We start from the raw sequence: 144,179 nt of genomic DNA on the forward strand, positions 1-144,179 counted from the left end.
ATGTACGTACGAGGGTAGTCCCAGAAGTACCTAACCTAACAAAAAAAACACCAAAAATTTAGGAAAAAATATCTTTATTTCTCTACAGAGTCTCCTTTTAGCTCAATACACTTTTCCCAGCGATGTTCAATAGCTTCGATACCCTGTTTATAGTGGGAGTCGTCGAGTTCCTCAAAATAGCCATCAAGCCATCTTGGTCCATTGTTTTGACTGTTCCTTCGTTTCAGGTGTGAAGTGATGCGCCCATCTTTAATCCATGGTTATAAATCGACGCAAAAACTCGGCTTTATTGCTGCGAAACTTTGCCAAACACTCGATTGGAACATCCTCACGACGCTGTTTTTGTTCCAATCGCGGCACCTATCTTGCGCACAGCTTTCTCATGTCCAAATTTTCAGTCAATATGCGATGTACAGCACTTTTTGAAATGCTTACTATGTCTGCTAACTCGCGCACTTTCAGTCGACGGTCATCCAATACCATTTTGTGAATTTTCTTCACCATTTCTGGCGTGGTCATCTCATTTGATCGACCACTGCGATGTTCGTCTTGGCAGCTCGTACGGCCTCGTTTAAACTCTGCCACTCAATATTTTACTGTTGTAAACGAAGGAGCAGACTCCCCCAGAGTAGAATCTAGCTCCGCTTTGATATTGGTTGGACTGAGGCCTTTCAAATGAAAATATTGTATCACATAACGATGACCAATTTTTTCCATGTTTACAAATTTACTGAGAGCGTTCACTATTGATGGCTGCCAAACAAATACTAAACAACGTAGCGTCGATCCCGGGGCTTATTTCTATTATTTGCACCGGATAAGGAGGGGCAACGGTGGAGGCCGGCATACATGGACAGCAGGTTTTAAAGGATAGCAACCTTTGACTTTGAGAGACACCAGCTTGTATCACTAGGTACAAGTAACAAAGCCTCTCTCTGTAGTCGCCGTGCGCTCGGGATAGCACTAGAGATGTCACTTCCGAACGACATCTCTCAACGTTATCTAGAAAGAGGAGAGTGTCGTGAGCGTGGAGCGTCAGATAGCTCAGTGGTCTAGAGCAGTCGCCCGGCAAGCGAAAGACCTGGGTTCGATTCCCGGTCTAGCGACTACCGCGCTCTCGATATTTTTCTCTCTTCGGAACGAAAATGAGATGCAGGTCCCGAACGCACGGCATCCCGTCGCCACCTAGTACGCCCTTCTTCATTCATGGTAAGCTTTATAAGGTTGATACTTTCTACTATAGTCATTCTTTCCAAACAACAACCGCTATCTATATATGTCAGGTCAGGTACTTTTGGGACTACCCTCATATATATGTTGGTATATATGTATGTACAAATATATGTATGTATGTAAGAGAGTGAAAGAGTAAGACAGTAAGAGGGTGAGAGAGGAAGAAAGTAAGAAAGAGAGAGAGAGAGAGAGAGAGAGAGAGAGAGAGAATGAGAGCAATTGAGAGGGAGAGAGAATGAGAATGAGAGAGTGAGAGAGTGAAAGAATGAGGAAGAATGTGAGAAAGTGAGAGAGTGAGATGATGAGGGAGTGAGAGAATGAGAGGGTGAGAGAGTGTAAGAGAAGGAGTGAGAGAGTGAGATAACGAGACAGTGAAAGAATAACAGAGTGTGGGAATGAGGGTGAGAAAGAGAGAGTGAGAGAGTGAAGGAGTGAGAGAGTGAGAAAGTGCGAGAGTGAGAGACTGAGTAAGAGAGTAAGTGAGAAAGTGAAAGTGTGCATGAGAGAGTGAGAGAATAAGAGAGTGAAAGAGTGAGGGAGTGAGAGAGGGAGAGAGAGAAAGAGAGAGAGAGAGGACCTTAATTTAATATAAATTAAATGTTATTCTTTTCTTACATGCAATGAAAATATTCTTTTCTTATATGCAGTGAAAATAATTTTTTAGGTATTGTCCGCATTCACATCCACGTCAACAATATTTCCGAATCGCTTGGTTCTTCCCAGCACTGATGAGCTTTGGTATATATATTTACATATTCATATGTAATAGGATACATATATACGTATATGTATATATATATATATATTATTTTGCATTATTATTAACCTATACTTCAAGCTATATAACCATATTAACCTGTGTATGTATGTATATATGTATGTATGTATATACGTGTATGTACGTATGTATGTACAAATATACAGGGTCATCGAAAAGTATAGGACCCCCTTATCTTCAGTTAGAATGCATTTTGGAGAAAATGTCCAATAGCAAAGTTGTATGGTTTCAAGCGGGGAGTAAGATGATAACCTTGACTTTGACCATGACCATGTTCTTCAAGGTCATTCAAGGTCAACCTTATTTTTTTTAATGAAACCTCCAACATTTTATTGCACATTCTTATAGCTTATCTTGAGAGCTTTCCAAAACACTATAATGAAACATTTTTTCATTAAGTACTTTTTAAGTTATAAAGGTTTGAAGTTAACGATTTGTTAAGTGGTATGATTCCGACCAGTTAAGGCAAGAGTGGTGTGTGATTCCGGCCAGTTAAGGCAAGAGTGGTGTGTGATTCCGACCAGTTAAGGCAAGAGTGGTGTGTGATTCCGACCAGTTAAGGCAAGAGTGGTGTGTGATTCCGACCAGTTAAGGCAAGAGTGATATGTGATTTCGATCAGTTAAGGCAAGAGTGGTGTATGATTCCGGCCAGTTAAGGCAAGAATGGTGTGTAATTCCGACCAGTTAAGGCGAATTTCATTCCAATTAGTCAGCTTGGGCAAAATATTCAATTGTACCAAACAATTCACAACAAATGTTCAAATTGTTGCCCTTCAACAGCCTGGCAATATGTCAATCTGTTATAAACAGCTGAAACCGCATTCCGGAACGTTTCCGGCGGTATTAGGTCTATCTCTCGAATTATTCTCCCTCTTAAATCATCTAAATTTTGAGGCTTGGTGGCATAAACTTTACTTTTCAAGTAACCCCACAAAAAAGTCAAGTGGGGTCAAGTCCGGAGACCGAGGTAGCCACTCAATATGATCCCTTCGCCCTATGCACCTGTCCTGAAAGACCTCATTCAAATATTGACGGACAATGACACCATAATGAGGTGGAGCTCCATCCAGTTGGAAAAAAATTTCATCCATATTTCCACTAGCTATGTCTCGAATAGCTGGGACAATTTGTTCGGGAAGCATGACTGTATATACTTGTGCTGTCAAATTGCCTTCAATGAAGAAAGGGCCAACTGGTCTACCATTAAGAATATTAGCCCATACGTTAACTTTTTGTGGATATTGGGTATGATTGTCTCTTTTCCAATGAGGATTAACATCACTCCAGTATCTACAATTGTGTCTATTTACATTTCCAGTCAGTTCAAATGTTGCCTCATCAGAGAAAACAATATTATTAAGTAATAGAGGATCGTCGACAATCATCTACATCATAAGATCACAAAATTCGATGTGTCTATCAAAATCGTCTTCGGACAACTCTTGGACCAAATGGAGTTTGTATGGATGCCATTTATTCAATTTCAGAATTTTACTGACACATGCATGACCGATTTCGTGTTCTTCTGCAACGCGATTGATGGAAATGTGGGGACTTTCAACGAAAGACTGTAAAACATCTAATACCTTATCATTATTTGTTGCTATTTTACGTCTACCAGATCTTGGGCGGCTTTTAATGCTACCAATGTCCTCGAAATGTTGAATAGTACGGATTACAGTACTTTTGGAGATCCTATTATTTTCATACCGAAAATTTTCATTAAATAATCACGTTACTGTTTTATACCCTCTTTGTTGATCTCCCTATCCTCGCATCATTAACAGATTCGATCTCTTTCAGAAAGCTCCGCCATTTTTAATTAGAGCAAAGAAGAATTAATCAGGTAAGTGATAGGAAATTGATCTAAATAATTAAGTAGAGAAAAATACTAATTATTAAGTGTTGGTCCAACTATCGATTTATTTATTTCAACCAGCACTAGCAAAAGGCTCGTTGAGCAGCTGAAAATCTAATAAATCAATTAATAATATTTACGAAAAAATTCTGGCCTATTGGAAACAAAATGAAGATGTTTGGGACAATCAATTGAAGCGCAATGGTTTCTTTTGTTACAGAAACAATTTTTGGAGCTGTTCGTTTTCGTCCACGAGGTGACTGCTGCTCGCTAAGAAGAAAACAGCACTGCATCAAAGATTCAAATCAGTGACCTGCATTATTTGCTCAAGAGCTTGTATTACTATTGGTGCTTGCGAGAGTGAGACATTAAAGATCGGCCCCGCCAACGCTTTCGAGCAGATTCCCACTAACGCCTTCGGACATCACGCATTCGAGCAGCTTCTCGCGATCATCTTCGGGCAGTTTTCCACCACAGCCTACTAGCATAACCGTTTGAAGCCGTACAACTTTGCTATTGGACATTTTTCCAAAATGCATTCTTACTGAAAATATTAGGGGAAGCCGATACTTTTCGATTAATGTATTTTCTTTAAACTAATTAATTGGTCTCATTATTTCGCGCACAAAAGTATTAAGGTTATGATTACTGAAAACTAAATAATATTCTACAAGATATTTTACATTTTGTGTCAAAAAATTGTTAACTTTGTAACGATCCATACAGGCGAATGTATCGTTACGCTGACTGCCGCGGAATATCACTTTGCGATATAAGGATCGAACGGCGAGTTTGCCGTTGCTCCGGTGTGTTTTCCGGAACGACTCTCATTTGTGCCGTCTTCGGGACTTAGAGATCGAATGGCGCGTTTGCCGTTGCTCCGGTGTGTTTTCCGGAACGACTCTCATTTGTGCCGTCTTCGCGACTTAGAGATCGAACGGCGAGTTTGCCGTTACTCCGGTGTGTTCTCCGGAACGCTCTCATAAATATATTTCTTTTGTTTCTTCCTCTCTACTTCCAATAGGACTCAGAGTACGTAAGGATACGAGGGCAGAAAGAGTCGTCGCCCACACCTACCGACTGGCCGGCGCGGCCGCCAGCCCGGAGTAACTCCGTCGGCAAAGCGCATTGCGACCTCCAGAACTAAAAGAAATCGCCTAACGACCGCGACTAGTAGGACCAGGGGATCAAGTCGTGAGGCCTTGCGAACCTCTCCATCAACGGAAACCACGCGACGCGAAGCGAGTAATTACGACGATTGACGGAAAACAAGCACAAGCCTCACGCTCGACGCACGGCCTACCTATTGTGTACACACCACAAGCGATAACGCGGCACGACACGACGCGTTTTTGCGCGAGTTCTTATGTACAGCGAGAGTCAGACGAAACGAAGACTCGGCATTTAAATCCGAGTAAAGTCTGCAATACCGCTCGCGCGAAATCGCTATTTCAGACACTGCCGCGAGTTTTCTTCTCCCCATCCGCTGTACCTTCTGTGTATTAAAATAATTACTATTGACAAATCGACAGTCACGCATTTAACCGAACCATCGTCACGGAATACGGCCGTTCGTAGCAACGACGAGCCGAAGCGAAACAACGCCGCACGCTGAAGCGGTACCCAAACAGTGGGGAACATCGCGAAAATAACACGCGGTCATTGCGTGCTGACACGATAAAAATAAAGCGTCACTGTCTACAAACACCGACCGACTTTAATTATTCACTCACCGCTCACCTTCTCCTAATAACAACGTCTGCTCACGATTCGCTAACGACGATCGCGACGCAGGGGCCGGATCGATGAAAGTAAAAGCGAACCCGGGAGGCACCGGCGTTACAACTTCAAACCTCTATAACTCAAAAAGTACTTAATGAAAAAATGTTTTGTTATAGTGTTTTGGAAAGCACTCGAGATAAGCTATAAGAATATGCAATAAAATGTTGGGAGTTCCATTAAAAAAAATAAGATTGACCTTGAAATGACCTTGAAGGACATGGTCAAGGTCAAAGTCAAGGTCATCATCTTACTTCCCGCTTGAAACCATATAACTTTGCTATTGGACATTTTCTCCAAAATGCATTCTAACTGAAGATATTAGAGGGGTCTGATACTTTTCGATGACCTTGTATGTATGTATGTAGGTATGTATGTAACACATCGATCAATAAGTCGCGAGACTAACCAACAGATGGTGCCTCTAATAACAAATCCATACCATTCTCGATTAGTACCAACCTTTAGAAGTTACGTGTCAACATTTCATGACATTCCGACATTGTGTCATTGAGTTACAATGGTTTTAGTGACACTACACCGTGTCACAAGTCTATGGTAACGATGGCCAAATTGCATGAGTTGAACTTCAAATTGCTTCCGCTCCCACCGTATGGAGAATAATCTGGAGAAGATTTGGCCCCCACCGATTATGGGCTGTTCGCAGACCTCAAAAAGATGCTCCAGGGAAAGAAATTTGGCTCCAATGAAGAAGTGATTGCCGAAATTAACGCCTATTTTGAAACCAAACATCGTTCCATACGGCTGGCATAGAAAAGTTAGGAAAGCGTTGGAATGAATATATCGCTCTTGAAGGAGACTATGTTGATGAATAAAGAAGAATTTTGGCAAACAAATGTTGTTTTAGTAGTTAGTCCCGGGACTTATTGATCGATGTGTTATATAAGAGAGCGAGAGGGTAAGACAGTGAGAGGATGAGAGAGGAAGAAAGTAAGAAAGTACGAGAGAGAAAGGGGGGGGGGAGGGAGAGAGAGAGAGAGAGAGAGAGAGAGAGAGAGAGAGAGAGAGAGAGAGAGAGAGAGAGAGATTGAGAGAGGGAGAGAATGAGAATGAGAGAATGAGAGAGTGACAGAATGAGAGAGTGAGAGAATGAGGAAGAGTGTGAAGGAGTGAGAGAGTGAGAGAGTGAGGGAGTAGGAGAATGAGAGAGTGTAAGAGAGGGAGTGAGAGAGTGACAGAGTAAGATATATATATATATATATATATGCATATTTACATATATACGTACACATATATGCACACATACGTATACATATATACAATACATTCGTACATACATATGTACGTACATACGTACATAGATACATACGTACGTACATAGGTATACGTACGTACGTATGTATAGGTACATACATACGTACACATGTACATACATATATACGTACATGCAAACGTTCATACATACGTGAATACTTACGTGCATACGTACATATTACATCACTCAATAAGTTCGTAGGATGACATATATATCGCGCTACTATTGACAAATCCATATGATTTTTAGGAAGTACTAACCTTCAAATGATACGTGTCAAAATGACAATCGAACGTTTAGTTTATAAGTTATAGTGGTTTTAGTGACGCTACTGTTTTAATTTTGAAAACAATGGAAAAATCTGAGTTTCGTGTGTTAATAAAGCATTGCTTTTTAATGCTAAAAAATACCGTTCAAGCAAAGCAATGGCTTGACAAGTGTTATTCGGACTCTGCTCCATCGAGACAAATGGTAGAGAAATGGTTTGCTGATTTTAAAAACAGCCGTACAAATACCGATGGCGTTGAACGCTCTGGTCGCCCAAATTCGGCAGTTATTCCAGAAAACATAAAAAAAGTCCACAAAATAGTTTTGGCCAATCGTAAATTGAAGTTACGTGAGATAGCTGACACCTTAAAGATATCAGAAGACAATGTATTCACCATTTTGCATGAACATTTGTCCATGAAGAAGCTCTGTTCGAAGTGGGTACCGCGTTTGCTCACAGTCAATAAAAAACAGCAGCGCGTTGACGGTCCAGCGGGCTGTTTGAAGCTGTTTCCGCGCAATAAAAAGGATTTTTTTATGCGATATGTGATAATGAATGAAACATGGATCCATCACTACACTCCAGAGTCAAATCGGCAGTCAGCTGAGTGGACAGCAACCGGCGAAACCTGCCCAAAGCGACTAAAAACGCAAATGTCAGCTGGTAAGGTTTTGGCCTCCGTATTTTGGGATGCGCAAGGTATTTTATTCATTGATTACCTTGAGAAAGGAAGAACCATCAATAGTGAATATTATATGACGTTATTGGTGCGTTTGAAAGAAGAAATTGCAAAGAAACGACCCCAAATGAAGAAGAAAAAAGTGCTCTTTCACCAGGATAATGCACCGTGTCACAAGTCGCTCGCAACAATGGCAAAATTGCACGAATTGCACTTTCAATTGCTTCCCCATCCACCGTATTCTCCGGATCTGGCTCCCAGCGACTACTACCTTTTGCAGGCCTAAAAAAATAAAATGCTCCAGGGAAAGAGATTTGGCTCCAATGAAGAAGTGATTGCCGAAACTGAAGCCTATTTTGGGGCCAAAGATAAATCGTTCTACAAAAAAAGCACCGAAATGTTAGAGAAGCGTTGGAATCAATGTATGACTCTTGAAGGAGACTATGTAGATGAATAAAGTCAAATTTTGCCTAAAAGTTATTGTTTTATTAGTCATCCTACAAACTTATGTGTTACGTACGTTCATATGTACGTAAATACTTACGTACATATATTGGGTCCGGGAAAAAGTTTGTGGCGTTTTTTTAGTAAAATTCAACTGGTTTTCTTATAATGTGAAAGTGAATTTATTTAAACCAAATATGCTCCATTATTATCGACAATGTTTCGCCATTTTTCGGGTAGAGCCATGATGCCATCGGTGAAGAACTTCTGTGATTTCTAGTTGAAAAACTGAATCAAGTGGTTTTCACAGGCTTCTTTTGAAACCTTAATTCCATTGAGAGAGTTCTGCAGAGATCGGAAGTGATAGTCAGACAAGTGATAGTCAGAGGGTGCTATGTCTGGATTATACGGTGGATGCATCAAAACTTCCTAACCAAGCTCTCGCAATTTTTGACGGGTCATCAAAAAAGTGTGTGGTCGGGCGTTGTCATGATGGAAAACAACACCTTTCCTATTATTCAATTCGGGCCGTTTTCTTTCAATTGCCTGATGTAATCTCTCTAGTTATCCACAGTAGAGTTGAGAATCAATCGTCTGACCAACTAGAAGTAGCTCATGGTGGACGATTCCCTTCCAGTCCCACCACACACACAGCATCACCTTTTTCGGCGTTAATCCTGGCTTCGCGAACGCTTGTGACGGCTCACCATCTCTTGTCCACGATCTTTGACGCTTCCGATTGTCGTACGTGATCCATTTTTCATCACCGGTTATGACACGTTTCAGAAATGGCTCGATTTCATTGCGTTTCAGCACCGCATCGCAGATGTTAATTCGGTCTATCATGTTTTTTGTGCTCAACTCATGAAGAACCCATACATCGAGCTTGTTTTTGTAGCCAGCTTTGTGTAAATGGTTCAAAACAGTTTTGTGGTCAATGCCTAGCTCCATACCAATATCGACACTGCTGATATGCTTGCTGATAATCTTGCTGGACTTTTTCAAGAATTTCATCAGTTTTTTCAGTGTTTGGACGACTAGAGCGTGACTCATCTTTCACATCAAAATTACCAGAACTAAAGTGAGCGAACCATTTCCGCGTAGCAGATTTTGATAAAGTATCAGGTGTAGTAAAAAGAAATCCATTATTTTTCCAATAGATGGCTTCAGTTATCTGTATCTCGCGTTGTATAAGTCCGATCGGGTCCCACTAGATGGCGTTAGAAAGATGAGATTTCGTACTAAAAAAACTTTTGTGACAGTTTTGTGATTAGTTGACTCAGTTTTGTTTGAGCGCGCGTCAAAGATGGACACTAGCAAAGAGAAAATACTCTATATTTTACAGTTTTTCTTCGATCAAGGCGAAAACGCAAGCCAGGCGGCTGAAAATGTGAATAATGTTTATGGTCCTGATACTGTAACAGCCAATCACGCGCAATTTTGGTTTCGTCGATTCCGTTCCGGTAATTTCGATGTCAAAGATGCACCACGCATTGGAAGGCCAATTGTCGAAAATATCGATAAAATCATGGACATTGTCGAGTCCGACCGTCATGTAAGCACTGTTTCGATTGCCCAAGAGCTAAAGATTGCACAAAAAACCGTTTGGAACCATTTGAATAAGGCTGGATACAAAAAGAAGCTCGATGTATGGGTGCCACACGAGTTAACGAAAAAAAACCTCATGGACCGAATTTCCATCTGCGAATCGCTGCTGAATCGCAATAAAATCGACCCATTTCTGAAGCAGTTGGTCACTGGTGATGAAAAGTGGATCACTTACGACAACGTCAAGCGAAAACGGTCGTGGTCGAATCGCGGTGAGCCGGCGGAAACGGTGGCCAAGCCAGGATTGACAGCCAGGAAGGTTTTGCTGTGTGTTTGGTGAGATTGGCAGGGAATTATCTACTATGAGCTGCTCCCCTACGGCAAAACTCTTAACTCGGAACTGTACTGTCAACAATTGGACCGTCTGAAGGAAGCAATCGCCCAAAAGCGGCCAGCTTTGGCGAATAGGAGAGGAATTGTGTTCCATTAGGACAACGCCAGGCCACACATACATCGATAGTGACTCGCCAGAAGCTCCGGGAGCTTGGTTGGGAGGTTCTTATGCATCCACCTTATAGTCCGGACCTGGCACCAACGTGATTACCATCTGTTCCTGTCCATGGCGAACAATTTTGCTGGTGAAAAATTCGCTTCAAGAGAGGCTTGTGAAAATCGACTGTCTCAATTTTTTGCCAATAGGGACGAGGGCTTCTATGAGAGAGGCATAATGAAATTACCTTCAAAATGGCAAGTTTCGAACAAAAGTTATCGAACAAAACGGCGCATATTTGATCTAAATCGGATCATTCTAACTATGGTAATAAAGCCTTCAATTTCGTGCAAAAATAATGGATTTCTTTTTACTACACCTGATACCTTCACCGTATACAGCACAAACTTTTTCATAAGCCTGCGCAACGTTCATCCCTTTGTCGTAATAATATTGCAAGATATAGCGCAATTTTTCATTACTTTTTTCCATTTTCAAACGCAAACAACTTTCCAACCACTGCACCAATTTCGATGTTTATACACTCAAAGCAACGCTCGAAGTGTCACCTTTCGAACGAGAGTTTAGTGGTGTCGCTGCGATCTGTGTTTCCTGAGTTATTTGCAATTGACGCCATTTATCGGGAAAAACGCCACGAACTTTTTCCCAGACCCAATATATACGTACATATGTACATAATCATTTTTTAGGTATTGTCTGCATCCACGTCTACGTGTACGACAATATTTGTGAATCGCTTTGCTTTTCCCAGCATTTGTGCCCAGCATTGTGCATTGGTATATATGTTATGTTTATATATTCGTAATAACATACATATACACATATATTATTATGTTTTTGAATAGCGTTATCAAGGTCATGTGTAATCTATTTTTGTTATTTATCGATCTCTCGAAATTTCAAAATCATCAAATTAACAAAAGTCAGGGCGCTATTGTAACAATATATTCTTGAGACTAAGTAGAGTAAAAAAGTCTAGTACTACTTTTTTCCGATAAACCGTTAGCGAAATATTATAAATTATCTTAACCCATTAACGCTCAAGCGAACGTATTTTGAACATAACTTTCAGCAACTTTATTTGCAACGTTAAAAGTATAAAAAAATTCAAAATATCATTTCTTACGTATAATATTTTATTGAGGTTATTATTTTTATTCGATCATTCAATGATTGAATCACAGATTAGGAATCTAGGAAAATACCTAGTTATGTATAGCAACAATGAATTTTTATAGCCAAGAATTTTTATTATTTTGAGTTTACTGCCTTATAACTTTACAAATTTATGTCTATTGATATATACCAATAAATAAATAAATAGTAGAAATTCTTGGCTATAAAAGTTCATTGTTGCTATATATAACTAGGTATTTTCCTAAATTCCTAATCCGTGATTCAATCATTGAATGATCGAATAAAAATAATAACTTCAATAAAATATTATTGGGGACTTGAATAAGTTCTCGCTGTTTTTTCGTGAAAATAAATGCTTTATTTAAAAAAATTAGTAGAGAAAATGTCATTGGAAATATTATCCATCGCTAGCCACTACTTTCTCCCATCTTTCTGGCAGCATAGGAATACCATGTCGTCTACACATAAACAGTGGCTCTCAATGCAACCTACTAATATTAATGTGTTAATATGTATAAATAATTTGTATTTATTTTATTTCAGGTATTCATTTTTTTAATATATGTACAAGGCTGTGTAAAGATAAAAAATAACAATAATATATAACTGGCTGCTTTGCGCCATTAAATATTGGCTGCTTTGCGCCACTAAAGATTGGCTGCTTTGCGCCATTAAAAATTGGCTGCTTTGCGTCACTAAAGATTGGCTGCTTTGCGCCATTAAAGATTGGCAGCTTTGCGTCACTAAAGATTGGCTGCTTTACGCCACTAGAGATTGGCTGCTTTGCGCCACTAGAGATTGGCTGCTTTGCACCACTAAAGATTGGCTGCTTTGCGCCACTAAAGATTAGCTGCTTTGCGCCACTAAAGATCGGCTGCTTTGCGCCATTAAAGATTGGCTGTTCTGCGCCAATATAATATTTTAAAATGTCGATAAATAGAAAAACATATTTTTTAAAGCAAAGCGATAAAGATATAATTAATCAAGGTAATTGGTTAACAGACACACATATGGATCAATTTAATCAACTTTTAAGACACTGTTCAAACTATAAACCTGTTGATACATATAAATTGTACTTTCCTGATACTATAGAACCTGTACCAATAAACACAAAAAATATTTTTAACAAAACAGATTTTGTTTAGTTCTTCAGGCAAGGATGATGGACATTGGATATGGAGTTATTACGACACAAGAAACATATTTATTTACAATTCGTTAAATCAAAGAAAGTTGCATGAAAATTATTATATTAAACAGTTTATATATTAAACAGTTCTGAAAATATTACTTCCAGAATATAATTTTGCATATGTTACATTTTGTACAGTGCAATATCAACCAAATGGAAGTGATTGTGGTGTTTTTGCAATAGCTTTTGCGATTTCCTTGTTACGAGGGTGGTCCGATAAGTACTTAGCCTACAAAAGAAAAACAAAAATTTTGGAAAAGTGGCGATTTATTTCTCAACATAGTCTCCTTTTAGCTCGATACACTTGACCCAGCGATGCTCCAACTTCTTTAACCCGTCTGAAAAATACGTTTTCTCGAGGTCTGCAAAGTAGGCCTCCGTGGCGGCGATGACCTCCTCATTCGACTCAAATTTCTGCCCGGCGAGTGACTTTTTCAAGTTTGGAAACAAAAAGAAGTCGCACGGGGCCAAATCTGGAGAATACGGTGGATGGGGCAGCAGTTCGTAGCCCAATTCGACCAATTTGAACGTGGCGAGGGCGGAGGTGTGAGCCGGTGCGTTGTCATGGTGGAAGAGGACTTTTTTCTTCGTCAAATGGGGCCGTTTTTTCTGCAATTCGGCGTCGAATCGGCAAAATAATTCGGCATAGTACAGCCCTGTAGCCCTTTTGCCCTTCTCCAGGTAGTCGATGTAGATCACACCTTGTAAATCCCAGAAAACGGTGGCCATCACCTTTCCGGCCGATAGGACAGTCTTCGCCTTCTTCGGAGCACGTTCGCCGGGTGAAGTCCACTGTTTCGACTGTTCCTTGGTCTCTGGTGTGTACCAGTGGATCCATGTTTCGTCGACGGTCACGAAACGACGCAGAAACTCCTTCGGATTGCGCTTAAACAGCATCAAACACTGCTCTGAAGTGGTCTCACGGTTGCGCTTGTTGCCCGGAGTGAGTAAACGCGGCACCCATCGCGCCGACAGCTTTCTCATGCCCAAAATTTCATGCAGGATATGACCCACGCGGTCTTTTGAGATGTCTACTGTCTCAGCTATCTCGCGCACCTTCAATCGGCGGTCTGCCAATACGAGATCGTGGATTTTTGTCATGTTATCCTCCGTGGTAGCCGTTTTCGGGGCACCTGGGCATGGCTCATCAAAAACCGACGTGCGACCACGTTGAAACTCGTTAAACCAATTTTTGACGGTCGCCATCGAAGGAGAAGAGTCACCGTACACAGCATCCAAGCGCTCTTTGATTTAGCTGCGCGATTTCCCTTCCAAAAACAAGAATCGAATCACCGACCGATATTGCTCTTTTTCCATTTTTCTAAAATCCGCGGACACGCCCGCTTCCACACGCGGTCAAAACAAAACTACGAGTCCGATTCGGTTGAAATTTCGACAGTAGCCGTCTACGAGAATGTACTACACGATAGTAAATTTCTCTTGCGATAATGGCGCCATCGGGCGGTGAGGCTAAGTGCTTATCGGACCGCCCTCGTATATAATATCAAACCAGAAACAATTAAATGTGATTACAGCGTGACGCGTTCGCATTTACTCAAAATATTTAAAACAAATGTACTTGAGCATTTTCCTCAAGATTCGCACTATAGTGTTCAGAAAATATTTCCATTAGCGGTAGTGAGACAGAGAGAATTTAATGCAGCTCGTATGCGTGAGAAACGTAAACATGAAAGGAAAATAAAGAAGAAAATAAAATGAAAAGATGTCGCTATAGTGACGAATCTATGAAACAATTAAATAATAAACATCATGTGAAAAATTTATAATATATAGAAATGATTACCAATAATACTAATTCTAAAATTATCTCTACTGTTTGCGATAGTAATATTGTTCAAAACGAATGTAAGCAATTTCTGCATCAAGATATTGTTCAGGATGGCATTATCTATAATGAATGTCGCAGATTATTAAAAAACAAACGTAACCGTAAATGGTACAGACAAAATTCGACAATTATATGTACCAAGGTGCAAAGACGATATGAACACAAGTTAAAGTGTGAACAAGATAGACAAAAAAGGTTAAATATCCTTCGGCCTGATCGCCGATCATTATACAATAATCATTATATTGTTGTACAATGTATATGTTATACAATAAGTGATATTTTATAAATACTCTTCAGCCTATTCACAAATCGCTATATAATAAGCGATATATTCCTCAGCCTGCTCGTAAATTACTGTACAATAAACGATATTTTGTAAATACTCTTCAGCATGCTCGCAAGTCGTTCTATAATAGGCGATCTTATTTAAAGAAAATAAAATGTGTAAAAACTTGCAAAGTAGCTAAGAAAATTATTAAGAAATATGACAGAATTCGTGCGTCGATTAATTCTATAAAGATGTATGGTTCCATAGAGATTTTTATTAAAACTATTTCAGAGAAGGTTAATTTTAAAGGAAATGTTGAGAAAAGAATCGAAGCAGAAAAAATCATACGCTGGTGTATGATTGTTAGGTACGCTCATGTTCGTAATATTTATAAAATATTATCTGTGCTTAAAAAGAAATTAGAAATATGTTTGACTGTTGTTGCAGAATGCACTACAATTGACGAAGAATTAAATGCATTATGTGGAGTATAAAGCTTCGTCTGAAAATTATTTTATCGATTCTACATATCATCATAACATTCTTTCATCAGAAGCTTTTATGATGAATATGGAAGGACAAATTGCAAATGTGTTGCTATTGATACCAGCACAAGCGAAAAAGTCATGGTTATGCAGTAAATTATGCAAAGTTGACGATTCTTTTCTTATTAGTACATATCAGAAACTTCTTGAAGCAATAAGTATATGTACTTTGAAGAACGTTCCAAAACTAATACAAGCTATTTTTAATTGTACTGTAAGAATTTCTAATGAAAAATTAGGGCATACTCATAGGTGTTATATTAAGCCAACACTTTGTAAAGCAATGTCTCTTCCAGTTCAATTATTATCATCTCATTTTCTAAAAGTGAGAAACATGAGACATCTGATTTATCAACTTAAACATTTCATTTACCTCTTCCTTGAAAAAATTTTAAATAAAATATGTTCCACCACTGATGCAATTAACATAAATCATGAACTATATATTTTAGTCAGAGGTATACCTACAAAATCAAAAATTATATGGGAAGAAATGGTAAACGTTAAAAAAGTATTGGACGCCTTGACATGGTTGAAAGAAAATAATCCTTTATATTCTGAAATTATTTTGCCAAATAGTCATGAAAAATTATGTTTAAACACATTAAACAATCTTGAATTGCAGTTGCAAGAAGCAAAGATAGATGTAGAAACCTCATGATAAGCATGATTCACCGTTCAATAATGAAATAAAAGAAACAGAAAATCATGCAGACATTAAAATAGCAGAAGAACATAGGGCAATGCTAACACAGATTATAGATGAGAATGATAATTATTATGAGCAATATACTATTTATCCCTTATATAACCTAACATTACATGAAAGAAAAATTAATAAAACTGCAACAGTTTTGTTTCAAATGTTGAAAATTCATAATTTGCCCTTGGATAATCGTGAAAAATTATTAGATTTAATGTGTTTCCCAGATTTATATCCTTTTGGTATTAACGGACAACATGAGACCAGACAAGTCAAGCTTCATGATCATCAATTTATTAAATGCTGTTTGATATCTAAACATTCACAGTTCAGATTAAATCAACAATATATATTTTAATTATTGAACAATGCAAATATTCGCCAGTTAAATCGTGGAATTTATCAAAAGATGAATGTAACAAATTTACGTATTCGTTATACAGCTGCAGAATATTTAGAAGCAACGTCGAAAGAATTATTGGAGTCCAATTTGAATACACTATTTTCCACATTAACAAATACGAAACAATATTGGCGAAGACCGAGAAGAAGATTTAAATTGCATGACTCAACATTATGAACCTGCGACGTGGTTTTTAACATTAAGTCCAAGTGAATGGTTGTGGGATGATTTAGGAGAATATATTCGTCAAGTGAATGCATGGCATGATTCTTCATTAAATACTAATATGCTTGTTGCTAAAGATCCTGTGTCAACATCAAGGTTTCTCGATAATAAGTTCAAAGCGATGCTTGATTCTATATGTTCAAAAAATCACCCGATCGGAGAAGTAGCTCATTATTTCTGGCGACGAGAATATCAAGGTAGAGGTGTACAACATTTCCATTTACTAATTTGGATTAAAATGCACCGATCATAGAAGAATTATCCATTGAAGAAATTTCAAAATTTATTTTACAACATATAAGCTGCAAACTGCTGAATCAAAATATTTTTCCGTTACTATACAGAGTGAAGAGAAAACCCCGGGACCCCTGAAAATTTCGAAAAACATACACTTTATAAAAAAATATTTCAGACAAAAGTTGTAGCGTTGAAAAGGATCTATTTACCAATCTTAATAATTTGACCTTGGGTGGCGTCATCAAGGTGAGGACAAGGTCAGCTCGGATTTTTTAAACGTAACTCCAAATTTTTTATTGCATATTCTTATAGCCCTTCTTCAAACCTTTTCAAAGCACTATAGTTTTATCCAATTTGAATAAGCTGTTCCGAAGTTATCGAGTTTTTTAAAGTAAGATATCTAGCCAACTAAGACAAGATCGGAGGATGATCCGGCCAATTAAGGCAAGATCGGAGGATGATCCGGCCAACTAAGACAAGGTCGGAGTGATCGAGCCAACTAAGACAAGATCGGAGGATGATCCAGCCAACTCGTAAAAATAATTGCGCGACTAACTTTCAGGCGTTAGCTCCTATTGGCTTGTCTTAATTTCGTTGATTGATTTATTTCAGTTATTTATTTATTTAAACTATTCTGCTGTTCGATGTTTATTTCTCCCATTTATTCATTTAATACTCATTACAGTTTAGTGAATCGCAAACTCGACTGAAATTCCTCTATTTTACAACTACTTCTTACAACTAGCTTCAAACTGTTTCTTAATAATTTTCAAAAAAATAGAGGAATTTCAGTCGAGTTTGCGATTCACTAAACTGTAATGAGTATTAAATGAATAAATGGAAGAAATAAACATCGAACAGCAGAATAGTTTAAATAAATAAATAACTGAAATAAATCAATCAACGAAATTAAGACAAGCCAATAGGAGCCAACGCCTGGAAGTTAGTCGCGCAATTATTTTTACGAGTTGGCTGGGTCATCCTCCGATCTTGTCTTAGTTGACTTGATCACTCCGACCTTGCCTTAGTTGGCCGGATCATCCTCCGATCTTGCCTTAGTTGACCGGATCATCCTACGACCTTGCCTTAGTTGGCCGAATCATCCTCCGATCTTGTCTTAGTTGGCTAGATATCTTACTTTAAAAAACTCGATAACTTCGGAACAGCTTATTCAAATTGGATAAAACCATAGTGCTTTGAAAAGGTCTGAAAAGGGCTATAAGAATATGCAATAAAAAATTGGGAGCTCCATTTAAAAAATCCGAGCTGACCTTGTCCTCACCTTGATGACGCCACCCAAGGTCAAATTATTAAGATTGGTAAATAGATCCTTTTCAACGCTACAACTTTTGTCTGAAACATTTTTTTATAAAGTGTATGTTTTTCGAAATTTTCAGGGGTCCCGGGGTTTTCTCTTCACTCTGTATAGATGCATCAATACGCATCAGGCACACAAACATAATAACTGTTGTTTCCGGTCTAAGAAGGTAGGACGTAAAGTTATTCGAGAGATGTCATTTTGGATTTCCTCATTCTGTCACTGAAGCATTGACCATAAGAGATGTTGTAAGTTCGATAGCAGGGAGAAAATAATTAAAACATAGAAGTAGACTGTATGATCTTCCTCAAAGAGAAAATGAAGTTAATATAAACGATTATAATCCTGTTCTTCTTACTGCTTGAGAAGGAAATATGGATATACAATTTATTGGTGAGAAATCAACATTGCTTACATAGTACATTACTAAATATATGAATAAAGTTGAAAAATGTGAATTATCTGAATCTATCGATAGCAAGAATAATCAAAACCAATCATTGACAAGTTATCTTTGGAATATTGGCTTGCGATTTATGCATAACAGGGAATGTAGAGTTCTCGAAACTGCAGTAGTTAAACTATAGGAATTCTAACTCACTTTTTAAATTAATTATGCAAAAGACGTTATTTATTAATTAATATTTTTTAATTAATACCCCGTCCCCTCTTTATTGATACCCCCTCTTTATTGATTCCCCCTCTTTATTGATACCCTTCTCCTCCCAAGAATTTTTGATTCTATGAGCAAGATGGCGGCCGTGATGTCACGAGAGAAAAAGCGTGCCGGGTGTTGCTAGATTCGAACCTGAGCCCCGCAGTTGCTATCCGAACGCTCGAACCTCGTAGACCACCTCCTATTGCTAGTAGACGTCACGTTTACGGGTAAGAGATGGCGGTCGTAACGTCACGTACATGTCCGAAGAAAAACGTGCCGGGTGTTGCTAGACTCGAACCTGGGCCCCGCGGTTGCTATCGAGCGCTCGAACTTCCTAGACCATTGTTGCCTATTGCTAGTAGACGTCTAGTGAAGGTTCTTACAGTATGTGTGATGACGTCACGCATACGTTAAAAGAAAAAACATGGCGGCGGTGTAGGCCAGACTCGAACCTGGGCCCCGCGGTTGTTATCGAGCGCTCGAAACTCCTAGACCATTGTTGCCTATTGCTAGTAGGCGCCTAGTGAAGTTCTTACAGTATGTGTGATGACGTCACGCATACGTCAAAAGAAAAAAACATGGCGGCGGTGTAGGCCAGACTCGAACCTGGGCCCCGCGGTTGTTATCGAACGCTCGAACCTCTTAAGGTGCCTTTACATGGGAGCGTCGAGCGTCGAGCGTCAAAGCGTCCAACCAATCAGTTTTTCATTTCTTATTTCAGGGATAAAAACAAGGAACTTTGATTGGTTGGACGCTTTGACGCTCGACGCTCGATGCTTCCATGTAAAGGTACCTTGAGACCACCGTCGCCTATTGCTAGTAGACGTCACGTTACGGGTAAGATGGCGGCTGTGACGTCACGCTTACGTCAAAAGAAAAAACATGGTGGCGGTGTAGGCCAGACTCGAACCTGGGCCCCGCGGTTGTTATCGAGCGCTCGAAACTCCTAGACCATTGTTGCCTATTGCTAGTAGGCGCCTAGTGAAGTTCTTACAGTGTGTATGATGGCGTCACGCATGCGCCAAAACAAAGTCGAAACTAGGCCAGCCTCAAACCCCGGACCCTTCGTTTACAGTGCGATGGTCCTACCACTTAGACCACCATAGGTTAGGTTGGAAGAGAATACGAAACGTTCGTCGAAAGAGTATTTTACCATGTCGACTCGCGCCGGGCACTATCCTCATCGTTCTGAGGAGGGGGAAGGGAAGAAAATGGAAGATATATATAATTAATTTATACATAATTTAATGTTTTGCAGAATATCATTTATTTGTTCACGGCTTCATACATTATATTTTTTACAGCGCATGCTAACAATTCACAATCAATGAGCGACTCGCGGTCAAAATCGCTGCTTTCTTGTATTGTTTTTGTTGCAGTATGTATATTAGTAATATAATTCTTCTTTTCACGAAGAATATTTACACTTTTGAATTTTACACTAACTATATAGATATTTTCTGATAACCATCCATACATGTGATTGATGCAATTTTCAAATGTAAATAATACATTTAACGTATCTGGCGTTATATATAAGCAATTATTAAAAATTGTGAGTTTCACAATTTACATGACGTACATCTTACATGACGTTATTGTTAATTCTTCTATACGCATCGGGGGAGATGACTTATAAAAATTGGCCTGCAGAAATCTTTGGATGTCAGCACGTTACCCCATTAGCGCATTCCAAGTTTTGATCGGCAATAGCAGTTGTTTGCCACGATTATCATCAATGACTATGTCTATGACGGGTTCAGCTCCTACGCTGATTCCGATATTCAAATATTTATAAGCAGTTGCAGTCAAAGCATATCGGCGTCCTAAGTTATGCATAGCAGGAGGTCGTGGAACGCTGAAAAGATATAGAAAATTTACATGTCTGAATCTTGGAAAAATTACTACGGATAAACTAAAAGAAACAGCATTATGACACTCACCTCTCGCACATTTTCTTGCTCGGTGGAGCCTCGTCCTCATGTTGAGCAGGCATGTAATAATTTGCGTGTTTAGCGTTAACTTCAGCACCGGCAGCATATATTTTTACTATGTAGACACACCCAAACTTTACTATATAAACACACAACCGATGAATCTCGTGTTCACAGAGCGACTGAGAGACAGAAGTTTTTTTCCGAAGCCTAATATTATAGTTACTATAAGGCATCCCTTCTCTTACTCTTCGGAGCTGCAGCGCATGCGTAGATACATTCTTCAAAACAGGAAAGTAAATAAGATACAGCTATCTTTGGTTTAGACTCGGGATAGCATTAGAGATGTCGCTTCCGAACAACATCTTTTAACGATATCAGGGGAGAGGAAAGTGTCTTGACCATGGAGCGTCAGGTAGCTCAATGGGTTTAGAGCAGTCGCCCTGCAAGCGGAGAGACCCGAGTTCAATTCCCGGTTTAGCGCTTACGATATTTTTTCTCTCTTCGGAATGAAATAAGAAGCAGGCTCCAACCGCACGGTGTCCCATTGTCTAATACACCCTCCTTCTTTCACGGTTGTCATTTGACTCGCGCATGTCCGAATGTGTTTTCTAATGGAGAGAATATAAAGTAAAGAATTCCAAAGAGCAGAATATTCTCTGTAGTTAATAAAGAAATGGAAGACTTCACTCAAACCGAACGAGAACTGTTGAAGCAATCCACTCGTCTGAATTCGCGAGATACTAACGACGCATGAGTGCAAAAGTTTGACAAGTGTATCAGATGTTTGGAAGAACAAAGTCGAGCAAGATGACCGCGATTGTTGATTGGCGCCGCGCAATCAGTGGTGACTCGTATTGCACGACTCGAGGGACTGAAAATTTCTGTACAAGAACGCTTCATACACGTGGGTACTGGACACGCATCAAGAGATGCAGAATTGGTATGGAGAGAAATTGATACAGCGTTCGAAAGCCGCATATCAACCGGCGCAGTTATTAACGTGAACCATATCGAACCTCTTCGATTTCTCCAAGATGCGAAGAGTACAGTGCTCGAGCACGTGCGAAGTGCTATGGAGAGCCACGGCAATTTTAAGGTGAACACTGTGTTCAATGGCGAGTTTATCGCAGGCGACAATCATGCATTCAAAAGCATTAACACGAGAAACAGTGAACTATTTTCTGCTTTAGATTTGGAAAAATGGTACGAGCAACACGTCATCGAACCTACTTTGGCATCTTTGGAAGAATTTCAAGAACGTGATAGTGGCTGGGTACTGTTACGCATACTTGATTTCACAGTCAATGTAAACAAATACGATCCACTACATGCAGGATGCAACATTAAGCTGCCTCGCGAAATAAAATTAAAGAAAGCCGTGATAAACGTACAAATTAAAAACAACGCATGTTTTGTATGGTCTGTGGTCGCGGCATTATATCCAGCTGAAAGAAATGGAGACCGGAAATCTTCGTACCCACAATACACCAAAATATTCAATCTTCAGGATATTGAATTTCCAATGACGATTAAACAAATTATCAAATTTGAACAGATAAACAACATATCCATCAATATATACCATTCAAGATAAAAAGAAGCAGGAAGAAGCATGTACGATCGTTCCGACGCGTCTCGCCAGTAAGAAAGAAAAGCATGTACTAGGTGCGCAACTAAGTTTCCGGGATTTTTTGATCAATGAAAAATGGAAAATTTCAAGAGAAATACAAAAAATGGTTTATCCAAAGTATCGTCTCTCGCTAGCTACACATTTTTGCCATCTCTCTGGCAATACATGAATACTGCAACGATAAAACAACGCGTCTTTGGACCGAAACCATTCATCCAACCAATTCTGCACTTCTTCGAAATTGGTTGCCCAGGCAAGCCATGCGCCATCGACCGGAACAAGTAATAATCGGAAGGGGCCAGATCTAGTGAATGTGGTGGGTGCGATAGCAGATCCCATTTCAGCGTTTTGATGGCGTCCTAGACGATGAAAAAGGCGATGGCACGGAGCGTTGTCGTGCAGCAATATCACACGTTCGTGTCTCGTGTCCCATTCTGGCCGTTTTTCGAGCAATGCATGGTTCAAATTGATCAGTTGTTGTCGGTAGCGATGCCCATTGACAGTTTCGCCCGGCTTCTTTTCAGCAGCTCATAGTACACGATTCCTTTATGGTCCCACCAAACGCAGAGCATTGTCTTCTTTCCGAAGCGATTTGGCCGTGCCGTCGATGTTGATGTTTCGCCAGGTGAAAGCCACGAATTTTTGCGTTTAGAATTTTCGAAATATATTCACTTCTCATCGCCAGTAACAATTCGATGCAGGAAACTCTTTCTTTCATGCCGCAAAAGCAAAATTTCGGAAGTGGCTCTTCGATTTTCCATCTGTCTCTTAGTCAACTCATGCGACATCCACTTTCCTTCCTTTTGAATTTTTCCCATGGCATGTAAACGTTTGGAAATACCTTGGCGAGTCATGTTTAATGTCTCCGCAAGTTGATCTTGCGTATCATCTTCATCCAATAACGCTTGCAGATCGGCGTCCTCAATTGTTTTTGGTCTTCCGGAGCGCTCCTTGTCCTCAGTGTCGAAATCGCCACTTCTGAAGCGTTTAAATCAATCTTCACAAATAGTTTTCGATGGTGCATGTTCGATGGTGTAGGTCTTCTCAAGCAAACGACGTGCTTCAGCTGCACATTTTTTCAAGTTAAAGCAGAAAAGTAAAGCTTCCCGCAAATGCTGTTTATCTGGCACAAAACTCGACATCTTCGTTGTTAGAAAGAATATTTTTGCGTTGCGATATGTGTTGGTATTACGACTGGTTATTGTTAACAGATGTCCAAGCTATAAAAAAACACAACTACAAACATGTACACAGTCTGTCCCAGATCCAATGAGACTGGTCTAAGAAAAATACAAAGCGTTTATTATTTTGATTTTTTATTCTTGTTTATTCAAAATAGTCTCCTTCTGAGTCAATACAGCGCTGGAAACGTTCAACAAATTTTCGAAACATTTTTTATACTCATCGGCTGGAATGGCCTTTAATATGGCGGTCGAAGTCTTTTGGATGACCGGGATGGTATCGAAACGATTTCCTTTCATCGTCAATTTCAGTTTGGGAAATAGCCAGAAGTCGCATGGAGCCAAATCAGATAAATACGGTGGATGATCGATAACAATGATGTCTTTGCAATGCTAAACTCTCCAATCTTTTTGGTCGTCTGTCAGAGTGTGTGGCACGAAGCGCGCACAGACCTTCCGTTTGCCCAAATCTTCAGTCAAAATTCGATAGACTGTGCTTTTCGGTATCCCAGTTTCCTTTTCGATGAGTCTCGCAGACACACAGCGGTCGCTTCGAAGAATTTCTTTGACTTTCTCGATGTTTTCTTCATTGTGAGTGGTTTTTGGCGGCGGTGCTCGGTCATCGTCTGCAAGGTCCTCACGACCGTCACGGAATCGGCCAAACCAGCGGAAAACCTGTGCACGGGACATGCATTCATCCCCGTACACATTTTTTAGCGTTTCGTACGTTTCTGCACCACTTTTAACCAATTTAAAAGTTGGTTTTTCGACCGTCGTACACAAAGTGACTTTACATAAAATGTCAAACCACAGTGAAATATCAACCGAATTCGCTCAAATTTTGAGGTTAAGTAGATGAAGGATAGAACATTCACCTACCATCATTCACTCATAGATGTCGCTGCGCTAAGAACTTTGATGGAACCAGTCTCATCGTATCTGGGACAGACTGTGTATGTCGACTACATGTGTCGTTAGCACCATCCATGTGTGAAACCCGGAAACTTAGTTGCGCACCTAGTAAATTTGTTATATGTGTAAGATTCACTAAAATACAACGTGAGACATTTCGTATGGATCAAGAATTTGTCACGTCTTGTGGATATGCAACTAAATAAGGCAAAATGCAAGAAATATATTGTTACGTCCTGGAGGAGGAACGCAACTTGACGCTTGCTTTCAGAAGCTCCGACGTACTTGCAAGTCTGCAGTGCAGATCAAGGATCGGAATAATCCCTTTATCTGGCGCGGACGTACGTCGGTAGTCCCAAGGAACTGAATCCTTTTACCTGGGATAGGACCGTGAGCGACAGTTGAGGGAAGGGAGATTGTTTTGTTAAGAATAATTAGTTGGAAAACGTGATTGGCTTACAATTACAAATAACTTGTTTTATTGATGATTAAGCGGAAGTTCACAATGAAAGAGAATTTGTAAGATTTATAAATGTGTACGTATACATATATGTATAAACAATTGCGGTCTGAGCAAAATTCCCTGTTCGTTATGTCCGACTGTGATCGAAAAGATTGGGCCACTGGCACCTGATTTAACAATTTTAAGGTGAAATGCCAAGGGACTAGAAAAAGGGAAGCAAAGGAAAGGAAAAGAAAAGAGAGAGAAGAAAAGAAGAAAATGAAAAGACAGAAGTCACTCAGGCAAAAAAAAAGTATAAATAACTTACTGCTGGATCTATGCTATTTGTCGAAAATGAAGAGTCTAATTACTGCGTGTCGATGAGGCTGGATGACCCAAGTTTGCGCCAAGAATAGGAAGCTAGTCTCCGCTGGACTGCTCACGATGGTCCAAAAATGCACGAAGTCGTTTCACGGAATAATTAACAATTGGCGAAACTCTGATTTGTTTAAGCCACTAGCTAATAACCTAGCTATAAATAAACTATAAATAAGCTAATAACCAAGCCACTAGTAGGCTTGGTTATTAAGTGACCCTGAAGGAGTGTTGAAGAGAAGACTCTGTCCTGGCTGCGGGTCGGTCGAGAGGAGAAGTAGAAGTAGCATAGCTTTTTCATTTTACTCAAAACGTCACCTCGGTCGAGAGGGTGGGGTTTTGGAAGTTGCGTTAGGGTTCCAAAGTTTATGTCCAAATATGAGTATAGGATTTTGTTGCAAAACTTTTCGAAAGTGGGGTTTTAGGGAGACCTGAGATAAATATGGTAAAGGATCGGGTATCTATGACAGTAAAAGGCTTCAAGGTTTCGCTAGGGTTAGTCAGAAATTGTGCGCAATAAAAATTTATGAATAACATGGGAAAGCATGAGTTTCCGAAGATCAGAGGCTAGTAATATCATATAACAGCATGAAAGATTGTCTGGTCGGTCCGTCTTCAAAGAAAATTATTGCTCCGAACAGGAAGTTATTCAAGGTTATTTGGAGAGGAGATATATGGCTAAAATAACTCAGCGGATCTTTCTGACGGAAATAGGGAAACTTTGGTGATTAAAGCAGAGAGAAAAAAAAGAGAAATATGTGTGTGTGACGTCACTGTTCTTGGAGGGTCGCGGAACATGAATATTTGATCGTATAATATAAAATCCAATCCGCCCTATTTGACAACGAATTCAGAGTACGCGGAATTCGCAGGACGTAACAATATATGCGATCGGTAAGGAGATATTCTCCATGAATACAATATAGCAAATATGATATAAAAGAATAACTCGTAATATCCATTTCTTTTTCATTTCAGTTGCTTGTATTATTTTTATTCCAACGAAAAACGGGAGAATCATATCATAGATTGCAACAAGTTGAATGACTGTGCAGTCATCTTGCCAACAAAGGACAACAAGTGGCTCAGTTTTACCAATTACAGCAGAAGGGAACGGATTCTATTCGTGGTGTACGCTGACCTGGAATACATTCTAGAGAAAACGCCAAACGAAAAAAAAAAATCGTATGTGTATCAGCATCATAAAGTACATAATATAGCTTATTATGTACGATGTTCCTACGATGAATCATTATCCGCATATCAGTGTCGTCGCGATCCGAATTACATTTCGTGGTTCGTCGAGGAACTTAAACAATTGGCGCATCGTATAAAAGTTATTTTGTATAATAATACCCCTATCGAAATTTTATCACAAGAACAGTGTGCAGCATTTATAGCGCAACGCACTGTCATATATGCGAAAAATCATTCGCGGTGGGGGATATATGCGTACGCGATCATTGCCATTTAACCGGACAATACAGGGGTCCGGCACATTCAAATTGTAATTTAAATTATACAGATTCCTATTATATTCCGATTTTTCATAATTTATCAGGTTATGACGCTCATTTTATTATTAAAGAAGTAGCCACCGCGTTCGATGGTCCCATCGATGTACTACCAATAACGAAAGAAAAATATATTTCATTTACCAAACATATTAAAGATACAACAAGTAAAACATCAGACTGGCGAAATCATATTAAATTGCGGTTCATCGATTCGTACAAATTTCTCAGCACCAGTCTCGATAAATTAGCATCGTTTCTCACTAGAGACAAATTAAAAATTGTTCAATCCGAATTTAAACACTTATCCGACAAAAATTTTGATTTAATAACGCGAAAAAGTGTCTTTCGATACGAATATGTGGATTGCAATGACAAGCTGCAGAATCAATGTTTACCACCGCGCGAGTCATTCTATAGTTCGCTGACAGGTGATACAGTATCTGAGAACGATTACACGCACGCCGTGAACGTATGGGAACGGTTTTCTATTCAAACCTTAGGCGAATATAGCGATTTGTACCTGAAGACTGATGTTTTGTTATTGGCTGATATTTTCGAAAATTTCCGCGGTAGTTGTATCAAAAGTTACGGTCTAGATCCCGCACATTATTATACATTGCCAGGTTTCACGTAGGACGCGATGTTAAAACATACAAAAATTAATTTTGAATTACTCACAGATATTGATATGGTAATGTTTATCGAACGCGGTATACGTGGTGGTCTGAGTCAGTGTTCCGGTAGATACGCAAAAGCCAATAACCAATACATGCAATCTTACGACCCATCGAAGCCATCCTCATACCTCATGTACTTTGATATAAATAATTTGTATGGCTGGGTCAACCGTTACCATACGCTGAAATTAAGTGGGTTGATGATACGTCGAATTTTGATGTATAATCAATCCCGTTAGATTCGCTCACAGGTTATATTGATTTGGAGTATCCCCAACACTTGCATGATGCACACACAGATCTACCGTTCTGTCCGATGCGAACGAAGCCCCCGAACAAAAGCCAAGAAAAACTCCTTGCGACTTTATATAATAAGCAGTGTTATGTTATTCATTATCGCAACCTGCAGCAGTACATAAACCATGGTCTTCGTATCGGAAAGATTCATCGTATACTCCAATTCACACAATCTTCATGGCTACGCAACTACATAGAATTAAATACGCAGTTTCGAACGCATGCAACAAACGATTTTTAGAAAAATTTATACAAATTGATGAACAATGCGGTATTCGGCAAAACAATGGAAAATGTTCGCAATCACGTCGATGTTAAACTTTTGACAAAATGGAATGGACGATACGGTGCAGAGGCAATGGTCGCAATGCCCAATTTTCATAGCAGGAGCATCTTTTCAGAAAATTTAATTGCAGTTGAATTGCGAAAACTCAAAGTGAAATTCAACAAACCGATCTATGTGGATATGTGTATTCTCGACATATTAAAGACCTGCTTGTATGAATTTCACCATGAGTACATGTTACCTCTGTATCGCGAGAAATGTACTGTATACGGACACAGATAGTTTAATTTACCATGTAATGTCCGACAATGTGTATAAGCTCATGAAACGTGACATTGCTAGGTTTGGTACGAGCGATTATCAAAATAACATATACGGTATACCGCTCAAGAACAAAAAAGTTCCAGGACTTATGAAAGACGAAAATAACGGAGCTATAATGACAGAATTCGTCGGCCTCAGAGCAAAAATGTATGCGCTGAAAGTAGAAGGTAAAAAGATACGAAAAGGGCGAAGGGTGTTAAGAGGAATATTATAGCGCGAACGATCAATTTTGACGATTACACGCATTGTTTGAGAGAGGAAATTGAAACGAGTGGGCGTCAATCGTACATAAGATCCAAGTTGCATGAGGTATACACGGTATTCGAAACGAAAACTGCTCTCAGTCCATACGATGATAAGCGATATATTAGGTTGGGGAAAAAGAAATCCATTATTTTTTCGTTTATTTCAAGGCTTTATTTAACATAGTTAGGATTGTTCGATTTTGGTCAAATAAGCACCGTTTTGTTCTACAACTTGTCGCCATTTTAAAGGTAATTTCATGATCCCTTTTTCATAGAAGCATTGGTCCTTATTTGCAAAAAACTCGACTAAGCGATTTTCACATTCTTCTTTTGAGGTAAATTTCTTACCATCAAGGAAGTTTTGTAATGACAAAAACAGATGGTATGGTTTGGTGCCAGGTTCGGACTATAAGATGGATGCATCAAAACTTCCCAACCAGGCTCCCGGAATTTCTGACGAGTCACTGTAGACGTATGTGGCCTGGCATTATCCTGATGAAAAATAACCCCTCTCCTATTGACTAATTCTGGTCGCTTCTGGTCGATCGCTAGCTCCAAACAGTCCAATTGACAATAGAGGTCCGAATTTAGTATTTGGCCATATGAAAGCAGCTCATGGTGGATGATTCCTTTATAGTCCCATTAAACACTCAGCAAAACCTTTCTGGCCGTTAATTCTGGTTTGGCCACCGTTTGAGCCGTTTCGCTGCGCTTTGACCACGATCGTTTTCGCACAATATTGTCGCATGTAATCCATTTCTCATCCCCAGTCACCATCCGTTTCAGAAATGGCTCGATTTCGTTCCGTTTGGTCAAGGCTTCGCAGATTGAAATTCGGTCCATCATGTTTTTTTGCGTCAATTCGTGTGGCACCCAAACATCGAGCTTCTTTTTTAATCCAGCTTTATGCAAATGGTTTAAAACTGTTTTGTGGTCGACCTTCAGCTCCTGGGAGATACTATGACTGCTAACATGCTGGTCTACTTCGATCATTTCCATAATTTTATTGACATTTTCGACAACGGGCCTACCTGTGCAAGATGCATCTTTAACATCAAAATTACCGGAACGGAATCGACAAAATCAAAATTGCGCGTGATTGGCTTTGACAGTATCGGGACCATAAACACCATTCACAATTTCAGCCGCCTGGCTTGCATTTTCGCCTTTATCGAAGCAAAATTGTAAAATATACCGAATTTTCTCTTCGTTGACGTACATCTTTTACGTGCTATAACTTACAACTTAATCGACAAATCACAAAACCGTTAAAGAATTTTTTTAGTACAGAATGTCACTTTTCCAACGAGTATAAATATTAACCTATGCGATTAATACATCACGTGATATATACCACTAAAGCCATCTAGCGGAAAAATAATGGATTTCTTTTTCCCCAATCTAATATTATGTCTGATTCGATAAATACATTACCATGAGGACATTATAGTATACTATTATAACGTTTATTTGTTTTATTAGCTATTTTATAATTAAATATGTCATCAAATGTTCTAATAAAACTGTATTCATTTTTTACAGTACATTATCCTTTTGTATCCATGAATTATGCGAATTGTCGAATCCCAACCATTTTATATATACTTTGTCACCTTGCTTGCGCAACACCTTTTCTACTAAATATACATCTGGATTGGCGACACTATGTAGTTCGTGTTCGTAGAAACCCCCGGCGATAGGTTTCCCGTGCGAGTCTGCGAGTAGGTAAGATGCAGGATTACTTGTCTGCACTTTGACGATTTTAAACACTTCGGTTGTCTAATTCGGTGTATAGCCTTTTTCAATGATAGTTTTGAATTTGCTGACACGTACCAAATCACCCACTTTGAATTTCGCAGGCGCTGCAATCTTTATGTTACTGTAGACTGTGTTTAAGAGCTTATTAGCAATCGCAGGAGTCACATCGATAGGACACGTGCTGATAGTTCGATGTTTTCACGTGTTGTAGTCAGCGACGAGGCGCGGTAACGAGTCAATCCATTTGTAAGTTCCGTTGAATGTAAACATTTTCCACATATCGTTCTTTAACGTGCGGTTGAATCGCTCCACAACAGATGCCTTCATTACTGAATAAATCGAATAATGATTGACACCGTGTTTCTTCACAAGACTCTGCAACTCTGTATTGTAAAACTCCTTTCCCTGATCAGTTTGCAAGTTCTTCGGACATCTTCCATCCGCTCGAATTATCTTTGCGAATACCTTAACTACCTCCTTTCCGTTTTTGCTCTTTAACGGCACGGCCCATGCATGCTTGCTCAGTATATCGATAATGGTGAGTATGTAGTGGTGGCCTCCATTGAATCGTGAGTACGCATTTCCACCACATCGACCTGCCAAAGATCATCGTATCCACGCACTATGACACGTCTACGAGGAAATTTTCGTCTCGCTGGAGCGTGTAATTCTTTCACTAGTTGTTGTTTTTCGGAATGTTTCTTCTCATCATTTTTCCTCGTTACTCGCCGAGTCGTTTTCCCATCATGCGTGAGGCTTTATCGCCTTACACCGGCAGAAACAGCTAAAATCGATGAGTTGCTTCCCTGAACTTTTCTTCTTTTTGTTAAATTTTGACGATTGCTTCACCATTGCAGCTCGTGATGATCCGTCTCCTGCTTATGTCGATACTATACGTCAATTTAACTGTAATATTCTACTTTTATATTTTCCGAGATTTCTTTATCTCTGAACTTGTCCAGTCTAAAATTCGTTCTATGTTCTCATGAATGCTATTTATGCTCTGTAGGTTTTTCTTCCGGTAGTCTTCCAGCCAATCCTTCAATTTTTTAACATTCTCATCTACATACTGCTTCGTTTCAACGTTACTCTCATGCAATAGAAGCTTTACAGAATTTATATTCTCATCAATATACTGCTTCTTCTCAACGTTACTCTCATGCAACAGAAGTTTTATAGACTTTATACTCTCATCCACATAATATTTGTGCGCAGCGTCATTGAAGGCTTCCGGCCGCGGTACATTATGTATCGCGTGCATTTTTGCATCGAAACATTTGCTATCAAAACCTTTACTATTGGCGGTTAGATAAAGGACATTTTCATATCGTTTGGATGCAACGTTGTTTAAATGATATCTCACACCTTCAACACATTCTTCCACGTATCGTTTAGTTGCAACATCACTGTCGGCTTCAGGTTGCGCTACATGTTTTATCTTGCGCGACTTTGCGTCAAAAACTTTGGCAGCGTTTAAACAAAGGGCATTTTTATGTATGTAATTTTCAATATGTTCATTCCATTGATGCGCCCGATCAGTTTTCGCACCATTGTTTTCTCGCGACACTCCAAACTTATTCAACGACATGTCGGAGCAAGTTGTACCGACTGACAGACACGTGTCAATACTATGCTGCTTAATTTATAATGAGATCAGCTTCGCGGAGTTCTTCGATAATCGATAAAATTTCGTGCTCGTGCGAGTTGTTGCCAGCTTGGCGTGAAGCGTCAAGTATTCGCAGACGATCCACCAGCTCGTTGGGTTCATCCCAATGCACGTAATCGATATTACTGTCATTTAAAGTCATCATAGTTTGCGATGCATATAAACCTTTTCCTCCCACTTTATTGCTCGACGTATCTGATACTAGGGGCGCGATTATATGTTTATATTTGTGTCCCTTGTTACCGAGTATAGGATTTTGCGGGAGGTACCCGCGTCTGTGAATATTTGTCGCCAATAGTATATTTTTGTATTTTTGCATATCAGCTTCGGTGTACCCAGAATCGTCGAGGATTCTTTTGAATATTAGCTTGTAAAGACCTGGTGTTCCAATATATCCTATTTCGCCTATGATTATATTATCGTCTCTGTCCACATCGATACGTTTATCACCGAGCATCGCTCCATCGTTACTAAGATGTATGCCGTGAACATAATCTATAGTGTTATCTCTTCCACTACTTAGCACAGCTCCTATATATTTTTGACCCAACAGACCAAAATGATCGTGTAAAGTTTGTTGTCGTTTGTACGTTCGCAATTGACGTCTAACGGATGTCACTACCGGTTCATCGGGGGTTTTGGAAACATTCTCATCATCATCATCATCAGTAAGTAGATTGTCGATCGGTGAAAGTTCATGTGACATTCCAGTCCCCCGTGTAGTCCCTCATATTGTAGAGCTTCCGTTGATGTAGGAACTATCAGAGGATCGTTTAATAGTTTCCGTTTCGGTGTAGTCAATGCGACTGGTGAAAGTTTTGCCTTACGCTTTATCTTTTTTTCGGGTTTTAATATTACATCTTTGTTTCTTCGCTTGTACTCATTGATAGTGGCTCAATTTTAACAACGTTACTTTCCACATTAGCGCTGCTTCCCGCGATTTGCTTGAGAGGTTCAATAATAGGTTTAAAGTGTCTCTCCAATGCAGAATTTTCTACCATTCTACCGGTTTTCAAAGCGCGATACTTCTTGCGGATCGATTCGCTCGTTTTCGCAATCTCTTCCGCTACCTTTTCACGATCCATGATCTTCACGTTACTATTCATCATTGATATGTTTGTCTTGTGGATGTTGAAGATGTTACCACGTTCAGGTTAAAATGACGATTGTGTATCTCACAGCACAGCAAAGTCGTTAAATCCTTTCCTGTATCGTCCGTCGGTCATTGAGCTGTCCTTATCAATCACTGTGAAACCATATTTATCCTCCAACATTTGTAACACAATGCACTGAAATCCTCATATGACATGTAAGTGTTCACATGATCGTTTTACACATGTTTTAAGTTGGTACCATCCTGTTTAAAGAGAATCAGAAAATTTGCATTGTCCCATATAAGATGCTTAGGTATTTTTACGTACGTCTGACAGAGATAGAAACAATCAACGCTCGAATGACGACCCATTGCAAAGTATTCTCTTATCGTATCATGTTCACATGCAACGTCATCAAAGATAAAAATAGAATTTTTGGGCGCTTCGGCCGTTGGATACATCGCTGTTATTGGAGAATGTAAAGTTTCCAATTTCATCTATCGATTTCAGCAGATTTTCCAAGTAGCGATATTTAGATTGTAACGATTTCGAGTACACGTACAAGTTCTTGAAACGTAAACCGTGCGGACTTTCCAACAAGCTGATGAGAACGTTCGTCTTGCCGCAGTTCGAGGGATCGCATATGATGCCGCGTATGGTGTTCGGAAGCATGTTTCCATGCCTGCGCGCCTCTTACTAAAGCATTGATTCCGTTCTATTGTCGAAATTTGTCACGCATATCGATGTTGGTTGCTTCACGAACCGCATGTTTCCTCCGTGAGTCGCAAAATTGATTTCGTTAACGGATCGTTGCCATTTAATTTAAATGTGACGCTGATTTAACTATATATATAAGCGCGTCAATCTTGGAAACACTCAGTTTAGAAAATGTTGCTCCTGTTGACAAATACTCATGATATTCGAGAGCTAACCTCCGAACAACTGAAATATATACCGAAGATTGTTCTGTTACGCGAATTTGCAAAGTATATTGACGATTTGCAGAATAGACTCCCGGAACATTTAAGAATCGATCCAGAGGTTCAGCAGTATCGTCGGTGTTTGGAACATTACAATTATCCGTGGCAGCAAACGCATATCGACGGTTCAGCACCGCTGATCAGGGACTGCAGTGAATGTCGTCGACAAAAGTCAAAGTCGGCAGTCTATTGAATCGCGCGATAAATGCGCTTCCTATCGAACTACACATTCCCGGATATCAATTTTGTGGTCCTGGAACTCGCTTAGTAAAATGATTGGCTAGAGGTGACCAAGGCATTAATTCATTGGATGCAGCGTGAGCACGATATAGCCTATTCGCATAGTAACAATCTCACCGATCGGCACGCGGCGGATGAGATTCTCACTGTGAAAGCGCGGAACTTCGAAAGAATCAACTCTAGGCGAGAAAGCTGCTGCTGCAGTCGTTTGGGCTGCTATGAAAGCCAAAACGAAAATCGGCATGGGCATGGGCACGAAGAAAAAAAAGTCGTCCAAGAAAGAAATCCGAAAACAAGCACTTCCAGTAGCAAAACGGGGTGGTATTTTACCAGTTCTACCATTACTGGGAGTTCTCGGTTCACCAGTCGGTGGAATGGCGGGTGTCGCAAAAACGGTGAATGATGGCAAAGCCACGCAACGCCAGCTGGAAGAATTAAAACGTCATCATCGCGCAACGGAAGGTCGCGGAATCTATCTTGCTCCGTACAAGCGCGGGAAAGGCGCTGCAGAAAAAAAAAAACGTCAAAGAGACGCTAAAATTACCCACGGGTACAATGACTAATGTACAGTTGGAAAGACTAGCGAGACGTATGCGTATATCTTTCTTTCGAGGTGTTTTCATGCGTGACGCCTTACTGATAGATGGAGTACGTCAAACGAGAGCGGTATTGTAAATTTAGACGACACAGAGGGACCAGATACTTACTGGGTGACGTATGCGAAAAGAGGAAATCGCGCAGTATATTTTGACAGTTTTGGTAATCTTCGACCACCCAAGGAATTGATTCGATACCTTGAGAGAGATGCAGTGAAAATTATGTACAATCGCACGTCTTATCAACATTACAACCAGAGTATTTGCGGACAATTGTGCTTGCAGTTTCTCCAAACAGTAGAGGATCAATTTAAATGATGACATTCCAATAACTACAGTCAGTATTCGTTCGGCAGTTTGCAAACATGTCGCTAACGCTTACGTTGACTGGCAACAGTAACACCCTTACGGTGAGCTACTTTCCCGCTATAGATTTGAGCGATGGTGATTACGAGCTCGGTTTAACGGATTTCGAAGCATACAATACGATATCAAGTGTAAATTCGTCGAATAATAAATTTTACTATGGTGCTAACGATGAAGAAATTACGATTCCTGAAGGATCGTACGAATTGCGCGCCATATACGAGTATTTAAAACGTGCAATTTCATATTCTCAAAAAACAGTGCATTAAAAAAATGATCCATATAGAGATGACGGGAATGAATATGCTATAATAATCCGTGCCAATAATAATACGATGAGGAGTGAAATAAAATGTGCTTATAGAATAAATTTTAGCAAACCAAACAACATTGGCTCGCTTTTGGGATTCTCATCGAGTCGTATATTAGAATCGCACCAATGGTACGAATCGGACGCCCCGATTAAGATTATCAACATGAATATCATTCGTATAGAATGCAGCGTTGTCAGTGGTGCGTACAGTAACAGTATGCATATACATACGATACATAAGTTTTCGCCTAAGGTGCCACCAGAATATTAGATATCGGAAATACCGACATATGTTATTTACTTTCCAATCATTGCACGGAACATTACAGATTTAACGGTGCGTGTAGTTAATCAAGAAGGACAATCGCTCGATTTTCGAGGAGAAGAGATTACCTTCAGATTGCACGTACGATGGTGACGATAATAAACGTAATCTATGAAATAATTGTGGTGAATCAAGTGGAACAGGTGAAACAAGCTGGAAATATACTTTTTACGAGACGCGCGATTAACAGTACAAAATCCCTCGTTCGAAAGAAACTCAGCGTGTTGAACGTTGAATTTTTGAAATCTCTGGGATTCATCGTACGAAACGATTGAGAAAGATGATTGACATTTTGAACTTTGGAAATGAACCGGTCTTTGACGAGCGCATCGTCAAGATTGAGACACATACGTACAATCCATACGCTAACACAACGTTTGGACATAGCGACGAGATACGAATACCCATATAGCAGCAGGATTTATACATATTGCCATGTGAGAGTTATCTCTATGTCGAGGGGAAGGTGACGAAACAAGTTGCAGTCGATGGTGCGACTGTAACGTTGGGATATAATGGCGTTGCATTTATGTTTGATGAGATCCGTTATGAACTGGATGGTGTGGAGATTGATCGTAACAGAAATGTGAGGATAACTTCAACGCTCGAAAACCATGTATCGGTATCTTCAGACCAAAATACTATCATGAAAAATGCCGCCTGGGATACGACTGACACTATTTCGCTGAACGGATACTTCAATTTTAGTGTACCACTCAGCATGTTGCTAGGATTCTGTGAAGACTACATGCGTATAGTGATTAACGCGCGTCACGAATTGATTCTATTATAATCGCGCAACGACAACAACAGTCTATTAGGATCCTCAGCGCTGGATCCTAAGATTGAGCTATTCAAGATACAATGGCGAATGCCTCACGTAATCTTGAACGATATCTTGAACGATAAACTTTCCATGCTGAAAACTTTGGAAAACGGGCAATACCTGAGTATGAGTTTCCGCTCGTGGGATCTGTATGAATTTCCTCTACTGCAAAGCACGACCAAACACTTGTGAACCGTCAAAACTGCTCCTAATTTGGAAAAATCTCGATACGTTATCTTTGCGCTGCAGACTGGCCGGAAGAATGTCATGTCGGAAGATATAACTCATTTCGATGACTGCAAATTGATCAACGTAAAGCTCTATCTGAATTCAGAGTGTTATCCGTACGACGACATGAATTTGGACTTTGCAAAAAATAAATACGCCGTACTTTACGATATGTATAGATGTTTTCGTAAATCGTATTATGGATACGACAGTGCTGAGATATGGTTAGGAATTACCGACTTTCGGCGACTAGGTCCTTTGGTGGTTATCGATTGTTCGCGTCAAAATGAGTCCGTCAAGAGTGCCACTGTGGATGTGCGAATAGAATTTGAGTGTAAGGAGGATATACCGGCGAATACTATCGCATATTGTCTCATCCTGCATGATCGTGTAGTTGAATACAACCCGCTAACCAATGGTGCACAAACTTAACTAACATCAGAAAGTATGTACGAGAAAAGAATAATACATGCAACAAAATGTTATAAACAACATTTCTCTCCCGGACGTGTCGAAGAATATTTCACCATGGATGTGCCGACTTTTGTGGATCTACAAGGGTACATGGTTGGGAAGTGATTTATTGTAAAAGAAGCGGCGATACTGAAGAATGGAACTATTCTTTCACACTACATCTTCACGAGTCCGATGCCATGGAATCTGCTCACAATATCAGACAAATCGAGAGCCTACTGGTTAACGGCTAATCATCATGGATCACGATGGGAAGATGGAGCTTTCAAATACTGCAAAGCTGAACATTTGATTACTACAGCTGTGGTGGGTGATATGTATGGCGAGCTTGAAGATGTCGCATCTCAACTTGTGTTTGTAAAGGGGCATGAGAAGCGGAAATGGTTGTTACACCTTCTGGATGACAATGTGAGAAGCAACGTGATCATTAGGACCGTGGACACCGATTACGATGACTTGCCTTCTCTGCAAAAATTGAATAATACTTTTCGATGTAATAATCATATGAAAAATTGTGCCTTACAGAATGTACTAAACATTTTCAATTGGTGGTCTTGGAGAGAATTGTACGACGCTTAATAAAATGTTATTTCAAATTTACAGATGTTTCTTCCAACACGCTTATCCCCTTTCACCACTTAAGATTTTATATGATAATTGTGTTTGATAAAAAAATATAGTTCTTTATTTGTGGTATGATGATTATTAGACGTTCAATAGACGTTCGATAGACGTCCGATAGACGTTCGAGAGACGTTCGAGAGACGTCCGATAGACGTTTGAAAGACGTTCGATAGTAATCGCGGGGCCCAGGTTCGACCCTATCTATTAGGAGCGCAAAAAAGTTCTGAGCCCTAGGTATCATACTACTGAAACCACAATTTAAATTGCATTAATTTTCCCACCCTCTTGCGGTTTTAAAGCAGTGACATTTGGTCTTTCGAAACATCGATTTGGCGTTTGATGCACATAACCTTAAAATCAGCAGTGTTCACGATGGCAATAACAAAAGAGCATATTCGATTTTCCATCCACTTCGTGTTTCATCTGAAGAAAAATGCTGCTGAAGCCACTGAAATGATCTGTGTTGCATATGAAGAGAACGCTGTAAGTTATGCTACGTGTAAAAGGTGGTATCAAAAATTTCGCCAAGGAGATTTCAGTCTTGAAGATGAACCGTGTGCTGGACGCCCTCAAAAGATTGAAACGGACGAACTGCAAGCATTGTTGGATATAAACTCTGCACAAACTGAAAAGGAGCTTGCAGAGCAACTTGGCGTTACGCGACAAGCCATTTCCACACGTTTACATGCAATGGGAAAAGTTCAAAAGGAAGGCAGATGGGTTCCACATGTACTGTCCGAAGACAACAAAAATCGACGGCGTGACACGGCACTTACTTTGCTTTCAAGTTCCGGAAAAAGTATTTTCTGCACCAAATCATTACAGGTGATGAAAAGTGGATACTTTATGATAATCCGAGGCGTAAAAAATCATGGGTTGACCAGGATCATGGGTTGATCCTGGTCAACCTTCGACATCGACGCCAAAGACCAATATTCACGCCAAGAAGGTTTTGCTTTGCATATGGTGGGATTGGAAAGGTATATTGTACTACGAGTTGTTACAGCCGGATGAAACAGTAACGGCAGATCGCTATCAGTAACAATTGAGCAATTTGAGCGATGCGTTTGAAGAAAAGAGACCATTTACTGGCAAAGGACGTCGTAAAGTGATACTGCTTCATGACAATGCCCAACCACACATGTTGCGAAAGTGACTCAGGACCATATCTTTGCGTTAGGCTGGGAACTTCTCCCGCACGCGGCGTATAGCCCAGACATGGCGCCTTCCGATTACTACCTATTCCGGTCTCTGCAGCATTTCTTGGCTGATACACATTTTGTGACACTTGAAGAGATACGAAAATGCATTGATGACTTTATCGCCTCGAAGCCGGTGAGCTTCTACCATCAGGGAATTCGCAAGCTGCCCGAAAGATGACAAAAGGTCATCGATGCAAACGGGGAATATTTCGTTGATTAATATAGTTTTGTTTGTTTTTAAATAAATTTTGAATTTTGCAAAAAAAGGCTCAGAACTTTTTTGCGCTCCTAATACATCCCGGCACGTTTCTCTCTCTACCTCCATATAGTTAGCAGACAAATTTGATATTCCCTATTATCAATTATACCAATCGCTTGGGAATCGTTTGGGTGCATTTAGGAATATATTTTCGTAGTTTAGGAAATAATAATTTATTTATTATTACTTAAAATAAATTGAGCGTATAGTTAGCAGACATAAATTCGAAAATAAATTTTTTTAATAGTAATTAACGTTAAATTATTTGGGAAACACGTCTGTAATATTTTTAATTTGGGAAATAATTATTTTATTTGGAAATCAAGTTTAAAGTACGCTTAGGTCGGATTCACACCTTGGCACAAGGTGCACAAGGTGTACAAGCCAATCAAAACTCGTACTGGTATATAGTAAGCTTACTGAATAATAAACTTGGTGGTAGTAAACTTACTACCAACGCAAGTTCTGATTGGCGTCTACTTTTCTGCTTTTCTGCGGAGATGTGAATTCGCCCTTAGTGGACATCAGTTGGACAAATCTTATATTTTATATTTTTTATTAAATGTAAGTATTGACGAAAAAGAGCAAGTACAACAAAATCAACTTTAAAAGGGTTTTAAAAGAACACACATATATATATATATATACAGGGTATTTGATAGCTGATCATGCAGACAAAAGTTGGAGATAGATTGGGTGTAGCCGAGAAGAAAAGTCATGTACCATAATGTCAAATTGGCAATAGTTATCGAGTTATTAATTAAAACATGTGGGCCAATGAGCGCGTAGAGAGCGGAGGACGACCGCAGTAAGCACATAGACATTTGATATAGGCGGAGTCAGCGAGTGACGGTAGGCGAGCGCGCGCGGCAAGGGGCAACGTAAACAACAAGAGGCGAACACGCGCGACGAGGAGCGAGCGAGCTTTTTCTTTATAGCTTTTTCCTTATAGCTCGCTCGCTCCTCGTCGTTCGCGCTCGCTCGCTCTTCGTCGCGCTCGCTCACCTCTTGTCGCTTGCGTAAAAAAAGGGGAGGGAAAAAGGGTGGAGGAATACAGAGGGATGACGTTGATGCAAACAGCATACAAAGTGTACACGGCGGTGCTAGCTGAGAGAATGAAAGAGGAGGTGGGAAGGAAAAGGATTTTACCAGAGAGTCAGGCGGGATTCAAAAAGGGAAGGGGGACGATAGATAATGTGTATACCTTAAACTATCTAATAAATAGGCAGGTGGAAAGGAGAGAGAGAAAAGGATGATAATACTGTTTGTGGATCTTAGGGCGGCATTTGATGCAGTGGATAGGGGGATATTAGAAAGAGCAATGAGGGAAAGGGGAGTGAAGGAAAGGCTGATAAGAAGATGTGAGGAGGTGTTAGGGGAAACAAGGAGTAGAGTGAGAGTAGGGGGGAGGGAGGGAGAGAGACTTTGGACAGGGAGGGTGGTGAGGCAAAGATACCCGTTAAGCCCGATATTATTCACATTATTAATTGCGGATATAGACGAGGAATTGAGGAAGGGAGGTTGGGGGGGTAAGGCTGGGGGAAGAGAAAGTATACACGTTGGTATATGCGGATGATCTGGCAGTATTGGCAGAGGATGAGGAGGGGATGAAGGGAATGATAGGGAAACTGGAGGGATACTTGGAGAAGAAGGAATTGGAAATAAATATAGAGAAAACGAAAATAATGAGGTGCAGGAAAAGTGGTGAAAAATGGAAAAAAGTGAATTGGAGATGGAAGGGGAAGAGGATAGAGGAAGTAAAGAAATATAAATATTTAGGATACATGATGAGGAGGAACAGGAGGCAAGAGGAGCAAATCAAGGATAGGGTAAAGAAAGGAGCGAAGGTGATGATACAAGTATGGGGGATAGGAAAAAGGAAGTTTGGAAAGTTCTGGGGTAGGAGGGTATGGCTGTTCGACAAATTGGTGTGGTCGGTGATAAGTTACGGGGTAGAGATATGGGGGTGAAAAGAGAGGAGAAGGATAGAAGAGCTATAGGAAAGATATTTAAGATGGATATTGGGGGTAGAGAGGTGGACCCCAGAGTATATAGTAAGAGAGGAGATGCAGAGGGAATTAATGAGAAGCAGAGCGGGAATGAGAGCATGGGGATATGAGAAGAGATTGGAGGAAGGGAAGGGAGGAGAGATAGCAAGAAGGTGCTGGATGGAGATGAGGAATAGAGCAAGGAGAGGAAAGGAATTGGGGAAATGGGAAGAAGAAAGGAGAAGTTTTTTTGAGGAAAGGGGATGGAAAATAGAAGAGGTGGAGGAGTTAAGGGAGGAAAAAGGGGAGATAAAGGGAGGGGAAATAAGGATGAGAGAGGGGACAAAACAGGAGGAGGAAAGATGTAAAAAGATAAGACAATCAAGGTACAATGAGGGATATGTAAGGGTGAAGGGGAGGGGGGTATCAGAATATTTGAAAAGGGGATGGGGAGAGAAAAGATGGAGGAGGATAGCGAGGTTCAGGATGAGATGCGAGTTAAGAGGAGGAAGGTATTTGGAGGAGGAGGAAAATAGGAGATGCAGGATGTGTGAGAGAAGGGAAGAAACATGGAAGCATATATGGGAGGAGTGTACAGGATGGGGGGAAGAAAGGGGATGGCAGGAAATGGAGAGGAAGGTACTGGAAGAGGAAGGAAAAGGAGAGAGGTGGATGAAGGAAGTGGAAAAATGGTGGGGAGGAGAGGAAGAAGGAGGAGGGGGAAGGAAGGGGAAGGGAGGCGGAGAGGGAGGGAGATAGAAGGAGCACTGGAAACGGAGGTCATGGAATGAGAGGAAAGGAGTGGAGAGTGAGAGAGGGGGAGAGAATGGAGCAGAGTGATATATGTGTGAGGAGCTCTCTCTCTCTCTCTCTCTCTCTCTCTCTCTCTCTCTCTCTCTCTCGAGCGATTAGTATATAAGAGATAAGAAAGCGAGAGGAAATTTAAAAGTTAGGATAAGAATTGTAACCCCAATGGGAGCCAATAAAGATTACATACATACATATAACATTTGTATTTATATTTTAATTTTGTTTCAATATCTCAGCAACAATAGCAACTTCAACAACAGCAGCAGCAATTTTAACAGTGAGCTATAGCTAATCAACAGCAGCCTATGCAGCAGACTGGGAGTGCAACATATAATGGCGCAAATCAGAGGAAAACCAATTGCTGTGCAAATACAGCAATTGCCTCATCACCAACAACAACAGCAGCAGCAAAAGATAATGGCAAAAGTTTTAACAATCAGCAGCGGAGAGCTCTGTGGAGCTGGCACCCCAAATTCGAATTTTCACAAACCACAAGTAGCATTCGTTTGTCCACGATTTGTCCACATTTGTCCAACACAAATTTTCATTTGTCCACCTCTCAAGAAAAAGTTATGAGCAAATAAAAATTTTGACACCAGCGCCATGAAAATATTTCTTCAATTTCAAAGCACCACTGGATTGTCCACGATTTGTCCACGTTTGTCCAACAAAAATTTTCATTCGTCCATCTTGAAAAAAAAGTTATGAGCAAAAGAAATTTCGATATCAGCACCCCCATGAAAAGATTTCTTCAATTTCAAAACACTGCTGGGTTATCCACGATTTGCCCACATTTGTCCAACCAAAATTTTTGTTTGTTCCCCTTTAAAAAGAAAGTTATAAGCAAATTAAAAAATTGAAAGTATGCGGAAGAGGAGGCGCCCCAGATACGAATATATATAAAAATTAGCAGGGATTCGTTCGTCTACGATTTGCCCATATTAATCCAACTAAAATCTCCATTTGCCAACCTTGTAAAATATAGTTAAATAGAGAAAATAAGAAAAAGCAATTTGCTTACAAGAACACTTTTCTGAAAATTAAGCACTGCAATCGTTTGTCCACCCGTTGCTTTCGTTTGTCCATGCATTATTTTCGTTTGTCCAACCAAGGGAATCGAGTAATTAACAAAAGAAAGTTGAAATGCATGACGACAACCGCTCTATGTATTGTGATAAAGTTTCCTGTACATTGGGGTTTGGAATCGTTTGTCCACCCGCTGCTTTCTTTTGTCGATGCATTATTGTCGTTTGTCCACCTAAGGGAATCGAGTAATTAAAAAGAAAAAGGTGGACAAACGAAAGCAGCGAGTGGACAACCGATTCCAACCCTCAATCTACAGAAAACTTGACACATGTACATAGAACGGTTATAGTCAAGTTTTTTAATTTCTTTTTGTTAATTACTCGATTCCCTTGGGTGGATAAACGAAAATAATGCATGGACGAACGAAAACAACGGGTGGACAAACGATTGCAGTGCTTAATTTTCAGAAAAGTATTCTTGTAAGCAAATTGCTTTTTCTTATTTTCTTTATTTAACTATATTTTATAAGGTGGGCAAATGGAGATTTTAGTTGGATTAATATGGGCAAATCGTGGACGAACGAATCCCTGCTAATTTTTATATATATTCATATCTGGGGCGCCTCCTCTTCCGCATATTTTCGATTTTTTAATTTGCTTATAACTTTCTTTTTAAAGAGAAACAAACAAAAGTTTCGGTTGGACAAACGTAGGCAAATTGTGGACAATCCAGCGGTGTTTTGAAATTGAAGAAATATTTTCATGGGGGTGTTGGTGTCAAAATTTTTATTTGCTCATAACTTTTTTTTGAGAGGTAGACAAATGAAAATTTGTGTTGGACAAATGTGGACAAATCGTGGACAAACGAATGCTACTTGTAGTTTGTGAAAATTCGAATTTGGGGATGCCAACTTTACAGAGCTGAATCGGCTGCCCGGGTGATATAACGGAGCGCGATCGCGAGCAGCGTGCCTTCGCATGACCCAACGCCGATTGTGGCAATATCTGGTGTCTAGTCTGTGCGACTGTAGCGCCCGTCTTTACCGACGTTCTCTCTAGGCTTTCTTAGAGCATTTTTAGTGCATAGTCGAGATTCAAACCAACGCACTCTACACTCTGCTGAGTTGACTGCCGTGCTAATATACCCTGGGTTGTGGCTTTATGGTTGGAATCTACTGTGTTCAGCTGTGAGTTCTCTGCGTTGCCACGCACCAGGAGCGGGCTTTGATTGCCACCGTGTAGGACAGGCGAACTCTCTGTTTCCAAGCGTCCGTCGAGGAACTTGGCTTTCAGGAGCGACGGGACCGTCTCCTTCGGAGTTTGCGAACTCTCTCTCTTCCAAGTATCCGTCAAGGATCTTGGCGATTTGACAAGCGACTTGATCGCGTCTTTGAGCACGCTGAGCTCTCGTTTCAAGCGTCCACAGGACGTCGGCGTTTCGCCGCAGGAACGACTCAGTCGCCTCTAGCGTGACAGAGCTCAGCACTTTCGTGTGCTAGACCACAGTTCTCCCTTTTTACCGTGACATCTTGCTGGCCGTTGAGTCCGAAAGGGCAGGCCTTCCGAAACGACGGAGATCGTTTCACATTAGCGCTCGTCGATCTATTTCTTACAAGCGTTGCTCTGGTTTCTCGGTTCGAATTTACGACCCGAAAAGGCCGCACGAGATCCGAGTCTACTAGCATCTCTAACTCCAATCCTTTTGATAAGGGTATTCTGGCATCTCTGCGTCACGGCCATCTGACGCGGCAACATTTTGTAAATAATAATAATAATAAGTGTAAAATCCTACCGTAGCCTCCACGTGGCACACTCTGGGGTCATAATATTTCACCAGCTAATACGGAGGTAAAAGTATATACGGGATGTTATAAAAGTCCCGGAAGAGCAGAATAACTCGAAAAATATGAGTCCTAGAAAAAATGCGAAGTACTGAGTTTTTATGATTTTTTCCTGGCTATCTGACAGTGATCTTGGATTTGATCTTGACAATGACCTTGAAGGTCATTTCAAGGTCAGGTCAATTTTTTAAATAGGACCCCATACTTTTGACCCCATAAATGAAAAGAGCGGAAAATTTTACGTTCGAATATGACCTTGAACACTGCCAAATTTGACCTCTGAAGGTCACATAAAGGTCTAAGCTTGTTTTAGGCTGAAAACGCGAATACCTTCGAAGATGCACCTGCTAGGGAGCAATGTTACGCATAAGAATAAGAATGCAGAAGCCAACGAGGGAACCGAATCCGACGTCAGATTTTGCATATTCAAGATGGCCAATTCAAGATAGCGGCCGATATTTAAGAACAACAAAAATTGGATCTCGTTTAAAGAGTTTTTAAAGTCGTTTCTGAAATCGAATCCGACGTTGGATTTTACAAATTCAAGATAACTGATCCAAAATAGCGCCCGATTGAGGAATTACCAACAATCGGATTGTGACCTCGTACATAACGTAAAATATCACTCTTCACATATTGGGAGGGGGGGTAAATGTATGTTTCCAGCCTAAAAAAATTAATTGACCTTGATATGACTGACACATAACCTTAAGAACAAGGTCAAGGTTGAAAACGTCATATCCGAACGTTAAAATTTTCAATATTGACACTTTTAGGTCAAAAGTATGGATTTTCAGTCCTAAAAAATCCGGTTTGATCTTAATAATAATCTTAACTCATGACCTTCAGAATAAGGGCAAGATCACGGCTGAATGTCCCTCGTTGACCTCTACATTCTTATTCTTATGCGTAACATTGCTCCCTAGCAGGTGCATTTTCGAAGATATTCGCGTTTTCAGCCTAAAACAAGCTTAGACCTTTATGTGACCTTCAGAGGTCAAATTTGGCAGTGTTCAAAGTCCGAACGTAAAATTTTCCGCTCTTTTCATTTCTGGGGTCAAAAGTATGGGGTCCTATTTTAAAAAATTGAACTGAGCTTCAAATGACTTTCAAGGTCATTGTCCAGGTCAAATCCAAGGTCACCGTCAGATAACAAGGGAAAAATCATAAAAACCCAGTACTTCGCATTTTTTCTAGCACTCATATTTTTTTAGTTATTCTGTTCTTCCGGGAATTTTATAACACCCTGTATAATGAAATACCGTTAGCCGGAAATCGTGGAGGAGAGGCTGCGGTCCTCCTTGGCGACTTCAGAGTAGGAGAGACGTCAGCTACAGGGCCAGCTGGCCCGTAGCAGGGAGGAGATGAAGGGGCGGTCGTGCGGTGGGGATCTAGGATCTCCACCTCGACTTCGGCGCTTCCAGAGACTCCTCACATCCCTGAGAGGAACGCGGGTGCGGCCATGATTCCTATAAATGGAACCAAGTGGACGGCCGTCACCCGAAAAGGAAAAGGAAGAATGAGAAGGAAGGAATTGGAGGAGATAGGGGCACACAGGCGGCTGCAGCCGTGGTGCGCCCTCAGAAGGAAGGAGGAGGAGAGAGCTAAATGGCTCTGCGGGGAGCACCGCCGGGGCCTGAGCCATCCCCCAAGATGGGGGTGGTAACTAAATGGCTGCAGCTGCCATCGACAGCGGCGATCACAGTGAGGTTAGGTGCCTGGACCTCCTACGCGGAGGTCCTAAGAAAGGCTAGGGCAGAAATCCCCCTTGGGGAACTGGGGATTCCTGGCGTAGAGATGGGGAGGAGCGCGGATGGCGTCCTCCTCGTCCGCGTCAGGGACCCTGGCCCCAAGGGGGGAAAAACGGACCATCTGGCTGAACGGCTAAAGGTCGCTTTTCCCGGAGCGACGGTAAGTCGCCCCGAAATGAAAGGGGAGGTTCGGCTTGTCGGATTCGACGAGTCGGCCTCGCTCGACGAGGTGAGGACGGCATGCGACATGCGCGGGGTGCGCGGTGCGGGCCTTCCAGTTAGGTCCTTTGAGGTGGGTGAACAGGGGGAGGGGTGCAGCCTGGGCGCACTTCCCATTGACTGCCGCTGTTGCGGCAGCCAAAAAAGGAGAAACAACACTGGAGTGGTCGGTTGTCCGCATCGAAATGCTGGCGGCCAAGCCGCTTCAGTGTTACAAGTGTGGGGTCTCAGTCACACCCGGGCAAGCTGCTCCGCGTCAGTTGACCGGAACGGCTTGTGTTTTCGATGTGGCCGGGGCGAACACACCGCGGTTATGCATAATCTAGCTGCGCGGTGTGCAAAGAGGCTGGGCACGCCATCAGCCACAGAATGGCTGGATCGGCCTGTTGGCTGGCGGCGCGCAGTGCTGGGGGCGGTAGAAGTCGACGTGAACGTCGACGTAGAGGCCGACCCCCAGCACTAATATGGAGGTGGATGTCGCTGGGGAGGCGGTGGAGGCGGGCGCGGAAACGCGCCCCCAGGTAGGGTTGGCGGCGGCTGCCGGGGGGAGGGCTTCAGTCCCCCCCCGCACTGAGCGGCCGTCCGATCAACTCGGCACGAAACCCCCGTGATTAAACACGGGGAATCTGAGGGAGCGGAGTAGCCTGGTCAGGGCCGGCGTTGTTGACCGGCCGGCACAAAAGCCAGATTAATAACAGCCCGGTTTGGCACCGCGTACCGCGGTCTTGCGGTGCGCGGCGCCAGGCGGAGGGCCCAATGGGTCATGAGGTGGGGCGGTCGGAAAATCGGCTATTGATGGCTATATTGACGTAGTTCCAATCCAGCCGTCCCGATCAACCCCTAGGAAAGACATCCCGGTGGGGTTTTAACCGGTAAGAGTTCGGCATAACCCCTCCCTCCCGAGGGGGTGAGGATACCCATGAAGGTTTCCCCACCGAGATAAAAAAAATACCGTTAGCCACTAGAAGCAAGAATATCGGTCTGCCATATTAGATCTGCATTTTTAATTTTTTAATTTCGACTCTGTATTTGTTATCTGTGATCGATAAAACATATACATATTGAGTTTGATACATATCCATAATATTATATCAAAGGTAGCCATTTGAAATTGCCATATTGGATCCGCTATTTTGAATTTTTTAATTTTGACTCTGTATTTGTTATCTTTGATCAATAAAACATATATATACCGAGTTTGATACATATCCATAATTATATCAAAGTTAGTGATTTGAAGTCGCCATGTTGGATCCGTCATTTTGAATTTCTCGAATTTGACTCCAGATTTTTAGTTAGCGACCTAAAAATCTTGAGAGTACCAAGTTGTGTGCAAATCCGTTGAAAATTGGCAGAATTATTCAAGATGGACATATATGGGCCATTACTAGAAGTGTCACTGTTTTTTTTTGGACATATATGGGCCATTGTCAATGAATTGGTTAAAGAAAATGAGTTAGATTTGAATGCGATAAAAGCTATATAAGGTAAAAACATTCAATATGGAATTTTTCCCTCTGAGTTGAAATCTCGTTTGAAAGAGCAGATATTTTCCGACGCTGATAGAAAACTCACTCGATAGGGAGCGAAGAAAAGTCGGTTCTATTTCCTTAACTTTTATTCAGCTGAAAGACGCCCCTAGTTTGATAAGGATGATTGAGATAAAAGCGAGATTGTTTCCCTGTGCAAGTTGAGAAACGACTTTTCATCTCGCTTAGAGAAAATTTATATAGATTCCATATTGTGGATTCACCAAATTGTATGATGTTCCGGAGATCCCAGACCATGTTATTTGGTAGTGTCAGAGATTTTACAGACAAAGAGCAATACTTACTAAAAAAAAGCATAAAAATATTTAAAATATTTCCCTGGCCGGTGCACTCAATTCTTACTTCTCAAAATAAGCCAAGTCTTGATATTCTTGTAAATTTCATATGTAGTATCAATATCTCGATGTATTAGGAGCGCAGAAAAGTTCTGAGCCCTTTTTCGCAAAATTCAAAATTTATTTAAAAACAAACAAAACTATATTAATCAACGAAATATTCCCCGTTTGCATCGATGACCTTTTGTCATCTTTCGGGCAGCTTGCGAATTCCCTGATGGAAGAAGCTCACCGGCTTCGAAGCGATAAAGTCATCAATGCATTTTCATATCTCTTCAAGTGTCACAAAATGTGTATCAGCCAAGAAATGCTGCAGAGACCGGAATAGGTAGTAATCGGAAGGCGCCATGTCTGGGCTATACGCCGCGTGCGGGAGAAGTTCCCAGCCTAACGCAAAGATATGGTCCTGAGTCACTTTCGCAACATGTGGTCGGGCATTGTCATGAAGCAGTATCACTTTACGACGTCCTTTGCCAGTAAATGGCCTCTTTTCTTCAAACGCATCGCTCAAATTGCTCAATTGTTGCTGATAGCGATCTGCCGTTACTGTTTCACCCGGCTGTAACAACTCCTAATACAATACACCTTTCCATTCCCACCATATGCAAAGCAAAACCTTCTTGGCATGGATATTGGTCTTTGGCGTCGATGTCGAAGGTTGACCAGGGTCAACCCATGATTTTTTACGCTTCGAATTATCATAAAGTATCCACTTTTCATCACCTGTAATGATTTGGTGCAGAAAATCTTTTTTCCGGAACCTTGAAAGCAAAGTGAGTGCCGTGTCACGCCGTCGATTTTTGTTGTCTTCGGACAGTGCATGCGGAACCCATCTGCCTTCCTTTTGAACTTTTCCCATTGTGTAAACGTGTGGAAATGGCTTGTCGCGTAACGCCAAGTTGCTCTGCAAGCTCCTTTTCAGTTTGTGCAGAGTTTATATCCAACAATGCTTGCAGTTCGTCCGTTTCAATCTTTTGAGGGCGTCCAGCACGCGGTTCATCTTCAAGACTGAAATCTCCTTGGCGAAATTTTTGATACCACCTTTTACACGTAGCATAACTTACAGCGTTCTCTCCATGTGCAACACAGATCATTTCAGTGGCTTCAGCAGCATTTTTCTTCAGATGAAACGCGAAGTGGATGAAAAATCGAATATGCTCTTTTGTTATTGCCATCGTGAGCACTGCTGATTTTAAGGTTATGTGCATCAAACGCCAAATCGCACGATGTTTCGAAAGACCAAATGTCACTGCTTTAAAACCGCAAGAGGGCGGGAAAATTAATGCAATTTAAATTGTGGTTTCAGTAGCATGAAATCTAGGGCTCAGAACTTTTTTGCGCTCTTAATAGTTGCGCAAGACGACTTTACATTATGTCATTAAGATAGCGTACTATAAGTTGACGATTAGGACTAATCCATGTTATCTTATTATTATTAGCAATTAGAAATCTTATTATCTTATATATTAAGAATAATTTCATTTACGACCATTAATATAATATCCACATTAGTCAAAAGTATTAATTTAATCATTATCGTCTAACGTTCTGTTTAGTTGCGTTTTATTTGATTTTATCCGTTATATTTTTTTCCGTTCAGTTTATAATTTTTTAGTTTATAATTTTATGTCAATTAATAACTAATGTTAGAACCAAAGGGAAAATCCTCGCTCCTTATAGCAATAATGCAATGTACTAGCAGCATTTAATGGGTGTGATCAGATAAATTCTAACTCTCAACTATACAGCGAGAAATATACACTTCTGTGATTTACTGGCATAAGCATATTAGCTATAAGCCTTGAAGGACGATTACGGAATGATGAAATATTAATTGATAAATTAGTCTTCCTTAATATCCTTAATAAATTAGTATTTCTATTATGTGCATATCAAATAGGCAATGAGCTTGAGTCCCGCATACCTTTTTGTACACCCTTTGTTCTCCAAAAAAAAAAAACCCTTTGTTCTCCAAAAAAAAAAACACGTCGCTCGAACCGCGAGTTGCCGCATACCACTCCTTGACAGGTTAGACAATGCTTGACATTTCATCAGAAACTTTGTTGTGTTTAGACGTGTTTTGTGTGCGCGCTATGTGTTGAAAATAGAGGATCAAAAAACATTTTTAGCACATTGCAGTTTTTCTTCCGGAAAACAGTAAAAGCGACGGAGATATGTGGCATATACGGGGACTCGGTCATAAGCGTTTGCCAGCGTGGTTTGCGCACTTTCGTTTCGGAGATATGAACCTCGCCGATGTTGTCCACTCTAGTCGTCCATCTACCACTGACGACGACAAATTCTTGGTCATAATCATAGTGACCAGCACTTGACGACGCGGGAGATCGCGGAGCGCTTCGACATCGTCCATACAACTGTTGCGCAGCGATTAAAACATCTTAGAATAACGAAGAAGGCGGATATTTGAGTCCCTCACGGACTCACCGAAACAACATTTTGGATCGCGTCATAATCTGTTAATCCCTGCTGAAATGGAACTCGCGGAGGCCTTTCTCATACGGATGGTTACAGGAGACGAAAAATGGGTAGTGTACAACAACATCCAACGCCAGCGATCGTGATGCGATCCGGGTGAGTCGTCACAATCGGTCGGCAAAGCGGATTTGCATCCGAAGAAAATGATGGTGAGTATGTGATAGGATTGACAAGGCGTCCTGTACTTCGAGCTGCTTCCGCATGGTCAGACCATCGACACCAAGAAGTACTGCAATTAGCTGGATAAATTGAACCAGGCAGTGGTGAAGAAGTAGCCGGAATTGGCGAACAGGAAGAGCGTCGCTTTCCACCATGACAATGCCATACACTGCTTTGGTGACCAAACAGAAATTGAAGTGCTTTGGTTAGGAAGTCATGCAGCACTCATCGTATTTCCCAGATCTTTGAGACCCTCCCCAACCGTCGGATTATCACTTGTTTCGGTCATTCCAAAACAATCTCGACGGGCAGCGCTTTGATTCAGTGGATAATATCCAAACGTACTTGAAGGACTTTTTCATGTATAAGTCGTGAGACTTCTACGAACGCGGGATTATATCTCTTCCAGAACGTTGGCAGTAAGGTAGTCGATCAAGATGGATAATACATTCTCGATTAATTAAATGTTTAAGTACAATAGATTTGTGTTTCAATCTAGGGTAAAAAACTCGCAGAACTTAATGAACAACCTAATAATAATAATTTTATAACTTTAAAGTTATATATTACGGGAACTATAAGTGACCCTCATATATAATTGTTCCTACAATAATATTGTAGGAAAAGTTATTCAGAATTTCATTCTTTATAACATATTTCAAGATGAAAAAATCAAAGATATTTGCCTTTTACGAAGCGAGTGTGATTCCGGAAGGTTCTTTTCGCTCTGGTGTATAGTGGTGGATCCAAGTTTCATCAACAGTTATGAAACGACGCTTGAAATCCATTTTATTTTGCTCAAAACGATTCAAACACGCTTGAGAAATACACATTCGAATGCGTTTTTGGTCAATTGTTAGCAAATGCGGCACCCATCTTGCACAAAGCTTTGTCAACTGGTGCTACTACTCAAATGATTTGACAGATCGAATAAAATTTTACATGGGTTTATATCAGGGATGCCACTTTCCAATACAATTATAGTTTGACAGTTTCTAATGCCATATACGAGGGCGGTCCGATAAGTACTTAGCCTCACCGCCCGATGGCGCCACTATCGCATGAGAAATTTACTATCATGTAGTACATTCTCGTAGACGGCTACTGTCGAAATTTCAACCGAATCGGACTCGTAGTTTTGTTTTGACCGCGTGTGGAAGCGGGCGTGTCCGCGGATTTTAGAAAAATGGAAAAAGAGCAATATCGGTCAGTGATTCGATTCTTGTTTTTGGAAGGGAAATCGCGCAGCGAAATCAAAGAACGCTTGGATGCTGTGTATGGTGACTCTTCTCCTTCGATGGTGACCGTCAAAAATTGGTTTAACGAGTTTCAACGTAGTCGCACGTCGGTTTTTGATGAGCCACGCCCAGGTGCCCCGAAAACGGCTACCACGGAGGATAACATGACAAAAATCCACGATCTCGTATTGGCAGACCGCCGATTGAAGGTGCGCGAGATAGCTGAGACAGTAGGCATCTCAAAAGACCGCGTGGGTCATATCCTGCATGAAATTTTGGGCATGAGAAAGCTGTCGGTGCGATGGGTGCCGCGTTTGTTCACTCTGGACAACAAGCGCAACCGTGAGACCACTTCAGAGCAGTGTTTGATGCTGTTTAAGCGCAATCCGAAGGAGTTTCTGCGTCGTTTCGTGACCGTCGACGAAACATGGATCCACTGGTACACACCAGAGACCAAGGAACAGTCGAAACAGTGGACTTCACCCGGCGAACGTGCTCCGAAGAAGGCGAAGACTGTCCTATCGGCCGGAAAGGTGATGGCCACCGTTTTCTGGGATTCACAAGGTGTGATCTACATCGACTACCTGGAGAAGGGCAAAACGGTCACAGGGCTGTACTATGCTGAATTATTGGGCCGATTTGACGCCGAATTGCAGAAAAAACGGCCCCATTTGACGAAGAAAAAAGTGCTCTTCCACCATGACAACGCACCAGCTCGCACCTCCGCCCTCGCCACGGTCAAATTGGTCGAATTGGGCTACGAACTGCTGCCCCATCCACCATATTCTCCAGATTTGGCCCCGTGCGACTTCTTTTTGTTTCCAAACTTGAAAAAGTCACTCGCCGGGCAGAAATTTGAGTCGAATGAGGAGGTCATCGCCGCCACGGAGGCCTACTTTGCAGACTTCGAGAAAACATATTTTTCAGACGGGTTAAAGAAGTTGGAGCATCGCTGGGTCAAGTATATCGAGCTAAAAGGAGACTATGTTGAGAAATAAATCGCCACTTTTCCAAAATTTTCGTTTTTCTTTTGTAGGCTAAGTACTTATCGGACCACCCTCGTATGTGTCAGGTCGAGAACTTTTTAGACTGCTTACGTATGTATATTTACCGTGCATAAATTTTGAAGTTGACATGTCGAAATCGACTAAATGGGAAGATGTTCGAATTTAATGCGGAGTTATGATAGATTAAAAATAAGAACATCGAATTAATTTGTACACCTAATAAATGAAAATGATAATAAATTTGAAACAAAAATTAAGACATACTTATAAATACAAATTAAATAAAATTAGGAAAATATCTGGAAGAAAAATTTGGACAAACAAAAATTTAGGAGAAAAAGTTAAACGTAAAACGTATATATAAAACGTATGTTTTATATTTTTCTCGTTTAAATTATAAATATAAAAAAAAACGTTTACCTTAATCTTAAATCAGATTTAATAAATTGAATACACTAATAGCTCGACTTCTTTTAGAGCTAAAAGATTTTAGAATTCTAACAGAATAAAATTTAAAAAGATTCAAAAATTTTCTGGATGTGAAATTAAACTATTAGGAAATTCAATTTGCCAATTCCGATTTAGACTCGACTTAAATACTTCTTTTCCTTATATTTACAATTCAAACAGGAAAGACTACTCAATACAACTCAGAGTCAACAAATTCAATACACTATGTTCTTTTTTCTTTTTCTTTAGACACTTAAGAAACATATTTAACACATCTGTGGAAGTTCTTAAGACGTTCGACACGATATCTTCTAAATGTCTTAAAAGGTAGTATCCAACTATTTTCTCTTCCACAAGACATCCAAAATATATCACATGATGAAAATTAGGATATCTGTAGGGTGTCTGCAATGTCGTTATATATTCCTCTTACATGTCGTTAGAATTTCCAGAGAATGTGATGGTGCTATCTGGACTGTTGATATTTTTCAATTTTTTTCAGAAATCGCGGAAATAATGAGATTAAATTAAAATTCTTATATTTTCGGAAAACTAAAACGTCACTAAAAAACAAAATAATGCGCAAATGTATATGCACGCACGTACACGCACGCATGCACGCACGCACGCACGCACGTACGCACGCACGTACGCACACGCGCATACACGCACACACGCACACGCACACGCACATGCACACGCATGCACGTACATGCACGCACGCACACATCAAAAGTTTTTGTATAAAATATTTTATATTTTATCATATATTTTATCACACTACATAGTTTTGGTGACATTCGCTGAAAATTAAATATTCGAATTATCTTCGAGTAGCTATTGTAATATTTAGGTATTGCACAACGCTAAATGCTAAGCGCATAAAAATCCAGATTTCTCAGTTTTTGTTACTTTGCATCATATCTGAAGCTGATAAAAATTAGCGACGTATATTTTCGACGACTCTTATATTCGACAATAAATACTGTAAAAAAGAAAACTTGATAGAGTTAGAAAGTTTCTTTAAAAAACATTCTGGTACAAACATAATGTGATACATCCCATAATCATTTTTCACAAAATTGTGTAAATTTTGTAAATTTTAACCGCATTATTTTAATAATGGATTCAAGGTTTTTTTTGATTTCATTAAATAGTATAAATGATACAAATATTTTGTTTACTTCTGCAAATAGGAATACTAGGAGTACTGGAAACCAAAGAAACAGAATAGATGCAGAGTTATTTACATTACAAATGTTTAGTTGAACTATTAAAATTTTAATAATAAACAGCACGCAAGTCCTGAAATTCTCGTTAGTCAAATTGATCCGATACGTACTTAAAGACAACCGCAACGAGATGTTCTGGCACATTAAAATGGATAATCGAGACATGACGATAGGCAGAATAGTCCTCCAGTAGATTACTCGGTTGCTGGGCGATCTTTTTCAATCTGCCACATAATCCTTGATGTACCATAAAAGTCCATGCCAGCAATACAACCAAAACACTTTTTCGCATATTTCTGTCTTACTACATAACAAGATATTTCTCGAATACAAAGTCCCGTTCAAAAATATCCTCAGATGATAAATCTTCTTTTATAGATTTCACGTTTCCAATCTACAAAAAAGAAGAAATCATATAGAAAGAAATTATAACATACCATGCTGATTTTTTAACAATATTTACTTCTATTTAGAAAAAAATAAATTGTTTTTTTTCAATATTTGCTTTCATTTTATTTAGAAAAACAAATAATATAGATAATTATTCAGATATATAAAATTCTGGCACCAATTCATCTTTCTCTAGATAATATGTATATGTATATATTATCCTCATCTGCATTTTGAATCAAGAAAAATATCTTTAAAAAATTATGTTTACATATTAACATAATGTTTACAATAATTTACTTTACATTGCTACAGAAGTATAAAATATCAAAATCGGCATATGTTTACGTTAATATTGGATGATTGCATAAATTCGTGCCCGATTTAAAGATAAACTTCAATAGATTAAATTTTAAAGAATACAGTTTTATTAATCAATTATATAGTCTCCATTTTCTTCTACAATTGTTTTCCAACGATCTACAAGCTTGTCAGCTCCATTTTTTATGAAAGAGCTTGGTTTTCCTTGAAAAACGTTCGTGAGGTGGTTTCCTCGGGCTTAAGATTTTCACCATTCAAACTATTCTGCAAAAACCGGAACAGATGAAAATCTGAAGGCGCAATATCTGGAGAATATGGTGCTGGAGAATTTCCCATTGCAACTCCTGCTATTTTCGCAGCGTCTGTTGGGCGATGTACGGTCTAACATTATCGTGGTGGAAGATGATGCCTTTCCGATTCGCCAAAAGCGGATGTTTTTCTCGAATAGCCGCATCGAGTCTAGTGAGTTGTTCAGAGTAATTGTCCGCTGTGATTGTTTCGCCCGCCGGAGTAGCTGGAAGTGAATAATTCCCCTGCAATCCCACCAAACAGACAGCAACACCTTTAATGGATGCAGGCCAACTTTTGCGACGGGTTCTGTACTTTCAGCTATTTTCTTCCAGGTCCTCTTTCGCTCTGCGTTGTACGTTGTTGTACAGAATCCACTTCTCATTGCCTGTTACCATTCGATTAAAAAAAGGCTCTTTTTTGTTACATGCGAGGAGAGAAATAATCACATTCATGCGGTTCAGCTTATTCCTTTCAGTCAAGAAATGCGGTACTCATGTATCGAGCTTGGAAACGTATCCAAGCTTTTTTAAATGGCGAAACGCGGTCGAATTATCAATTTTCAGCCTCTCAGCTATCTCCTCAGTTATAATTGGATTTTCTTCCACTAAGGCACACACAATGTCGTCATCAATGCCAGAAGGCCATCCAGAGCGGGGTTGATCTTCCAAGTTGAAATCACCATTTCGAAATCTGCCAAACCACTTTTTAACTGTCCAGAAAGCAGGAGCACGGTTCAAATGAACGCTCTGAATGTTTTTTTATGCAGTCCGAACATTTACATCTTTCCGAAATTCGTATAGCATTACATGCCGCAAATGCATCTTTTCGTTCTCCATTTTTAAAAATATCTCTTACGCACAAATCGACTTATCTGAACGATGCCTGACGCTAAAGTGACACAAGACACTGTCACCTATTCAGTGCATGCAACATAACCAAACAAAAACACCGGAGCTCCGCCATGCACTAAGTTAACGCCATTTATGAAAATCGGGCACGAACTTATGCAATCATTCAATACGGATACAGGATCCAGTCATATTATTATAACTACTTGCGTCGACAGAGGCATCTGATAAATTCCATAGCACACGCGTAAAGTTCACATATTACTAGCAGAGAGATTAGTATTCATGACATCCGTAAACACAACAGTTTTTGTCATGAGCAAAGTACGCGATTTGTCAGACCTTGAAAAAGATATGATTATCGGCTATTAGGCTCTATTACTTTTGGCTACTCTATAAATATGTCAAGTCTCGTCGAAATCGAAGACACACACTTCGCGGATGTTCCTTGTAAGTCTTACTTTTAAATCGACCTTAGCTTAATGCATAGCGTTTAGATTTACTATTTTTGCTGTCATTTGTTTATTAAATATATATTTAGTATTTATTTTTTTAAGGACTTATTAAAATCACGACTTCCTTCGCATTACGGGAAGAATCTAAACTTGCAATATCCTTCATATAAGGACGAATCAGTATAGGAGGATCTGCACATCGCCCCCGAAGGGTAGCACTAATTTAGAAGACTACTTCTTTGATACTTATCCAACGATCAGGGCAATGACATCCTTTGCACAGAAATGGAACGGTGCAAGAGGATCTGCACGCCGTTGTCTGAACAAGGAATCTCGTCTGATTATAAAACTATAACTAGACTCGAATGCCCAGAGTGCGCCGCGATGGATGCATATACCAGCTATAAAAGCTGGTAACTCAATTATATGGTCCAGCTACTAATAAAACTACTAAATACGTCGGTGTAGACTATTCAATACGTGAATCCTCATCCTATCCCGAGAACAGTAATAACGGATTCCTACATTACGCTCTGATCCCAATTCAAATCGAACCTCCTCCGTGCCTGCCACCAATCAAGAGGCACGGTAGTGCTTATTATACGCGAAACTGCGAGTTGAAACGAGGTGAGATATTCATATCAGCAATGGCTGAAGCGATCGAGATTTTTTTAGTCCCAATCGATTCGGTCTTAAAAAATAGGAAGCAAAATGTTCTTGTGATTTTTGTGTACGTTGTGTCTAAGTGGAGGTATTTTAAGATAAAAGTCCGAATCACGGAAAATTTCGATTCAGTAAGTAAGAAATTTCGGACGCATAAAAGTGGGGATATGTGCATCTCGCTTTTCCGATACCAAGGGCGCTACGAGAGCATTGAACAAGCAGACAGCAGCGAATGCGAGCGTGTAAGCGAGGGGTATGCTATAGAATACAATATAGGACAAAATGTGCGAGAGGGAAAGTGAGAGAGGAGTGAGAGCGAGAGCGAGAGTGAGAGCGAGAGAGAGAGAGAGAGAGAGAGAGAGAGAGAGAGAGAGAGAGAGAGAGAGAGAGAGAGAGGCAGGGAGAGAGGGAGAGGGAGGGAGAGGGGAGGGGAGGGGGAGAGGGAGGGAGATGGAGGAGGAGGGGAGAGAGGGATGGAGAGAGGGAAGGGAGGGAGGGGAGAGAGAGAGAGAGAGAGAGAGAGAGAGAGAGAGAGAGAGAGAGAGAGAGAGAGAGAGAGAGGAATGACAGAGAGAAGTGAGAGAGAATGAGAGAGAGGGGGGAGAGGAGAGAGAAAGAGAGGAATGAGAGAGAGAGAAAGTGTGAGAGAGAGGAGAGAGGGGGTGAAAGAGAGGGGTGGGAGGGAGAGGGGGAGAGAGGAGAGCAAGAGAAGCAGAGAAAATGAAGAAGAATGTGAAGGAGTGAGAGAGTGAGAGAGTGAGGGAGTGGGAGAATGAAAGAGTGAGAAAGTGTAAGATATACGTACACATATGTACACACATTCGTACATACATACAATACATTCGTACATATATATGTACGTACATACGTACATAGATACATACGTACTACGTACGTACATATCTACATAAATAGATACGAGGGTCGTTCAATAAGTCCTTAGAAAAAAATAAAAAACAAATTATTTTGGGTAGATTTTTTTTTTCTTCTTCAACATAATCTCCTTTTAGCTCTATACACTTTTCCAAGCGTTTCTCCAACTTTTTTAAGCCGTCCAAAAAGTAGGATTTCGGAAAGTCCTCAAAATCTGTTTGGGCGATGACCTTCTCGTTCGACGTGAACTGTTGTCCGCCGAGCCATTTTTTCAAGTTAGGAAATAAAAGAAGTCACTGAGGGCCAAATCCGGTGAATACGGTGGATGTTGTAATAATTCGAACTTTAATTCCATAATTTTGGCCATCCAAACTGCGCAGGTGTGCACCCGTACATTGTCTTGATGGAAGAAGATATTTTTCTTTTTCAAATGAGGACGTTTTTTCTTGATTTCTTTGCTTAACCGGTGCAATAACGACGCATAATACTCTCCAGTTCTTGTTTGTCCTTTTTCCAAGTAATCGATGTAAATGATTCCGCGTGCATCCCAAAAAACCGTGGCCATCACTTTGCCGGCCGATTTCACCGTCTTCGCCTTCTTCGGAGCCCGTTCGTCTTCAAAAACCCACTGTTTTGACTGTTCCTTTGTCTCTGAAGTGTAGTGGTGTATCTATGTTTCGTCCACAGTTATGTATCGATGCAGAAACTCGTCAGGATTGCGACGGAAAAGCGCCAAAACAGCCTCAGAGTCGACCACACGATTGCGTTTATTCTCCACTGAGAGCAAACGCGGCACCCATCTTACCGAGATTTTTTTCACACCCAATTTTTCGTGCAAAATTGAAAACACTGTACCTTGCGATATGCCTATGGCCTCAACTATTTCGCGCACTTTGATTCGTCGATCACTCAAAACCATATCGTAGATTTTGTCAATCATTTCGGGGGTAGTCACTTCCACTGGACGTCCCGAACGATGTTCATCTTTTGTGGATCTTTTGTGGATTTTGACGGCCACGTTTAAACTCATTTACCCAATTGTAAACAGTTGCAAACAGTAGCAGATGTGCCATGAACTTCATCTAACTCAGCTTTAATTTCTTCCGGTGTTAAGCCCTTTAAATATAAGTGTTTAATCACCACACGAAACTTACATTTTTCCATTTTTCCAAATAAAGAAAAGTTTGTTGCTTCAATCGACAATAAAAATGAAACCATGTGATGAATATAACTGAGACTTTAACAGCTGTCTAGTGAGTAATGATGCTTACTAAAAACAAACCATTTTCGAAACTACGAGCGTCATCTCTTGGATTTTCTAAGGACTTATTGAACGACCCTCGTATATACGTATGTACATACGTACATATATAGATATATACGTATGTACATATTACGTACATACATACCATACATACCATACATGGTACCATACCATACATGGTACGTACATATACAGGGTGTTATAAAAGTCCGGGAAGAGCAGAATAACTCGAAAAATATGAATCCTAGAAAAAATGCGACGTACTGGGTTTTCATGATTTTCTCCTGGCTATCTGACGGTGACCTTGGATTTGACCTTGATAATGATCTGGAAGGTCATTTCAAGGTCAGGTCAATTTTTTAAATGGGACCCCATACTTTTGATCCCAGAAATGAAAAGAGCGGAAAGTTTCACGTTCGGACATGACCTTGAACACTGCCAAATTTGACCTCTGAAGGTCACATAAAGGTCTAAGCTTGTTTTAGGCTGAAAACGCGAATATCTTCGAAAATGCACCTGCTAGGGAGCAATGTTACGCATAAGAATAAAAATGTAGAGGTCAACGAGGGACATTCAGCCGTTACCTTGCCCTTATTCTCAAGGTCATGAGTTAAGATTATTATTAAGATCAAATCGGATTTTTTAGGACTGAAAATCCATACTTTTGACCTAAAAGTATCAAGATTGAAAATTTTAACGTTCGGATATGACGTTTTCAACCTTGACCTTGTTCTTAAGGTTATGTGTCAGTCATATCAAGGTCAATTAATTTTTTTAGGCTGGAAACATACTTTTACCCCCCCCCCCCATAATGTGAAGAGTGAGATTTTACGTTACGTACGAGATCACAATCCGATTGTTGGTAATTCCTCAATCGGGCGCCATTTTGGATCTATTACGTCCTGCTGATTCAGCGGACCCTAGACTTCTTTTATAAATAAGGGAAATCGAATTTATGATTACTTATCATATGGCCGAATGCGCTCAGGCATGATATCACACGACGATATCTCTGGAATTTTCGATACCCCGAAAATACTAACAATCTTGAATCAACTCCTATCTTGTTTCCCACGCGCTTAACCATTGATAACAGTACCACGACATCGTTCTTATAAATATCGATATTTACTTCTTAAGATAGCTGCCACGTTTTTTTTATTTACAAAAGTCTTCCGAAATCCTCTTATTGCCACATGCATCTTATCTCCTATAAAATAATCATCTGGAACATTTCCCCCAAAACCCCACTCTCTCAACCGAGCTGACTTTTTGAGAAAAGTCAAAAGCCTCACTCACTTCTCGCCGATCCAGCACCCAGGACAGACGCTTCTCTCCAGCACCCCTTCAGGATTTCTTAACAATCAAGCCAACTTGTGGCTTAGACCGACCAGTATTCTTCACTTGTTAATTATTCGGTGCAACGATCTTGTGCCTTCTTGGGCCATTGAGAGCGATCCTGCCGAAACTAGCTGCTTGTCCTTGGCGCAGAACTTGAGGCATCTATCCTCCCAGAGACGCAGCAACCACACCTTTCATTGTCTACTAAGATCAGAGAAGTCCAGCAGTAAGTTACTTATATTTTCTTTTACCTGAGTGACCTCTTTCGTTTCATTTTTTTATCTTTTCTTTTCTCTCTTTTCTTTTCCTTTCGTTTTACTTCCGTTTTCTATCCCCCTTGGCATTCCTCCTTAATAGTAAAATCCGACGTCAGTGGCCCAATCCTTTCGATCACAGTCGGACATAACGAACACGGAATATTGTTCTGAGTAATCGAGAATCATTGTTCTGAGTGCGATTGTTAACCACATATGTATACGGACACATTATAAAATCTTACAAATTTTATTTCATTGTGAACTTCCGTCTAATCACTAATAAAACAAGTTGTTTATAATTATAAACCAATCACGTTTTCCAAATAATTATTCTCAACCAAAAATTCTCCCTTCCCTCAATTGTCGCTCACGGTCCTATCCCAGGTAAAAGGATTCAGTTCCTTGACTTAAATAAAGGACCACCGACGTACGTCTGCGCCAGATAAAGGGGTCATTCCGATCCTTGATCTGTTCCGCAGATTTGCGAGTACGTCGGAGCTTGCGAAAGCAAGCGTCAAGTTGCGTTCCTCCTCCAGGACGTAACAGATCAGTTATCTTGAATTTGTAAAATCCTACGTCGGATTCAATTTCAGAAACGACTTTAAAAACTCTTTAAACGAGATCCAATTTTTGTTGTTCTTAAATATCGGCCGCTATCTTGAATCGGCCATCTTGAATTTGCAAAATCCGACGTCGGATTCGGTTTCCTCGTTGACCTATACATTTTTATTCTTATGTGTAACATTGCTCCCTAACAGGTGCATTTTCGAAGATATTCGCGCTTTCAACCTAAAACAAGCTTAGACCTTTATGTGACCTTCAGAGATCAAATTTAACAGTGTTCAGGGTCATATCCGAACGTAAAATTTTCCGCTCTTTTCAGTTCTGGGATCAAAAGCATAGGATCCCATTTAAAAAAATTGACCTGACCTTGAAATGACCTTCAAGGTCATTGTCAAGGTCAAATCCAAGGTCACCGTCAGATAGCCAGGAAAAAATCATAAAAATCCAATACTTCACATTTTTTCTAGGACTCACATTTTTCGAGTTATTCTGCTCTTCCTGGACTTTTATAATACCCTGGATATATATACGTACATATATATAGGGTGGACCATTTTAACCTTTAATGGAGAATAACTCGACCGGTGAGCGAAATAATGGAAAAAGTTTCATACAAAAGTTGTTGGACAAGAAGGGGGACGTATGACCATATCCTTGAATTTGACCTTGACTTTGACCTTAGGGTTATTTGAAGGTCAAATAATATTTTTTAAACGGAATTGCCTATTTTCGACCCCGGATTTGGAAAGAGCGGGAAATTTTAGAATAGGATATGGTATGATCGATAAGATCAAATGTCATGCTTTGAGGTCATTTCAAAGTCAAAAGGAACTTGTATGTGTATTCATGCGAAAATCGTATCTGTATACGGGGATTTCTAAATTATCTTCTACACTTAGCATTACCCAGAGACAACGACGTGGACGTGGTAGAATTCTGCCTCTTTCGGGGTGCTTGTTTAGAGTGAGTCCCCTTGCCTCTCACTATGCATACTTTGCTATTGTTAATCTAGCTATTCAAAAGGTTTTCGAAAGTTGCACCGTTAGCATTTATGCAATAATTGAGCCTTCTTTGGAAATGGGCCACTGTGCTGAGCAAGACATTTCGTGGAATCGCTTCACAAGCTCGTCTTATGCGATTTTCCATATCTTCTCTTGTTGTTGGTTCTTCTTTGAAAACAACTTCTTTCAAATAGCCCCAGAGATAAAAATCGAGTGACGTCAAATCAGGAGAACGAGGAGGCCATGCAATCGGACTCTCTCGACCAATCCATCGGTTCGGGTACCTTTCATCTAAAAACCTCCTGACTATACGTGCAAAGTGCGGTGGTGCACCATCCTGTTGGAAGAACATCCTTCGCCTGGTTTCCAAGTCTACGTTCTCCAACAAATGAGGCAATTGGTCTGTGAGCAAATCGAGGTACGTATTTGCATTCACAGTACGTTCGAAAAAGAATGGACCGACCAAGTATCCATTAACAATCCCGCACCAGACATGAGGCTCCAGCGGTGTTGATTGTCAATCGCTCTATGCCAGTGCGGATTGGTATCGGACCAATAATGGCAATTATGCCGGTTCAACTCCCCTGTGTTCTTGAACGTCGCTTCATCGGAAAACATCACAAATCTAAAAAAATTAGGGTCCCGATCGATCTGCTGTAAGGCCCACCGGCAGAACTCGAGGCGTCGATCAAAATCAAATAATAATTGAGTTTTATCTCAATGAACAATATTTATTATACTAGCTTTATAATAATTATTGTTATAATTATTATTATCAATATTATTTTTGGGCGAATAATGACGAAATCGCATAAGACGAAGCGATTCCACGAAATGTCTTGCTCAGCACAGTGGCCCATTTCCAAAGAAGGCTCAATTATTGCATAAATGCTAACGGTGCAACTTTCGAAAACCTTTTGAATAGCTAGATTAACAATAGCAAAGTATGCATAGTGAGAGGCAAGGGGACTCACTCTAAACAAGCACCCCGAAAGAGGCAGAATTCTACCACGTCCACGTCGTTGTCTCTGGGTAATGCTAAGTGTAGAAGATAATTTAGAAATCCCCGTATACAGATACGATTTTCGCATGAATACACATACAAGTTCCTTTTGACTTTGAAATGACCTCAAAACATGACATTTGATCTTATCGATCATACCATATCCTATTCTAAAATTTCCCGCTCTTTCCAAATCCGGGGTCGAAAATAGGCAATTCCGTTTAAAAAATATTATTTGACCTTCAAATAACCCTAAGGTCAAAGTCAAGGTCAAATTCAAGGATATGGTCATACGTCCCCCTTCTTGTCCAACAACTTTTGTATGAAACTTTTTCCATTATTTCGCTCACCGGTCGAGTTATTCTCCATTAAAGGTTAAAATGGTCCACCCTGTATATGTACATATATATGTATGTACATACGTACATACATACGTACACACGTACATACATAAATATTGGGAATACAAATTAGTTCGGTCCGTTATTTGTGTTAAAAAATGTATTTATTTTAAAACAAAATGAATGAACAGATCAATTAAAGTCCATCGCTGGCTATTACTTTCTCCCATTTCTCAGGCAATTTTCGTATTCCATCTAAAAAAAATGACTCGTCTTTTGAGGCGATCCAAGTTTGGAATCAATTTTCAATTTCTACGAAAGAAGTGAACCGGTGATCTGCCAAATCGTGCTGCATCCTTCGGAACAACCAGTAATCAGAAGGAGCAATGTTCGGAGAATACGGCGGGTGCGGTAAAACATCCCATTTGAGCGTTTCCAAATATTTTTTTACGACTTTCGCGACATGAGGCCGAGCGTTGTCATGAAGAAGAATAACTTTATCATGTCTTTGCTCGTAGTCCCGGCCGTTTTTCTCGCAATGCACGGCTCAAACGAATCAATTGTAGCCGATACCGATCGCCCGTAATGGGATCTCCAGATTTCAGCAACTCATAGTAAACAACACCCTTTTGGTCCCACTAGATACAGAGCATGATCTTCGAACCATGTATATTCGGCTTTGGTGTTGATGTTGAGGTCGATGGCAACAATTGACCGGGCTTGGCGTAATACTTTTTCTTCTTAGGGTTGTCGTAGAATATCTACTTCTCATCTCCAGTTATAATCCGATACAAAAAACCTTTTCTTTGTTGCTTCGAATCAGCTGCTCGCAAGTGAAAAATCGCCTTTCAACGTCTCTCGGTTTCAGTTCATAAGGCATCCAATTTCCTTGTTTTCGAATAAATCCCATGTCTTTCAATCGTACGGAAACGGCTTGTTGAGCCACTCCCAATGATTCTGCAAGCTCCTCTTGCGTTTGACTCTGATCTTCTTCGAGTAATGCCTCTAATTCTTTGTCCTCTAATTCTTTTGGCTGTTCAGAGCGAGCTTCGACGCTGAAATCTCCATCCTTGAAACGTCGAAACCATTCCCTACATGATTTATCAGTTGGAACAGCGTCACCATAAACTTCAACAAGCATTCGATGGGCTTCAGCTGCACTTTTCTTCCAATTAAAGCAGAAAATTAAAACCTCCCGCAAATGCTGCTTGGTTAACGCAAAATTCGACATTTTCAACACTGTAAGAAGCAAGGTTTTTGTATGAAACTCAAAGCGATATAAACTGAATATTATTGGCAGATGTCTAACCTCTCCGAAACCGCCAAAATCGGCAGTCACTATGAACCATTCATAACAGCCGGAGCCATCTTTTGAAAACGGAACGAACTAATTTGTACACCCAATATGTACACCCAATATGTACATACAAACGTTCATACATACGTTAATAATTACGTACACACATACACACACACACACATACACACACACACACACACACATACATACATACGTACATACGTACATACGTACATACGTACATACGTACATACGTACCAACGTACATACGTACATACGTACATACGTACATACATACATACATACATACATACATACATACATACATACATACATACATACATACATACGTACATAAATACATACGTACATACATACATACATACTTACATACATACGTATTATACATATATAGATACATACATACTACGTACATACGTACCTATATTGGTATATATGTATGTACAGTCCCTGGCCAAATTATTAGACGCATTAGATTTTTTTTCACTAAATCAATTATACAAGCTTCATAAAGTTGTTACTTTTTAATAAAATGTTTTGAACTTGTTTTAATAATTCATTGTGGGATTACAGACTGTAAATAAAATACAATTGTCTACCAAAAAAGCTCCGAAATCATTTATTTCTGGCGACAAAGAAGTGAAGGGAAAATAGAATATTTTCAATATTTTGTTGAACCACCTTTAGCAGCAATTAAAGCCTCAATTCGGCGTGGCATACTATCAATACATGCTTGCACTATCTCCTGCATCTGTGGGTGATGATTCCAAACACGAATAATTTTTTCAATTAGCTGAGTTTCTGTGGTAATGACTTCTTTTGCAATCTCTCTCTTCATTAGTTCCCAGACATTTTCAATGGGATTCATGTCTGGTGAATTGCCCGGCCAATTCAGTAGAAGTATGTTTTTTGTTCTAAATAAGCTTTGACGGATCGGGGAGTGTGACAAGGAGCTCCATCTTGCATGAAAACGAACGGTTCTCCATTTGGAAACCATTCGCGTAACTGAGGAACCAACTGGTTCTTGAGCACCTGCTTGTACTGATCCTGTTTCATGATCCCTTTTACCACGTATAGACGTCCAGTACCCTTGCCACTTATTACGGACCAAATCATTACTTTTGTGGGATGTTTCACTGTCTGTACCACACAATCTGGGTGAAATTTTCTACCAGGGCGACGGCGTACGAATTGGGATTTGTTCGCAAGTATTTCAAAAGTGCTTTCATCACTGAAACAGATCTGAAACACGTACGAAATGAATTTAGTTTAAAGGGTAATGACTGCACCTTGTTATGGGATCATTGATTACAATGTACAATATTTTATTTATCGATCTCCAAAAGTCCAAATCCTTATCTTTATGATCTCTTACCCACTTGAGACACTTGGCCTTCATTGTAACTGTCAATTTGGGTTTTCTAGCAGGTCTGTGAGCCTTGAAATTCATCGCTGATAATTTTCGCCGCACGGATCGTTCAGACACAATAACGTTTGCAATTTCAAGCTTGGATTTCATTTCTTTCGTGGTAGCAAATCTGTTTTCTAAGCAAATTTTTTTTTTAAACACCGTTCAGATCTCAGAGTGAAAATCGGTTTCCGTCCACATTTTCCACTTCTTTTCGAAGTGAGACTTTGTCTTAAAACAATTTTCTTCTTTATGCGCCTTACAGATGCTTCAGACACATTTAGTCTTCATGAAATCGCTCGATTGGAATACATTTCAGTATTCAGAAGCACTCTTATCACCGCCTTTTTAGATGGTGATAGGTCACTTTTTCTACCCATATTTGTAAAGGTAAAAATCAATAATTTGTATTTAAAAACACCTCTTTTACTTTAAAAAGAACAAATTCAAAGTAAAGAAACAAGTAAATATAAAAACTTCGGCCACACAGTCTCTAAACACGTCTGTGCCTGCAGCGCACGGCAGTTCTATTAACGCGTGTCATGACTTGTTTGAAGACAAAAGCGAAACGTAGTGACGTGATATGTCGATAAAAAAGCGTAATTGAATACTAAACACAATTGTCTAACATTATTTTCACAACTCAATTACCGTAATCGAGTAGAATTGGGATAAATAACATGTTAATTAGAAAAAAATAAAAAACACAAGGTGCGTCTATTAATTTGGCCAGGGACTGTACATACGTACATATATGTATACATACATAGATATATACGTATGTCCCCATCGATAAACGGAGGGGGGGGTAAGGAGGGAGGATGGATATCCCCTCTCTCCTCAGGAGAAACCAGAAGGCCAACCGGCAGGGCAACCCGCCGGGGACCGCGCTCTCCCACTAATTTCCCTGGAACGGGGAAAGAGGGGGGCGCGGTACAGGGGCAAGGGGCTCCCAGTTTGGAGCCCTGGGGCCGGGGGGTTGAGGAGGGAATACGGGAGTAGTTCCCCTGACTCCCCTCTCACCGGTCCGACAGGTAGATATCCCGCAGGGGTTTTAGTCGGTAGGAGTCCGACATAACCCCCCCCCCAAGGGGCGGGGGTATCCATGATGGATTTCCCCTGCGTGACCAAAAAAAAAGGTATATACGTATGTACATACGTACACACGTACATACATACATACATACAAATGTTCATACATACGTACATACGTACGTTCAGATGTACGCAAATACTGACGTATATACGTACATACGTACATAAGCATTTTTTAGGTATTGTCCGCGTCTACGTCTACGTGCACGACAATATTAGTAGAATAGCTAGGCCGGTTCTAACCCAATTTCCAAAATATTTTTGCAAACCGTTTTTTTTAATTAAATAGTTTTCGTTAATAACCCCTTTATTAATACTCCCTCCCTAGAAGTTTTTTGCTTCCATGGACTAGATGGTGACCGTGACGTCACGAAAGAAAAACTGTCGGGGCTGCTGCTAGACTCAAACCCGGGCCCTCGCGGTTACTATCTAATGCTCCAAAGCTCCTAGACCACCGTTGCCTGTTGCTATTAGACGTCTAGTGAAGGTTCTTAGAGTGTGTATGATGACGTCACGCATACGTCAAAGAAATAATAAGTCGAAACTAGGTCAGACTCAAACCCCAGCTCCTTCGTTTACTGCGCCATATTGAACGTCTCTCGAACATCTATCGAACATCTCTCCAACGTCTCGAACGTCTCTCGAACGTCTGTTGAACGTCTCACGAACGTCTAATAAGCATCATACCACAAATAAAGAACTGTATTTTTATCAACATAATTAACATATAAAATCCTAAGAAAGGGGATAAGGGAAAGTTGGAAGAAAGGATGCGGTCTAAAGTAAAAAAGATGTATCATAATATAACAAAGTAATTTATTTCTCAGAATAAACATCTCACAGCTTCGCGCATGATATCTTTCGAAGCACATGCCAGCAGCTCACAATCAATAAGTGACTCACCGTCAAAGCCAGTGCTTTCACGTATCGCTTTTACCGCATAGCACATTTCGGTAATTTCTTTTTTCTCGAAGAACTTTTACAAAAGTTTTAATTTTTAATCTAACGAGATACGACTGTTCAGACAACTGCATATATATATGATCAATGCAATATTCATAAGTAAATAACTTGTTCATTGTAGCAGGACTCAAATATAAACACTTAGAAGATTGCATTAATTTTACAATTTTTGAACCATTTAGCTCGAACAATTTCACCCCTAAATCTCAAATCCGTAACGAATTCGATGGGTTGCGCGTCCAGAAGTCGTTGTACAGCACCACGATTTTCCATCAGTTTTCCCCAAGTCTGGATGTAATATATATCATGTAAATAGTTCATTACCGCGATTGTCACCGAGGACTATTTCCACGACGGGTAGTCGAGATTGTACATTGAGTCCAATTTCCAAATACTTGTGAGACGTTGCAGTCAAAGTATATCTGCGCCCCAAGATGCGAGTAGCATGACATAACTCAGGAATGCTATAAAAACACAATGTAAATGTTATATACATTTAAAAATTCCGTCGGGAAAGTGCACACAAAGTACCAACCAAATTCACATTGATACTCACTTCTTACATTCCATTTTGCGTGGTGGCTCCTCGAAACACTCGTCGTTTTGTTTCCACCTGGGGTGATCCTCATCCTCATCCGCATGTTGAACAGGCGTGTAATAATTTGCTTGTGTAGCGTTGACTTCGACATCGGACATTTTGGTTTACTATATGTGGAAGCTACTGTCGAACCTTGTCTTTTGATAGAGCGACTGTCGAACCGTGTCTTTACAAAGCGACTGATGCAGGAGCTTCTTTAACACAGGCAAGTTTCCCTCCGAGTTTCTCCCACCAATGCTACATCCCCTCCATTGTTTTCTTCAGAGTTCTCAACATTTCTAATGCACATATCAATATATCTTCCGAAACTAGATAATAATTCTCTGACACAGCGTTGTAGCCAGTCAATTAAACAGTCATACGTCGATGAAATAATATCATAGCGCATCGCAGTACAAGAGAAAATAATGTACAGTACAGAAATGCACAATATTTATACAATCATAGCGCATCCCAGTACGAGAGAAAATAATGTGCAGTACAGAAATGCACAATATTTATACTTTTTATTACAATTTTTAAACGCTGTAATATAATGGTGCTGTTTATTACAATATCACATTTTGACCAAAATATTTTTGTCAGTCGTCGACTCCAGACTGCTGATACCAAATCGTAGGTCTACAAGGTTATTGTGGTATTAGATAAAGAAAGATATGCACATCATATCATAGGGTACATCCTGTGAAGAGTTTAGTGCTGCATCATATAAAGATTTGACTATATTTGGTCATGTTTTTCCGGGGAATTATTTATCGAAGATTGTTTAAAATGAGGGACTAGACTATAGAAGCGAACGAGCGAAGACACTACCCATCTTCCAGCATCAATCGCTTATTGTAGCCCGTGTTTGAGTAATATCGAAGGAAGTTTTGAAAAGGTGTCGTCACTGATTCTTTAAATATTAACGAGAAGAGTGGCAAAAGTGAAGCATATAGATTTAATTTGTGTGTATTTCCCAGTCAGACCTCTTTCAGTATGGATCGCGAAAACATAGAGCATGAAGAAGTAGAAGACGAAGCAGAAGACGAAGAAATAGAAAACGAAGAAATAGAAGACGAAGAAGATATAAGTATACTCACAGATGATAATAATTATGATAATGACAACAGTAATCAATTAGTGAATGAAAAAGTGAAGAAATTGGAAGTTTTAGAAATTAATACTTTGAATAGCCAAACAAAAGTGTGCTGCATTTATTTTTCATATAATTCTGGAGACAATCTACGGTTCTGCACATCATGTTTTTTTGGTGGTGTCCGCGATACAGTTACAGAAATATTTGCAGTGCGCGAACACATCACCGAAAGACACGATGTGATTAATGGTGTATTTTGTTCAAACTGTAGAAACCCCGTCTACCAAATAACACCATGCAATCTGTGTCCAATATGTATGCACTAATATGACATATTTAAAACAGAATTCTTATATACGGTACAAAAACTTCATCCAATACACTATACAAAATAAAAAGAAGCAGGAAGAATGTGATAACGATATGTGTGCGCGTATTGTGGAAGACGGAAGAGCTATAAAAAGTTCAATACAGAACATTCTTTCTATAATTTAGTCGAAGACGAGCAGAGTGCACGGTTATAGTATGTTGACAACGTTAGCTGGAAGAAATGGCAGAATCATCATCATCATCATTATCATCATCCGTAGAACGCGAGCTGAGGAATCAGTTTGCTCGATTAAGCTCGCTAGACGAATACCTCGCATGGCAACAAAAGTGTGACGAGTGTCTCGAGTCGTTGGAGAGTTGGAACAGCATAGTCGAACCAAACAGCCACGACTATCGGTTGGTTCAGCGCACTCGATGGTTGCTCGTATAGCACAACTCGAGGGTTTAAAAAATACTTTGCGCAGACGTTTCGTATACGCAGGAGCCAGACATTCGACACTTTTTTGGCGAGAAATCGATATAGCGTTCAATAGTCGCATATCTACCGGGGAGATTGTAAATACAGACTACCAGATCTGTAAATATGAAACCGGAATATGCCCATAGATGGCCCTAGCTGTCAATGTAGTTATCGTCAAACCGCGTCATTGGCGCCATTTCCATTTGTTGACACTTGACAAAGATTTTCAACTCACAACAATACAAGTTTCATACAACAGCATAGTTTGTAATAGCGTTGAACATGTCGAATTTTGTGCTTGGAAGCTACGATTTGCGGACAGCATTGATTTTCTGTTACTATTTGAAGAAAACTGCTGCAGAATCGCATCGAATGCTTGTCGAAGCTTACGGTGAGCATGCTCTTGGTAAATCATCAGTGCTTTGAGTGGTTTAAAAAATTCAAACGTGGCGATTTTGACATGAGAAACGAAGAATGTGGAAGACCACCGAAAAAGTTTGAAGACAGCGAATTGCAAGCATTGTTGGATGAGGATGACGCTCAAACGCAACAACAACTCGCGGATCAATTAAATGTGACACGAGAAGCCGTCTCTATACGTTTGAAAGCCATAGGAAAGATCCAGAAGATGGGAAAACGGGTTCTACATGAACTGAATAAAAGACAGCAGGAAAACTGAAAAATCACTTGCGAAATGCTGCTCGCCAGGTACAAAAGAAAGTCATTTCTCCATCGAATTGTGACTGGCGATGACAAGTGGATATATTTTGAGAATCCTAAGCGGAAAAGATCATGGGTAACTCCAGGCGAACCATCGACATCGACTGCAAGGCCAAATCGCTATGGACGGAAGACAATGCTCTGTGTTTGGTGGGATCAGAAGGGTGTAATCTATTATGAGCTGCTAAAACTTGGCGAAACCGTTCATACTGAACGCTACCGACAACAAATGATCAATTTGAATCAAGCTTTGCGAGAAAAACGACCAGAATATCAAAAAAGGCAACACAAAGTGATTTAACTCTGTGAAGCTGGCACCCCCAAATTCGAATTTTCACAAACCACAAGTAGCATTCGTTTGTCCACGATTTGTCCACATTTGTCCAACACAAATTTTCATTTGTCTGCCTCTCAAAAAAAAGTTATGAGCAAATAAAAATTTTGACACCAACACCCCCATGAAAATATTTCTTCAATTTCAAAGCACCACTGGATTGTCCACGATTTGCCCACGTTTGTCCACAAAAATTTTCATTCGTCCATCTTTCAAAAAAAAGTTATGAGCAAAAGAAATTTCGATATCAGCACCCCCATGAAAAGATTTCTTCAATTTCGAAACACCGCTGGATTGTCTACGATTTGCCCACGTTTGTCCAACCAAAATTTTTGTTTGTTTCTCTTTAAAAAGAAAGTTATAAGCAAATTAAAAAATCGAAAGTATGCGGAAGAGGAGGCGCCCCAGATACGAATATACTACATGGGCTGAAAAGTTTTTGGCTTAACAATGAAAAAACGATTTTTTTAATGAAAAAAGTGTTTTATTCCTCGACATAATCTCCATTTAGAGTAATGCACTTAGTGTAACGGTCTGCTAACATTTCGATGCCGGTCTTATAGTGCTCGATGTCAAGTCCCTCAAAATAGGCATTTGTTTCCAACTTGACCTCCTCATTCGAGTAAAATCTTTTACCAGCAAGCCACTGCTTCAGTCGGGGAAAAAAGAAATAGTCGCTGGGGGCCAGGTCTGGAGAATATGGGGGATGTGGGACCAATTCATAGCGCAATTTCTTTAATTTATCGGTCGTATCGCGAGCCGAGTGAGCTGGAGCATTGTCTTGGTGAAACAAAATTTTTTTCTTTGCCAAATGTGGCTGTTTGACCTTGAGCTCGTCGTCCAATCGATCCAGTAATGTACAGTAATATTCTTTATTGATAGTTTTACCATGTTCAAGATAATCAATGAATATTATGTTATGCGCATCCCAAAAAATACTGGCCAAAACCTTGCCGGCTGATTGTTGTGTCTTCGGGCGCTTCGGACGGCTTTCACCAGGCAATAACCACTCCGCTGACTGCCGATTGGACTCCGGTGTGTAGTGATGGATCTATGTTTCATCCATTGTGACAAATCGACGCAAAAACTCCTTCTTATTGCGGTTAAACAGGGCCAGATTTTGCTGTGAAAGTCGAACACGTTCCGCTTTTTGCTCAATTGTCAAAAAACGCGGCACCCAACGCGCGTAAAGCTTTTTCATGTGTAAATATTCATGAATGATATGACCAACGCGTTCCTTTGAGATGCCTATGATGTTAGCTAGCTCACTCAATTTCATTTTGCGGTCATTCAATACGATTTCACTGATTTTCTGGATGTTTTCTGGATGTTTTCTGGAGTAACTGCCACATTTGGCCTTCCTGAATGTGGTGCATCATTTGTGCTCGTACGGTTACGACGAAACTCAGCAAACCAATATTTGATGGTTGAATTCGGTGGGGCAGATGTGCCGTAACATTTATTAAGCCATGCCTTTGCTTCAACAGTGTTTTTTCCCATCAGGAAACAATGTTTAATCAAAACACGAAATTCACTTTTTTCCATAGTAAAGATAAATTCAGAGGTAACGTCATTTCGAAAGCTATAACTTGTACACGAGTCAATGAAATATCATGAAATTTTTACAGCATCTAAGTTAAGGTTGGTACTCTATAGGAAATATAAGGATTTTTAGTTTGTGGCGCCATCTATATGTCAGGCCAAAGACTTTTCAGCCCATGTAGTATATAAAAATTAGCAGGGATTCGTTCGTCCACGATTTGCCCATATTAATCCAACTAAAATCTCCATTTGCCCATCTTGTAAAATATAGTTAAATAAAGAAAATTAGAAAAAGCAATTTGCTTACAAGAATACTTTTCTGAAAATTAAGCACTACAATCGTTTGTCCACCCGTTGTTTTCGTTCGTCCATGCATTATTTTCGTTTGTCCACCCAAGGGAATCGAGTAATTAACAAAAAGAAATTTAAAAACTTGACTATAACCGTTCTATGTACATGTGTCAAGTTTTCTGTAGATTGAGAGTTGGAATCGTTTGTGGACCCGTTGCTTTCGTTTGTCCATGCATTATTGTCGTTTTTCTAAATTATTGCAATTTGCTAAGAAACCAAGTGATACCGGCTATTCAAGATATTGCTGGAGAAGCTTTCCACAATGTTTGGTTTCAGCAGGATGGGGCTCCAGCTCATTTTTCTCTGCAAGCTCGAAATATTCTAAACGATGTTTTCACTGATCCATGGATTGGTAGAAGAGGCACAATAGAATGGCCACCGAGATCACCAGATCTGACCCCATTAGACTTCTTTTACTGGGGGTATTTGAAAACAAAGGTCTATGAGACTAGGTCCGAAAATTTAGAAGAGCTGCGGGAAAAAATAGTGAACGTTTCAAATTCAATCACACCCGATTTTTTAACTAACGTAATTGAAACGTTTTAAGTTCGTTTAAGACACTGCCAAGGTGTCGAAGGACATCAATTTGAACATTTGATTAAATAATTAGTGTTTTTATTCCTTCACATACGCCAGTGTTCCTATCTCGGTCTTGCCTTAGTTGGCCGAACACGCACGCACGCACGCACGCACGCGCACGCACACGCACACGCACGCACACGCGCACGCACGCACACGCACGCACACGCACGCACACGCACGCACACCCACGCGCACGCACACGTGCACACACACACACGCGCACACACACACGCACACGCGCACACACACACACGCGCACACATACACGCGCGCACACACGCACACGCGCACACACACACGCGCGCACACACGCACACACACACACACACACACACACACGCCCGCACGCGTGAAGCCTGACCTTTCTTCTGTTGTCGCTGTGGGCGACCATGAAAGAAGGAGGGCGTACTAGGTGGCGACGGGACGCCGTGCGTTCGGGACCTGCATCTCATTTTTCGTTCCGAAGAGAGAAAAATATCGAGAGCGCGGTAGTCGCTAGACCGGGAATCGAACCCGGGTCTTTCGCTTGCCGGGCGACTGCTCTAGACCACTGAGCTATCTGACGCTCCACGCTCACGACACTCTCCTCTTTCTAGATAACGTTGAGAGATGTCGTTCGGAAGCGACATCTCTAGTGCTATCCCGAGCGCACGGCGACTACAGAGAGAGGCATTGTTACTTGTACCTGGTGGTACAAGCTGACAGTCTCTCAAAGTCAAAGGTTGCTATCCTTTTAAGACCCTCGCAAAATCTCAATGTTCAAATGATCATAACTCTGCCAAAAAAAAAATCGTAGAGATCTCGCGTTGTTTTCGTCTCGGAAAGTCCTTTCGAACGAGCCCCCACTCAACCCAACATGCCATTTGAGATTTTTTGGCTCCCCCCTCCCCCCGGGGGGTGTGGCGGTGAGTGTTTTTGTGGTTAAATAATAGACATTGTGATCCCATTGAATCCTTATAAATTTCAATCCTATATTTCAAACCGTTCAAAAATTATTTAGGTGGCCCCGGACTTTTGGTAGGCACTGTATACTAAGTGCGCAACTAAGTTTCCGAGTTTCACACATGGATGGCACTAACGACACATGTAGTCCACATACATGTCTGAAGTTGTGTTTTTTTATAGCTTGGACATCTGTTAACAATAACCAGTCGTAATACCAACACATATCGCAACGCAAAAATATTTTTTCTAACAATGAAGATGTCGAGTTTTGTGCCAAATAAACAGCATTTGCGGGAAGCTTTGCTTTTCTGCTTTAACTTGAAAAAAAGTGCAGCTGAAGCACATCGTTTGCTTGAGAAGGCCTACGGCGAACATGCACCATCGAAAACTACCTGTGAATATTGGTTTAAACGTTTCAGAAGTGGCGATTTCTACACTGAGAACAAGGAGCGCTCCGGAAGACCAAAAACAATTGAGGACGCCGATCTGTAAGCGTTATTGGATGAGGATGATACGCAAACACAAGATCAACTTGCGGAGGCATTAAACATGACCCGCCAAGGTATTTCCAAACGTTTACATGCCATGGGAAAAATTCAAAAGGAAGGAAAATGGGTGCCGCATGAGTTGACTGAAAGACGGAAAAGACGGAGAGACGGAGAGATGGAAAATCGAAGAGCCACTTCCGAAATTTTGCTTTTGCGGCATGAAAGAAAGAGTTTCCTGCATCGAATTGTTACTGGCGATGAGAAGTGGATATATTTCGAGAATCCTAAACGCAAAAAATCGTGGCTTTTACCTGGCGAAGCATCAACATCGACGGCACGGCCAAATCGCTTCGGAAAGGAGACAATGCTTTGCGTTTGGTGAGACCAGAAAGGAATCGTGTACTATGAACTACTGAAACCGGACGAAACTCAATGGACATCGCTACCGACAACAACTGATCAATTTGAACCATTCATTGCTCGAAAAACGGCCAGAATGGGACACGAGATACGAACGAGTGATATTGCAGCACGACAACGCTTCGTCCCATCGCACTTCCATCGTCTAGGACACCATCAAAACGCTGAAATGGGATCTGCCACCGCACCCGCCGTATTCGCCAGACCTGGCCCCTTCCGATTATCACTTGTTCCGGTCGATGGCTCATGGCTTGGCTAGGCAACACTTGGTCAATTGCGAAGAAGTGCAAAATTGGTTGGATGAATGGTTTCGGTCCAAAGACGCGTCGTTTTATCGTCGCGGTATTCATGTATTGCCAGAGAGATGGCAAAAATGTGTAGCTAGCGAGGGACGATACTTTGAATAAACCATTTTTTGTATTTCTCTTGAAATTTTCCATTTTTCGTTGATCAAAAAAACCCGGAAATTTAGTTGCGCACCTAGTATTTTATTATTTCAACTCTTGCCACTAGCATCGCGGTATCCGTGGTCGCGCATATTCCTGGGGAAAACCTCAGCGGTTTGTTTGATCCGAAAAACGACCTTCTCTCGGTCTAAGCCCGAGTACTTGCATCCGCTAATCACAGCCGTGGCTGGCCGAGACGTGACATATGTAAACTGGAATTCAAGTTAACCAACAGCACTAATGTAAAACATAACCTAGTTGAAAAGTTTGCATATTCAGATTACATCTCCATCCAAAGATAATTCTAGGAACATATGCACAGACCTAATAGAAGTTTCAGAATAAAATATTATGCTGCACGCTTGACTCGTATATGTCACAATATATGACACAGTATATGAAAATGGATTGACATCCCATTGATCTAAACATGACGATTATAGGAAAGGCGATTATGAAGTATGCTGAGAAATATCAACAATATCTATCAACCCATAAAAACATCAAGATAGAGAAGCTATTCATCACCAGAATAATAAAAAGAAAGTCGACAAACCTAAACTGATACATCGCTTTTAATAAACTACCTTTAGTAGACATCGACATTGAAGAAATTTTCAAACAACCATTGAATCATTTTCTTTAAACTATTGCTCATTATATTGGGTTGGCAACTAAGTGATTGCGGATTTTGTCGACAGATGGATTTTACACTTTCTTTTGTTTCGTTAACGTGTTCAAAGTACCTAACCTATATTTTTTTCTTATTGTTTGGACTTCTACCTTTCATTTAGTACAAAAATTATATCGATTAGTTCTTTAATTTTGTTTTTATCCCAATTTAAAAATGGAAGAGCAAGACGTGCACTTCAGACATATTTTATTGTATTATTTCCGAAAAGGCAAGAACGCATCGCAAGCACACAAGAAGTTATGTGCCGTATATGGGAATGAAGCCTTGAAAGAAAGGCAGTGTCAAAATTGGTTTGCCAGATTTCGTTCTGGTGATTTTTCATTGAAGAATGCTCAACGATCTGGCCGTCCAGTTGAAGTCGATGAGACCCATATATCAAGGCCATTATCGATTCAGATCGTCATAGCACAACACGTGATATTGCAGAGAAGCTTAATGTATCGCATACATGCATTGAAAAAAATTTTAAAAAGCAAATTTAAAATTTTGGATTTTCATTCTTATTTAAAATCCGCAATCACTTAGTTGCCAACCCAATATTATATGTATTGGGTTGGCAACTAAATAATTGCGGATTTCACTGATAGTAGCGTTAGTTGAATTTTTATGTATATTTACGTATTCGAAATATCAAACCCATATTGTTGTTTGATAGTTGGTAACTTCAATTGGTAATCACTAAAAAAATTGTATCAATCAATTGTGTAGTTTTGTTTAGCGTCCGTTGAAAAATGGAAAAGCGAAATGAGCATTTTCATCATATTTTGCTTTTTTACTTTCGCAAAGGAAAAAACGCATCGCAAGCCCACAAAAAATTATGTGCTATGTATGGTGACGAAACCTTAAAAGAAGAACGGCAAGTGTTAAAATTGGTTTGCTAAATTTCGTTCTGGTAATTTTTCACTCAAAGATGAACAACGTTCTAGTCGTCCAAGTAAAGTTGATGACGACCAAATCAAAGCAATAATCGATGCGGATCGTCATAGCACAACACATGAGATTACAGAGGAGCTCGATGTATCACATATATGTATTGAAAAACGTTTAAAACAACTTGGCTATGTAAAAAGAATTCGATTTATGGGTCCCTCATAAACTTAAAGAAATTCACTTAACACAATGCCATCTGCGATTTGCTTATGAAAAAATTTTGCTTAACAAAAATGACCCATTTTTTAAACGATTGATAACTGGCGATGAAAAATGGATTGTTTACAACAATGTCAATCGAAAAAGATCGTGAAGCAAGCAAGATCAGCCAGCGCAAACAACATGCAAAGCTGATATTCACCAAAAGAAAGTTATGTTATCAGTTTAGTGGGATTATAAAGGAATTATCTACTTTGAAATTTTACTACGCAACCAAACGATCAATTCAGATGTATACATTCAATAACTAACCAAACTGAACAATGCAATTCAAGAATAGCGACCAGAATTGGCAAATCGAAAAGGTATTGTGTTTCACTATGACAATGCAAAGTCACACATCTTTGGTCACTCGGCAAAAATTATTGGAGCTTGGTTGGGATGTGTTGCCACATCTATATATATATACAGGGTGCACGATTTATCTGAAGATATTGAAATATCTCGAAAACTATGCATTGGATAAAAAAAAGTTGTTAATGAAAGTTGTTAGTCTCGAAGGGGGACATCCAATGATACCAAACTCGACCTCCCATCCTGGGGATGGGGGTTGGGGGCAACTTTGAAATCTTAAATGGAAAGGGGGGAGTAGGGAGGCGGCGAGCCGCCTTCCCTACCTCCCCCCCCCCCGAGCGACCGGACAATTAGGGACAGGGGGGAGCGATGCCCCGGTTGGGGCCGGGCCCGCTCCCCTACAAATCCTCCCCTCCCTGACTAGCAGGGAGGGGAGGTAAGGAGGGAGGGCGGATGTCCTCTCCCTCCTTGACAGGAGACACCTGAAGGCCAACCGGCGGGGGGTAATCCTCGTCGGGGACCGCGCCCTGGATTCCCTTCGTGGAACAGGGCGCGGTACACAGATGGCGAGGGGCTCCCGGAAGGGAGCCCTGGGGCCGGGGGGTTGGGGAGGGAATACGGGAGTAGTTCCCCCGACTCCCCTCCTCACGGTCCGACAGGTAGACATCCCGCAGGGGTTTTAGTCGGTAAGAGTCCGACATAACCCCCTTCCCCCCCAAGGGGAGGGGGTATCCATGATGGATTTCCCCTGCGTGACCAAAAAAAAAAAAAAAAAATCTTAAATGGAAACCCCCATTTTTTATTGCAGATACGGATTCTACGTCACAAAATACGTAAATTTTGTCCGAAACTTTTTTTTTGATTCGTGATAAATGGTGCTGTAATCGCAAAAAATTATATTTTCTGCAATTCTCCAGAAATGATCATTGGATTGAGAAATAAAAAATACCTGTTCAATATTTTTAAAGAACATAATAAAAGTTATTCCCCCCCCCTCCTCTCGGGGTAGGGTAGGTGGTAACGTTGGCAGAGGTGGCCCGATTAATTGGCCTGCTAGGTCGCCTGATTTGACATCGCCGGATTTCTTTCTGTGGGGTTACCTAAAAGATAAGGTTTATCAACAAGTGCCAACAACTCGTGAAAACATGGTAGAACGCATAAGAAACGCTTGCGCTGAAACTCCCGCAGATATACTTCTATCCTGTGTACAGTCATTTGAAAAAAGGATCAATAAGTGTATTGAAGTTGAAGGTAAAAATTTCGAACACTTACTCTAATTAATTGAACAGTGAGAGGCAAGGGGACTCACATTAAAAAAGTACCCCGATCTGTGAGAGGCAAGGGGACTCACATTAAAAAAGCACCCGAAGGGAACATAAAACTACCTCGTCGTTGTTCCTGTGTAACGCTAAAGTAGTTTCTCGGAAAAATGCAACACTATCTATCACGAATGAAAAAAATTGTTTCAATAAAAATTTCACGTACAATCTAATTCTGCAATGAAAAATGTGGGTCCCCATTTGAGATTTGAACGTTATCACCCACCCTACTCCGAGAGGATGGGGGGGAACTTTTATTATGTTCTTTAAAAATATTGAACAGGTATTTTTTATTTCTCAATCCAATGATCATTTCTTGCGGAGAATTGCGGAAAATATAATTTTTTGCGATTACAGCGCCATCTATCACGAATCAAAAAAAAAGTTTCGGACAAAATTTACGTATTTTGTGGCGTAGAATCCGTATCTGCAATAAAAAATGGGGGTTTCCATTTAAGATTTCAAAGTTGCCTCCAGCCCCCACCCCCAGGGGGTGGGGTGGGAGGTCGAGTTTGGTATCATTGGATGTCCCCCTTCGAGACTAACAACTTTCATTAACCACTTTTTTTTATCCAATGCATAGTTCTCGAGATATTTCAATGTCTTCAGATAAATCGTGCACCCTGTATATATATGCAAGAGCGCACGCAAGCTCGTACGTAGCTTACAAAGTATACTCTCTCATAACAATCATCATTGAAATTTTTACCATTCAAAAAGTTTTGCAAAGAACGAAATAAAAAATAATTTGATGATGCAAGGTCAAGGCTATATATATATATATATATATATATATATATATATATAGCCTTGACCTTGCATCATCAAATTATTTTTTATTTCGTTCTTTGCAAAACTTTTTGAATGGTAAAAATTTCAATGATGATTGTTATGAGAGAGTATACTTTGTAAGCTACGTACGAGCTTGCGTGCGCTCTCGCGTGGCAGAGTTGTGCTTGAGGCCAAGATCAGCGTTTGTTTTGCGATTGTAGAAGGCGGGGTCAGACAAAGCGAAAGCCGCCATTATTACGCGCGTGCATGTGTATGGTACGGTTTGGATCAATCTAAAAATAAAGGATTCTTTTTTTATTCTTTCTGTTCCTTGCTGCGTGTGCGAGTCTTTAGGCGTGTATATGAACATAACAATGATGATGTCAAATAGCACTTGGCTCAGTTTTCAGCCGATAAAAAACACAAGTTTTATGGGTAAATATTTATAATAACGGATTACCTTTCCATGATCTTCATATTGATATACATTATAGAACTAACCCTTCTGAATAACAATCAAAAGATTTTAGCTGTCGCTCATAGTTTATTAAAAAGTTACAAATAAATAAAATTTTATAGAGCCCATTTTCTTTAGACACAATGTACATTAAACAATGTTAAACAGTAATATAACATATAAACGGGAGAAGGGCTTCGCCTTTCTCCCACATCTCTCCCTAAACAAATCCTAACCTAATCTGACTCATTGCATTTTTATATATTTTTCGACATTGTTGAAAAAGTTTTCTTAAGAACTATCACCTAACTCAACTTAACTTATTATATCTGCATATAATCAGATATTGTAGGTTTTAACGAGATCTTTTCAATAACGCCTAATAATATATAAAGTTGCAATAAGTTGAGTAGGTTAGGATTTTTTAGGGAGGGGGTGGGGCGGAGCCCCATTTCCGCTTATATGTATTATTTCCTGTATTTCTATGTATACACCTATGTTTGAATTAACTGCATGGAAGAGTATCGTACGTTGGTTCATTACTCCTTGCAAGTACGATTTATAGATCTTGTTACGTCCTGGAGGAGGAACGTAACTGGACGCTTGCTTTCACAAGCTCCGACGTACAGTCTGTAAAGCAAGAGCGTGCACGGGTTAATGTGTAGAAAAATTTATTTTTAATGATTTTTAAGTACATGGATTTGTTGTACTCCATGAGAAGAAAAATGCTATACCATTAATAATGAGTCCAGTCACCACCGGCATTGATAATTGCCTGGCATCTCCGAGGCATACTTTCCACTAAGTTGACTGCGTATTCGTTCGGTAAAGACCTCCAAATGAGACGAATTTGTCGTGTCAGCTGCTTCAAAGTGCACACTCTTTTTCTTTGAAGCTTGTGCTTGAGATATGCCCACACATTTTCAATGGGATTTGCATCTGGCGACTGCGATGGCCAATCAAGTGTGACGATGCCAGACTGCTCTTTTCACTCGGTGCAAAGCTTGCTCCAGTGTTTTGGGTCGTTGTCTTCCTGTAAGATCCAGTCCTCGTTTTTTTTATGAAGCATCGTTCAGCAGTCAGCAACAAACACTTCTCATAAATTTTAAGCATTAAGGTCGGATTCCGCTTAAACAAATTCACAATTTTTTTTCTATATTCGGCATCATTTTGCCTATCGAGCCACGTTCTGGTAAGTCATCGACATTTTTGATCTTCTTATATTGCTGAACTTAGCGACTTAGCGACGAACGATTTTGACTTTCCCATGTATTTAGCAATCACTGCATATGACATTTTTGGTCCTTTGGGGTGGGAATAAAGGAACACAGCCTCGTAGCGCGATTAGTATGCGGCATTCATGGCGGTTAACGTGTTTTTCAGGTTAGAGTTCGACGCCAACTGAATCTTTTGTGACAAAGCATTCACGACAAAGATTTCATCTATCGGCTCACAAAACAACTAGGACGATATTTGAAACCAACTGCCATTTATGCCGTGCACGCTCTTACTTTACAGACTGTACTCGCAAGTCTGCGGTACAGATCAAGGATCGGAATGACCCCTTTATCTGGCGCGGATGTACGTCAGTGTTCCTTTATTTAGGTCAAGGAACTGAATCCTTTTATCTGGGATAGGACCGTGAGCGACAATTGAGGGAAGGCAGAATTTTTTTAAAAATAATTAATAGGAATACGTGATTGCCTTATAATTACAAATAGCTCGTTTTATTGATAGCTAAGCGGAAGTTCACAATGAAGTATGTCCGTTGAAATTCGTGAGGTTTTATAATATGTATATTAGGTCAATCGGAAAGTTCCGTCCGTTTTCTTGCAAAACATATGACTTTATTTAAGAAACAAAATGAAAAAGTATATCAATCAAAGTATTGTCCATCGTTAGCGATGACTTTTTCCCATCTTACGGTCAGCAAGTGAATTCCGCGAAAGAATGACTTATCGTTGGAGGTTATCCAGTCAGAGACCCATTTTTCGACGTTTTCATAAGTGTTACGTCCTAGAGGAGGAGCGCAACCTTTTCGTTCGCAGAAAAGGCGAACCTCATTCGTACACGCGTGGTCAGGAACCCGATGAGTCCTTTTACTCGGTCACTGACGTACGACGAACAGTCCGTTTTTCGGTCAAGGACGCAAATTCCTTTACCGGGGATAGGACCATAAGTCAACTGTTGGAAGGTGGGGGAATTTTAATTGAATGAAAATAGACTATTAACAGATTAATTAAAATGAAGATAGTAACAAATGATACAACGGCGCGGTTTAACATATCAAGAGACACGGTAGAGTTTCGCGCCAAGTGCACGCGAAGCGAACAAATGAGCGCCAATTTTACGCGACAGCTTGAGTTAGGAAATAACCAAATAGCTGTAGCTCTGTAACAGTTGGTCAGATTAAGTTCTAAGTAGGCGCAATCGAATCAACAGGAGCTTATTACACAATTTATACGGAAATAAAATTTATTTTTGTCCTAAATGCTGTCGTTACTGAGTTATTTGTAGCCAAAGAGGAAAAGTGTACATTTCATATTAAGAAAATCCGTCGTCGGATGTTCCTTCACAACACAACATATATGTTATTTATTGATTTAACAATATATATATATATATCAGGTGTAGTAAAAAGAAATCCATTACTTTTGCATGAAATTGAAGGCTTTAATTACCATAGTTAGAATGATCCGATTTAGGTCAAATATGCGCTGTTTTGTTCGATAACTTGTTGCCATTTTGAAGGTAATTTCATTATGCCTCTCTCATAGAAGCCCTCGTCCCTATTGGCAAAAAATTGAGACAGTCGATTTTCACAAGCCTTTCTTGAAGCGAATTTTTCACCAGCAAAATTGTTCGCCATGGACAGGAACAGATGGTAATCACTTGGTGCCAGGCCCAGACTATAAGGTGGATGCATAAGAACCTCCCAACCAAGCTCCAGGAGCTTCTGGCGAGTCACTATCGATGTGTGTGGTCTGGCATTGTCCTGATGGAACACAATTCCTCTCCTATTGGCCAAAGCTGGCTGCTTCTGGGCGATTGCTTCCTTCAGACGGTCCAATTGTTGACAGTACAGTTCCGAGTTAAGAGTTTTGCCGTAGGGGAGCAGCTCATAGTAGATAATTCCCTGCCAATCCCACCAAACACACAGCAAAACCTTCCTGGCTGTCAATCCTGGCTTGGCCACCGTTTCCGCCGGCTCACCGCGATTCGACCACGACCGTTTTCGCTTGACGTTGTCGTAAGTGATCCACTTTTCATCACCAGTGACCAACTGCTTCAGAAATGGGTCGATTTTGTTGCGATTCAGCGATTTGCAGATGGAAATTCGGTCCATGAGGTTTTTTTTCGTTAACTCATGTGGCACCCATACATCGAGCTTCTTTTCGTATCCAGCCTTATTCAAATGGTTCCAAACGGTTTTTTGTGCAATCTTTAGCTCTTGGGCAATCGAAACAGTGCTTACATGACGGTCGGACTCGACAATGTCCATGATTTTATCGATATTTTCGACAATTGGCCTTCCAGTGCGTGGTGCATCTTTGACATCGAAATTACCCGAACGGAATCGACGAAACCAAAATTGCGCGTGATTGGCTGTTACAGTATCAGGACCATAAACACTATTCACATTTTCAGCCGCCTGGCTTGCGTTTTCGTCTTTATCGAAGAAAAACTGTAAAATATAGCGTATTTTCTCTTTGCTAGTGTCCATCTTTGACGCGCGCTCAAACAAAACTGAGTCAACTAATCACAAAACTGTCACAAAAGTTTTTTTAGTACGAAATCTCATCTTTCTAACGCCATCTAATGGATCGGACTTATACAATGCGAGATACAGATAACTAAAGCCATCTATTGGAAAAATAATGGATTTCTTTTTACTACACCTGATATATATACAGGGTGTCCGAAAAAACGCCTATTCCACTTCGGGAGGTGATTCGGGACCCAAAAACAGGCAAAAAAGTTCATACAAACATAGGTCCGGAAATGAGCTGTTTCCGAGTTATAGCCACTTTTATGTTCAAAAATCGTAATTTAGAATCCGCTTGGCATCCCTCTTTCTTAATTATTTCTTAAATTAAAAATTATTTTTTAATTTTTATTTATTTTTATTTAATTTTTAATTTTCAATTTTTATTTTTAAATTTTTATTTTTAATTTTTCTTTAATTATAATTTTTTTAGTTTTTTTCAATTTTTCAATATTTGTAAATACTATTATATTATTTTTAAAGTAAACATGAACAGATATTTAAATCGAATTAAATAAGGTGTTCAAAATGACCACCTTCAGCACGAATGCAGGCCCTTATTCTTCTATCAAAGGAATTCCAAACACTTTGAAAATTTGGATCCCTCTTTATTTCTTCAAATCCATGAATTATTCTTTGTCTTAAGTCAGCAATATTATTGGATGCATTTCTGTAAACAATTGATTTTACATGACCGCATAGATAAAACATAAAAGTGGCTATAACTCGGAAACGGCTCATTTTCGGACCTATGTTTGTATGAACTTTTTTGCTTGTTTTTGGGTCCCGAATCACCTCCCGAAATGGAGTAGGCGATTTCTCGGACACCCTGTATGTGTCTTTTTTATATACAGGGTGGGGGGTTATAAGTTTACAACCCGAAGTGTGAAGGTGGATTAGGTTAAGACAAACATAAAAGTCCCATACTGTTTTGCGAGATTCGCAATAATTATCGAGTTATTAATGACAGAAATCTGAGGAATGGGAGCGCGCCGACATAGATGATTGGAGAAGCGTTGCAGCTACTCAGGCCACAACGCGGCCCACTCGACCCAGCAACTATTGGCGGCGTGCGGCGAGACGTAGGTCCGGCGAGATAAAACAACGAATAGCGACGCATTGTCTTTCCCCTCGCCGCGCACCGGCAACAGTTGCTGGATCGACTGGGCCGTGCTGCGGCCTAAGCAGCTGCAACGCTTCTCCAATCATCTATGCCGGCGCGCTCCTCAGATTTCTGTCATTAATAACTCGATAATTATTGCGAATCTCGCAAAACGGTATGGGACTTTTATGTTTGTCTTAATCCAATCTACCTTCACACTTCGGGTTGTAAACTTATAACCCCCACCCTGTATATGTTTTAATTTCATTATCTCAAACTATATATATATATATATATATATGTAATTTATTAATTTCATCAATGTCAAGTTGACACACGCATGCATGCACGCACACACATACATACACACACAAACACACAGACGCATGTACGTACACACGCATGTACGTACACACAATCACATGTACAAATACACGCAAAACATGCTCATACGCACGCACGCACGCACGCACGCACGCACGCACGCACACGCACACACACACACACACACGCACGCACGCACATAACTTAAACTTAAACATACATAAACTCAAACACCTACAAACACACAATTAATTTTGCACACACACACACACACACATATACACAAACACACGTACAAACACACACAAAATGAAAATTTGGAGATTTCAACAATTTTTCAATTCTCTTCAAAATAGTAATTTTTTAAATATCTTCAAATAGTCGGCGTCGCCGACAATTACGAAGCATGAAAAACTATACTATTTAAAGATAATTATATGTTGAAATGACATTTTTTTCTTAAAATTTAGAACGACGCCTGCGACATAAACTTTAATCAATTCTATCAATAATTAAATAGATATCGGTAAATCGATATGTATGGTGAACATACCCTTTCGTCATTTATCATTATGGCAGAATTTGAAATGGAACAAGAAAATTATGAAGTAATGGAAAGCCATCAAATCCTTGTAAGTAGTAAAATTAATCTATCAAAGCGCGAGAGATATTTTTTATATACGTACTAAACTAATTCTAAGATATGTCGTACATGTTTGTCAAAATTATTACACGTATATCTCTCGCGCTTAGGATTAGGAAACTATATGAAATAAAATTGTCCTTTTTTTATTAACAGTTATGCGTAATAAAATTTATTTCATTTATATTACATATAAACACAAAAAAAGAATTGATATCCGTAAAAAACTTACCTTATTTAAAATAAGGTTAAAAAAAGCACCAAGTACACGCGACTCGTATCAATAACCTTTTTTAAAAAAAATTCTAAAAAAAAAGTATTTTCTACAAAATATCTGATATCAAATAAGTTAAGCCAAGTGCTAATATATATATACAATTAAAAATATTAATTTTACCGTTTTTTAAAAACAAAATAAAATATTCTAAAAGATATTGAAGATATGATTCTTAAAACTTAATTATATTTTTATATAATTTAATTTAACAATTCTAAAAAAATAAAAATATATCATAATAAATAAATCCAAAAAAAATAAATTTAATTAAAAATTATTATATTTATAAAATAACAAATAATGAAAATATAAATATAATAAAAAAATTAATTAAAGATTAAAATAATAAATTAAAAATATTAAATATACATTTTCGACAATTTTAAAACTTTTTAAATATGACAATTTACGCGAATGATTGTATATGTATGTGTGTGTGTGTGTGTGAGAAGTGGAAGAAGAAGGAATGAAAAAGGGAAGGAATATGAATAGAGAGTTAGTCGGAGTGAGAGGGAACGTGAATGGTCAGGTGAATTTAAGGGAGTAGATAGTTCAGAGAAAGAAACAGGAGAATAGGAGATTGAAGGGGTAGAAGGAGTGGACGCACGAGTAGGCGAAGAAGAAGGACTAAGAGGTAAACGTTGAAATAGAAAAGGGGGTAGGAGTGTCGGGTCTAGGTGATAATCAGTTTCTAGGGAGATATTAATAATAGAACGGAGATATTGAAGTTGGTGTTCAAATTCGTAGGGGTCTCTTATCCCGTACACCGTCTCGAAAAGGTGGAGGACTCGATGGATAGATACCACAGAATGATAATAATGGGCCACTAAAACCGGATTTCACAAAGGGTGGAATTAATAAAAATGGCGGTAAGGAAGGTAGGACATAACGAAAACAAACTTACTGCTGATTCCGGGTGTTTCACGCACAGAAGAGAATAATTGAAAATGGTCTGCGTGGGTGTGCCGCTTCCGGACGTCCAATTTTGCTGATGATTTGCGGATGATTATGTGATTGCGGAAGATTGGCGAAACCTCACTAAGAATAGCATTGGTAGAAAACACTGCGCACTTGTCACAACTGAGTCATATTTCATCAAAATGTAAATGTCTGAGTGCCCGAATATCTGAATCCTCGAATATCTGAACGTACGAAACTTGGAAATCTGGATATCTGAATGTGAATCTTGGATATCTGAATATTTGAATCTGAGTGTCCGAATGCTCGAAATCAGAATATCTGAGTGCTCGCGGAGGCGTATGTCGCGGTTTTTATACTGATGATCGGAGGCAGGACCCGCCAGGGTGGGTAGAGAGATGGCCTTTGGGGAAGGGGTGAAGCCCCAAGGAGAGCCCAATGATGTCAAAGATGTAATTAGTAAATTTTTAGTATTGGTCCTGGTTGATCTTAGTGGAGAAAAGTCTTAGCCATTAGAAGTTAAGAGCGAAGTTAAAAGACATCGTGGGAGGAGACAGTTAATTCTAGAAGACATGAATATAGATGGGATAAGGGGTGGAGCGGGAATTTCTCATAGTTTTGGGTAGAAAGGTTATGATTGGCTGAATGGATTAGGCATGACAAGTGTGATGGTGGTGGATTCTTGTGGGGTAGAAAGATATATACAAGTGGCCAGCTGGAAAAGTCAAGATGCCGAAAATCAAAGGCCGAGGTCAAATTTTATGACTAAGCTTTGTTGTTAGGCAGCATATGGTTTTAAATTAGGGAGATGTAGGTTCCAAAGTTTTAAAGCAGGAGTGTTTCGAGTTGCTTTATTCTACTGGAGATATGTTAACGCAGAGTTTCAAATTTTTATAGCTAAGCCGACGGACACATTTGGCGAACACTACCCAGATATAAACTCTAGATTTTTACAACAGTCTCCTGCACTGTTTCCTGTTATGAAATTTTTCTGAATCGCCTTTCATTTGGCGCGACGGCTGTACGCCAGATGGATCTGTTTTCTATGTCCATTATTATATTAGGAGAATAGAAGTTCGAAAGAAAAGAGAGAAAAGAAAAAAAGATTTTTTAATTAATTATCCGGAGTTTGCAGGACGTAACATAAGAATTGAAGCATTCCTCAGTAAGTGCGTGTGCCATCGATCGAAACAAGTGGTAGTCGGAAGGAGCACAGTCTGCTGAATAAGCCGCATGGGGTAACACTTCCCAGCGAAGTGCTTCTAACGTTTCCTTGACAGATTCTGTGACGTGAGGCCGAGCGTTGTCATGAAGCAAAATCACTTTATACTATCTCGTTTCATATTCTCGTCGTTTCTCGTGCAATGCTCGGCTCAAACGGCTCATTTGTTCTCTGTAGAAATCCCCTGTGACTGTTTGACTACTTTTCAACAACTTATGGTATACTAGGTGCGCAACTAAATTTCCGAGTTTTTTTAATCAATGAAAAATGGAAAATTTCAAGAGAAATACAAAAAATGGTTTATTCAAAGTATCGTCCCTCGCTAGCTACACATTTTTGCCATCTCTCTGGCAATACATAAATACCGCGACGATAAAACGATGCGTTTTTGGACCGAAACCATTCATCCAACCAATTTTGCACTTCTTCGAAATTGACTAAGTGTTGCCCAGCCAAGCCATGAGCCATCGACCGGAACAAGTGATAATCGGAAGGGGCCAGGTCTGGCGAATATGGCGGGTGCGGTAGCAGATCCCGTTTCAGCGTTTTGATGGTGTCCTGGACGATGGAAGTGCGATGGCACGGAGCGTTCTCGTGCTGCAATATCACTCGTTCGTGTCTCGTGTCCCATTTTGGCCGTTTTTCGAGCAATGCATGGTTCAAATTGATCAGTTGTTATCGGTAGCGATGCCCATTGAGTAGTTTCGCCCGGTTTCAGCAGTTCATAATACACGATTCCTTTCTGGTCCCACCAAACGCAGAGCATTGTCTTCCGAAGTGATTTGGCTGTGCCGTCGATGTTGATGCTTCGCCAGGTGAAAGCCACGATTTTTTGCGTTTAGGATTCTTGAAATATATCCACTTCTCATCGCCAGTAACAATTCGATGCAGAAAACTCTTTCTTTCATGCCGCAAAAGCAAAATTTCGGAAGTGGCTCTTCAATTTTCCATCTGTCTCTCAGTCAACTCATGCGACACCCACTTTCCTTCCTTTTGAATTTTTCCCATGGCATGTAAACGTTTGGAAATACCTTGGCGGGTCATGTTTAATGCCTCCGCAAGTTGATCTTGTGTTTGCGTATCATCTTCATCCAATAACACTTGCAGATCGGCGTCCTCAATTGTTTTTGGTCTTCCGGAGTGCTCCTTGTCCTCAGCGTAGAAATCGCCACTTCTGAAGCGTTTAAACCAACCCGAATAGAATTTACACCTCGTGAGTATCTAGTCATGACATAGTAAAGTTGTGTCTAATATTATCAGTAGCTAGTATGACTAGACAGTAATGAGCTCATAATGTAACGCTCACTTATGCGAGTAGCTATATGCAATATATTAGCTAGTGACGAGATAAAAAAATTACACAGTCATGAGATAAGAAATCAGAATTAGTTACTAGGCAGTAATGTAACGCTCACTTTTCCTAGTGATGATATAATAAAAATTACCTAATAGCTAGACAAAAAATATAACTACTAGCTAGGTAGTCTGGTATATATAGAGATGAAATAAAAGAAAAAAAATAAGATGTACAATTCATCATCCTTCTCTTGATGTAGATTATTTTTTTATATCAGACATACCTCATCACTAGATAGACTGTTCTAGTCAGAGTTTGTAATCTATAAGTTTGTGCTCTTCAAGATGACCGTCAGTGATTTTTATACCGCTACACAAACTTTTTTAATCTTGTCCAACGTAAGTATCTTAATCTATATTTGTTTTGGAAAAAATCCCTTACCACATTGGGATTTTGAACCTGGGATCTCTGGGGGGCTCTTCAGTCAATCGTCTTACGCGCTGCGCCACTGTAACTTCACTGACAAGAGCGTTTCGTATGGTCTATATATGGTGCACATTTAATATACTTGTTCAATATACTTATTGCTTATTTATATGTATATGTATAATATATGCATAAAGTTTATAATGTCACCTACGGCATATTGAGCATTTAATGTCGAGATCATAATATGTTTGTTAATGCTTTAATTATATTGTCACTAGAAGTGAGCAATTACATTACTACCTAGTAACTAATTTTGATTTTTTATCTCATGACTGTGTAATTTTTGTATCTCGTCACTAGCTAGTATATTGCATATAGCTACTCGCAAACGTGAGCGTTACATGGTAGTACAGATAATCATCCCCTAAAGTTATATTACTTTATAAAAATGTCTGATTACTTAGTAGTAACATAGTTATTACGAGAAAATGCTCAAAACGCAAAAAATGTATACATATACCAGGTATGTCGGTAATTATTTTCCGGTTTTGTAACAGATGTCACTAGCCATAAGTATGCAATGTTATGATTAGATACATATGTCATTGTATTTTACTGACATTAACCTCAAAACTACACAAGTTACGTTCCGCCAAAATAACAGCGTTATAGATTAATAATTTTTTGAAAATGTCCAGTTTTGTACCTGAAAACATGCATTTGCGGCACGCATTACTTTTCTTGTTTAATCAAAAGAAAAAAGCCGCTGAAAGTCATCGTTTGCTGGTAGAGACTTACGGTGAGCATGCTCCAACCATAAGAACATGTGAAACGTGGTTTCGACAATTCAAATGTAGTGATTTCAACGTTCAAGACAAAAAACGTCCTGGTAGGCCGAAAACGTTTGAAGATGCGGAATTGCAGGAGTTATTGGATGAAGACCCAACACAAACTCAAAAGCAATTGGCAGAAAAGTTGAATGTGAGCCGAGTAGCAATTTGTGAACGATTACAAGCGATGGGAAAGATCCAAAAGATGGGAAGATGGGTGCCACATGAATTGAATGACAGGCAATTGGAAAATCGAAAAATCGTCAGTGAAATGCTGCTTCAAAGGTATGAAAGGAAGTCATTTCTGCATCGAATAGTAACGGATGATGAAAAATGGATTTATTTCGAAAATCCCAAGCGAAAAAAATCATGGTTATCACCTGGCGAAGGCAGCCCATCGACTGCAAGGCCAAATCGCTTTGGTCGCAAGACCATGCTCTGTATCTGGTGGGACCAGGTTGGTGTCGTATATTATGAACTGTTGAAACCTGGAGAAACAGTTAATACTGATCGCTACCAACAACAAATGATCAATTTGAACTGTGCATTGATCGAAAAACGTCCACAATACGCTCAAAGACACGATAAGGTGGTTTTGCAGCATGACAACGCGCCGTCTCATACAGCAAAACCAGTCAAAGAAGTGTTGAAATCACTTGGATGGGAACTTTTATCGCACCCGCCATACTCTCCAGACCTGGCTCCATCCGACTACCACCTTTTCGCATCGATGGGGCACGCGCTTGCAGAGCAGTACTTCGCCGATTTCGAAGAAGTTAAAAAATGGCTCGATGAATGGTTTAGCTCAAAGGAGAAACAGTTCTTTTGGAATGGCATCCATAAATTGCCTGAGAGATGGGTAAAATGTATAGAATCAAATGGCCAATACTTTGAATAAATATATTTTAACTATCCATTGTAAATAACGTGTTTTCTTTAGCGAAAAAACCGGAAAGGAATTACCGACACCGACGTACCGACGGAATTGTACACCTGGTATACAGGGTGTTATAAAAGTCCGGGAAGAGCAGAATAACTCGAAAAATATGAGTCCTAGAAAAAATGCGAAGTACTGGGTTTTTATGATTCTTTCCTGGCTATCTGAAGGTGACCTTGGATTTGATCTTGACAATGACTTTGAAGGTCATTTCAAGGTCAGGTCAATTTTTTTTAATGGGACTCCATACTTTTGACCCCAGAAATGAAAAGAGCGGAAAATTTTACGTTCGGATATGACCTTTAACACTGTCATATTTGACCTCTGAAGGTCACATAAAGGTCTAAGCTTGTTTTAGGCTGAAAACGCGAAAATGCACCTGCTAGGGAGCAATGTTACGCATAAGAATAAGAATGTAGAGGTCAACGAGGGATATTCAGCCGTGACCTTGCCCTTATTCTCAAGGTCATGAGTTAAGATTATTATTAACACGTTGACTACCAACTACGAGATATCTCGTAGGTTGTTTACTTGCCCAGGACGCATTACGTGTTATCTCATCCCTTCATTACTAGCCATATTTGTACAGCTACAGAGGAAACTCGTAGCATAACAGTGTAAATATGAATAGATGGCCTCAGGAAAGAGAATAAAAAATCAGGTTTGGCTTAAATGAACAGAAAATACAATTATACAAAGTTTATTCAAAAAGAAAAAGTTTATACAAGGAAATAAATTTTTATGTTTTGTGATCATTTTTAAAACAATCTTCCACGCAAAGTGCTGGCTTCTCTTGGCAGATTGGACAGGAATAACGTGTTTCGCGCCGTTTTTTAGCTTTGGTACAAAATCGGCATGGCTTTGTCGGACGCAGTTTTTTTTTCGGTAGGTGGAATACTCTGTAAATAATGACGCTCTTGCGATCCTATTTCTTTTTAAACTGCTTCAATCTCTTCTCCAATCAACGCGTCGACGAATGCTTCTCTAAACTTTATAAGTTTTATTTTAGAAGTTGCTTGTTGGAAAAGTTTGTGCGCATTGTGTATATATATATCTCCATAATATGCAAAGCAACCTTTTTAGGCCATCTAATTGTCTTTCTTAGAGATGTGTAATACGACAGCATTTGATCTGAACGATCAATGCCAGACATTCCTAGATTGTAGTCCCGAATTATATTCGGTTTCATTGAACGTTTTCCATTTCGATTGGACACCTCTACCATTTCAACAACATGCATATTTGAAATGGTAAGAACATCTCGCTTGTCTTTCCATTTACATACAGTAACTGGACCATTTTGCTGCCAAAAAAACTCTCCTTTTTTCAGTTTTCGATTCACCACATCTCTGGGATTCCCTTTTCTGTTATTTCTTAGAGTTCCACACACATAAGTTTTTCGTGTAGTTATTAATTTCGTAAGAGCAACAGAATTATAAAAATTATCCATGTATATTATATATCCCTTATCGAGATAGTCCTCAAGTAAGTGTAAGACAACATTAGTAGTGTGACCTAAATTATTGTCAGATTCCTCACATTTTCCGCTGTAAATTTTTATTTTCATAACAACACCATCGGATTCACATAGCTCATATAGCTCATGACACCGTATTTGTGCTTTTTATTTTTTATGTACTGGCGGAAATGCAATCTTCCACGCCACAACATCATTGATTCGTCGATACAAATATTTTTATTTGGCACATAGTTTTGGCGCATAATATCATTGAAATGAATTAGTATAGGTCGCACCTTGTATAATTTGTCGAGAGATGGTACTGAGTTATCAACGAAGTGAAAATGCTGCAATAACAATTGGAATCTCTTTCGACTCATACGTGAACGCCAAAATTTTACATTATATTGTATTTACAATACATTTTGTTTCTACTCCAGTAATGTTCTATTGAAGGAAAAGAACAAGGACCTATTTGTAATAGAAGTCCAATAAAAACTTTCATTTCTGCAGCGCTAATGTCTTTCCACTGTGACAACCTTATAGATTTTTTTATTTAATTATATTTTGCGATTTCTTGTGCAACATATAAATTAGTTTGTTCGACCAGTAATGCAAGGAATTCTTGAGAAAAAAATAAGTCTACCAGCGTTTGGACTGTAAGATTTATCGTATTCAACTTCAAACCAATATTTTCTTGGAAAATAAATTGTTCGGGAATTTGTGGATTTTCTGTCCACAAATTATCATTCGTATTTGGAGTGGTTTCTTGGGAAGCATCGTGATTGTCTTCAGGTTCGGAGACGACTTCATCATCACTGTCCTCACTTGAATTCTCGGAAGGTACATAATCGCTACTATCGTTATCATCCTCGCTGACAATATCGTCAAGTTCTAGATCACTTTCATTATCAGAGTAGTATTCAAGTTCTTTTTTAGTAAGTCGTCCTTTCCTATCCATATTGGGGTATTTATAATTTGATTATAAAATAACACACGCAAGAAAGACACAAATGTGATGCGCTCGGCATTACATCTCAATTATTACTAACGAATTTATACATTGTATCTGACTCAGCTCTAGCGAAGCGACAGGTCGAAGCGTGTCTGTGCACGAATTATCTCGTAGTTAGCTTCCGCGAAGAGGTTTCTGTTACATGAGCCAACTACGAAATAATTCGTAACATGTTTTAAAAAAAAAACATTTTTTAAGCTTTTTGATTATTACTATGTACTATTATTAAAGTTTTTAATAATATAACATGATTAAATGAAATTGGCTCTTTAGACCGGAATCGTGAAAAATTCCGTGGCAGTCAACATGTTAAGGTCAAACCGGACTTTTTTAGGACTGAAAATCCATACTTTTGACCTAAAAGTGTCAAGATTGAAAAATTTTGCGTTCGGATATGATGTTTTGAATCTTGACCTTGTTCTTAAGGTTATGTGTCAGTCATATCAAGGTCAATTAATCTTTTTAGGCTGGAAACACATACTTTTACCCCCCCCCCATAATGTGAAGAGTGAGATTTTACGTTACATACGAGGTCACACTCCGATTGTTGGTAATTCCTCAATATCGGGCGCCATTTTTGATCGGTCATCTTGAATTTGTAAAATCCAACGTCGGATTCGATTTCAGAAACGACTTCAAAAACTCCTTAAACGAGATCCAATTTTTGTTATTCTTAAATATCGGCCGTTATCTTGAATCGGCTATCTTGAATTTGCAAAATCCGACGTCGGATTCGGTTTTAGCGAGCTCAAAAATCCCAGGATCGATATCCGAAAAATTTATTCGCCATCGATAAAGTGTATGCTTCAAAGTTTTTATTTGTCTCGATTCTATCAGTGTCAAACAGATAATAGATTGTTTTTCAGTTTTCATCGATTTAACATGTTTTGATGTCATTCTAGTCCGTTTTAAATTATTATCATATCATTATTAACGATCAATGGTACATTACTTATTATTTTTATTTAAAGGTAAGGAAACCGAATTTTTTATACCAAATTTTTGCAAATTTTTTGTTTTCAATTCCAAATAGCTTCTCTTACAGAGCATGAAAGAGTTTCGCTATTGATGATGAGAGGATGGGGGGATAGACAAAGGTCATACAGTGAAGTGAGATTGGTGTTCAATAAAAACTTTCGTAATGAAGGCGAAGGTATTACAACATCGACTGTATCTCGCACCATCAGATGATTTGTAGAAACTGGGAGTAATAAAAACCGCCAAAAATCTGGGAGGCCAAGGTCCCAAACGACAGAAGAGTGACAATTTGAAGTAGCCCAATCATTTGTTGAAAATCCCAGATTGTCAATTAGAAAAGCATCTCAACAGCTTCAAATGAGTGTATTATCAATTTCCAAAAATCTGAAGACCATTAAGTTTCATCCCTACAAAATTCATCTCCACCATGAGTTGAATGAGGATGATTTTGACCGCAGGGTGCAATTTTCAGAAGTTATGATGCAAAGAATTGATCAGCAACCGAACTTTTTGCATAATATCGTTTTTTCAGACGAAGCGTCTTTTGAAATTACTGGTAAGGTAAACCGTAATAATTTTAGATATTGGGACAACGAAAATCCTCATTGGATGCTTGAAGCACATACGCAGCGACCTCAAAAGTTGAATGTTTGAGCAGGACTTTATGATAATCAAGTGGACCTTTTTTTATAAATGGGAATTTGAACTCAGAAACCTATCTACAGCTTCTAAGAGAACAAATTGTTCCATCAATACAGAAGATTGTTGGTGATAATTTTGATGATGTTTGGTTCCAGCGAGATGGGGCACTGCCACATTATGGACGCATTGTTCGGAACTATTTAAACGATACTTTCCCAAATCGATGGATAGGTAGAAGAGGAACAATCGAATGGTCACCGAGATCGCCCGACATTGCACCACTTGATTTCTTTCTTTAGGGCTACATAAAAATGAAGTTTATTTCACTAAACCTCGTAACCTGGATGAGCTTCAACAACGGATCATAGACGAATGTGCTGCAATACCTCCAGAAATGATAAGGAGTGCGACTGACAATATGTACGTCCGCTTAGCACACTGTCTAACGGTCAATGGGGGACATTTTGAACATCTCTTGTAATCTCAGGCCGAGTTACAAAATGCTTTGCCTTCGGTGGCCGGGACTAACTGAACCTTGCCTTCAGTGGTCGGGTTTGAGTCACCTTGCCTTCAGTGGTCGGGTTTGAGACACCTTGCCTTAAGTGGCCGGGTTTGAGACATCTTGCCTTCAGTGGTCAGGTTTGAGACACCTTGCCTTCAGTGGTCGGGTTTGAGACACCTTGCCTTCAGTGGTCGGGTTCCGAGACGCTTTACTTTCAGTAGACTTCACGATCAGTGAAGTAACGAAAAACGCATAATTTTGAGAACAAGGTCAAGGTTAAAAACGTCATATCCGAACGTAAAATTTTTCAATCTTGACACTTTTCGGTCAAAAATATGGATTTTCATTCCTAAAAAAGTCCGGTTTTACCTTAATAATAATCTTAACTCATGACCTTGAGAATAAAGACAAGGTCACGGCTGAATGTCCCTCGTTGACCTCTACATTCTTGTTCTTATGCGTAACGTTGCTCCCTAGCACGTGCATTTTCGCGTTTTCAGCCTAAAACAAGCTTAGACCTTTATGTGACCTTCAGAGGTCAAATTTGGCAGTGTTCAAGGTCATATCCGAACGTATAATTTTCCACTCTTTTCATTTCTGGGGTTAAAAGTATAGGGTCCCGTTAAAAAAAATTGACCTGACCTTGAAATGACCTTCAAAGTTATTGTCAAGATCAAATCCAAGATCACCTTCAGATAGCCAGGAAAAAATCATAAAGACCCAGTACTTCGCATTTTTTCTAGGACTTATATTTTTTGAGTTATTCTGCTCTTCCCGGACTTTTATAACACCCTGTATATATATATATATATATATATATATACATACATAGGGTGTCTCAGAACTTTGGGACACGGACTCCGTAGGGATATAGAGCTAAGTGAAATGAACAAAAAAGTCCTATACCAGAATGTGAAAATCGTAATAGTTTTTTAGTAATAACCGCGTAAAATTTGACGTTTTCCACGCCCATCGCGGCCTATAGGCGCTCCGCGGCAAGCTGTGTGCGTAGGAGCTGAGCAATAACGCATCTCGCGCTGACTGTCGCGATGGCGCCTTGGCGATTTGACGCCGCGCGACGGTTAACGCGAGCCGCATTATCGTTCAGCTCCTACGCATACAGCTTGCCGCGGAATGTCTATAGGCCGCGCTGGGCGTGGAAAACGCCAAACTTTACGCGGTTATTAAAAAACTATTACGATTTTTACATTATGATAGATTTTTACATTATGATGATAGAGGAATTTTTTGCTCCTCTCACTTAGCTCTATGTCCCTACGGAGCCCGTGTCCCAAAGTTCTGAGACACCCTATATATATACAGGGTTTGTCAAAAGTGCGGAAATCCTTAAATAATTTTTGTAAAAATGAAAATATCAAAAAACGGTAAAATACGTATTTTGATTTTTCAAAAAAGCTACCCTATGACATGGATACCGATCATTCCCCATCCTCTGGTACGTGGGGGTAAAAGGGGGGTTGAAAATTTTAAATTGAACTAAGGGTCGAGTGGGGGCTCATTTGAAAGGTCTTTTCATAACAAACACATTCTTAAAATTTTAAGTCGCTACAACCCCCCCCCCCATTAAAAATGGCGGCCGTTCTAATTTCGAAATTGCACTTAGTGTTATCCAGGATCAACTGCGTGGAAGTGGCATGAATCTGATCCCTTGTGTGTGTGTGTGCGCGTGCGTATGTGTGTGCGTGCGTGTGGGTGAACAAGTGTGAATATGTTGTATGTATAGTCGTGATAGGTTGCAAAACAGACGATTGAAAACTGTCATCTCTCTTTAATGATTCAAAACCTTTTACTCCGTGTTTTAAAATAAATTTTACTCAGTGTGTTAAAGTAAATGCTGAAAGTGGCTGCCATTTACTTCCTGACAATATGCCAATCTTTGATAGAATGCAGAAATGGCTCTACGATTCGTCTCAAAAGGTATTAAATCTATTTCATCCCTTATTCGCTGTATCAATTCTTGGATGTTTTCAGGTTTTGTTTTGTAAACCTTACTCTTCAGATGTCCCCATAGATAATAATCAAGAGGAGTTAGATCTGGTGACCGAGGTGGCCAATCCTCTCCTCCCCCATTTCTGTTCCTTCTTCCTATCCATCGTAATGGAAAAGTCTCATTTAAAATTTGACGTGGCCCTAAACCAAAATGAGCAGGAGCTGCATCATGCTGAAACCATATTTCTTCGAAATTATTTGGGAAAATCTTTCGCATGCCTGGAATTATTTGATCTACAAGTAATCTGTCATACCTTTGAACGTTCAGATTTTCTTAAAAAAAAAAAAAAAAAAAAAAAAAAAAAACAGTCCTATTAAGTAATCATCTATTATTCCACACCATACATTTATTTTTTGTGGATATTATGTGTGAGTTTCCCGCACCCAATTCGGATTCTCATCTGACCAGAAACGAAAATTTTGATTATTAACTTCTCCCGTTAACGTAAAAGTTAACGCGAGAAGGGGAGTTGTCGGCCAAGGGCCTGAGAGGCCTGAAGTCCCAGGCCAGAGCCAGAGTCCTGGACAAGTGGTCGGCCGAGTTGGTTGACCCACAAGGACCCGAGCTCCAAACGGCCGAGGCTGTCCACCCCTGCCTGCCCGAAATGGCAGGCAGGAGGGGATGTGGACTAACCTTCCATCTGGTGCAGGTGCTGACCGGGCACGGGTGCTTCAGTCGGTACCTGCACCGGATTGGTAAGGAGCCCACCACCTGATGCCACCATTGCCCGGTACTTGAGGACCACCACGCACCATACGCTGGCTGCATGCCCAACATGGAGCCGGCAGCGCCGTGTCCTCGCCCGGCAGGTGGAGTGCCGCGTGGGGAATCTCTCGCTCCCGCGCATGGTGAAAGCTATGTGCGGGAGCGATGTGTGGAGGGCGGCGGCCTCCTTCTCTCGGGACGTGATGTCCAGGAAGGAGGCCGCCGAGTGGGAGCACCGCCCCGGAAACCGCCGCAGGGAGCGGCGGAGAGGGCGGCGCTCCCCGGGAGTAGATAGTGGGCCAGAAGTGGCGCCGGCCGAGGAGAGGCCACCGATTCGTCGGGGGCTCTTTCGGCCGCCTCGGGCCCGCCTCCGTCGGCGCGAGGGGAGACGGGGTTAGAACCGACTCCCCGAGCCACGGACTAGGTATGTCAGGGGAGGGTGAGGGCCTGTTTGAGGATGGGCCCCATCCCCCTAGCCCCCCACGAGTAGTGAGGGAGGCTTAACAGGAAAGGCGGGTGGATGTCCCCCCTCTCCTTAAACGAACTGGAAGGCCAACCCGGTCGGGAAACCGGCCGGGGCACCGCGCCTCCCAATTCCCTTCTGGGGAAGAGGCGCAGTACTTGGACGTGGGGCTCCATTAGAGCCTCGGGGCCGGGGTGTTGGGGAGGGAATACCGGCGTAGTTCCCCTAACTCCCCCCACCACGGTCCGAAAGGTAGACACCTCGCAGCGGTTTTAGTCGGTAGGAGTCCGACATAACCATCGGCCCCCAAGGGCCGAGGGTATCTATGATGGATTTCTCCTGCGTCAACAAAAAAAAGTAACTGCTTAGTCAGCTTACACAAATATATTTCTATTTATCCAGAAATATATATTGGGTGAGTGCAAAAGTTCGTGCGGAGTTTCAATAGATGGAGTTATAAGCGTCGTAAAGTGTTGTCATTAATACTTCCATCTACATATTATATAACGTTGGAAAGGTGACGTCTTCAGCTGTTATTAAAAAAAAATCATTTGTTTTCATACAAACTGCTTCGAGAAATATCACTTTAAAAATGAGTATCGATAAGGTGCATTTACAGCATGTTATGCTTTACGAGTTTCGGAAGGGAATAAACGTTGCCGCAGCCATAAAAAACATTCAGGATGTTTATCAGGATGAAGCACCAGCTAAACGAACTGTGGAAAAATGGTTTGCTAAATTTCGGCGCGGAGAATTTAACCTTGAAGACGAGTCACGCTCTGGTCGACCTTCTGACATTGATGACGATGTTTTGCGTACTTTAGTGCTCAATAATCCGCGAATTTCAACAGAAGAAGTTGCTACAGCACTAAACGTTGACCGATCAACCGCTTTTCGGCGTTTAAAAAAGATGGGATTCGATTTGAAGCTCGATATATGCCCCATTTGCTGACCGAGAAGAACAAAATCAAGCGAATTTCTGCAGCCGTTTCTTTACTCGGGCGGCTCAATAACGAGTCGTTTTTGGATCGACTAGTGATGGGCGATGAGAAATGGGTCCTCTACAACAATGTTCAGCGCAAACGGACATGGAAACAATCAGGTGAGCATGGTGACGCAATGCCAAAGGCCAGTTTGCACCCGATGAAGGTGATGCTCTCTGTTTGGTGGGATTGCAAGGGCATAATCTATTTCGAGCTTCTCCCCGCTGGCGAAACGATTGATTCGGACAAGTACTGTCGCCAATTAACCAATCTGAATCGAGAAATAAAAGAGAAATGTCCGATTTTGTCAAATCGCAAGGGAGTCGTCTTTCATCACAACAACGCCAGACCACACGTTTCGAAAAAGACGCTGCGCAAACTGAATAGCTTGAAATGGGATGTCTTGACGCATCCACCGTATTCTCCTGATATCGCACCATCTGACTATCACTTGTTCCGGTCATTGCAAAATTATTTAAATGGAAAAAACTTTGACTCTTTGGAGGCCTTAAAAAACGGCGTCTCTTCGTTCTTCGAATCTAAACCGCGCAGTTTTTATGATCGAGGCATCCGTATGCTGCGAGAACGTTGGGAAAAGATTATAGAAAACGATGGAGAATATATCATTGATTGAATAAAATGAATTGATTGAATTTTATAATATATTATAATAAAATGATTGAATTTTTGTTTGCCTAATCACTGTGTGACTTTTACTCACAAACTCCGCACGAACTTTTGCACTCACCCAATATATTGATTATCTAGTAGTAACACAGTTATTATGAGTAAGTAATACAAACGAGAGAACTATTTTTTTAGCCATGATCTGCATTTTAAATAACTACGTTAACTCATTTATTTATGTAGTTAATGAAATGACTAAGTTTTAAACGTCTACTTAACCTCACTTCCTCTTTAGACTACTGCCTTTTCGAAAAACTTATATACATTGGTACAATACGCTAAAGTGAAACATAATGATTTCATTTTAATTAAATGCATCAGTGTGCATTAATCAAGATCTGCGAAAAAGAACAGACCGTTTGTAGCCGATATAGACAATACAGCACTGATGTACTCATTACATATCTTTTGCGTTCTATAATAGCGCCATCTGTAATTTATGCTGACTAGGCAGTTACTAGACATAGTGTAATGTACAAACATAACCTTTCTTTTGCATCTGCTAACAAATTGTAAACTGCTGATAGCTACATGGTAATCAGATTGTTTTTTTATAAAAGCAGCGCCATCTATTATCATATTTTCTATGTGATTACTAGACGCCAACTGGATCACAACATCTGATTATAAATACTCAATCAGTAATGAGCAAGTACTAGGCTAGAAAGCTGTATCTTTCCAAGCTAGTAACTAGAAAGCCAATATTTTCTAGTTACTATGTTCTGAATCAGATGGACTTGATAAAATTCTAGTCGGGAATCTTCACAGATAGTTTTCGATGGTGCATGTTCGTCGTAGGCCTCCTCAAGCAAACGACGTGCTTCAACTGCACTTTTTTTCAAGTTAAAGCAGAAAAGTAAAGCTTCCCGTAAATGCTGTTTATTTGGCACAAAACTCGACATCTTCGTTGTTAGAAAAAATATTTTTGCGTTACGATGTGTTGGTATTACGACTGGTTATTGTTAACAGATGTCCAAGCTATGAAAAAACACAACGTCAGACATGTAAGTCGACTACATGTGTCGTTAGCGCCATCCATGTGTGAAACCCGGAAACTTAGTTGCGCACCTAGTAGCACACCCTTCTGATCCCATCAAATACAGAGCATTGCGTTCTTTCTATGGATATTCCGTTTTGGCGTCGATGTTGAGGATTAGCCGAGATCGCAAATAGTTTTTCGACGTTTGGAGTTGTCAAAATAAATCCATTTATCATCCCCAGTGATGATACGATGTAAAAATCCTTTTCTTTGTTGCCTAGCAAGCAGAATTTCGCAGGTGGTTTTTCGCCTTTCAATGTCTCTTGGCTCCAGTTCATATGGGACCCATTTTCTTTCCTTGTAAACTTTTCCTAAGGCTGTCAAACGATCGGAAATGACAGATTGAGCACAATTTAATGTTTCTGCAAGTTGCTTTTGCGTTTGAAATGGGTCGTCTTCGTCTACTAATGCCTGCAATTTTTTGTCTTCGAATACTCTTGGCCGTCCAGAACGCTCTTTGTCCTCTACATCAAAATCACCAATTTTAAAGCGTCGAAACCATTCTCTGCATATTTTATCGGAAGGAGCATTATTACCATAAACTTCTACAAGCATTCGATGAGTTCCAGCTGCAGTTTTCTTCCAATTGAAGCAAAAGATTAACACTTCGCCCAAATGACGCTTATTTGGCTCAAATTTCGACATTTTCGATGCAGTGAAAAACAATGTTATTGATGTAAACGTATACTTTTATGTGCTGAATATTATTGACAGATGTCAAAACAAACTATTAAGTTTCGTTTAGACATTAGCGGTTAACGACAGTTCTAGCTATAGCTACTTGTCGCTAAACGGGCAGAACTTTCCGATTTACCTAATATATATAAAGGGTTTTTCAATAAGGGCGGGTCGATGTTGCAATGGAATAAAACAAGTTGTGTGTGAGATATTAACGAAATTCTTTTTTATTTGAAAGGCCCATGTATTATGCCATTATGTGTGGAATATAACATCGTTAAAATGTCCGCCGCGGCTTCTCACGGTGGCACGGATCCGAGTGGTCCAATTTTCAATGATTCTGCCGCATAGATCCGGCTGAATTTGAGCGATGGCCTGGATTATGTTGCTTTAAGGGCATCGGTGGATTGCGGCTTATTGGCATGGACCTGCGACTTCAGAAAACCCCACAAGAAAAAGTCTAGCGGGATCAAATCGCACGATCTTGGTGGCCAATTCACGTCACCTCTGCGAGAGATAACCATACCCTCAAATCGTTCATGCAGAATGTCCATCGTGGCGTCCGCTGTGTGGTACGCAGCGCTGTCCTGCTGGAACCACATGTCGTCCACGTCCATATCGTTCAATTTGGGCCAAAAGAAATTGGTTATCATCGTTCTGTAGCGCTCGCCATTGACGGTGATGGCCTCACCAACGTGGTTTTCGAAGAAGTACGGACCAATGACGCCACCGGCCCAAAATCCGCACCAAACAGTAACTTTTTGTGAATGCATTGCTACCTGTTGAACCTCGTGTGGGTTGGCGTCGTGCCATATACGGCAATTATGCTTGTTAACATAGCCATTCATCCAAAAATGTGCCTCGTCGCTAAAGATGATTTTTCGGCCAAAATTGGGGTCCTCTTCCAAATGCTCCGAAGTCCAGTCAGCGAACAAACGGCGTTGTCTATGGTCATTAACTTTGAGCTCCTGGGCCAGTTGGATCTTGTACGGGTGCAGTCCCAAGTCCCGACGCAAAATTCGCCAAGTTGAAGTCTGCGAAAGGCCGAGTTCTTGTGCACGACGAGGAATTGACTGCCTCGGGTTCTCCTGCACACTTTCACTTACAGCGGCGATATTCTCGGCCGATCTGGCGTTCCTTTGACGTACGGGTGTTGGCTGATCGTTTACCGAACCGGTCGTCTCGAATTTGGCCACCAAACGTTGGAGAGTCGACTTTGAAGGGCCACCTCGTCTGCCATAAAATGGGCACAACGCGCGCAACGTTTGCACTAACGAACACTCATTTTGATAATAAAGTTTTATCATTTGGACGTGCTGCTCAATCGTGTAACTTATCATGGTGATTTGGCATCAGCGACTGAATAATAAACAACAGGTTAGACAGACGCCGCCAAAACAACATGGCCGCCACAGGCTGCCAACATCGACCCGCACCAATTGAAAAACCCTGTATAAACAATCGCGGTCTGAACAAAATTCCGTGTTCGTTATGTCCGAAAAGATTGGGCCACTGAAACCGGATTTCACGATTAAGGAGGAATGCCAAGGGAGATAGAAAAAAGAAAGAAAAAGGAAAGGAAAAGAAAAGAGAGAAGAAAAGAAAAAAAATAAGAGAAAGGGGTCAATCAGGCAAAAGAAAATATAAATTTTAGGTAAATCGGAAAGTTCCATTCGTTTAGCGACAAGTAGCTATAGCTAGAACTGTCGTTAACCGCTAATGTCTAAACGAAACTTAATAGTTTGTTTTGACATCTGTCAATAATATTCAGCACATAAAAGTATACGTTTACATCAATAACATTATTTTTCACTGCATCGAAAATGTCGAAATTTGAGCCAAATAAGCGTCATTTGGGCGAAGTGTTAATCTTTTGCTTCAATTGGAAGAAAACTGCAGCTGGAACTCATCGAATGCTTGTAGAAGTTTATGGTAATAATGCTCCTTCCGATAAAATATGCAGAGAATGGTTTCGACGCTTTAAAATTGGTGATTTTGATGTAGAGGACAAAGAGCGTTCTGGACGGCCAAGAGTATTCGAAGACAAAAAATTGCAGGCATTAGTAGACGAAGACGACCCATTTCAAACGCAAAAGCAACTTGCAGAAACATTAAATTGTGCTCAATCTGTCATTTCCGATCGTTTGACAGCCTTAGGAAAAGTTTACAAGGAAAGAAAATGGGTCCCATATGAACTGGAGCCAAGAGACATTGAAAGGCGAAAAACCACCTGCGAAATTCTGCTCGCTAGGCAACAAAGAAAGGGGTTTTCACATCGTATCATCATTGGGGATGAAAAATGAATTTATTTTGACAATCCCAAACGTCGAAAAACTATTTGCGATCCCGGCTAATCCTCAACATCGACCAAAGCGGAATATCCACGGAAAGAAGGCAATGTTCTATATTTGATGGGATCAGAAGAGTGTGCTATACCATGAGTTGTTGAGAAGTGGTCAAACAGTTACAGAGGGTCTCTACAGAGGACAAGTGATCCGTTTGAGCCGCGCATTGCACGAAAAACGAGTAGAATATGAAACGACACAGCATAAAATAATTTTGCTTCATGACAACACTCGGCCTCACGTCACAAAATCTGTCAAGGAAACGTTAGAAGCACTTCGCTGGGAAGTGTTACCCCATGCGGCTTATTCACCAGACTGTGCCCCTTCCGACTACCACTTGTTTCGATCGATGGCACACGCACTTGCTGAGGAATGCTTCAATTCTTATGAAAACATCGGAAAATGGGTCTCTGACTGGATAGATTCCAACGATGAGTCATTCTTTCGCCGCGGAATTCGCTTGCTGACCGAAAAATGGGAAAAAGTTATCGCTAACGATGGACAATACTTTGGTTGATGTACTTTTTCATTTTGTTTCTTAAATAAAGCCATACGTTTTGTAAGAAAACGGACGGAACTTTTCGATTGACCTAATAACTTACTGCTGGTTCTATGATATTTGTCGAAAATGAAGAGAGTAATTGTTGTGGGTCTGTGAGGGTGGATGACCCAAGTTCTGCGCCAAGAATCGAAAGCTAGTTTCAGCTGGATCGCTCACAATAGCTCAAAAATACACGAGATCGTTACACAGAATAATTAAAGACTGGAGGAACACTAATCTGTCTAAGCCACTAGTAGACTAGATTGTTAGAAGACCCTGAAGGGGTGCTGAAGAGGAGCTTCTGTCCTGACTGCTGGTCTGATGAAAAGTGTGTGGCCTTTTGGCTTTTCTCAAAACGTCAGCTCGCTTGAGAGAGTAGGGTTTTGGGGGATTGCTTCGGAAATCTAATTTTTATAATATAGTTATAGGACTGTGCTTCAAATGTTTTTTAGAGGTGGGAATCAAGAGAGGAGATAGGATGCATCCGCCAATAAGAAGATTTCGAGAGTCTCTTTGTTCTTACAAAAAAAAACGCGGCAGTCTTAAGAAGGAAATATTAATATTTTTAAGAAGGATGTCGCGATATTGTTAACGTTGACTAAGCGCGTGGGAAACAAGATCGGAGTTGGTTCAAGGATTGTTAATATTTCCGGAGCATCAAAACTTCCAGAGATTCCAGGGTCATCGCGTCGTGTGATAACATACCTGTGCACATCCGGCCATATAATAAGTAATAATTAATTCAATTTCCTTATTTATAAAAGAAGTCTAGAATGCGCGGAGTCCGCAGGACGTAATAATCTAATGTCAACAACAGCTTATTTCATTCTGATAAGAAATGTAAACAAAACAACTTATCGTACAATACGACAATAGAAAACTATATCTATATACAGTATCCGAAAATTACATCATATTCATTAAATTTTCTTTCTAATAACTTTTTAATAACAATGGGCGACTGCTAAAACCTTTGGATTGTTACTCAGGAGGGTTGGTTCTATAATACATGACAACATCAAGACCGTGGGAAAGTGTCTGTTATTATAAATATTCACCGTTTTATGAACGTAGAATTATTTATGATGCTGCCTGAAAGAGGACAAAAAGTCATTGATAAAAATAGACAATACATTACTACATAAAATTATTTCGTTCCATGAAAAATTGTCTTTTATTTTCTTAAAAAAATCTGCAATTACTTAGTTGCCAAACCAATATGAAGGTAAGAATCTCCTACAAAGAAGCTCTAATCAAAAGCGGCAACGTCAATCGACTGAACGACAACATGCATCAACTCACTCAAAACGCTCGTAATGTTCTACCCAACTTACACGATGAATTGATAAATTTACTGTAGAGAGTAATGAAACAATTAATTGCAATTACCATACTTACTTCTGAACTCATGACCTTTTGCAACATTCAATTCATTAAAGATAGCAATCTAAAACGCCAATGAACTATCATAACATAGCCAAGAGCTGAAAACTTCTTATCTTCTCATAACATTAACATAATTTTAATGAGACACACTTTACTAGAAGTTATCCAAAAATATATGGGTACTACATTTATCACACAACGCATCCCGATGACACAGGTCATGATGGCACTAACATTCTAATAAAAAGCAAATTTAGGCATCACAAAAATAAACCCTTTCGTGAAGACCATATACAAGTCACAACAGTTGTTGCGGAGGACTGACTGAAACCTATTACAATTTTGGCTGTCCACTGCGCTTCTAAGCACAATATCATACAGGATGCATTTTTCTTTAAAACCTTAAGTTACCTTTTTATCACAGGAGACGACTACAATGCAAAGCATGAATGTTAGGGCTCTAGGATATCTTTGCCGAGGAGGCGAGAACTATTCAGAACTATTGATAAATTAAATCTAAATATGTCTTCTGACCACCTTACTTACTGGCATTCTGACAGAACTAAAGTTCCGGATTTGATAGACTTCTTCGTCACTAAAGGCATACTTATCCCTTATACTAAATGCGAATCATGTCTAGAATTATCTTCCGATCACATCTCAGTACTTTTCACTGTGCAAATTGTAAAAATAAGAATAAATGTTTTGCATAACAAAAAAATTGGCCTCTATTTGAGATTATTGAATCAACTCTAAACATAAAAATACGTCTCGAATCAGATAAGGGCATTATATTAGTAGTGGAACATCTTAATACTTGCATTCAAAACACAGCTTGCGAGGCTATGCTGCCAACCAACTACACAGACCCGTCACTCTCTTTTCGTTATAAACTCCTTCCTTATATCCTTATAAATATAAACAAGATCGCTGAAAAGAGAAAATTCCAGAAAAAAATGACGAGACCAAGTGTCCCAAGTTAAAAACTCAATTAAATTTCTTAAGCAAAGACATCAAGCAGTCGCTCGATAGCAAGAAACAAGAGTATTCAGTCCTACCTACAAAATCTTGATGCCACAGCTGCAACTGAGTACTTTCTCTGGAAAGTTACTAAACGCTTAAAACACCCTCAAGTTTCATTTCCTCTGCTACGTCGTCAAGATAGTAGGTGGACACGCAGTGATATAGAAAAGGCTATAACCTTCGCCGACCATCTGTTGCAGGTTTTTCTTCCCATCCTGACGAAGATAACCTAGAGAATGATGTCAACTCATTAAATCGCTTTAGATTACTTTTCTGATAAGTTTCCTGCAATTACCAAGAAGGAAATATTATCTACTATTAAATGCCTAAATCCAAAAACGGCTCCTGGTTATGACTTAATAACTAGTTGATTATTAAAAGAGTTTCCTTAAGTTGATTTTACCTATCTGATCTACTTGTTCAATGTCACGTTGAAGCTCAACTTCTTCCCACTTCAGTGGAAAGTTGCTTATATAGTAATGATTTTGAAGCTAGATAAAAATCCAGAATATCTTAAATCGTACAGATCTATTAATTTGCCGCCAACAATGTCTACAGTTATGGAGTGGCTATTTCTTGCAAGACTAATGACAATAATTGACAAAAAGAATCTTATACCTAAACTATCAATTCGGCTTCAAACGCAAGCACTCCAATAGACCAAGTCTACCGAATTATGACCAAAATAAATCATTCCTATGAAATTACAGAATACTACTTCACTATCTTTTTGGACATTTCACAGCCATTTAACAAGGTTTGGCATAAAGAGCTCCATCAAGATAAAAAATTCAATCCCCTTTTGCTATTATAAGTATCTTAAATCCTATTTGACAGATTGCAAGTTCTCGGTTAAAAACGATGAGACATTAACTAATCTATATGAAATCCGAGTGGGAGTACCTCAGGGTAGCATGCTTGGATTTATCCTCTACCTCTTCTATACAGCGGATTTTCCAACCACGTCACACATAATGACAGGCATCTTTGCAGATAATAAAGCGATACTTGCTTCACATGCTGATCCCAAAATAGCTAACAGTATATTGCAATCTAGCCCTAACAAAATATTACATTGGCTCAAACAATGGAGAATCAAAGTAAACGAGACCAAATCCATCCGTGTAACCTTCTGAAACGAGGAACGTGTCCTACATTCATATTAAATGTCATGGTGTTCTAATGCCCTAAATGGAAGATGTTAAATACCTAGGTATGCACCTAGGCGTCTTACTTGGCGCAAAAATATAGGATGTCCTATTTTAAACGCTCCAGGCAAATATTTCGAAAAATATGGAAGATACGGAAAAATGTTTCAGATAAAAGTGCATGGTTTGAAGCCATATAATGAAAATATGGACTTAACCTTGAGTGACGTTTTCAAGACCAGGTCAATGCGATCCATGTTTTCTTAAATGAAACTCCCCTATTTTTATCGCATGTTCTTATAATCCTTGTCAAGACATTTTCAAAACACTACCTATTTTATCTCTTGCCCAAGCCGTTCCCAAGATATGAAGTTTCAAAATTGACATATCGTCGGCATTCGCATTGTATCCCGATGTACATCGCGGATAGGTTGTACCTAATACTACCTATCCTACTGTCTCTTGTCTATTATCAGTAAACACTTTGAATTCCATTTCGAGCCATGAATTTCTTATCTACATAGAGTGCTAGTCTCCCCCGTGGGATGCCACCTTGCCGTGGTGAGGCAGCACCAGTGATCCGTTGATCCACCCTCCGTGCAGTACCTCTGGTTCAACCGGAGGGAGGGCCGGGTGGAAAGGATCACTGGCCAAGAGTATCTCGGGTGTAGTGCCTAGGGGGCGGCGATTGCAATCTTTTAAAGTCGTCCTGCCGGACGGAGTAGATTGTACTAGCTGCCGTATCGGAAGGACCTTGAGTGGGTTGCGACATCCTCGGTACCTCTCCGTCCACAGGGCCCCTCACGTGGCGGCGGCGCACATGGTGTCCACGTTGTTGGAGGCGTGGAACCCCCGAAAGCTGTCTGGTCGTCAGTTTTGGCGGACAGGACGCGTGTGTAGGGGGCTGGAGTCCAGTGCCGGAGATGCCCATCCCTCGGCCCGAGGCATATGCCGATTCCCCAGGGGAACTCGGGGACCTCCCCTTCGGGGGTGGCGGGCACGCCCGGCCGGCGGAGGTGGGGGGTTGTGGGTTTAAAACCAAAATAGCAGATACACAAAATATAGAGAGGGAGGAGGCATGAAGAAGGATAAGGGGGCTCTAGAGTTTCCTCTAGAATCTCCTCGCGCGCTTCCACACGTGTCAGTAGTAGACGGGAGCTCGCGAAGGCGGAGGAGCCTGTAGTGCGGTCCCCTGAGGAGGAGACCGACGAGGAGCCGGAGGCGAAGAGCCGCCTGGAAGAGTGGCGCGGCTTCCTCATCGGTAAAGCAGAATATTGGAAAGGAAACAAGAGCCTCGGTGGCTGGCAGCAGCAGAGACTGCAGGATACATTCACCAAGACGTTTATACATGGAAAAATTGGTTGAGCGTGTCTGGCACTTCCGGAAACGGGGTGCCAGACATGCCAAAGAGACGCAGAACACCCAGGGGGCCTTTCTGCATATGGAGGGCAGGGCCCTCGGCGCGGAGGCACGTCTCCGGGAAGAAGCTGAGACTGAGAGGCATCGAACCGCCCTTGCGGCGGCGAAAATAGAGCTTATCCGCATGCGGGAACAATTGACCCGCTGCAGAGAAGAGAAGTCGGGGGCGACTACGCGGGGGGGAACGGCGGTCCCCGTCCTGGTAGCGGCGCCTCAGATAATCAGGATGGCAGGCCGGTCCGGCCCCCCTCCTGCACGAGAAGCAGCTGTCGCGGCGGACGTGGCACCCTTGGAAGAGTGGTCCACCGCGGCAAAAGAAGGAACAGAAAGAAAAGGAAGAAGGAGAGGGAGAAAGAGGCCGGAGGAGGGGCGAGCGCGCCACCTCCGGCAGCGGGGGCGAAGAAGTCGGATCGAATAGGCCTGCCGCACGTTGCAGTGCAGGCCAGGGTTCCTGGCCCTGCGGCGCGTGCGCGGCGGTGCGCCCCCTCCCTACTAGGGTGAGCAGAAGGTGACCGCGGCTGCCGACTACGACAGCCGTGGCAGTGAAGCTAAAGGAGGGCCTCTAATATGCAGAGGCCCTCCGTAAGATTGGGAGCAGCCAAAAAGTGGCGTCGACTCCGGAGCTTATTTGTATGATTTGCACCGGATAAGGAGGGGCAACGGTGGAGGCCGGCATATATGGACAGCAGGTCTTAAAAGATAGCAACCTTTGACTTTGACAGACCAACAGCTTGTACCACTGGTACAAATAATATGCCTCCCTCTGTAATCGCCGTGCGCTCGGGATGGCACAAGAGATGTCGCTTCCGAACGATATCTCTTAACGTTATCTAGGGAGAGGAGAATGTCGTGAGCGTGGAGCGTCAGGTAGCTCAGTGGTCTAGAACAGTCGCCCGGCAAGCGAAAGATCCGGGTTCGATTCCCGGCCTAGCGAGGATCACGTTCCCGATATTTTTCTTTCTTCAGAACGAAATAAGATGTAGATCCCGAACGCACGGTGTCCCGTCGTCACCTAGTAGGCCCTCCTTCTTTCATGGTCCCGAACACATCATAGTGACCATGAAAGAAGGAGGGTGTACTAGGTGGCGGCGGGACGCCGTGCGTTCTCCTCTCCCTAAATAACGTTAAGAGATATCGTTCGGAAGAATAAATCAGCAACAACATTGCGAAAGGTAGAGAACAATTTTCGAAATCGGGTAAATTTATGCATTGAAACGGCCAAGCTTTTAAACATCTTATTGGCCTTATTTTACATCCATAATTTCTGCTTAACACACACGCGCACGCACAAAATTGGCCCTTTTTAAGGTCACTATGATACATAAATCCGACCGAGCAACTTCTCGACAGTGTACATCAGGTAAGGCGAATACCAGCAGTATGTCAACTTTGAAGCTTCATATCTTAGGCAAAAGACAAAAATAGGTAGTAGTTTGAAATGTCTCAACAAAGGCTACAAGAATATGCAATAAAAAACGGGGATTTCATTTAAGAAAACATCGATTTCATTGACCTAGCCTTGAAAAGATCACTCAAGGTCAAGTCCATATTTTCATCATAGCGCCCTTCGGACCATGCAATTTTTGTTTGAAACATTTTTCCGTATCTTTCATATTTTTCGAAGTATTTACATTTTAAATGGGACATCCTGTATATTCACAAAACGAAGATAATTGGAACTCCAGCTACGTAAGTTATATTAGATGTTACATAGTAGCTTTAAACTATTCTTAGAAAATAAGCTGCTAATCTACATATTCATCATAAAACCTATATGGACCTGTAAGATTTAATGGGATACCGCTGTTAACCCTAATCTAGAAATTTTGTAAAGATTTTAATCAAAAATACTACGAATAATTGTGAACACCCCATGGTTCGTTACTAATTAAAATTTGCACCGTAACTTAAATATTTTAACACATAAGGACGAAATTATAAAAGTTTTAAAAAATATAACGACAGACTCGATCAGCACCCAAATCTGCTACCCAAAGACTTTATGGATCAAGAGACTTCAGCTTGAAGGATGAGATGTAGGATACCACAAATTCTTTTATAACGCTAAACGTGTAATTCATTAATGTATGAATCACTGGACTCTTAGCAAACATGCCTATAATCTACTGATTAACATACATTTTGCTAAATGTCCTGTTGGTGGCAGTTGCAAAATTCTGATTATAAAAAATTTTTTCCAGGTTTGCCAAGTTGAGGGCATAATTATTTCCATTATTTTCCACTGTTTTGGAGCATATCTTAAACGAAATGCAACATTGAATAGATAGATGAATTTAACATAAGCTTTTCTCGGTCCTTACAGAATTTTTTCCAATAGTTAAGTTAAAGCCAGAAGCTCTTTTGGTTTCGACATTCATGTTTATTCCTTTCTGTATTCCATTAGGTGTAACAAATTTTATCACATAATCTTCTTCACAGTCGTACTTATTAGTAATTTCATCAGCTGATTGTAAGAGGTAAGAAAGTATTATCTAGATAATCAGGGAACGTATGTTCTTTTTCTTCATTTCTTCTTCTCCATGTTCTTATCTATTTCTTTCAATGACAAAGCTTGAAAAATTGAGTACTTGATTTTTGTATCTGTGAAGTTGGCACGGCATTCTTTAAATTAAAAAAAAAACAATGATAGTTCTAGTAGCACTTTTCATAGTCCTTGATAGAAAATAAAAAGAGTTCCACATTTTTAATATCAAAAAATAGCAAATGGAAAATTGTGCTAACTTCGTGAATCTAGCACGACATTTCCTCTTCTAATCTATAAGAAATCAATAAATATTACTGTTTTTAGCAAGAGTTCCCGTTAGTTCTAATCGAGTTCCATCTGTGTATGTAATTAAAATAAAAAAAATCTGCAATAATTACGGTATTTACATAAACAACATATATTATATCTAGCACGGCGCTCGGCGAAAAAATATCGTGCTGATCATTTCTAGTGCATTTTTCGATATATATCGACAGTTTTATATGAGTTTTAACAACTAAGATCATTTTTATGTCAAATTTTTTCGAGACTGATTTGATAGTCATTTTTTCTCATCTCGACGGAACAAGAAGATATTGGGACTGGGAAAAAGTTCGTGGCGTTTTTCCCGATAGATAGCGCCAATTGCAAATAACTCAAGAAACACAGATCGCAGCGACACCACTAAACGCTCGTAGGAAAGGTGACACTACGAGTGTGAACTTTGAGTGTATAAACATCGAAATGCAGTGCAGTGGTTGGAAAGTTGTTTGCTTTTGAAAGTGGAGAAAAGTAATGAAAAATTGCGCTATATTTTGCAATATTATTACGACAAAGAGAAGAACGCAGCGCAGGCTTGTGAAAAAATTTGTGCTGTGTACGGTGAAGGTACTATATCAAAATCTGCTGCGCGGAAATGGTTCGCTCGCTTTAGTTCTGGTAATTTTGATGTGAAAGATGAGTCACGCTCTGGTCGTCCAATCACTGAAAAAACTGATGAAATTCTTGAAAAAGTCCAGCAAGATTATCAGCAAGCATATCAGCAGTGTCGATATTGGTATGGAGCTAGGCATTGACCACAAAACTGTTTTGAACCATTTACACAAAGCTGGCTACAAAAAGAAGCTCGATGTATGGGTTTCTCATGAGTTGAGCACGAAAAACATGGTAGACCGAATTAACATCTGCGATGCGCTGCTGAAACGTAATGAAATCGAACCATTTCTGAAACGTGTCATAACCGGTGATGAAAAATTCACGACAATCGGAAGCGTAAAAGATTGTGGATAAGGGATGATGAGCCGTCACAAGCGTTCGCCAAGCCAGGATTGACGCCGAAAAAGGTGATGCTGTGTATGTGATGGGACTGGAAGAGAATCGTCCACCATGAGTTACTTCCAGTTGGTCAGACGATTGATTCTCAACTCTACTGTGGACAACTAGAGAGATTACGCCAGACAATTGAAAGAAAACGGCCCGAATTGAATAATAGGAAACGTGTTGTCTTCCATCATGACAACGCCCGATCACACACTTCTTTGATGACACATCAAAAATTGCGAGAGCTTGGTTGGGAAGTTTTGATGCATCCACCGTATAATCCAGACATAGTACCCTCTGACTATCACTTGTCTGACTATCACTTCCGATCTCTGCAGAACTCTCTCAATGGAATTAAGCTGGTTTCAAAAGAAGCCTGTGAAACCACTTGATTCAGTTTTTCAACTAGAAACCACAGAAGTTCTTCACCGATGGCATCATGGCTCTACCCGAAAAATGGCGAAACATTGTCGATAATAATGGAGCATATTTGGTTTAAATAAATTCACTTTCACATTATAAGAAAACCAGTTGAATTTTACTAAAAAAACGCCACAAACTTTTTCCCAGACCCAATATATTGTAAGAAATCATCAACCTTGATATTGAAAGTTTTTAAAATTGTATCCTTGTATCCGCCTCTGTTTTGAAATATATTTATAAAGGTTTGGAAGATCGCTGGTAACAAATTCAGAATCCAAATTACAAAATTCAAAATAGCGAATCTAATATGGCAGCTTCAAAATGGCTAACTTTGATATTTCAATATATAAAAGACTATATATTATATGCTCATATTTTTCAGATTGTTGGTGACGAATCCAGTCTCGAAATTACAAAATTTTAAATGGTGGTCTCAAGTAGCTAACTTTGATATTCCATTATCAATATGTATCAAATTCGTATATTTTTTAGTCGCGGACAATGACGGTTAAATCCGAAGTTTTTGCCAAAGCTATTAGACCAAATAATTTCCTTTAACATATTTTACTCGCTAATAATAAAGGTAAGAGTGTCCATAATGAAATGCTAGTAGTCACTAGAAACCGTCATATTGAATCCCCCATTTTAGATTTTGCAATTTTGACTAGATTTATCATCAGCAATTATAAAATATGAATCATATCGAATATGATCTTCTCTTTAATATTAGGAGGTTGCATTGAAAGCCGCTGTTTCTTGTGTTCTTTAAGTGTTTATTCAATAACAAAACGTGTGAATACATCAAAGTATTTGCCCTCGAAAGCTATGACTTTTTTCCACTTTTCTGGTAGAAGTTGAATTTCGCGACGAAAGAACGGTCTGTTTTATGAGCCAATCTATTCAGCAACCCAATTTTCAACTTTTTCGTATTTATGGAAATGTGTATCTTCCAAAGCGTATTGCATTGATTGGAACAGATTGTAATCGCTTGGGGCCAGATCAGGAGAATACGTTGGGTGTGAGTAAACCTCCCTTTCAAACCTCCATCAGTGTTTGTTTCACTTTCTTTTTTTTATCTCAGTGGGGAAATCCTCATGGATACCTTCGTCCTTTGGGGGGGGGGGGGTTATGCTGGACTCTTACTAGCTAAAACCCCACCGGGGTGTTTTCCGGGGGGGGGTCATGGGTTGGCGAGCTAGAGCAAATACGTTAATATTCCCTCTCTACCAGCTCCCTGGGTTTATTTTACGACTATAGCAACATGGAGCTGAGCGTTGTCATGGAGAAAAATCATTTTTCGGCGATTTGATGATCGCACCAAATTATCATTCAAACACTCCAATTGTTGTAGATAATGTTCAGCGGTGACTGTTTCGCTCGGTTTCAACAGTTTATAATACACGACACCGTCCATATCCCACCAAATAAAGAGCATTGCTTTGTGACCGTGGATATTTGGTGTCGCTTTGGTGTCGACGTTGATGGTTGACCAGGATCAACCCATGATTTCTTGTTTCAGGTTGTCGAAATAGATCCATTTTTCATCGTCAGCCATAATATTCTTCTTTTTATGCCTTATTAGCAAAGAAATCGAGATGTTTAAACAATTAGCAATGATATTTTCGGTCAATTCATGTGGCAGCCATCTCCCTTCTTGCTGGATCTTTCCCATGGCTTGTAAACGTCGTGAAATGGTTGATTTATCGACTTTAAGCTGTTGAGCTAATTCTTTGAATGTTTGAGCAGAGTTTTCTTCCAACAAAACTTGCAGTTGTTCATTTTCGATCTTTTTCAATTGACCTGGCCTTTGTTTAATCTGAACGTCACAATCACCACTTTTGAATCGTCGAAACCAATCTCTACATACTGTTTCCGATGGAGCAGATTCACCATAAGTTTTCGCACGCAATCGATAAGCTTCAGCTGCACTTTTTTCAAATCAAAGTAGTATAGAAGTATACTCAATAGTTTTATATTAAACCAAGTTATTTAATTTTATTCAATTTATTTATTTAACTTTATATTTTATTATTTATTTAATTTATTATTTATTTAATTTATTATTTACTTCAATATGTAACTTGTCTCTTAAAATTTCATATTCATGTTTTCAAAAAATGTAATTATTTTAAATAATTGGGGACTTGAATAAGTTCTTGTTGTTTTTTCGTGAAAATGAATGCTTTATTTAAAAAAATTAGTAAAGAACATGTCATTGAAAGTATTGTCCATCGCTAGCCACTACTTTATCCCATCTTTCTGGCAGCATATGAATACCATGTCGAAAGAACGACTCATCTTTTGAGGTTATCCACGAATCGGCCCATTTTTTGGCATATTCATAAGAATGGCAAGTGCTGCTCAGCCAGGCTATGAATCATCGATCGGAACATGTGGTAATCGGAAGGAGCAATGTCCGGTGAATACAGCGGATGGGGTAGGGCTTCCCATTTGAACGTTTCCAAGTAAATTTTGACTGGTTTTGCAACATGTGGCCGAGCGTTGTGATGCTGCAAAATTACTTTGTCGTGTGTCTCCTCGTATTGCGGCTGTTTTTCCTTCAATGCTCGGCTTAAACGCATTATATTATAGTCGATAGCGATCTCCTGTGATGGTTTCGTTGGGTTTGAGGAGCTCATAATATACTACATCCAGCTGATCCCACCAAATACAGAGCATGAGCTTGAAATCATGAATATTCGGCTTTGCCGTCGATGTTGATGCATGGCCGGGCTTATCCCACGATTTTCTACGTTTCAGGTTATCGTATTGTATCCACTTTTCATCGCCAATCACGATACGATGCAAAAAACCTTTCCTTTTCTGCCGTTGGAGTAGCTGTTCACACGTGGAAAAATGCCGTTCGACATCTCTCGGCTTCAATTCGTACGGCACTCAATTTCCTTGCTTTTGAATCATTCCTAATGCTTTTAAACGTTTGGCAACTGTTGTATGATCAACTCCTAATGATTCTGCAAGTTCATTTTGCGTCTGACATGGGACTTCATCGAGTAATGCTTCCAATTCTTCGTCTTCAAACTTTTTCGGTACGCCAGAGCATTCTTTATCTTCAACATCAAAATCATTATTTTTAAAGAGTCTAAACCAATCTCTGCATGTTGTTTCCGACAGAGCATGGTCGCTGTAAATCTCCACAAGAATTCTATGTGCTTCAGCTGCAGACTTTTTTTGAAAAAAGTAATACGGTAAAATTCCCCGCAAATATTCTTTTTTTGGCACAAAATTCGACATGTTTAACGCTATGAAAAAATATGTTGTTTACGCTTCGGCGGAATAACATATACTGTAACTTCGAGCCTAATGGTGGAGCTTCACGATGAAATTGGCTGTAATATTGCCCGATGCAAAAAGGCTAAGATAACACCATCTGTCAGAAAACAGCCAGAACTTATTCAAGTCCCCATCTGATGCGTGTTTTATGTTCTTGCAAATATTTATTGTAATAATTTTATCACGTTAAAAAGTGCTATAGAGCACGGTTTTCCTTTCAGAATTTATTTATATTATATTCCTTATTATTTTTTGGTATTATATAGATAACAAATATAGATGAAATTTGAAATATCAAGTGAGATTATAAATGTATTATTACTTAATTAAAAATTTGTACAGATTTAGCTACATATACAGTACCTTCCATAAAGGTTGGAAACATCCAATGTTTTACAAGCAAACGATAGCATGACAGCAATCTGTGTATGTCGTAAGACATCTAAATGACAATAAACATTTTTTATATAGAATACCTATAAGCTTGTACAAGGTATCTCAAAAGTCACTACACCATTTAAAATCCCAATAGATTTTTATAATTAATTTCAAAATTTTTCTTTGTTTATTAAAATGTAATTTTTGAAAATTAATTATGGAGAAATTCATAACTGTGCAACGTGTGAAAATAATTGAATTTTATCTACAAAATCAACGATTAATTCTGCTAACGCAGAGAACTTACACTCGTCATTTTAGGGTCAGAAAAAACATCCAAACAAGCGATACTTATAGTGGCGTGCAAAAGAGCCATAGTGTCTTTTTAAGATACATGACAATATATTGATTTGCTCTAAAAATTAATTATATAAAATAATTAACAAAACATTCTTACAAATGATAGTACAGTTACAAAATTTTGAAATTACATAGTTTCTATTTATTTAGTCATATAATATTTACATATGTTCAAAAATATTGAGCCATATTCTTGTTGTGACTTTATGAGCCCGGTTTGTTTACGTTTCTTATGAAACTTCTTCGTAAATATTGCTTTAACTAAGGTCTATTGTCTACCGCAATGCCGAAACATACAAGCCTTCAGTTACGCGAAGCCGTGATTAATCTTTCTCAACAAGGAAAGGTTTCTCGCGAAATTGCTAATTGCTTATTAATTGTAAAAGTACCATAAATAGGATTATTGCTAAATATAAGTTGACGAACTCTCTAGCTGATAAACCACGAAATGGTAGACCTCGCAAAACTACAAAGCGCGTCGATAAAATGATTAAAAGAAAGTCAATAGCAGATGTTAGAAAAACTGCCATGGATATTTCTCGAGAACTACGAGTAGAAAATCTTGCTGATGTTAATCGAAGTACAATATCTCGACGTCTAAAGGAAATAGGACGCGCTGGTGTAAAAAAAACCATTAATTAGTGCAAAAAATAAGAAAGCTCGATTAGATTTTGCAAGGAAATTTGAAAATTGGACTGAAATTGATTGGCGAAAAGTACTTTTTTCTGACGAGTCAAAGTTTCAGTTATTCGGAAGTGACGGTAGAAAGTATATAGGGTGTTTGATAGCTGATTATGCAGACGAAAGTTGGAGATAGATTGAGTGTAGCCGAGAAGAAAAGTCATGTACCATAATGTCAAATTGCCAATAGTTATCGAGTTATTAATTAAAACATGTGAGCCAACGAGCGCGTAGAGAGCGAAGGGCGACCGCAGTAAGCACATAGACATTTGATACAGGCGGAGTCAGCGAGTAACGGTAGGCGAGCGCGCGCGGTGAGAGGCAACGTAAACAACAAGAGGTGAACGCACGCGACGAGGAGCGAGCGAGCGCGAACGACAAGAGGCGAGCGAGCGCGACGAAGAGCGAGCGAGCGCGAACGACGAGAAGTGAGCGAGCTATAAGGAAAAAGCTATAAAGAAAAAGCTCGCTCGCTCCTCATTGCGCGCGATCGCCTCTTGTCGCTTACGTTGCTCCTCGCCGCGCGCGCTTGTCTACACCGCAACTCGCTGATTCCGCCTGTAACAAATGTCTACGTGCTTACTGCGGCCGCCCTTCGCTCTCTACGCGCTCGTTGGCTCACATGTTTTAATTAATAACTCGGTAACTATTGCCAATTTGACATTATGGTACATGACTTTTCTTCTCGGCTACACCCAATCTATCTCCAACTTTCGTCTGCATGATCAGCTATCAAACACCCTGTATACGACGTCCAACAGGCACAAGATATAACTCAAGATATCAAATTCCTACCGTAAAACATGGTGGAGGTAACGTGATGGTTTGGGGATCATTTACTTATAATGGAGTTGGTCTATTGCTTGAGATCACGGGTACTATGGACGCTATAATGTATCGAGATATATTGACACAGCATATGCTGCCATATGCAACTCGAAACATGCCACGTGATTTGATTTTCCAACAAGATAACGATCCCAAACATTCATCAATACTAATAAAAGAATTTTTCATCATGAAAAAAATGCGAGTTCTTGACTGGCCCTCACAATCGCCGGACTTGAATCCTATTGAGCATTTGTGGCAAGAACTCAAACTACGTACAGGAAATAAGAAACACTCCAATAAAGCTGAATTGTGGCAAGATTTGCAAACTCAATGGCAAAATTTACCTCAAGATCGCATTTCTAATTTAATAGCATCAATGCCTCGCCGTTGTGCTGCAGTAATTGCTTCTAAAGGCATGGCAACAAAGTAATAAGTTTAAAAAAACGTTGGCAACATTTTCTGTTATTATTTTTCAATAATATATTTTCCTTATGCATAAGAAAACTTTTTGGCACAATACTTTTGCACTGTTTATAATAAGACATTGTATAAAAATAAAGTATTTAAAATTATTAAGAGTTTATAAAGTTTATATAATTGTAGGATAAATAAATATATTTTGTTTATATATATGTGTAAAGTTTTTTCAGTGCTCATTATGAAATGAATATACGAGGGCGGTCCGATAAGTACTTAGCCTCACCGCCCGATGGCGCCACTATCGCAAGAGAAATTTACTATCGTGTAGTACATTCTCGTAGACGACTACTGTCGAAATTTCAGCCGAATCGGACTCGTAATTTTGTTTTGACCGCGTGTGGAAGCGGGCGTGTCCGCGGATTTTAGAAAAATGGAAGAAGAGCAATATCGGTCGGTGATTCGATTCTTGTTTTTGGAAGGGAAATCGCGCAGCGAAATCAAAGAGTGCTTGGATGCTGTGACTCTTCTCCTTCGATGCCGACCGTCAAAAATTGGTTTAACGAGTTTCAACGTGGTCGCATGTCGGTTTTTGATGAGCCACGCCCAGGTGTCCCGAAAACGGCTACCACGGAGGATAACATGACAAAAATCCACGATCTCGTATTGGCAGACCGCCGATTGAAGGTGTGCGAGATAGCTGAGACAGTAGGCATCTCAAAAGACCGCGTGGGTCATATCCTGCATGAAATTTTGGGCATGAGAAAGCTGTCGGCGCGATGGGTGCCGCGTTTGCTCACTCCGGACAACAAGCGCAACCGTGAGACCACTTCAGAGCACTGTTTGACGCTGTTTAAGCGCAATCCGAAGGAGTTTCTGCGTCGTTTCGTGACCGTCAACGAAACATGGATCCACTGGTACACACCAGAGACCAAGGAACAGTCGAAACAGTGGACTTCACTCGGCGAACGTGCTCCGAAGAAGGCGAAGACTGTCCTATCGGCCGGAAAGGTGATGGCCACCGTTTTCTGGGATACACAAGGTATGATCTACATCGACTACCTGGAGAAGGGCAAAACGGTCACAGGGCTGTACTATGCCGAATTATTGGGCCGATTCGACGCCGAATTGCAGAAAAAACGGCCCCATTTGGCGAAGAAAAAAATGCTCTTCCACCATGACAACTCACCGGCTCACACCTCCGCCCTCGCCACGGTCAAATTGGTCGAATTGAGCTACGAACTGCTGCCCCATCCACCATATTCTCCAGATTTGGCCCCTTGCGACTTCTTTTTGTTTCCAAACTTGAAAAAGTCACTCGCCGGGCAGAAATTTGAGTCGAATGAGGAGGTCATCGCCGCCACGGAGGCCTACTTTGCAGACCTCGAGAAGACGTATTTTTCAGACGGGTTAAAGAAGTTGGAGCATCGCTGGGTCAAGTGTATCGAGCTAAAAGGAGACTATGTTGAGAAATAAATCGCCACTTTTCCAAAATTTTCGTTTTTCTTTTGTAGACTAAGTACTTATCGGACCACCCTCGTATAATAATAATTGTATGGCTCAAAACTTTTGCACGCCACTGTAACTTATTCCGACGGTTTGAAATACAGAAGTTTATGAGTGATTTATCACGTGCTGGGAGGCCACGTTCAAAAAGGTCACAGAACTTTCAGCGTGTACGACGAAGCATTGAAATATACAGCGTGAGAATTTTTAATCTTAACAGGCAAATATTTCAAAAATATGCGATTTTATAAAAAAACTTTTTAAATAAAAGTTGTATGATGTTGAGAGGGACGTACAATAGTGACCTTGGGACATCTACTTAAAGTTAGAGAATGGTCAACCTAATTTTCTCAAATGGAACCCCCTATTTTTCATATCATATTCTTATAGTTGACTTCAAGACCTTGCCAAAATACTATGATAAAGTACTTTTTTATTATTCCGTTTCCGTTAGATTAGAGGCGAGACACGTGTGAGTGGTATGCGAAAAGAAAGAGAAAAATATGAAAGGAGAGAGTGAGTGGAGGCGAAAGTGGGTGGAAATGTGCGGGGTTGTGAGGGGAGGGTGGAAGAAAAAGGAGCAGGAAGGGCGTGGGATAGAGAGAGAGAGCATAAGGAAGAAATAAAGTGTGAGGGAATGTTGAATGACAGAGCAGTCAGAGAAGCATAGAGTAGAGTGACAATAGAGAGGGAACATAGATAGAAATGAGGTCCGTTCTAAACTAAAGAAGTGATAGGACAAAGAGAAACAGGATAGAAAGGTGGACTGGGGCGAAGGGAGGAGGGTAAGAAGGGCAAAATGGAAAAAGAGGAAGGTAAAAGGAAAACGGGAAAGCAGGAGGGATTGAGGGAATTTTTGGGAATGAGTGCATATAGGGGGAGGTCGGATAGTGTGAGGAGTAAAGCGAGTGTAAGTAGTGTAGGAAGTAATAGGAAGTAGGGAGCGCAGCAGGGAAAAGTGGTGTACAAGAGGCCAAGAGAAAGAGAGAGAGGACGTTAGAAAAGATGAGGGGGAAGGGTGAGGGGAGTGGTGGGAAAGGGAAAATAAGAAGATACAAAGGACGGTAGGATAAGGATGAGGAGAAGAGAAAGGAAGAGATAATGAAGTTGATAGGAGAGAAAGGGAAGAGGTTAATGGAAGGAAAGACAAGGAAATGATGTTGGAAATGATTGAAGGAGTGAGGAGTGCAAGAAGGGAAACTCTCCACCTAGTACGCCCTCCTTCTTTCATGGTGGATCCCCCTTCGGCGCGTTGCAAAAACGTGTCCAAGCGCCCGGGGGCAGCCAAAATATGGCGTCGACCCCGGGGCTTATTTATATGATTTGCACCGGATAAGGAGGGGCAACGGTGGAGGCTGGCATACATGGACAGCAGGTCTTAAAGGATAGCAACCTTTGACCTTGAGAGACCACCAGCTTGTACCACTAGGTACAAGTAACAATGCCTCTCTCTGTAGTCGCCGTGCGCTCGGGATAGCACTAGAGATGTCGCTTCCGAACGACATCTCTCAACGTTATCTAGGGAGGGGAAAGTGTCGTGAACGTGGAGCGTCAGATAGCTCAGTGGTCTAGAGCAGTCGCCCGGCAAGAAAAAGACCCGGGTTCGATTCCCAATCTAGCGACTACTGCGCTCTCGATATTTTTCTCTCTTCGGAACGAAAATAAGATGCATGTCCCGAACGCACGGCGTCCCGTCGCCACCTAGTACGCCCTCCTTCTTTCATGGTAGCTATAGAGAGGAGATAAAGTTGGAGATGGAGAGGAGAGAGAAAAGATGGGACGAGAGGAAGGGAATGTTAGAAAGAATAGAGAGATCAGAAGAGGAAAGCAAGGAAAGAGGGGGAGGAAAGGAGAGAAAAAGAGGGGGGATAGTCTGGAAGAAGGAATGAACAAGTTAAAGGAAGGCAGGACAGGAAAAGCAGGGATTAAAGGGAAGGGGGGATTAGAGGAGAGATTGAGGAGAGTAGAGAAAGGACTAGAAAGGAAGGAAAGAGAAAAGAAGAGAAAGAATGTAATATTTAAAGGAATGAGGGAAGAAAGGGGAGACATCAGAAAGGAGTTAGAAAAGATTATTACAGAGATAGGAGTAAGGGTAGAGATTGAAAAAGTGAGAAGAATAAATACAAATAAGGAAGAGAAAGAGCAAATGTTAATTGTAAAGGTAAAGATAGAGGAAGAGAAAGAGAATTTTAGAAAACAAATGGTAGTTTAAAGGGAGTAAGGTATGGATTGAGGAAGACCTAACTTTTAGGGAGAAAAGGATGGCGTAGAAGTTAAGGAGGATAATAGGGGAGGAGAGGAAGAAAGAAAAGACAGTGAGGATGGGAGATAGAGGATTATGGATAGAGAATAAGTGGTGGTATTGGATTGAGGAGAAGGAAAGTGTAAGAGAGAGGATGTATGAGTGGAGTAAGGAAACAGGGAAAAGAGTAGAAGAGACAAAAAGAGGGGAAGAGGGAAAATAGCAAAAGGGGGAATAGATTGGAAAGGGGAGGAGAGGAGAGGGTGTGGGGGGAATGAGGGGGAATAGGAGAGGTGGATAAAGAAAAGAAGAAGCAAAAAAAGCGAAGGATAATCAAGGTGGCTTTCTAGAATATAGCAGGGATAAAGAACAAAGACAGGGAGTTCTGGGAGGGATTAAAAGAATGGGATATGATATTTTTGAGTGAAACGTGGGTAGATAAAAAGAGATGGAGAAAGGTGAGAGAAAGGATGCCTAAGGAGTATACATGGGAGGTGCAGTGGGCGAGGAGGAAGAATAGAAAAGGAAGAGCAATGGAAGGGATGTTGCTAGGAGTAAAAATAGATATGAAGGTGAAGAGGGAAGGGAGGAGGTCAGATAGGGAGGGGATGATGATGGTTAAGGTCAGAGTGGAAAAGAAGTGGTGGAGATTAATAGGAGCGTATATGAATAAGGATTTAGAAAATAAGTGAGGGAACTTAAGAGAATGGATGGAGGAAAAGGAAGAGGGAGTACGAATTTTGATAGAAGATTTTAACACAAGAACAGAAAGAGAGGAGAGAGGTCTAGGAGAGAAGAATGAGAGAGGGGAAAGGGTAGGGGTTAGGAAATCGAAGGATGATAAAGTTAATAGAGAAGGCAAGAAATTGTGTAAATTCTTAGACGGACAGGAGTGGACCATATTAAATGGAAATTATAAGGAAGACGAGAAAGGAGAGTATACTTACACAAGTGTTCAGGGGGAATCGGTAATTGACTATATAATAGAAGATGAAGAGACGAGAGCGGGAATACAGAGAATGGAAGTAAAAAAGAAAATTGATTCGGATCATCACCTGGTAACGGTATGGATAGAGGAGGGAAAGGAAGAAGAAAGGAGACAGGGATTGGGAAGGAAAAGGGTGAGTAGGGGATGGTAACGGATGAGGGAAGAGGGGAATTCAAGAGAGAGTTTGGGATGAGAGAAGGAAGAGAGGGGATGGTGGAAGAGGAATGGAAGGTTTTGAGGAAATAATAGGAGAGATGTTAGAAAAGGCGGGAAAAAGGAAAGAGGGGGGAAAAGGATGGTGGGAAAAATGCAGAGACGGGGAGAAGAAGGTAAGAAGAGAGTTGAAAAGATGGAGAAAATAAGGAAGAAGGAAAAATATAGAGAGGAGAAAAGAAGGTACGGAAAGTTATGTGACAGTTATAGGAAAGTTATGTAAAGAAAAGAAGAAAAGAGAAAGAGTGAAATAGATGAGAGAAAGAAGGAGCAAGAACGGAAAGTCAAGTATGGAAGATGGTAAATAAGGATGGGAAGAAGAAGATGAGGATAAACGAAGGAATTGAAATGAAGAAATGGGATAAACACTTTAGGAGGCTAATAGGGGGACTGGAATGAAAAGTGATTAGAGGGGAGAGAAGAAAGGAGGAAAAGTAAAAGGAGTGGGGAGGGAAGAGTAAAAGGAGGGAAGAGAGAGGAGGTGAAAAGAGTAATAAGGAAGTTGAAAGATGGGAAAGTGGTTAGAGGGGAGGGAAGAAAGGAAGAAAGGGAAAAGGAGGAGGGAGTAGAGAGAGGAGGTGAAAAGGGTAATAAGGAAGTTGAAAGATCGGAAAGTGATGGGGGGATGGAATTCCAAATGAAGTGTGGATATATGGGAAGAAGAAGTTGAAGAATGGATATGGGAGATATGCGATAGGGTTTGGAAGGGTGAGGGATGGCCAGAGGATTGGAAAGAGGGAGTTATTATGCCAATTTTAAAGAAGGGTGGGGAAGATAGAGCGGAGGATTACAGGGGAATGACATTGACACAGACGGCATATAAGATCTACGTTATGATTTTGGCAGAAAGACTGAAGAAAGAGATAAAAGAAAAAGGTTGCTGCCACCGAGTCAAATGGATTTCAGAAAAGGGATAGAGACGATAGACAACATATATGTATTGAATTATTTAATGAACAGACAAATAGATAAGCAAGGAAAAATGGTGGTATTATTTATAAATCTGAAGGCGGCGTTTGATTCGGTGGACAGAGAGGTGCTGATGGAAGCAATGAAGAAAAGGGGAATAGGAGTAGGAATAATCAGAAGATGCGAAGAAATGCTAAGGGAGACGGTCAGTAGAGTAAGAGCGGGGAAAAAGGAGGGAGATAAGTTTTGGACAGTGAGGGGCGTCAGGCAGGGCTATCTAATAAGTCCAAATTTATTTACTTTGTTGGTGGCGGACATGGATGAGGCTTGTTGGAGAGATAAGGAGAGGGGGGATAAGGTTGAAGATGTATTCATTGGCTTATGCGGACGATGTTGCGTTGTTGGCAGAGGATGAGGAAGGATTAAAAGGAATGATAGCAAGAATGGAAAAATATTTGGATGGGAAAGGATTAAAGGTAAACGTAGATAAAACAAGGTGATGAGATGTAGGAAGGAGGGAGGAAGATGGAGAAAGGTGAGCTGGAGGTGGAAGGGAAAGAAAATAGAAGAAATAAAGGAGTTTAAGTATTTAGGATATACAATAAAGTATAATGGAACAGGAGGCACTGGTGAGGAAAGAAATAAAAAGAGGAGCAATATTGCTGGGACAGGTGTGGGGAATAGGTAAGAGGAAATTCGGAGGGGACTGGGGAAGAAGAATGCGGTTGTTTGAAAATGTGGTTGTTTGAATGTGGGTGTTCACATTATTTTGTCCACCCCCTGTATATCGCGGCGTCAGAACACTTAAAATTGAATTTTGCGCGCGAGTCTATTGTTACTTGTTTTGCCACGTATATTGTCACTGGTATATTTATCATTTGTTTTGCTGCGTCGTGCTTGCGTGCGTTGTAAATATACGTTAGAGAAACAAGAGAAGTCGTTTAAGTGTAGTTTGATTAGTTTCTGTGAAAGTAAACTATTTGAGTCGGAGGTTGATTTCAGACTTCTTAAAAATTGTAAAAACTACAACAATCACCAAAAATGATCCCGAAATGTCAGATTTCGTACAAATCATGGGTCAACATCCTAACTGTACAAGAAGAAAGATACAGTATCCGACAAATATCACAGAAATTGAAGTTATCCGTCAGCAGAGTTGCCAAGACTACTCGCCAGCATCGAGATACAAGCTCGTATGATGATCGCTCTCGCTCTGGAGTACTCAGGAAGATATAACAACAGGAAAACAAGTTCTTGGTAATGATAAGTAAGTATGACAGATTTAAAACCATCCGTGATTTGACCACTGAACTTAACATATCCAGAGAAACTGCAGTGAAGTGAGTCAACAATGAGACGGCGCTTGGCAGCTAAGAACCTTAAAAGATACGTAGCTGCAAAAAACTGGAGCTATTAATAAGAAAAAATGCTTTAATAGTCTAAGACATACCATGACTGAGGAAGTCTTATTTGTAGATAAATCAAAGTTCGAAATATTTGAAAATAAAGGCCGTCAATTTGTACGCCGTTTGCTCAAAGAGCGCAGCCTTTGCCTTAATGCATAGCACCAACTATAAAGCATGGAGGGAGCTCTGTAATGGTCTGAGAACGTTTCGGAAAGAATAAGACAGAAGATTTAGTGAAAGCAGTGGGAACAATGAAGAAAGAAAATTATTACAGGATTCTGCAAAAACACAACATTTGATTTTCGACATCTATTTGACAAGGGGTTTATATTACAACAAGACAACGACCCGAAACATACATCGCAACTCTGTAAAAGCATTTGTAGTCGCTAGAGAAGAAAGAAATCTTGAAAAACATGAAATAACCGCCCCAGTCCCCAAATTATAATCCAATCGAACTACTATGAGATGAGTTAAACAGAAGGGTTCGCAAAGAGTAAATCACAAGTGAAATGCACCTTTGGAAGGTTCTTCAGCAAGAATTGTATCCCGACTGAATTCCTGCGAAAGTTGATTTACCACCAAGGCAGTCATTAAGATAAAAGGTAGTTACTTCCAGCAATCTAAAATTTAATGAAAATTCCATATTCTAAGAGCCTGTTGGATAATGTATGTATATATTTCGTTTAATTTTTCGGTTTTCTGCAGTTAAATGAATACAAAACAAAATATATCGATTTTATTATGTATTGGATCATTGCATTGCATTCGTGCTCGAGTTTCATAAATGGCGTTAACTTACTGCATGGGGGAGTTTCAGTATTTTTCTTTGGTTATGTTGCATGCACTGAATAAGTGACAGTATCTTGTGTCACTTTAGCGTCAGGCATCGTTCAGATAAGTCGATTTGTGTGTAAGAGAAATTTTTAAAAATGGAGAACAAAAAGGTACATTTGCGGCATGTAATGTTATACGAATTTCGGAAAAGCGTGAGTATTGGGACTGTACAAAAAACTTTCAGAACATTTATTTGGATCGTGCTTCCGGATAGTTAAGAAATGGTTTGGCAGATTTCGTAATGGTAATTTCAATTTGGAAGATCAACCCCGCTCTGGACAGCTTTCTGGCATTGATGACATTGTATGTGCCTTAGTGGAAAAAAACCCAAACACTACAACTGAGGGGATTGCTGAGAGGCTGAAAATCGATAATTCGACCGCGTTTCGTAATTTAAAAGAGCTTGATACATGGGTGTCGCATCTCTTGACTGAAAGAAATAAACTTTAAAATAAATTAAAAATTTATTTAAAAATAGTTAGCGGCTGGAACTCTGCCTAACCTAAAAACGATCGTATGATGTTCGTACGATGTTAGAACTCATCTAGAACTGTCGATATATATCGAAAAATGCGCTAGAAATGATCAGCACGACACATTTTCTCCGAGTGTCGTGCTAGGTCCGAAAGTTAAAAATTTATTTAAAAATAGTTAGCGACTGGAACTCTGCCTAAAAACGATCGTAGTTGTTAGGACTCATATATTGGCAAATAAGTTCGTTCGGTTTTTGTTTCAGTGTAAGTTTCATGCAGATTCGCTTTTCTTTTCTCAGCGCTATCGTGCAAATCGAATACACATTTGAAAGGTTATGTTTCACTATTTGAAAGGTTATGTTTCACTGTTTATGTTGTGCTGTGTTTGGTTTAGCTAACATCAGTATTATGTGTGCTGCGTAGCTGTGAACATGGAAATAAATAACGTGCATTATCGTCATATTTTGCTCTATTATTTTAAAAAAGGTAAACGAGCTGCGGATGCTCATAAAAATATATGCCGTATGTATGGAGATGACGCCTTAACAGAACGCGTATGCCAAAAGTAGTATGCCAATTTCCGTTTTGGAAATTTCGACGTCAATGATGCGCCCCGCTCCGGTCGCCCGATCAAGATTAATTCAAACGACATTAAGGCTATAATCGAAGTAAATCCATCCCAATCGGTACGAGAGATTGCTACGACATTGAATATATCCCACACAAACGTAGAAAAGCATTTGCGCCAGCTGGGATACGATTCTCGGCTTAAATGTTTGGGTGTCGCATCAATTAACCCAGGCTAACTTGACCACACGCATATCCATCTACGATTCGCTACGGAAACGCCAAGAAAACAACCCATTTTTGAAACGAATGGTGACGGGTGACAAAAAATGGGTCGTCCACGATAATATAACGCGTAAAAGATCATAGAGGCACAGCAGCAAGCCACCGCAAACAACCTTGAAGGCATCCGAAGAAAATAATGCTCTCCATAGGGTGGGATTTCAAGGGTGTCATCTATTACGAACTGTTACCGTCAGGCAAAACGATTGATTCAACTGTATACTGTTCGCAATGGACGAAATTAAACCAGGCAATCCGAACAAAACGTCCAGAATTGGCAAATCGCAAGGGTGTCGTCTTCTACCACGACAACGCCAGACCTCATACGTCATTGACCACTCGGACCAAATTGCTTCAGCTTGGCTGGGATGTTATGCCTCATCCTCCGTATTCACCGGATCTTGCCCCTTCCGATTATCATTCATTCCGGTCGCTGCAGAACTCTATGAACGGGATAACCTTCAAGGACGAAGAGGCTGTTAAAAACCACCTGGATTGATTTGTCGCTGATAAGCCCGAGATGTTTTACGAACGCGGCATAATGAAGTTGGTGGAAAGATGGTTAGAAGTCATCGATAAAGATGGCCAATATATAATTGATTAAAATTTATCTTGTATATGTAAAATTGTGTTTTATTCTCTAGAACTCTAAAAAATAGAACGAGTTTACCAGGTCTGTAAATATTGTTGCGCCCTTGCGCAAGAAAAATAACACGGAATTAACAAAACGAAAGAAGCTTTATTTTAATACGTCCGTTCGTTGTCACAAGACTAGGGCGACTCTCTTTCATCTCTTCTTCTTTCTTTTCTTTTAACAACCACCTTGACAACAACAGCTGTCAAACAATCTCTACTTGATTCCTTTGCAGTCCACTCCAGGCCAGGAGCGTGGGGATAACATGTCCCCCAAATACACGAGCGCAGCAATATGAAACCAGAATTTGCCCATACATTGCCCTAGCTGTCAATGTAGTTACCGTCAAACCGCGTCATTGGCGCCATTTCCATTTATTGACATCTGATAAAGATTTTCAACTCACAACAATACAAGTTTCATACAACAGCATAGTTTGTAATAGCGTTGAACATGTCGAATTTTGTGCCTGGAAGCTACGATTCGCGGACAGCATTGATTTTCTGTTACCATTTGAAGAAAATTGCTGCAGAATCGCATCGAATGTTTGTCGAAGCTTACGGTGAGCATGCTCTTGGTAAATCACAGTGCTTTGAGTGAATTAAAAAATTCAAACATGGCGATTTTGACGTGAGAAACGAAGAACGTGAAAGACTACCGAAAAAGTTTGAAGATAGCGAATAGCAAGCATTGTTGCATGAGGATGACGCTCAAACGCAACAACTCGCGGATCAATAAAATGTGACACGAGAAGCCGTCTCTATATGTTTGAAAGTCATGGGAAAGATCCAGAAGGTGGGAAAATGGGTTGCACATGAGCTGAATGAAAGACAACAGGAAAACCGAAAAACCACTTGCGAAATGCTGCTCGCCAGGTGCAAAAGAAAGTCATTTCTCCATCGAATTGTGAGTGGCGATGAAGTGGATATATTTTGAGAATCCTAAGCGTAAAAGATCATGGGTAACTCCAGGCGAACCATCGGCATCGACTGCAAGGTCAAATCGCTGTGGACGGAAAACAATGCTCTGTGTTTGGTAGGATCAGAAAGGTGTGATCTATTATGAGCTGCTAAAACCTGGCGAAACCGTTTATACTGAACGCTACCGACAACAAATGATCGAGTTGAATCAAGCTTTGCGTGAAAGACGACCAGAATATCAAAAAAGGCAACACAAAGTGATTTGGCTTCATGTTAATGCACCATCACACACAGTAAAACTGGTCAAGGAAACGATTGAGACATTTAGTTGGGAAATACTTTCGCATGCGGCTTACTCACCAGACTTGGCTCCATCCGATTACTACTTATTTGCATTGATGGGACACGCACTTGCTACGCAGCGTTTCACTTCTTACGAAAATGTACGAAAATGGCTGGATGACTGGTTTGCCTCAAAAGAGCAACAGTTTTTTTGACGTGGCATCCACAAATTGTCAGACAGGTAGGAAAAATGTATAGCTAGCGATGGGCAATACTTCGAATAAAATATTTTTTATCATTTTCATTCCATAAACGTGTATTTTGTATACAGGGTGTTATAAAATCCCGGAAGAGCAGAATAACTCGAAAAATATGAGTTCTAGAAAAAATGCAAAGTACTGGGTTTTTATGATTTTTTCCTGGCTATCTGACGGCGACCTTGGATTTGACCTTGACAATGATCTTGAAGATCATTTCAAGATCAAATCAATTTTTTTTAATGGGACCCCATACTTTTGACCCCAGAAATGAAAAGAGCGAAAAATTTTATGTTCGGATATGACCTTGAACACTGCCAAATTTGACCTCTGGAGGTCATATAAAGGTCTAAGCTTGTTTAAGGCTGAAAACGCGAATATCTTCAAAAATGCACCAGCTAGAGAGCAATGTTACGCATAAGAATAAGAATGTAGAAGTCAACGAGGGACATTCAGCCGTGACCTTGCCCTTATTCTCAAGGTCATGAGTTAAGATTATTATTAAGGTGAAACCGGACTTTTTTAGAACTGAAAATCCATACTTTTGACCTAAAAGTGTCAAGATTGAAAAATTTTACGTTCAGATATGACGTTTTCAACCTTGACCTGTCAAACACGCTGTCAAACGGTCAATGGGGAGCATTTTTAACATCTCTTGTAATCTCAGGCCGAGTTACAAGATGCTTTGCCTTCGGTGGCCGGGACTAACTGAACCTTGCCTTCAGTGGTCGGGTTTGAGACACCTTGCCTTCAGTGGTCGGGTTTGAGACACTTTACCTTCAGTAGTCGGGTTTGAAACACCTTACCTTCAGTGGTCGGGTTTGAGACACCTTGCCTTAAGTGGCCGGGTTTGAGACACCTTGCCTACAGTCGTCGGGTTTGAGACACCTTGCCTTCAGGGGGTGTCCTGAATTAAAATGTCAAAAAAATCGTTTTTTTTATTGCTTAAATCGATAGATAAATTATCTAAGAATATGTTTACAAATTGACAGAGGCCAATTCTAAATATTTCCAAGAATATAAAGCCGAAAGCAGACGAGCGTCGAGCAGGTGTGCGAGCGCTCGCCACTCCGACTTTCTATTTAGAATTCCATACCTGAAAAAGGTTGAAGGGTCGTTCAATACAATAGTTTATAATCCATGGTTGTATCCAGTTGAGTCTTAATGTGTCTAATAGAAATATAAATGTGTATGATTCATTTAGTGTACGTGGCTTTACCTAGTAGTTTGTAGCATCAACGGTTAGTTTTTTTCAGATTCTTGACGCATACACATCGTAAGAATATCATGGCAAGTTATCCAAAAAGTACAAAATCGACCTCTGAACGAGCTTCGAAACCGCGTAAGCGTAAATTCCATGGAAATCGATTCGTTAAAACAACAGACAATGAAGAGTTGGATACAAGCAGTAGCGCGAAAAAATTATCTACGGCGAGCAGCGAAGATATAATTGTGAATCCACTTCATTGCTATAGAATCATTGAATTTTTCATAGTTTTTCAAGCAATTGCTGGTATTGTAATCTGCGCATCGTGCAAACAAAAAATAAAATTTGAAGAAAGCGAGCATCGCGGCTTTGGCTTCAAAATTATATTATCGTGTACGTGCGGTCGGAGTGGAATTAATTCATGTCCGTTAATAAACACCGGTTATGAAATATATAGACGAATCGCGATTTTGAGTGTCATGCAGTTGCTTAATTTGAGTATAGGCCAGCAGTGCAAAATGTTTGCTAATATCGCTGACACGCAACGGATCGAGAGAGAGAACAAGCGCCAGGCATTTAGCAGTAAGGAGGCTCGTACAGCTCGTAGACTTGATCAAATGCATCAAAATGAGGCTTTTGAAGAAGTAGAAGGACTGTTATATGGACCAGGAATAGCTGATTAGCAGATTATCAGCGTAAGTAACTAAAAATTAATATTTTTTCCTATTGAAAACTTTGAAACGCGTTTTCTCCAGTTTTTATTTTCACGATTTTTCTAAATTGGCGGGCGTGATAGCTAAAAAACTAAACGACTTATTTAATTGAACCAAAGTTTTTTTTCTTCAGTATTAAATTCTCTTCTAAGAGAACTAAAAAAGTTCGTTAAGTTTATTTAAATAATTGTTATAGCACCTTAAAGTTTACTTTTTTTTAAACACATTTTTTTTAACCCGCCAAATTTTTCAATTTCATATTTTTTTCTGCCTTTTTTTAGTTCACCCAGAAGAAAATATATAATAATTTAATCCTTTTTTGGTTTTTTGTTTCAGTCAAGAATTACGAGGTGGATCTTTCCCGCCGATTGAAGACTGCAGCGACAAGACGCCCATGAAATGGGCTTAGAAATCTGTTACAATTTTTTTTACTTTAAAAAAAATTTTTTTGTATTCGTTAAATATATATAAAACCATACCTCAAAATTTAATAACTTCATTTCTTTCTTTACCTTCTAAAAAAAATCACAAAAAAACGCTGTTTTAGAACATTCTAATTCAGGACACCCCCTTCAGTGGTCGGATTCCGAGACGCTTTACTTTTAGTAGACTTCACGATCAGTGAAGTAACATAAAACGCATAATTTTGAGGACAAGATCAAGGTTGAAAACATCATATCCGAACGTAAAATTTTTCAATCTTGACACTTTTAGGTCAAAAGTATGGATTTTCAGTCCTAAAAAAGTCCGGTTTGACCTTAATAACAATCTTAACTCATGACCTTGAGAATAAAGACAAGGTCACGGCTGAATGTCCTTCGTTGACCTCTACATTCTTATTCTTATGCGTAACATTGCTCCCTAGCAGGTGCATTTTCGAAGATATTCGCGTTTTCAGCCTAAAACAAGCTTAGACCTTTATGTGATCTTCAGAGGTCAAATTTGGCAGTGTTCAAGGTCATATCCGAACGTAAAATTTTCCGCTCTTTTCATTTCTGGGGTCAAAAGTATGGGGTCCCATTAAAAAATATTGATTTGACCTTGAAATGACCTTCAAGGTCATTGTCAAAGTCAAATCCAAGGTCACCGTCAGATAGCCAGAAAAAAATCATAAAACCCAGTACTTCGCATTTTTTCTAGGGCTCATATTTTTCGAGTTATTCTGCTCTTCCGAGACTTTTATAACACTCTGTATAAAAATTCCGGTTTCATATTTACATACCTGGTATTTGCCAACCCAATAGAACTGTCGATATGTATCGAAAAATGCGCTATAAACGATCAGCACGATACTTTTTCTCCGAGTGTCGTACTAGATCCGAAAATTAAAAAATGATTTAAAGATAGGTAGCCACTGGAACTCTGCCTAAAAACGATCGTAGTTGTTAGAACTGTCATCTAGAACTGTCAATATATATTGAAAAATGTGCTAGAAATGATCAGCACGACACTGTTTCTCCGAGTATCGTGCTAGGTACAATATACATTGTTTATACAAATAACGTAATTATTGAAATTTTTTTATTTGAATTACATACAAAGACGGAACTCGATTAAAACTAACAGGAACTCTTGCTAAAAACAGTGATATTTATTGATTTCTTATATATTAGAAGAGGAAATATCATGCTAGATTCGCAAAGTTAGCACGACAATTTTCTATTTGCTATTTTTTGATATTAAAAATTTGGAACTCTTTTTATTTTCTGTTAGGAACTATGAAAAGTGCAACTAGAACTATCATTGTCTTTTTAAAATTTAAATAATATCGTGCCAACTTCACAGACACGAACTGTCGTTGCTATTGAAATCTTAAATGCACATAAATTCACTCTCCTTTCCCGTTTGAAATTTTGTTGCTATTTCGCTTATTTGCCCGACGTTTGGGCAAGAATATTAAATAACAAATTGATAGCACCATTCTTTATTGAAGGCAATTTGATAGTCCATTCATATGAAGATATACTGAGAAATCAAATCGTCCCTGAATAGTATGGGGGTAGGTATGGCCAGTCAAAACATTCCCCTCCACTCGACCCTCCGGCGCCACTAGACCACGCTCACCGGCGCCGGAGGGTCGAGTGGAGGGGGAATGTTTTGAGTGGCCATACCTACCTCCAAGACTAAAAATGGCGGAAATTTGAATCACCGGAATAAAAATTAGCGTAATCTGAATATTAAATTTTTATTATTCATATTAGGCGTTGTTGTGATTCTAGCTCTTGGTTAGCTGGTTAATTTGCATATTATTTTTGGAAAAATCTCCTAGAGACTCTAACCTGGGACCTCAGGCTTTTGAATCAAACGTCTTACCCGCTGCTCTTACTGCTACTCTGCGGTAGAAACTGGTTTCACGGCGTAGAACGGAGAGAGGTGTGTGTGTATGTGTATGTGTGGTTAGTGCGAAGTCTCTGGAAAAATCCTGTAGCCCTGGTCGGATTCGAACCTGGGTCCACTGGCTTTCGAGTCAAGCGTCTTATGCACTACGCTACTGCTATACCCTGATTGAAACTAGCTATATTGTGTACATACGAAGAGTATTGACGTCACGCGTGAAAAATTTGGCAAAATTCTAAAACCCCCACTATGAGACCTCGCTCTCGACTCTCGACTCTCGTGAGCGTGTGCAAGCATGTTCGAGCAGGTAGGGATTATTTCGAAGACAAAAACTACCCAGCGATTGTTGGAAGACGATATCTCTGGTCTATGTCTACCCAAATATTTTTACCTGTGCGGGTCCCCTCGCTTTCGAACTCGAAAAGTTTACAACGGGATTTGTTACGTCGAACTGGAAATCACAGGGAAGTGAGAAGAGGTGAAGAGAAAGGAATGCACAATATTTTTCATAGAATTAATTCACATTTTATTTTTCATGATTAAGATGAGACATTTATTAAAATTGCTCGTGCAATTTTATTTAAATAAATCGAAGTAATTTCTTGAAATAATGTGGAAATAAGTATCTAGAAACGTTAAATCTTTTAATTGCCGACGTACATTTTGCTCGATTTCCTGATAGTTTGCGAAGAACGTCTGCTTCACGATGTCCTCGTCTAAGTTTTTCTTGGGAAGCCTGAGTTCTATCTCTGTTACAAGAAACCGGGCGCAATCGTTTACAAGTTTTGCAAACGTTTGTAGTTGTTCACATCGTGCGTCAATACATTTTGTTTTAAGTTCTAGCCCGTCAAAAGATGTTGCCTGCATCACGATGTTTACCGTGCAGACTTTTCGTTTCTTCGTCGGTGGCTGCTGTCCCTGGGATGAATCGGTAGGCATCCTCTTCGATGCGGTGTTCACCTCGGTCGTTTTCGTATTTTCAGTCACTATGATCGCCCTTGCCCCATATGCCGTGGTAAAGGTGATGGTCACATCGTTTATATGGACGAGCTCCGGCACGGGCCTGGTTACCGAGTGCAAGTAATCGCCTATGTGTTTCATGTACTCCTTAAACTTTTCCCATGTGGTGAAATCGAACTGGATCCCTGTAGAGGTATTGCCAGATAGTTTTATTGTAGGCTCGAACGTTGTCCCGTCGTTTGATGCCCGCAATCCGATTTGCATCCTCTTGGTATCCGAAGTGTTGAGGGGATAAGTAGTGGAGAGAAACATAGCGTGCCTTCCCAGAGTCACCATACGCGATCTTCTTAAATTCTGGGTTTGCGTTAATATTCGCCATTATGTTTCTCACAAGAACTTATTATCCCACAGGTGAAAACACGAGAACTAATATACTTCGTCGCACGAAACGAGTACTAAGACTGAAGAAGCTCAAATGGTTTGGGCCCAGGCCAATGGGCTTCTTATAGGAAAAAGAAAAGTGGAGGGGTAATTCTGTGTACATACAACAAATAAATTTATTTCTTAATATTTGTTACATGATTCAGCCTAGAACGTTCTAGAATTTCTCAGAACGGAGCATACGTGTTCCTATAGGTTTTATGATGTCGTCGGAGTAGGCGTTATATTTGTCGAAGCAGTGGATGGGAAAATACATTTTATGGTCTTTTGCGAAAGTTTCCAATCGGACTCTATTGTAGTCAAAACCGATTATATCGTCCATCCTTACATCTAAATTTATGTTTAGATACACACATTTCTACAAATCGTTTGTGTAGGCTGCAAAGGAATGGTGCACATTTTTTCACATCTGAGAATTTGTAAAAACGAGAAGAAAGAAGATTTATTCTTTTGACCGCGATAAGGTTTATTCTTTTGTAACTGAACGGAATGCGCGAACCCTGCAGATTCCGACGGTTTTATATTATCGCGGGAAAAGCATCATATTTGCCGAATCAGCGGATAAGAAAATGCCCTTTACATCTCTTTTGTGAAGCGGAGTCCTATCCTAGTCAAAACTGCTTATATTTCCTTGCACACATCTAAATTTAGATAAACAGACAATTCTACAAAACGTTTTTCGTGTAGGGCCTAAGGGAACCGCACGGAACTTGCATTTTTCACGTCTGAGAATGCGAGATATAGATATGAGAAGAAAAAGGTTCATTCTTTTATAGCAGGAATAATGTGATTCTTTAACAGATACCAAACTCTGCGATAAAACTAGACGAGTATATTGCCGAAAAGCGTTGGTATAATTAGTCCTGCATTATTTACACAGACATTCGTGGAGGTTTCCCAAAATTTTGGAAGATCCATGTTATATAAGAGTGTTCGAAGCTGCTACGACGTATTTTACTGTTTCCACCGCTTCGAGCAACACTCCTGTTTCGTGATATTCGTGAAAGTATAAGATATCGCTTTTCAAAATTGTACGTGACTGTATAATCGCAGCGTCGGTAGCAAATCCAATAATCAAACGTGAGAAATATCTGTGCGAACTCGCGAGTGATAATGATGAGAAGACATATGAAGTGTTTTATAAATTCGCGGCCATGTGCAGCAGTGGCCTACTGGCGATGTTATTCGCTTGCGGGCAATTTAAAAATAATCCTCGCATGGGATCCTTGCATGGGATCGCAGCTGAGATTGTAGAAACGAGAAGATTATTCGGAGAGAATGAAGAAGATATCGATGACCGTGTTCAGGACATGCTCCTTTCCGCATTGTAAGTAATTTCCTTTCGTTGTGATGTGACATAAAAAAATAAGTCTAATAAATGCTGGTGTTCACGAATACGTTCTTGTGTTCTTCATTTTCTCAGTTCTCATCAATACTGTACGAAGCGGAAATCCAAAGAGCCGCTCTCGCTCGACTATAAGGCTTCCTTGTTAACGAAATCTGCCTGTGAGTATAAGGAAAAATAAGTATAAGATTATTCTCTCGTAGAGCCTCGTGTTTAATATCGATTTAATTTTAGCAAGTCGTAATAAAATAGCGAGAATTGACAAAGAGATCGCCTGCAATGTAAATGAAAACGGCATTGATATTAGTCATGACGACGCTGCTCACGTCACGGGTAACATCATCGAGTACGATGACAATGGAGTCGATGAAACGACGCAAGATGCAAGTGAAGCTGGTAAAACCCAGGACTTCCGAATCTCGCAGGTTACACTAGTCAAAGGTAAGGAAAGGTAAGAGAAAATATCTTATACTCTTATTTGTATTTTTATTCTAATTGTGTGTAAAATTTATACCTGTATAACATTTTCAATTCATATTTACAGTACAACAGGGTAGTGGATATGAACAGATGAAAGAACATCGAAGGGATAAAAGCGAAGACCAAAGAGTGTGCGAAGCGACAGCAAAAGCCGGTCAACAATCATGAGTCCCTATATAAATGTACTGAAATACTCAGGGAAAAGTCGCGTAATTATAGAAAATTTAATATTCTCGGGAGGGAGTCGAATATTCGAATTCTCCCACCTCCAGAAGGAGCCAACATTACTGAATATTTAGAAAATGTTTTTCGGGAAATCCACGATTACGCGGTAAATTCGGGTGGCGCGGACAACTACGTAGGGTTGACGCTTGCTTCTTCGGACTTAACGCGAGGGTCTGCGGGTTTATCGCTTCGTCCCGCTCGGGACTTGACCTACAACGAGATTTAGAATCTCGTGAATTCGTTAGCGCAGAGTGCCGGAGGCCATGATATTTTAGAACATTTCAAAATTAATATTTTCAATGTCGCGGTACCTTCTGGTCGTGGAAAGAAATCATATAAACTAACTCACGAAGATATAGCGAAACGCTCGATCCTTACTATGAACAACTTTGACAATTAGTGCTTTCCCCGTTCGCTCGTCGCTGCGATAGTACAACGAATGCAGCAATGTGCGCACAGGAGAAATACATGATAAATGGAATTCTGTGAGGAAGCAATATTCTATATTACAACGAGATCTAACGGTCGAACTGACACGGAAAGCCGGTGTCTGTATACCTGAAGAAGGGTGTATTCCCGAGATCGAGCGTTTCCAGGATTATCTTGCCAGCAACGATATCGTGATCGTTGTTTATTACTTTAGTTCTTTCGCACGTGGTGCGCTCCCCATGTACGATAGTAGCAGCGTACTCACCTCCCACGGGTGCGAAGCTAAAACGACTCTGAATATTATGTACTACGAAAAATCCCGGCATTACAATCCAATATTAAATTTAAGAGCTACATCGGACAGCCAAAGTTATTGTGTACGTTGTGATAGCGGATATAAGCCG

At 40.1% G+C, this 144,179-nt stretch overlaps 1 protein-coding gene and 1 non-coding gene across 5 annotated transcripts; both read right to left on the minus strand.

Moving 5' to 3' along the window:
• Positions 1 to 20,173: 20,173 nt before the first annotated feature.
• LOC112590162 (uncharacterized) lies at positions 20,174 to 111,019 on the minus strand. 4 transcript variants are annotated; one of them, XM_025305959.1, is made up of 3 exons: positions 110,893 to 111,013; positions 20,859 to 21,460; positions 20,174 to 20,773 (listed from the first exon to the last, which is right to left on the minus strand). In XM_025305959.1, exons 2-3 carry the CDS (start codon positions 21,083 to 21,085, stop codon positions 20,590 to 20,592), a joined length of 411 nt encoding a protein of 136 aa, XP_025161744.1. In that variant the 5' UTR covers positions 21,086 to 21,460; positions 110,893 to 111,013; the 3' UTR covers positions 20,174 to 20,589. The 4 variants fall into 4 exon arrangements, 3 of the variants coding, with proteins under 3 accessions (XP_025161744.1, XP_025161745.1, XP_025161743.1); XM_025305960.1 differs by lacking the exon at positions 110,893 to 111,013 and having other exon boundaries at positions 20,859 to 20,964; positions 21,338 to 22,350; XM_025305958.1 differs by lacking the exon at positions 110,893 to 111,013 and having other exon boundaries at positions 20,859 to 22,350.
• Positions 76,677 to 76,749, minus strand: TRNAA-GGC (transfer RNA alanine (anticodon GGC)). Its single transcript has one exon. It is a non-coding gene; the product is annotated as a tRNA-Ala (tRNA).
• Positions 111,020 to 144,179: the final 33,160 nt, after the last annotated feature.

The sequence above is a fragment of the Harpegnathos saltator genome, unplaced genomic scaffold (genome assembly GCF_003227715.2).
Source record: "Harpegnathos saltator strain DR-91 unplaced genomic scaffold, Hsal_v8.6 scaffold74, whole genome shotgun sequence".
Taxonomy (NCBI): Eukaryota; Metazoa; Arthropoda; class Insecta; order Hymenoptera; family Formicidae; genus Harpegnathos; species Harpegnathos saltator.

What these genes read in the sequence shown, in the direction of transcription:
- LOC112590162 (XM_025305959.1), bottom strand. Translation starts at nt 21,085, where the DNA reads ATGCCTTATAGTAACTATAATATTAGGCTTCGGAAAAAAACTTCTGTC. An exon ending in AGCAAGAAAATGTGCGAGAG is followed by an intron (nt 20,774 to 20,858) that starts GTGAGTGTCATA and finishes ATATCTTTTCAG; the next exon opens with CGTTCCACGACCTCCTGCTA.